Source organism: Sciurus carolinensis, chromosome 11 (genome assembly GCF_902686445.1).
Source record: "Sciurus carolinensis chromosome 11, mSciCar1.2, whole genome shotgun sequence".
Classification (NCBI taxonomy): Eukaryota; Metazoa; Chordata; class Mammalia; order Rodentia; family Sciuridae; genus Sciurus; species Sciurus carolinensis.
The window spans coordinates 117,481,204-117,623,796 of NC_062223.1; the positions used below are offsets into that span (position 1 = coordinate 117,481,204).

The 142,593-nt window shown below is 44.3% G+C and overlaps 5 protein-coding genes, 1 long non-coding RNA gene and 1 pseudogene across 10 annotated transcripts; 1 reads left to right on the forward strand and 6 right to left on the reverse strand.

Annotated features, from left to right (window-relative positions):
* Window positions 1-4,315: 4,315 nt before the first annotated feature.
* Scn4b (sodium voltage-gated channel beta subunit 4) lies at window positions 4,316-20,553 on the reverse strand. Of its 2 annotated transcripts, XM_047519390.1 has the most exons (5): window positions 20,279-20,553; window positions 13,232-13,404; window positions 11,941-12,169; window positions 9,837-9,966; window positions 4,316-8,047 (listed from the first exon to the last, which is right to left on the reverse strand). In XM_047519390.1, exons 1-5 carry the CDS (start codon window positions 20,337-20,339, stop codon window positions 7,954-7,956), a joined length of 687 nt encoding a protein of 228 aa, XP_047375346.1. In that variant the 5' UTR covers window positions 20,340-20,553; the 3' UTR covers window positions 4,316-7,953. The 2 variants fall into 2 exon arrangements, with proteins under 2 accessions (XP_047375346.1, XP_047375347.1); XM_047519391.1 differs by lacking the exon at window positions 13,232-13,404 and having other exon boundaries at window positions 20,279-20,547.
* Window positions 20,554-30,262: 9,709 nt separating this feature from the next.
* On the reverse strand, window positions 30,263-42,468 carry Scn2b (sodium voltage-gated channel beta subunit 2). The gene is made up of 4 exons (XM_047516952.1): window positions 42,211-42,468; window positions 35,015-35,181; window positions 34,516-34,726; window positions 30,263-33,876 (listed from the first exon to the last, which is right to left on the reverse strand). The coding sequence occupies exons 1-4, from the start codon at window positions 42,278-42,280 to the stop codon at window positions 33,677-33,679; spliced, it is 648 nt and encodes a 215-aa protein (XP_047372908.1). The 5' UTR covers window positions 42,281-42,468; the 3' UTR covers window positions 30,263-33,676.
* An 8,276-nt stretch (window positions 42,469-50,744) lies between these two features.
* Jaml (junction adhesion molecule like) lies at window positions 50,745-78,591 on the reverse strand. 4 transcript variants are annotated; one of them, XM_047516947.1, is made up of 13 exons: window positions 78,237-78,591; window positions 77,803-78,011; window positions 77,536-77,688; window positions 73,100-73,207; window positions 72,065-72,128; window positions 69,604-69,758; window positions 67,853-68,078; window positions 63,689-63,801; window positions 60,832-61,069; window positions 57,549-57,684; window positions 54,742-54,802; window positions 53,431-53,517; window positions 50,745-51,201 (listed from the first exon to the last, which is right to left on the reverse strand). In XM_047516947.1, the coding sequence occupies exons 5-13, from the start codon at window positions 72,105-72,107 to the stop codon at window positions 51,133-51,135; spliced, it is 1,128 nt and encodes a 375-aa protein (XP_047372903.1). In that variant the 5' UTR covers window positions 72,108-72,128; window positions 73,100-73,207; window positions 77,536-77,688; window positions 77,803-78,011; window positions 78,237-78,591; the 3' UTR covers window positions 50,745-51,132. The 4 variants fall into 4 exon arrangements, with proteins under 4 accessions (XP_047372903.1, XP_047372906.1, XP_047372907.1 ...); XM_047516950.1 differs by lacking the exons at window positions 72,065-72,128; window positions 73,100-73,207; window positions 77,536-77,688; window positions 77,803-78,011; window positions 78,237-78,591 and adding an exon at window positions 70,447-70,552; XM_047516951.1 differs by lacking the exons at window positions 72,065-72,128; window positions 73,100-73,207; window positions 77,536-77,688; window positions 77,803-78,011; window positions 78,237-78,591 and adding an exon at window positions 70,254-70,348.
* Window positions 66,694-67,469, reverse strand: LOC124958652 (10 kDa heat shock protein, mitochondrial-like; annotated as a pseudogene).
* A 204-nt stretch (window positions 78,592-78,795) lies between the features above and the next one.
* Window positions 78,796-95,885, reverse strand: Mpzl3 (myelin protein zero like 3). Its single transcript, XM_047516573.1, has 6 exons — window positions 95,755-95,885; window positions 90,166-90,332; window positions 87,683-87,893; window positions 86,184-86,349; window positions 84,494-84,557; window positions 78,796-81,566 (listed from the first exon to the last, which is right to left on the reverse strand). Exons 1-6 carry the CDS (start codon window positions 95,825-95,827, stop codon window positions 81,540-81,542), a joined length of 708 nt encoding a protein of 235 aa, XP_047372529.1. The 5' UTR covers window positions 95,828-95,885; the 3' UTR covers window positions 78,796-81,539.
* Window positions 95,886-98,298: 2,413 nt separating this feature from the next.
* On the reverse strand, window positions 98,299-107,727 carry Mpzl2 (myelin protein zero like 2). The gene is made up of 6 exons (XM_047516574.1): window positions 107,428-107,727; window positions 106,388-106,554; window positions 105,885-106,095; window positions 103,534-103,681; window positions 100,563-100,635; window positions 98,299-98,437 (listed from the first exon to the last, which is right to left on the reverse strand). The coding sequence occupies exons 1-5, from the start codon at window positions 107,480-107,482 to the stop codon at window positions 100,575-100,577; spliced, it is 642 nt and encodes a 213-aa protein (XP_047372530.1). The 5' UTR covers window positions 107,483-107,727; the 3' UTR covers window positions 98,299-98,437; window positions 100,563-100,574.
* On the forward strand, window positions 105,790-113,610 carry LOC124958498 (uncharacterized). Its single transcript, XR_007103903.1, has 3 exons — window positions 105,790-107,869; window positions 108,190-108,305; window positions 113,374-113,610. It is a non-coding gene; the product is annotated as an uncharacterized LOC124958498 (long non-coding RNA).
* The last annotated feature ends 28,983 nt before the right edge of the window (window positions 113,611-142,593 follow it).

Below are 142,593 nucleotides of genomic sequence, written 5' to 3' on the forward strand. Positions count from 1 at the left end.
CATGGTAAACTCTAATGTTTTGGGCCTGAATGACTGGATGAGTGGGGAATACTGGGAAGGAGCAGAACTGGGCTCAGAATGAGGTAAGGTCATGAGTTTGGTTTTAGTTGACAAAATCGTGTCTGTCAAGACATCACAAACCATTCCCTTCCCAGATCTACCCCATTCAGCTGACAGCCCCTCCCTACCAGAAACAAGAAGGTATGAGCTCAGGGGCCCCACGAGGGCCTGCTTCTCCTCCCACTGGCTTGCCTTCAGTGGGCACTTTCCAAGAACTTGTGGAACTGTCACCTGGCTCAGACATTCCTTGTATTTAGATGGCCAGGACTACCACAATCCGCACAGCCATTAATTCAGAAACCAGCGAGAGGCAATGGGGGAATAGAAAAGACAAACAGACACACAGAGAGAGAAAGCTGAGACCAGGTGGGACATTACACTGGAGGGCAATGCAATGACCCAGAGCTGGCACCACACATTTATTATATAGGTTTTATCATCAAAAGGTTATTTGTGGGAAAGTTTTTGCAAAGCAGGCAGGCTTGAAGTTCACAGCGCTGACGAGACATTATGGTTATCTTGCTATGCTCAGAATCTTCTGTCCCTGGGAGCCAGTGTCTGAGTTTCAAAGCTAAAACTGATAACCCTGCACTTTTGCACAAAGTGACCATGGGCTGGCACTGCCATAGCAACTAGGCAATGTTAACCTGTACTTTGGCACAGGGAGACCCCAGCACAAGCACATCACAACCACAAGGCAATCAGACACCTATCCATATCACGACAATATACTTTTTAAAGTATTTCACACCTGTTGCTTCACTTGACCCCAAGAGCACCGTGCAGTAGATGTAACCATCCCCATTTTATAAGTTAGGAAACTGAGGCTCAGAGAGGTGAGCTGATTTGCAAGGACATTTCACTGGGAAATGAACCCAGAGTCCTGGGATTCTAAGTTCAAGATTTCTCTTTTTCACATCTGCTTATAGGAAGTGGAAGAGGCCCCACATCTCACCTGTGGGCTCTCTGGATGCCTTCGTTTAAGTCATGAGCTGTGAGAGACACCCTGCTGTGGCCGCGTGTGTGTGGGTACAAATGGGATGCCAGGCAAGGGGCTGCCCGCACCCCTGGGGAAGTGGGAGCATCCTGTCCTGAATCAGAAGGTCTTTTCTGCCTTACAAATGACCTGATAATGTAGTCAGAGCCGAGTCTACCACACAAGGTCTCTCAATCTCTTGGCCTGCCCCCTCTTCGGTTACCTGCATTCCTTTCCCCTGGACCTCCTTTCCTCCATCTCCAAAGCAGAGGTGTGACCTCACCTGTCTAAAGTCAGAAGCTTCACCTGACTTCTGGAGCTCGTCTCCTCAGGTCCACCCAGCAACTCTTCCCTCTCTCTCTCTCAGCTACCCAGGGTTCCCTCCCCGTTGTCTCTTCCCCCATCCATATTTAACCTGGATTGGTTTCTCCTTCTTTAAAGGGATACCATCCACCCTACCTCCTACCTGGGCCAAAGCCCTTCACAGCCCAGTTTCCTGACACTCCCCAACCCAACAATGCAATCAAGCTTCTGCCACCTTTCTAAATAGCCATCCCATTTCATTTTGCTGGCTTGTTGGGGTCACCAATGACTGTAGTAGTGTCTGATCTGATTCTTAACCATGTTCTTAATGCTTCTGGATACCTTGGTCTTAAAGACATCACTCACCTTGACCTTGGGCCCTTCCTCAGCAGCCCTCTTCTGGCCTCCTCTTCCTCCATTCAGCACAAGGAATGCACAGCCCAGGATTCCCCCTATGCCAGATGAGCCCACCTGCCCCGTGCCCTGAACAGATCATTCCTCCTAATGTCCAGACTTCTTACTGGCAGTTGGCCACTGTTTGGGAGCAGACACGCTGTGACATTGTAACATTCTTCTGTTTGGTACCCACATTTTTACAGATGCCCAGCCTCCTGGAAAGCTAAAAGTTGGGAGTTAATTTGACTCAGTTGCACTCACTGGGGGTCAATTTGACCCAGTCTGGGGTTTCTAAATGCAGGGAATTGACCAAAAAGAGGAATTAGAGGAGAAAAGGAAAACTGGACCCCAAGGTCTTTCAAAAGAAACCCTTTTGGATCCTTTAGAAGCAAAGGTTTAGGCTCTTGGAGGTTAGCAAAGCCCACATCTCTCTCACGGAGCATCAGAGGAAGGACAGCAGGCTTGGAGAAGAGGCGAGGGGGCAGCCAGCCCCTTTCTTGACACCAGTGCAGGAGGTGGGGATAGTTTCTAGTTTTTTACAAAGGCCCTTCTGAAAGGTCCACTAAGTACTTACATAAACTTTGATCTTTACTTCCAGGTTTATAGACCCCTAACATCCATCTGATAGGGCGCTTGCCACCAGCTCAAATAAAAAACACTGACATCATATGTATTTTAATCCTGGCCAAGTTCACCTGGAGCTGACAAGGGGCTTAACAAATAGGGTGACTCCATGTCCAGGTTTGCTCAGGCCATTCCCAGTTCCTAATTTGGTTCTGAGGCATTAGGTCACCTGTCTGTTATGATTACTGGGTATGGAAAGGAAGTAGAGATGACACAGTGGTGATAGGGGTGTGACCAGGCCCTGGGACTGATCCTTACAGGGGTAACCGTACAGTCGATGCACAGCATCACAAGATGCTGGGCTCAGCCCAGGAAACCTCAATATCCAACAGGTGTATTGCTAACAAGGAGGTGACAGGAGGTCCCAGGCAACAAGCAGCACCTGCAGACAGGTGAGGGGCAGCACAGGAACTCCAGGTGATGAGCCAGTGTCGGGGGTGCAACCGGGCTCAGAGCTCTGTTCTTCCAGCTGAGGACTGGTGAAGGCAGCACTGGCAGCAACAGCAGCTGAAATCAAGGACCTCGGTGCCTCTGCCTTCCTAGGGTCCTTGGCATAGGAGGAAGAGTCTTTCAATGAGACCTTTTGAGAACATAGCATCTGGAACCCGTTGAGATGCAGTACGAGGTGAATCCATTGAAGAGAGGGCTCAGGTATAGTGAGAAGAATGTGAACAACACACACAGTTTCATTGGCCATGATTTCAGTAACCCAATGTCAACCGCAGTCTGAAAATCCTAATATTTGGGCCAGGCACAATGGGGCCTGTGATTCCAGCAACTCTGGAGGCTGAGGCAGGAGGATCTCAAGAGCAAGGCCAACCTCAGCAATTTAGAGAGACCCTATTTCAAAGTTTAAGAAAAGTAAAAAGCAGCTTAGTGGTCAAGAGCTCAGGGTTCAATCCTCAGTGCCAAAACAAAACAAAACTAACATTTGTCTTGATTCTTTCAAGAGAGATAGACCACATTCATGTAACATTTATTACAGTATCTTGGTATAATTGTTCATTGTATTATTGTGGTTGTTAATCTCTTATTGGGTACACTAAACTTGTTCATAGGTGTATATGTGTATATAGCAAAAATGCAGCATATGTAAGATTCTGTACTATCTGCAATTCCAGGCAGCCACTGGGGTGTCTTGGAACATAGCACTGCATAGAAGGAGCTTACGACACCCTCAGCTCCTTCCCATTATGGTCTTATGCCCAGCAGTTAGAAATTACTTTCTGAAGGCAGGTGTTCATTTACAGCAGATTCTACCTGGATACAAATGCTAAGCTCGGTGGGAGGAGAGGGGCCTGCAAACAGGGATGTTATGGCATTGGTGATACTGGAATCATCAGCATACAGGGAGGGTCCTGGCATTGACTCCAATATGAAAAGGACAACTTTCCAGCTTCTGCAAAGCAGGTACCAGAACTATAAAACCTAAATGTCTGTGAATATGCCAGAAACTCCTAGGCATTTTACATGTGTTATCTCACCTAGACAGGTAATGTTTTTAGACATAAGCAGACCGAGGCTCAGAGAAGGTAAACTTTTCCTAAGTACAGCTGGCAAGAAATAAAATGTGCTTTGGGCTGGGGAGATAGCTCAGTTGGTAGAGTGCTTGCCTTGCAAGCACAAGGCCCTGGGTCCAATCCCCAGCACCGCAAAAAAAAAAAAAAAAATGCTGGGTGTGGTGGTGCACGCCTGTAATCCTGGGGTGGGGGCGAGGTGGGAGGACCGTGAGTTCAAAGCCAACCTCAGCAACTAAGCAAGACCTTAAGCAACTCAGTGAACTCAGTGAGCACCTGCCTCTAAATACAATATTTAAAGGGGTTAGGGATGTGGCTCAGTGGTTAAGCATCCCTGGGCTCAATCCCTGGTACCAAAAAAAGAAAAAGAAAAAAGAAAGAAAAGAAAACAGAAAAACCAACTCTTAATTAGCCAAAAATGAAAACCCCAAACCCCAAGTATTAAACATAATTTTTATTTCATCCAAGGCAAAGCTAAATACAATTCTATAATGCAAAACATGTTGTAGAGGCAAGACAGTCTGATCACGTCCATTCTGTGCTTAAACACGAGTCAGTGCAGGGTGTGTGCACAGCTGTGCCTCCCAGAGGCACCCTCAGACCCTAAGGCCCTTCACTGCATCGTTTGATCTATAAAGTTATATAGGAAATTGACTATGGGTATTGTCATCCAAGCCAGAGGAATAAACCATGCATAAGATAGTCAAAAGCACTGCATATCAGGTGAGAGGTGGGAGGGTAGGGACTCCAACCTGGGACAAAGTAAAGTGCAGCAAGCTATAGGATTTTCCCCAGAAGTCCCCCCTCTTGGCACTCCCTCCCCCCAGCCCTCTGATGGCAGCTGTCTGCAACAGAGATGGAGTCACAGAGAGATGGGATCCAGGAGCATGGCTGACCTTTCCCTCACTCTCATTCATTCTCGGTCTCCAGCTCCGACCAGGACAGATGGCTCCTGAAATCTGCAGTCTCCCCCATCACGCACCACCCCTTTCATACACAGCTGCCCACTCTACGGTCCCACTTGTGCACCTGCTCTGCCTGCACAGGCATGTCCACATGCACGCGCACACACTGCACACGAGCACACGGCACCCGGCACCAGCTCGGGAGCACGCCCTCAAAGCTCCATAAGAGCTGCCAGCCAGATGTGTGCAAAGCTGCACCCCATCAGCCCCTCTCCCAGGCCTCTCTAGCATCACAAGATCATTCTGGCTGCCTTTTGCTTAATCCCTACATGCAGGAGACCCAAGGCATCCAATGCAGACATCCTGTTTTGAGGTCAAGGATGAGGGGCTCTGAACTTTGTCTTTGGTCTCACTGATATCACCGTAGCACAACTGCATGCTCCCAGGGCTCTCAAGAGCAACTTTGTAAATGGCTCTCTCAAAACCACAAGCCCTGGGAACGCCCTCACCAGCCCTGACCCACCCCTGGAGACCTGCATGTAGCTAAGGTCTGCTCAGGGAAGACCACTGTGCCCATATGCGCCCGACTGCAAATCCATGCAGATACTTCTCCCTGGGCATAATGCTGTCATTGAGACAGGACATTCTTTGTTGTGGGGACTAAGTTAAGCACTCTCAGCCCCCACTCACTAAAAGCCAGTAGTGTCCCAGGCATTGGGATAACCATAGATATGCCCCTTACAGTCCCAATCATCTCTATTGAAAAACCCCCAAACAAGAGCCATGTGCAAGAAGCTTCAGACATCAGTCCGAATCAAGGTTTCTAACATTACAAAGACTAAAGAATTCCAAAGGGGAGGAGTGGAAAGAGTGTGTGTGTTTTGTAGGGATGGGACAGAGATGAGGACACGACAGACTTGGAACAATCCCTCCAATTACAAAACCTGCTTCCCAAATTCCTTTCCAAGCTAAAAAGATTTTTGTAAAACAAAACTTGCCAAGTCCCACAACAGTCCTGTGAGGTAGGTAAGTAGTATTACACCCACTGGATAGATGGAAAAAGCTGAGCCCAGAGAAGCTGCAAGACCTGCCTGTAAGTCAGCAGAAGACCCCGAAGAGGGAAGAAGAGGTCGCCCTTCCTCTTCTACTGCTCTATGCCTCGGCTTCCTCTCAAAAGAGCAAGAGGAGCCCCCAGGCACTCTCTTCAAAGGTTGACATGGGGAAGGGAGAGGAAAGAAGTTTTGCATGAAGGCAGCTGGCAGCTGGAAGAATCTTTCTAGGTGGCTGGGGGCTCTGATCTGTCTTCTCCCAAAGTCAGGAAATCTGACCCCCAGTCCTTGAAGAAGGATGGAAGGGGAGGGGGCGGATCAGAGTGGGGATCTGCAAACCCATCAGATTGGGCAAGGGACACTGACCATGGCCATGGGCAACCTGCTGGTGCCGCTGCTCCTCAAATTCCTCCCAAGTCCTACCCTCAGGGAAGCTGCTGGTGCCTCTGGGCAGGAGAGTCCTGAGGCAACCCCCATGTCCTCTGGGAAAGATGTCTACTCCTCTCCATCCCTCCTATGGACCCGAAAGACAGAGTGTCAGAAGCCCAAACGGGAGAGAGGGGCTGGGAGCAGATGGTGGAGACCCCTGTTATCACATCTGCATCAAACCCACAGGGACCCACACAATCATGAGGCCCCATCACGACATCTTCCCATTAGGGTCCTGGATGGGAGCAAATGGCAGGTGTCTCCAAGACTTGGTCACTGACCAAGGGGATGTCAGTGACACAACTCTAGCTTCATGGCCTCCTCATTGACACTGGGGAGGAGAGGGCTGAGGACCACGCCAGAACGTGCAGTTCAGTAAAGGCGGGAACTGGCAAGGGCAGCAGGTAAGAGCTGGGACTCCAGGAGCTAAGGCACAGTCTAGCCCACACTCAAGGGGTGCACGGACCAATTCACTGAAAGCAGAGGAAAAGTGTGGGCGCCCTCTCCCTGATCCTTCCCAGCCCCAGGGTGGGACTGGGGTGGCCCAGGTGAGCAAAAAGCAGCTGGAAAACTCCAGGACTCTCTCATCCAAAGAAGAGGGTCCCTGAGGCAAGGCAAACAAGGGCTGGGGATGAGCAACCCTGGGATCAGGGACAAAGGTGTGATGGAGGAGCCCAGGGAGAGCAAGCCAATGAGATGGAGGTTCGAGGGTGCAACGCCCTCAAGCAAGATGACATCACCTGCTGTTTCATGGGAACGGGAGGAGCAGGGGGGAGCTGGGCTCAGGAGTACCCAGGGTGGCGATGGTCCTGCCATGCCAAGGACAAGGGCTGCCAGCATTGTGGGGTTGGGGTGGGCATTACAATGGCTGAGAGGACCAGGACATTGGCTTGCCCACCTCTGCAGCCCGATTCCCCAAGGGAAATGCTAGGGAAAATGTAGGTTAGCACTCTAGTGTTCCAGAAAGACTGGAGGGGCCCCTCCATGAGCCCCCTTAGCAACTCAGAGAGCAGAGGGGCAGGCTAGGTGGGTTGGGACCCCTCAAGACCAAGATGGCCAGCCCTCACTCAGAGGATTTAGAAACTCAGAGCTAGGGACAGGATAGGGAGCAGGGACAAGGCAGACAGGCCTTGTGGGGTGGGGGAAAGGGGACCTCCCCACATCAGGGTCTGTGAGAGACCAGTTATCCCACAAAATCAAGTCTGCCTCACATTGTGGCCCACCTCCACCAGCACCCCACCCCAAGGTCTTCTCCAGAGTCCTCTAGCCCACTCCCGTCAAAAAGGGTTTGTTCCCAGGACGAGGCTCCAAGGTCCAGCTTCTGGGGCAGCCCTCATTGATCTCCCAAGTACCTCTTGATGACAAATCAGTAGGAAAACCAAGGTCCTGCTCATACAGTGGGGGAAGCCAGAAGGAGCCCCCATCTTCCCAGGCATCAGGGGACCAGCCCCTCCTTTGCCTTTCCTGAACCTTCCACAGGCCCCCTGCCCTGGCCAGCCCTTGTCCCTGGGAAGCCCTGGCTGGGGAGGGGGTAGGGCAGCTGGGCAGGACACCGGTTTCTCCCTGCCCGGGAGGACTACAGTTTGAGCCAAGCAGCAGATGTCTCAGGCACGTGGGTTCTACGGACGGGCTCAAGCATCAGTGTCAGGACAGAAAGTCAGGCTCCCTGCAGCTGCTTGGCCTGAAGCGGGGCCTCACACTTTTGTGGGTGGTTTCTCTTCCGCCTTGGAGCCGGGCAACCCGTTCTCTGTGTTGTCGTTCCCCGAAGAACTCACAAGACACTCCTTCCTGGAGAGGGAGAGAGAGGTGCACTGGTGAGCAGAACAGGCGATGAACTGGGGAGGGAGCCAGGCCCCTGCGCCCGGCCCTGCACCCCACACCCTGCCCCTGGCCTTCTAAGAGCTAAGATAGCAAGAGGCCAAGTCACCTAGCTTCTCGATGCCTCAGTTTCCTCATCTATAAAACTGAGAGAACCCTGATACCTTCTTCATGAGATGTGTGAGGAGTAAGCACATTTAAAAGGGTGGATGGACTCAGGAAGGTCTCGCCACCTCCTACTTGTCTCAACATGGCCATGAGGGTCACCAGGGTCATCTGAGTCAGGCCCAGGTTGTGCCACCCAGGGGGAAGGGTCCATGCTAGCAAGGAATATTCTGAGGACATAAAGCTCTTTTCCTCAGTCCCACCAGGACCTTCTCCCTGAGCTCTGTGACCAAAGGTAGGGCCATGGAGGGGCCGAGCAGCAGTTGAGTGTGGCCTCAAGGGTGGCAGGTTAGGGCAGAGGGTGGTGGGACAGGACAGAAGGCAGAGACAGGAGATGTGGTTAGGTGGGAAGACCTCATGCGACCCTCGTCCCTGGCTGCCCTGGGCTGGAGGGGCTCCGATTTCATTTTGCCCCCTGTCCGTGGCAGAGCTGTGGAGGATGGACAGAACTCATGCAAAATGTCTCTTGGACTTTGACTGTAATGCAGCCTTTCCTTGCTGCTCAAGGGAAGCCCAGGCTTCCCTGAGGTCTGTACTCAGGACCCCCAGCCTCTCCCCATTTGCCCTCAAGGCCAGACATTTTAATCTTGAGGAGTGGGACTTGGGGCCTGCAAGCCCTCACCAGTTCACCAGTCAGAAGGAAAGCCACTTGCAGCCCTGGGCTCCCAGTCCCCCCAGATCTGACCTCAATCCCTTTGCAGGCTGTTCTTCCTCTCCCCCAGACCCTCCCACTATTACAGAAAAGGCCTCGCCCTCCCGACACACGCCCACTGCCCGGCTCTGCCTTTGCTCTCGATGCTCTTCCACCTGGAACACCTTCCCCTCACTATCCCAGGCATAAAATTACACCCACCACCAACACCCAAAAATCACACCTCTTCCAAACCTGCAACAGCACCTTATCACACCTTTTTGCTGGGATCCATCCCCTCTGTGTCTGGTATTACATTTACCTGTGCACACATCTTGTCTCTTTCACCAAAGGGCAGAATCGTTCCTTCCAGAATGTCCTACAGCACCTGGCACAATGCCTGGCACACTGTACCTCAAAAATAGCCACCAAATGAAAGAATGGATAGATCGACTCTATAGTCAGTAGGACATGGTGGCAACAGTTTTAGGGTAGAGACCAAATGAGTTGGAGTTCAAATCCTAGCTCTTTCACTTACTAGCTGTGTGGCCTTGGTCTTCTCACTGAACCACTCTGAACCTCACTTTGTTCAACTATAAAATACAAGGGATGCATATTGTATAAAAATGCCCGGTGGAATACTTAAAGCATGGTAGACATTTGATGAATGATAAAAAGAATTATAATCTGTAGCCATCTCCTGATCTACCAGTGTCCCAGCAAGAAAATGTTTTGCAGGTATTTAGGTACATAACAAACCCAGTGTGTTCAGTTAATACAGACTGGGAGGATGGAGTGACACCAGGAGAAGGGGGACAAGGGCTGCATGGGTAGCGAAGATGGAGGTGAGACCAGGAAGGGAGGGTGGATGAGGAGACAGGAGGGGAGATGAAGGTAGAATCAGAGGAGCAGATGAGGGGGTGGTGGGCTGGGGGCATGGAGCCTGCAGGAAGGTCAACTCACTTCTTCTCCCGGGTCTTCTTGAGGACAAAAGTGATAAACTTCTTTAGCAGCAAGATAAAGATGAGGAGTCCAATGACTCCACCCACCACAGCCAGGATGATGAGGGTCACTGTGTTGTCCACTTCTTCCACTGTGTGGCCAGAGCAGAGAGGGGAGGGCGGGGAGAGGGGAGGAGGAGTCACCTGGAGCCAGGGTCATGCAGCGCCAGGGCCAGTAGCACCCACCCACAGGCCACCGACCCTCTCCAGGTCTTCAGCAGGACAGAGGAGAAGTCAGAACATCCATCGGACTAAGGAACAAAAGGAGCCCTGTCCCCTCACCCTCCTCATGAACACCCTCCCCAAAACTCACACATGAGTTTGGGAATGAATCCGAATTTGAGGTTTAAGCCACAACTTGGCTCCCAAATTGCCATGTGAGAACTTCATTGCCTCTTTCTAAGCAAAAGACATCCTCACGGCCTCCCGTCTTGCCTCCTTCGGCCTTTCTCCCGGAGCCCTTCCCTGGCCACCTACAAACCGCCCCCCTGCCTCGCTGTGTAACTTCCTCTGCAGCACCAGCCATGTTCTCTCACACCACACCCACATCATCTCTCTTGTTAAGTTACATGGCTCCCCCGACTAGAAGAGAGGAAGGTAATTTCCCAACGAGCAGGAATGTGTCCATCTTGTCCCTCTGTACACCTTCAGCATTGAGAACATCAGCTGCCACACAGTCCGTGCTCAGTACTCCCTTGTGGATGGATGAATGACTCAAAAGGGAGACTTGAAGGGACTTTGTGAGGAGCAACGAAGAGAAGGTAAAAGAGAGCTCTTCACCCAGTGCCTGGCACCCAGAAATGCTCATACATGTTGGTCCCTCCTCTCCTCTCCCCTGAAAAGGCTGAGCACAAAGCAGAATGACAGGAAGCCACACAAAGAGGAAGAGGCGACACCATACCAGACCTCCCTCAGATGACTCCAGGCTCAGAAAAGGCTGCCCAGATGGCCTCTGGCTCTGCCCTCGGTACAGCCAATATTGAACCCACGGAGTCCCTCTTTGCGGGCACTCTATGTCCTCCAGGAGAGCAAGGGACCCCCAGGTACACACAAAAGGCAGCAGAATCTGAATCCTGAAGTTTCTGCCCTTCCCCTTTGCTCGGGTCCTGAGCCTCCCTTGTTTTGTGGGCTCCTCTGCAGTGTGAGGTCCAACCTTGCTTCTCCACTGCTGCTTATCACCTCCTGCTTCTCTCACCACCACCAGCCTTAGGGTCTGTGACCACCTAGCTCCTTTCCATGTGCACCCTTGCTTCTAATTGGTCCACCCGCCATCAGACTGGAATTCCCTGCTAGGAGATAACTCCCAGAGGGCCGTGTTTTATTCCATCTCCATTATAGGTGCTGCCACAGATATATATATATGCACCACATTCCAGTTATTCATTTGCTTGTCCTCTGTCCTACCCTGGACTGGACATGCTTAAAGAATACTGTGCATCATTCATGGCAAGTTTTAGTCTAACCCCTGATGTTCAACCAATATTTGCTAACCGAATACACAATAGTACTATAATCAACATTTACAGGGAGAGCCTAACTAGCCACCAAACACTCCCAGATAGCTCCTCTAGCCATCACAACAACCCTAGCAGAATGTAGCCATGTTCCCATTTTACAGACCAGGAAAACAGAGGCTCAAAGAAGTTAAGTGACTTCACAAGCTACTCAGTAGCAGAAGTATTTAAGCTCCCAGATGCAACTCAGATGTAACTCCAGTAACTCACTTTTTTTTTTCTTTTTTTTGTACTAGAGATTCAATCCAGGGTCACTTTACCACTTAGTTTACTCCAGTCCTTTCTATTTCTTTATTTTGAGACAAGGTCTCAATGAGTTTCTGAGGGTCTCACTAAGCTGCTGAAACTGACCTCCAACTTGTGATGCTCCTGCCTCAGCCCCCCAAGTCTCTGGGATTACAGGCATGCACCGCCACACCAGGCGGCTCCAGTAACTCTGGAAAGTGTAAGGTCAAAGAAAGCAGCAGTGCAGGCCACGGCGCCCTTTCTTTCGCTGTACCACTGAGGCACCCCCAGCCCGTCCCACTCCACTGCCCTTGCCCAACTGCATACGTTTATCAACAACTTGGAGGAAGATGGTGGCCTGGTGCTGCAGGTCATTCTCCTTGGGGTTTTTCACATGACAGGTGTATTTGCCCGTGTCGCTGAACTCCAGGCTCCTCAGCAGAATGGAAATGTTGTTCATCTTCTCCTTAGTGGAGCCCTCCAGAGTGATGCGGTCATCATCTTTCAACTTCACCTTAGGGTCAGACTTCTCATTCTTCACGGTTCCATCTATGAGCTGGGTCACAAAAGAATCAGAGTGATCAAAGGTCATGACATCGCTCCAGCCCCATCCTTGGGGGCCTTCCCTGTCCAGGTCCAGAAAGAGCGTGCCATGCATGAGAGGTGTTGCTCCTCCCCGATTTCCTCTGCCAGAGTCAACAGCTCTGCCTGCCAAGCCTGAATTTTGCCTGTTTCGGGCTAAACCCAGTTCCTTTTATTAAGGTCTCCTTGGAATGCAGCACATTCTTACTGCTCTCTTCATAAAAGCCTTTTACATAATGCAGATGCCACGTGCATTTCCCTCTGCACTTCCCACCCTGCCTTTCTGACACTGAGTCCCCTTCCTGACTTAATCCAGGTCCTCCATCAAAACCCAGATCAAGACTGCAGCTCTGTTCTTCAGCACCCTCTGAGGTCAGTTTCCATTCCATCCAGAGGGAGCCTACTGTCACTTCCCTTGGGTCAGCCTGGGGCCAGATCTCCTGCTAGGTCGCACACAATTCAGCACACGCCTGCTGGCTGGTTCACCCCTCCCCCCACCGCCATCTCTGCTCCTGCAGTGGCCCTGCTCCTTGGGGTTTTTCACACGACAGGTATATTTGCCCATGTTACGGAACTGCAGGTCATCACTGTTCCTGCAACAGCCCTGCTCCACCCCAGCTTCTTGGCTCCTTCCCTTCCAAGACCAGCCACCCCTTCCTCCTTTGTACTCTTCTCATTCCCTCTCTCCAAGCCTTCTGATGGTCTTTCTCCTGTTGGGTAAATTAAGCTATTAATTTTTACATGAGCAATTCCTGTTCCAGATATTTCATAAGATCAGGCAGAAAACTCTAGCCAAGAATTCCAACAGACCCCAAATTCTGGTCCCACCATCTAAACATCCCTCCCACCCAGAAAAAAATACTGTCTGGAAAAAAATACTGGGGGAAAGGGTAACAAAAGTTGGTCTCTGGTGGAGGTCATCACAGGGAGGTTCAGCCCAGAATGGATCACAGTCTAGGATGGGAGACACCCACAGGCCAAGGATAAAGAAGAGAAGGAGAATCTGGACTGTCCTGACAGTCCCTATAGCACTTACAATCTTGAATGTATCCGTGCTATTGTAGGACCACCAGAATCGGAGGTTCTCGAAGCCAAAGCAGCTGGAGAAGGTGCAGGGCAGCAGGATCTCCGTGCCATTAACAGCATAGATGGTAGTGGCCTTTCCCACAGATACCTCCAGCGACAGGGACATGGGGAGCAGGAAGAGACCTGTGTAAGGAGTACACTCTCTCTTAATAAAACCCCACGGGAATCTCCAGGTTTTGGAGCTTTGGAAGCGGACCTCAGGCTGGGCAGAGTGGCTTGGCCAGGCAGGGAGGCCTCAGTGTCAGCTTCAGACGATGGTTCTTTTTTACTCTAATTGAAACGACTTTGGCCACCTGCCATTAATTTTCCCTCTCTCCCTTTGGCGTAGGTGGGACAGATTTGGCACCTTGGTACCTCTTGTGGCACTCTAAATGACCACCAGGGGTCACCCCAACCCCAAAAAAGGAGGGTCGGCCAGTGTACCTGGGAATCCGCGCCCCCGCCCCGCCTCCTCATCTGGATACGCAGTCCCCGAAAGTGCCCAGGGAGCGCTGACTGCGCGCCCCTCTCTACGCATGGGAATCGCCCTACGCTACGCACTTCGTTCTGTTTGCGGAATCTGGGGGAAGGGGACAGCGGGATAGGGTAATGAGGAGAAAGGAAAAGCGGCCGCTGGGGTCCCTGCACCGTCCGGCAGCCTCTCATCGCCCAGCCTTGGAGACTCCTACTGAGCCCCGAGGAGCTGAGAGATGACCTTGCTTGGTCATCTGAGGCCAGCGCTTTCTGTCCACCGAACCGGATCCTTACAGAAGGATGATGGCCAGAGCCGGGATGGAGGGGTGCGCACAGCCTGGAATTAGGCAGCCGCGAGGGCGGAGCGAGTAGAGCAAAGATGGAGAGAAAAGTAAGCGGGCTGAGACGCTGCGGAGGCAGATTCGGGACGCACTGGCATGCACGCCTGCAGGGTGGGGTGGCCTGGGGTGACCTGCTGTTCCCTCCTCATCCCGAGAAGCGGGGCCTCCCCACCGCAGCCACGCTCCGCCCCCTCATCCCGGGAACAACCGCTAAGCCCCCGAGGCTCCTCACACTCCCTCCGCAGTGCGTCCAAACGCCCGCTGAGAGGCGTTTCCACTAGCGGCCGGGATCCCTCCTCCTGAATTCTCCTAAGGGAACCTGGCCCTCCTCCCACCCTGCACATTTCTCAAGGAAACCCCAGTCTCCTCAAGGTCGTTGAGGAAAAGGGATCCGCCGCTGGACGCATACCTCTTCGTGCCCCTAGGGGCGTTCTCCCATCCTAACTCTCGGAAAGCCTTCAGGAATTAAGTTAGACAACTCCTGCTGCATCATACAGGAGAGAAGGATGTTGCTTGGTACTACTGAACAATACTTTCTAAATGACAGCGAAGGTGCTCCAAGGAGAGCTGGCAGCCCTGCTCCTGCTCTCGAAGGTCCACTCATCTTCGTGTCCCCTTTGCTTCTGGCGACACAGTGGAGTCCTCATACCCCACCAGCTCAGAAATTACACCCGTGGCCCAGTAACCCAATCATGACCCCTGCCGCTGTCAATAAATGCAGTAATGGCTGATATTTATTGAGCATTTATTATGCGCCTGGCACATTCCACTCTCACACCTCTCCTAAGAATGGTATACTATTATGAATCCATATTGAAAATGAAACAAATGAGACTCCAAAAGTTGGGTATCTAAGTTATCTAAGGTCAAGGAGAGAAATATTTGCACCATCCCGTAGTCCCAAAGTAAGAAAATTCCTCCTTGCATCCTAATAGAGCCAGGTTTGCCCACCAGGACTCCAATTAGTGCTGGGATGTTATTTCAATTAAGTCTCATTTTTTGGTCAGCTCCTGTGTGCCAGGAATTGTTTCAGAATAGTGGTTTTCAAATTGAGAGGTCTCGAAATCGCCTGAAGGGCAAGAACAGTCAGCAGGGTCCTGGAGCTACTGATTCAGTAGGTCTTCAGTGGTGCAAGACACTTGGCATCTCAAGGAACTCTGTGGGTGTGAACCACACTTTGAGAACCATTGACTTATACTGCACTAACCACAACTTTTATTAGGATTTCAAAAGGTAGGTATAATTTTTTCTCATTTTACAGATAATAAAATTGAGGCTCAGAGAGTAGTGACTTGCCCGTGGGCCACATGGTAAATGACCAATCCAGAACTGAGCCCTTACTATACTACAGGATAGGTATTTTTAATATAGTGTCTCATTTAATCCTTTAATAATTCTATATTAGTCATTATTTTTATTCCTAATGAACAAATTAAGAATGGATTCAAAAAGATTAACTTGCTAAAATCACACAACCAGGAAGTAGTTAAACAACTTTCAGAAATGTCTGCTTTTCACCTCTCCAAAAGAGCAATTGTCAGGGCTTAGCATTCCTTGATGCTCCTGGTTTTCCCTCCCTTTTGCCCTCCCCTACTCCTGCTTCCCTCAGAGGTCTAGGGACAGGAGCCAGACACAAGATTCCACCCTGCAGTCTGGGGCCAGCACCAGAGGATGGTTTTCTAGCCGGAGATTCCCAATCTTTGCTTCTTATCCCTCCAACAGCCTCCACAAGGCTTGGGAGAAAGACAGCTTCCTGCTAGCTACAGGGTTTCCTCGGGGCCCCAAGGGTGGCTGCAGCTCCCATTCCAATGTTCATTGACCCAGGCCCAAGAACCTGGGTCATGGAGAAGATGTGAGAACTCAAACCGGAGGCCAAATTCCCCTTCCCCAATCCTAGCCAGGTATGAGCTATTCAAGAGCACAAAAGATGCACATCAAAAGGGAAATGCTTTTGACTGCTCTAAATAGAAGCAAAATCGAGCAAAAGAAGGGTTCAGAAGAGAGGAGAATGCTATTTCTTTAAGGTCTGGCTCACAACAGGGTGTGCATTTCTGCCTGATATGGATGACTTAACTCTAACACACTCAGGACTCAGGAGTGAAACACTGTCCTTTCCTCCTTAGCCTGGGGGCGGTGTTGGGGTATAAAGGAAGGCTGCAGAGATGGCTTCCACTAAGTCCAAGGCCCTGCCCAGGTTAAGACATTAGAACCTGACTTCTCCACCACACAGCTCTCCCACCAGGGTGTCACCTGTGAGGCCATGCTGCAGGGAAAAGAGGGAAGAGGGGTGCACGATTCCCCAGAGTCTCCCAGAGGGCTGTTTCAGCAGACTGACCAGGCCACGAGAGGACTGGTCAGCAGGTACCAGGCAGGACCCACTCTGCCTCTTGACCTTGAGAAAGTCAGAAGTACCACATCCAGATCACACATCCCTAAACCCCGGCAAGGAATGGCTATAAACTTTCCTACCTCCTGAACTTGGTGTGAAGCCAAAAGAGGACATTCTAAAACACAAGAAGGGTCTCAGTGAGTAAGCACCCGGTGGATAGAGGAGAATGGTGTTCGAGGTGGAGAGGGGGCAGGGCTGTCCCCATCCTAGACTTGGGTATAACCAGGGCACCCCTAGCTTCCCTTAATGACCAGTGTCAGCCAAGAATGTCTCCAGGCTACTCACACATTGATTTACACCTTCACCATGTACCATATCTTAGATTATTTCCATGCGACTGTTTCCCCGAAGTAAAGGACTTTTTGCTTCAAACTCAATTCTTTAGAATGTCAAGGTGCCACATGTGCATTTGGGAGTGGGAGCTCCTTTCTGACTCTGAGCTGGGGTTTGGTCTGAGATTTTCAACTTTTACTAAAGTAAAAAAGTATTCAGCACATTAAATATTCACACCAGCAGGAGTCTGATGGCAACAACCTTACAGACCGAGGCAAATGCCAGACAGGAAACATTCTGCCTGCTTTCCCCACATCCAGGGATCAGTAACACCCCCTTCCTGGGGTAGGGGGTGGAAAGAGGACAAGGTACCCACTCTAAGTTTAGCTCTGAGACTCAGCTGGCATGGCGGGCGGAAATTTGGCTGAGACACTCTAGCCCTAGGGGAGTCAGAGAGGTTGAGTGCGAGCTGGGAGGCAGAAAGTGGGCCGAGGACAGCAGGACAGGACCCTCCTGGGGTGGAGGCCCCGGGGGCTGTGGAGGCAGGGCTGGGCCAGGCAAGGCCCCTGGGCCCAGCGACATAGGAAAGATTACAGCTTCCTCGCCCTAGGCAACCTGCCTGCTTCCTGCCCACCCCCAAGAGCTTTGCCAGGATAGAAGCATGCCCCTGAGACAGCACTGGATGCTCCGTGAAACCAACTTTGCAAACAAGTCCAGACCGTGTGCATGTCCCTCCTCTTACGACAACTGCATTGGCCCAGACCATCATGGCTTATGCGAATATCCCCTACCTCCCCTCAATGACCAGCCTCAGGGCAAGGTTGTTCACTGAGCCCAGAATCTACCTAGCATGCTGATCCCACCAGGAGGTCAGAAGGGCTTAGGGACCCAGCCTTCTCTCTGTCCCCACAGGTCTGTGCCTCCAGAAGCTTTAGAAAGAGAACCAACCATCCTTTCCAGATCAAAACCCACCTTCTCCCTCCACTGCGCCCCTTGCCTCTCCTCTTCCCTAGGAACCCTGGCTTACCCTTGCCGTTTTCTTCCTCTGGATGGGAATGAACACCCTCTTCCTAATTGCGTTCTCATTAAACAAGCCCTTAATAAATACATACCAAGGGAAAGAGGGTTGTGCAACACAGCACCCTCACAAGTAATAATTAAACACAGATCACAGCAATTAAGCAAATCAGGGAACAAGGAAGGGGTGGGCAGGACAGATATATTACCAGTTACATGCTTAGGAAAAGACTGGAACCCACATAAACCTCAATTGCAATGATACAGCCTCGGAAACCGCTTCTCAGTTTAAGAAAGGGCACCTTGCTGGGTCGTCCAAACTCACTGTAGTCTCAGTCTATGGGACTGAGTTTGGTATGGTGAGAGGGGAAGAGGACTTCTGGGAATTACTGCTCTGGACCCAATCTCCCCACTGTGAAAACGGCAGCTCTGGGTCCCCAACACCTGCATCCTTCTACACCATGCAGAGCCTCACTTTTCCCCAGCCCAAAGCCCAATACCTACTGACCTTCCCCCTCACCAGAGTTCTGGTAAAGGGAGGCAGGTCGGTGTGCCAAAGCCCAAGAGGCCTGGATTCTGTCCCATTGGACCATCAACTGGTCATGCAGCCTTGGGCACGTCACCCTCCCGCTCTGGACCGTGGCTTCCTCATCCACAAGAGAGCTCCGTGCTGTGGTTTCCAAAGTCCCTGCCTACTCTGATGCACCCAGGCAACAGCTCCAGCTGGCTGGCCTGTCCTTTCTGCATCTCCCTCGCAGGACTGACAGCATGGATGTCCACAATCTCAAGCTCAGAGCAATGCCTCTGTGAAGGTTTAATCAGTGACTGCTTTGGAAAGCCCAAAGGGAGACCCCATTTGAAGTCCATCTGCAAACCAAAGAGGCAGGGGGCAGAGTAGATGGGGCCTGCTGGCCTCCAATGGCACTTGGAGGAAGTGGGGGCTTCCACCTGGAGAAACGTATAAGATTCTGCCTCACTTTCCCCAACCCTTCCGCATGCACGCATGCACACACGCACACGCACAGTTCCATGTCTCCCGATTTCCCACAGAAGCCTGGAATATTCTAACAGCTCTGGGCATGACATCCCACCACCAAGCAAGCATAGTTGGGCAAGGAAGCCCACAATGTAATGTGAGGTAATTTAGCAACTGAAGGCATTCCCATGCCTCAGTGACCCCTCATCCCTGCCATAGTCACAGTGGGAACCTGGGCTGATCTGAGAGGGAATGAGGAGGAATTTGTGTGGAGTGGCACTGTCCATCCCATGAAGAGAACCCTCAGGTGTCAGAAGCCCACTACATTAGGGTCCCTCTGAAACCCACATGACATCTGTACCAAAGGTCTTCCATCCAACTACAGGGTGGTCTTCCATCCAGTTTCAGGGTTGTAAATAAACACTGGCTCCTGAGTAAAGACATCCTCTGTCTCCCTCCACCACCAGGTACTGACATAACAGATCTATATACAGTTTACAGGTACAGAAACAGTAGCAACTTCCCTTCGAGGCTTCTGTCCCCTGTTTTCAGCACAAATACCTCTATCATGTGCCTGGCCCAATGAGGGGGCCAAAGCCAAAACTGATGAATATAAACAGGAAGAAGTACAGGTGCCAGTGATGGAGTCGGCTTACATTGAAGTCCAACTGTGATTTATGAGGAGATTACATTCTAGACTAATAAATATCATCCTCCAATCTCTTGGCGTTTGACCCTCAAAACTATCATGTGCATATTAATAGATATTAATAATATCCCATTCCCTCTGTGTCCTCTGGCTTGTCTCTTTAATCTTCCTAGTCACCCAAAAATGAAGATCCAGGAGCAGGATAAACAGGTCCCCCCTACAGAATCTCTTAACAGGAAGAGAGACAAGGCCCTTCCTAAAAGCTGGCTTTTGACTGGTCCTCCAAACCCCTCCAAGCTCTTCCAGCACCTGCTATGGAGCTGTGGGGGAAAGCAGTAGCATAGGAATAGGTAGAGGGCAGGGGAGCCTGGCAGAAAACAAAAAAGGCCCAGGAGGAAGGACAGCCCCCTGGTCCCCATAGCATGCCTGACGCCTGGGAAACAAGCAAACCACTCTAAGCAGGGGTGGAAAGCACCATCCCAACAATCACACCTAAAACCCACCTGGCATCCCCTACCCAAGGCAAAGACCCCCTCCCCTTGCATGCCTGAGCCTCCGAACTCTGGAGAGCCCCGCTGCAGTCTCAATACCCAGCTCCAAAAGCCGGGAGCTGAAAGAGCCAGAGACAGAGAAGTAGGGGGGCGGGGGGAGAAACTCATAGCGAGGCTGACAGGCTGATGGGTTGTTGGGGGAAAGCGGGGGAGACGGGGACGCACGGTCCCCAGAGCCACTGCCTCGAAGCCAGGCGACCGGCGGGAAGAGGGTGGCCACCGTGCTCATTCTGAGAAGCACTCCAATGCCCACCCTGTCCAAGGCACCCCTCTTCTCCAGTGTCCCTCCTCTGGGTGGGGTCGGGGGAGGAAGAAACGAGAGAAGAGACCAAGCTGGGGCTGCCTTACCCAAAAGCCCAGTGCCCAGCCATCTCGCCAGGGCTTTGCCTCGGTCTCCAGCTCCGGACATGGTCCTGTTCTCTCCGGAGCGCGCCGAGGGCGCGGGGATGGGAAACTGGGCACCACCGCGCTCTCCGCCCGAGGTCGGCAGTCGGCCCCGAAGCTGCCCCGGAGCTCTGCGCCGCGGGTCGGGGCTCGGGAAAGTTAGCTGGCAGAGAGCGGGAGGAGGGGGAGGGAAAGAAGGGGGAGGCGCGCTCGCTCGCCTCCTGGAGCCGGCTGCGGGAGCAGCGGCTGGAGCGAAGGAGGAGGAGGAGCCGGAGCAGGAGGGGGAGGACGACTGAGCGAGAGCCGCGGCAAGGGAGGCTGCGCCTCTGCTCTGGAAGCGCTCCAGCCGCAGGAGGGGCGGTGGCCGCGCGGAGCCCAGGGCGCCCCCGCCTACTGCGTACCCTACACGGCGCGCCTAGCCTCGTGGTCCTGGAGCCCCAGGACCAGGCTGAGCACCCTGTTCCCTCTCCATTCGGGCTAGGCGGTGCAGCTTGGCACTGCAGGGCCGGCCCGCAGCCGCCCGCATCATTCCATGAGCTGAACTGCCAATTAGAAGCATAGTTTAGGGGGAGTAGTGGTGAAGCTTTTCGTTTGTTGGAAGGCTATTTGGTTCTGCTTGGTGAATTCAGGTACGGTAGCAGTTCCCTCTCCCGAGACCGCCGAGGGACCACTAGATTGCCCGCAGTGAATGCTGCAGCAGACGGTGGGCGTGTGCCGGCTTGCCCACTGCAGCCGCGCTTCCCAGGCTGCTGGGCAGACGCGGCGCGCGTGCTACCCCAGGACCCGCGCCTGCTGCCTTCTGCCACGCTGCTCATCCACTCCGCGGGATGCTTTAGGTCGCTAGAAATCCATTCCTTCCCATGGCAAACGGCCCCTGGTCACCGCCCACCAACCTCCCCCATTTCTTCAAAGACTCCCCGGAAATCACCATGATCCTGGTGAGAGAGAAAGCCAGGTGCTATCCATCCAGCCCCTTCTAATCTGTGGCTAGCATACCCCTTCACCCTCCCACAGCATCCCTACTTCTAATTTTGCCCACCTAGCCCACCCCATCAGTCACTCTTCTCCAAAAGCTTCTGGTGCTTTCCTTCTGAACCCAACCTGTAGAGATTCCCTTTTGCATCCTTCTTGGGGTGGGGATGGAAGACCCCAGGCTTACTACCAGCTCAGAGGGCTAAGGTGACACTTGGAATTACGGAGCTTTTCCCCACACAGTTCTGAGTTAAAAGTAAGCAGTGCTCTCTGTGGTGGGTGTCTTCTCAGCGCCCCTGACCAATCATCCAAACCTCCAGTATGGATGCTCTTTGCTGTCTCAACACAGGTTTAGACTTGGATATCTGCAGCCTCCATGCCTTTCAGGGCCTGGCCGCTGCTGCAAGCACACCACAGCAACCTCACCTCACCACCCACCTTCTCAATCTGGGGGTTCCTTGGTAGGTTTCAGAACCATCAGGGACCCCTGGAGTTGTGTGCAAAATGCTGAATACCAGTGTGGTTGTTGCAGTTTTGCTTCTTTCTTCAGCATCACTGTTGCCATGGTATGGTGGCACAGTGGCTCTGGCAGCCCCACAGATACTAAGGACCCTCACCCAATCTTCTGGAGAAGACTATGCTCCACACCTGCTAGATGGTGAACACAAGATACTTATCTGGTAGGATGGTCAAAAGCAATCTGACCCTCAGCTCTGGGCTCCAGATTTTGGAGGACCTCATGCTGACTCTCCCTGGCTATGCCCCTCCTCATTGAACAATAAATCCTTGGGAACACAGGGAGATGAGCATGTAGCTCCTCCCCTTCTAGACAGTATCAAGAATCCAGGACCCTGGAATTTGCTTCTTAAACACCCTGAGGAGGTCTCTTTCCCAGGTCTGTCTATCCTCTGAAAGCTGACCATACCAGACCTACATGCACCCAGACACCCAGGAAGTGACCAAGGGGCAACTGTTTGCAAGTAATGGGGAATGGAAGGACTCTGTCTTACAAGTGGAGTATTCTCAAGCCTGCACAAGAACCCCTTTTGTTTCAGGACCAGAGGAAGAAGGGGAGGGGGCTCCAACCCTGGGTTTACCAGAAACCTTGGGTTTCTAGGTGACCTTGGGCTACATATTCTACCTCTCTGGGCCCATGTCTTCATCTGTGAGGTTTGGAGATTTCCTAAAAACGCTTCCAGCCCTAAGAACCAGTGAGTAAAATGGTCTGAAAATCTCATTTTGGTACTGGTCTTCCAGGTCATTATGAAGGGAAAACTAAACACAGAGAATAAAAGGTAAATTTTAGCAATTAATTATCCTAATTCACAGTGTATATTTAGACTTATATGTCATTTCCATTTGTAACTCTTGCCCCAAGCCTCAAAAACCTCAGAAGTGGACCTGGCTGTGAAGACTGAATGTGCTATCACTGTACAGAGGAGTGCTTAGCAGAATGTGAGGCACATGGTGAACCCCCAGCACATTCGAGCTCAAAGAGGTCTGTGACCCCAAAAGGGGAGGCTGTCTCCAGGTTGGCAGGCCTGCCCTCTGCTTCCCCCGGAGGTCCCCATCCACACTGGCTGGCTTTATTTTTACAACAAGGTCGTGTTTCTCAGAACAGTAGGCTGAGGTAAGAGAAGAGGTGAGCCAAAGGGAAGGAAAGTGACCCTGCCCAGAGAAGGGGGAGGGGAGAGAAACAGAGCTCCAGAGATATCTTTAGATCCGGGTGACAGAAAAAGGTTGCCAGTTTCCTCCAGTGCCCTCTTCCCCACCTTTCCTGCTGTCACCCTGCTCACTGGTTCTTAGGGCTGGAAGGGACCTTAGGAAACCCCCAACCTCACAGATGAAGAGATGGACCCAGAGAAGTAGAAAATGTGACTCAAGGTCACCTAGAAAGTTCCTGGTAAACCCAGGGCTGTAGCCTCCACCATTATTCACTCAGTTTTCCTACTTCAGAGCCCCAACTTTCTCCTAAAGAATACCAGGAAGGATCCACAGCTGGGCAAAGAAATGTGATTGGGAGATGCATTAGCGGCTAGAGGATTCTTAATTTATAGAGCACTTTCCTCAAAAATTCTCAGAAACCTAGTCCATTAGCTGGGCGTGGTGGCACACGCCTATAATCCCTGCGGCTGGGGAGGCTAAGGCAGGAAGATTGTGAGTTCAAAGACAGCCTCAGCAATTAGCAAGGCCCTAAGCAACTTAGTGAGACCCTGTCTTCCATATATAAAATAAAGGGTGGGGATGTGTCTCAGTGGTTAAGCTCCCCTGGATTCAATCCCCGGTACCAAAAGAACGACAACAACAGAAACCTAGTCCATTGATCTAGCTTAGAGGCTACTCCTGAGGATACCAAGGGAGAGGGTGTCAAAGGTCAGAGGTGCTTCTCTCCTCTGGAAAACCCTTGAGAAGCACCCCTGAATTGAGCCCCTCTTCACCCGGTCCAAAAGCCCCTAGTCATTGGCGGGGAGCGGAGCAGGTGGGGGGGTGCAGGGGGGAAGGCGCGGTGGGAAAGCACCTTGGTTCCTGCTGAAAAGTCTCTGAGACTTTGCAGGAGTGATGTCTGGGGACATGTCCTCCAGCTTTGGCCCCAGCGGGCCTGATTCCTGGGGATGGGGTAATGCACTCAAGTCTGGGTGACCTGGCTCAGAAATACCTTTAAGAGCAAGTTTTCAGGGATGCAGAGATGGATTGGGCCCTTGCCAACAATCTGCCAGAGAACTGTCTAGGCTGGTGGAGACAGCCTAGATTTAAGAGGGAGGAGATCGTTTTCTTGGGGATTCAGGTAGGGTACTTTGAACCAGATTGCACGTCAGCCTTCTCTGAGACCAGTTGGTTGCTTCCTCCCCTGTCTTCCTGGGGGCTAGATGAGGGTGGGGCTGAGGGAGGGAGGGGAAGGAGAACAGGTCCCTGTTTTCCAGGTGGGAGGCAGCTTATTGAGGAGCAGCATAGGGTTGGAGGTGGGGAGGGCAGTCCTGGGGGCAGAGGTCCAGCTGCCAGCCTCAGAATTGCTCTTACACCAGAAGCAGGATCACCTTCTACAGGTGACCAGGAGGAAGATGGAAGGCTGCTTCCCCCATCAGCTCTCAGCAAGCCAGCCAAGACCCCATGCAGGGAGGAAGGGAAGCAGAGAGCTGGCTGAGGTCTCCAGAGCTATTTTGAGAGGAGTTCCTCCTAAGTAGCAGGAGCCTGGCAGGGAACCTCCTCCCCCTGTGGCTCCCCCATTGCCCTTGCCTGCTGCCTCCCTCTCCCGCCTCCTCCCCCAGAAACCCTAGCGCTCCTGTCGGGGCATTGCAGGTAACGAGGCAGCTCAGTGGCGCTGACTCGGCTCTTGGAGCCAGAGGACGTGGGCTCTGCAGAGAACTCTTCCCACACCCCCACCGATCTCCAGGCTCCGATCAACACCAAGAGTCGCTCCTGCACCTCACCTACCCTCCACTTATAAACAGAGTCTCAGTCTCAGGACAGTGAACCCAGAGGCTCAAGATTCTCTGCATTGAAGTTAACTGCCTGCAAATCCTTCTGCCACTCCGGGCAGGGTTGGATGGACACTACCTGGACCAATGTTTGGGATCCTCCTTCTAGCACACCTAGGTCTGTTCTCTGCCTCTCCCTACTTGCCATCCCCTGCTCCAGCTCAGAGTGCCCACTGACCCCCAGCCATAGTCTCAACATTCACTGAAGTTTCGTAGGTGCTGAGGGGGTTAACAGGACAGTATGCAGCAAACCAACCCGCAGGCACGTGGCTTAGCAGTCTAGTAAGGAACACTGCATGGCCACCTCAGCCTCAGTCCTGGCTCCCCAGAGCCCCTCTGGCATCAGGAAGTTGGTGTAAACATAAACTTTCCGAACCCTACTCCCAGGGAGAGTCCTTCATTTCTTCTCACCTAGATTAACTTTCTAAGGGCTCTGGGCACAGACAGGTAGGCAGCCACCTCCTCCATCCCTCCCTTCCTCTTTTGCTGTTTTCTGCCAGGTTCTGTCCAAACATCCTTTCAAAGGGGGATGGGGAGCCCCAGACAGATGAGCTCATTGGAAGGAAGAGAGCAGAGGGAGGAGGGAGCTGAAATATCCCGACCAGAGAGATGCTTGCTGGACAGTCCCGAGCTGGAGAGGGGTGTGTGCCCACTTCCAGGAGCAGGCATATGCTTCCCTGGCTGCGGCTCAGACATAGGGTGAGTCCTGGGCATCTCTTTATTCTGGGCCACATTGGGGTGGGATATGAAGCCCCCTGGTACACAGTCTTGGTCACTCTACCCAGCACCCTACAGCTGTGTTTACCTCTCTGCTGTGCGGGTCACCATGTCCCCCTGCCCTCTCAACAATAGAGGTGGGGGGCTCAGGAGGGCTGAGGGATGAAGCTTTGGAAATGTTTGTCATCCATTGCAGCCTGCTGCCCCTGGAACTGCCATGTCAGCTGAATAGCCAGCTGTCCTCCTGGAACCCTAGCCCTGGTCCTGCCCCTGAATTGGGCACCTGAGACAGAAGCACAGAATGGTCTGGAGCACTAGGCAGGACTTCTTAAATGCTCTGGTTCATTTGTTCCCTGTGAACATTTTAGTGTGTGGGGGGTTCTTACAAGGTGGGGGGGTGGGCTAGGAGAGGTGGGGGAAGAGAATAGGGAGAGAGGGGAATCTGAGAGGGAGGGTGGGGGAACTGTAAGAACAGTGGGGAGTCTTCCTGGGGTAAAAGGCAACTTCAGGAAGTTGGAGTGTGACTGAGAAGGAGGGTTAGGGACGGGAAAGACCAGGCCAGAGGTGAAGAAGAGGATTCACAGTCTTTTAAAAAGTAAGAAGGGAGAGGAGCCAGAAGCCATCAGAAGAGAACGTGCCCAGCAGAGGCCACAGCTCTTGGCATAGAGCCACAGGGCCACAGGGCCAGGCTATGTAGGGGTGAGATTTTAGAGGCCCACTGGGAACGCTTTGCCTCTGCTCCCAGACCCTTTTACCCTTTTGTCCAAGGCCTTGATCATTTTGAGTTTGGTTCAATCACCCTTCCCCCACCCACCTCTAAGCCTTTGGAGGGCAGGAAGTCAGGCCACTGTCCTTTCTCATGGGGTGATGTGAGGCTCTGGCCCTGGATTTGAATCCAGCCATGTCACCTTGGTTTATACATCTGCTTAGTCCAGCAGAGCAGAACCTCAGTTTCCTCGACTGTAAAGATGAGAAAGGAATGTGTGTTTGGGGGGTTGTTCTGAGGACTTGGTAAACTAATAGATATAAAATAGCCAGCTTTGTGCCAGTCAGAGTACCAGCCCTCTGGCTGTTCCAAAAGGGTCAGCTCCGGTGGCACACGTCCTACTATGAGCATGCTAGGGGGTGGGGGTGGGGGTGGGGGAAGTGGGGCAGACTGGCAGAGCTGAGGGTGTTCAGGGAGGAAGAGGCAGAGAGGACTTTTATCTTTAGTATCTAGTCTTGCCTGGAAAGACAGGGAATCTTTTCCATAACTGGTGGCCAAGGAAGGCAAGATAAACTGGACCTGATGTTTAGAAAGAAGCTCCCCGGGGTCACTGGCTTCCAATTTCCCACTCTCTCCCAGTGCATTTCTTACTATAGGTAGGGGTTTGCCAACACGTCCCACCCCTGCCATTGATAGATTGGGTAAAGAATTATGTAAAGGAGTCCAAGGGGTACCAGAGGTGACTCGGGGTTGGAGAGGGGGACCAGGACTGAGGAAGATGGCAAAGGACAGGCATGAGCCATATTTGTTTTCAGGCAAGCAAGAGTTAATCTTGATTCTATCATTTGAGTCCTAAAATAAGGGCTGCTGAGGGCCATTGTCAGTAATCTTAAAGTCCATTTAAAAGTATGCTCTGATATATGAATCTTCTCAACAACACCCCTGAATTATGCTTAAATACCTTCCGGGATGGGGATCTCATTACCTTGAGAAACTCAATCGTCTGCACCGCTCCGACTTACATTGGATCAATACCTGCCTCTGCAGCCAATCCTAATGTTTAGGATTGTGGGGCAGATTGGGACAAGTCTAATCCCCTCTCCCCTGTGGCCACAGCCAGGCCACTGCATTGGCAGCTAGGCTGCACACTTCCCCTCCTGGCTGAACACAGGAAGGCTTGCCCACAGGAAGGGCTCTCAATCTGTGAAGACAAACATTCCTCATCCTTTTGCCACCTGTTAATGGGGAATTTGTCTCAGTGGAGAAGCAGCGACAGCTGTAGTTGGAATAAAGGTGACTTTGCCAGAGCTATAAGGGAAAGCCCCTCCCATGGAATCCCAAGTAGCCAAGCTGAGTGTCCAGTGTCCACTTGCCCCCCTTCGCCAGCACCTCCTGAACTTTCAAGGTCATTACTGCTAAAGAAAAGGAAAAACTGGTCAGGCATGGTGGTACGTGCCTGTTATCCCAGCAGATCGGGAGGCTGAGACAAGAGGATCATGAGTTCAAATCCAGCCTCAACAACTTAGCAAGGCCCTAGGCAACTCAGCAAGACCCTGTCTCTGAATAAAAATTTTTTTAAAGGGCTAGGGATGTGGCTCAGTGGTAAAGTGCCCCTGGTTCAATCTCTGGTAGCAAAAAGAAAAAAGAAAGAAAGGGAAAAGGAAAAGCTGCCTCCTCGGGCTGCCTACCCTCGCACCTCCAGTTCATCTATCCTTCTACTCTCTGTTCATCTGTTTCCACCACCTCCATCCCCAGGGACTCTCCCCCTTTTCTAACCAGAGGTCCCCTCAGTCCTGCAGATTGGAGTTCTAGGGCAGACCTCATTGACCTCCCCTACCAGATCTATGTGCCACGTCAGGATACCAAGATGTGGGTCTCAGCTGGGGATGCTTCCCCCAGACCCTCCAGAGTTCTCATCCACTAGGTGGCCAGAGCCTCTTCTGAGAGGTGATTGGCACCCTGCTCATCAGCAGGGCTTCAGGGAGAGAATCTACAGGAAGGGTAGAGGACAAGCCACCTGGGGTCTCTGAGAAGCATGAGCGAGTGCATCATCTAGATCAACTCACGCCAGCAGGAGAGGGGCAGGGCAGGACCCTGGACTCCGTGTTGCTGTGTTGTGCCAAGAGCTAAGCTCAGCCCTAAGTGTAGGCTGTGGAAGAACAGCAGATTGGGAGCATGCTGCAAGATCTCAATTTTGTGCTGGATGCAGCATGTGACCTTAAACAAATTATCATCTTCAATTTCTCCTTCAGGGCAGAGAGGGGTGCCTGGGGTATTCCCTGGGGCCCTCCCATCTCTGATGTTGTAAATATCTACTTTCTTTCTCCTTTCCTTTCCCCCAGATTCCTATCGCACTCTGGCTATTCCACTGGGCCAATGACAGAGGGGGTTGTAACTCCTCCTTAAGTCAGGGACACAGGAAGGAGATGACCAATTCTGAGCACCAGGGCGAGAGCTCGTCCTTCCCCAATAAGGCAGCTCACTGCAATGAAAACTATGTAGCTATCCCAGTGGCTCAGGAGGCTGAGGCAGGAGGATGACAAGTTCTAAGCCAGCCTAAGCAACTTCACAAGACCCTGTCTCAAAAAATAAAAATAAAAAAGAACTGGGCATGTGCTCAGTGGTTAAATGCTCCTGGGTTCAATCCTTGGTACAAAAAAAAAGGAAAAGGAAAACTATGTAGCTCAGTGGTAGAGCATTTGTCTAGCATTCATGAGTCCCTGGGTTTGAATCCCAGCACTACAAAAAAGCAAAAAACAAAACAAAACCATCCCACCCAGCCCCAAGCAGGCCAAAGAACATCATTATAGGGGCTATGTCTGAGCAGCCAAATCCAACTCCCAGAAGCCAGGCCCAGCCCAAGTTCTCCAAGTATTCTTGGAGAAAAGCCCAATGAGTAGGTTGCTGTTGGCCTGACTGAATAGTGGGGACCTGCGTCCACCCAAGAAGGAACCAGAGATTCCCTGGCACCTTCTCTGTTGTATTTATGTCTCTTGATTCAATTTCCCTACCTGTTGGGTACAGAAGTCCTCCCTGACCTCCCACCCTTGGAAGGACTTGGGATTCCAGAGAACAGACATCCTCCTACAACTTGGTGCTTTGGTTGTGTTGAGCACCAGCCACCTTTGTTTGACGCTGCCATCTCCTTTCTGTCATCTTGCTCAGGGAGCAGCTGTAGTCATTGCAGGTGTTAGAGCTATCAGTCCTGAGAGCCTCCTGGAGTATTCCTGACCAGTAACCACTGGGTTACCAGGGTCTCTGGGTCACCAGGGAGCAGACAGAAATGGAAGACAGGAAAAAGTGTGTCCTTGCTGTTTAGTAAGTTGAAGCTTTTCTTATCCATCAAGAGGTGTGTGTGTGTGTGTGTGTGTGTGTGTGTGTGTGTGTGTGTGTGTAAGGAAGAGAGAAAGAGGGAGAGAAAGAGAAATATGCAAGAGACTAAGATCCAGGAGGGGGCTGGGGAGCCCTGGGATAGTGGAGCCCCTAGCCAGAGGCTGGGCTTTGGTCTTGGACTTCTTAAGGCTGACTCAGCACTGTGTAAATAGGATATAGCCATGCATATGTAGATGGAATAGGAGCAACCTGATTCTTCCCATCAGCCACCCTCCTCGTGAAGTTGCACGAGGGCAGACTCTGACCAGCTGTCATCTATTTTTCCAGAGTCCAAAGCAGGCATAAGAACTGTCTGCCTAGTCAGACGCTGTTGAGAAACGGGGAGCAGAAAGGATGGCCCATCTGTTCATGGAAAGAACAGGCAACATCCATGGACCAGTTAGCCTAGTGCATTTAAGAGTTGACTCAGAAATAATCAAGAGCCCTCCCAGAAGTGGCAGCTCAGCCACCCTGTCCCAGGATACTTCCCAGGGTGAGCAGAGTCCTCTAGGATTCTGGAAAGTCAAAGGGCTGAAACATTTGTAGACAACATGGGAGTAGATTGACATCCTTGTGAGGCAAAGGCTTTGCGGTCCTCAGATGCAGATCTGGCAGTGTCAATGAAATGACCAGGGAAAGAGCATCAGGCTCCCCATCAGGCATCTGCATACTGCACCCCTGAAAAAAAGCTATACTCAAGAGATGTTGAGGGGAGACAGTATGTTTATTGTAGCCAACAGATCCAAGCAATCAGTCAAACTGCCAAAGAAACTCAATCTGCTCCCAGAAGCAGAAACAGCCCTGCAGTTGGGTCCCAGAGGACCATTTAGACTTCTCTCCCCTCCCAACCACCACACAGCACATAGACCCTAGAGGTACATAAGTACTGCTTATGCAGCCAGGTTTCCCCCTCCATGTGCACAAAAAGCAATAAGAACATTCCATAATTTGCCTTTGGTGAATCAACTCAAAACATTGAGAAGTGATTACACCCTCTCCCCACAATGTAACTTTTGGGGTGGGTGTAGTGAGATGTTTTATATTTGTATATATAATATATCTATACCTATACAGAGAGGCTATGTACAAATGCATCAGCAAGCTTCAGTAAAGGAAGACATCAGCAAGAGGCACAGCAAGGGACACAGGCTGTCTATCCTTAAGACACAAGTAGGAAGGAAGATTTCTTGATTTATCACCTGTTCCAATTTCCTATGTCCTGGGACTATCTTTTTGGACTTGATCAGTTTTCCAATGATTAATCTGCTTAACCTAACCTTGTAAATATTTACCAGCCCAACTTCTCCAAGGAGATTCACAGAAAGAAATATGGATCCAATCAACTTTTCCTTCTTATAAATTGGGAATAACTGTGATGAGTCCATAGCTAGAGGGGCAGATAGCTATTTCCAAAGCCAGTTCCAAGGCACCTCGAGGCATTTCAGTCCTGAAAAATTGTGCTTTGTTCTTATAAGCTAAATCCCATGGGTTAGCCAGCCCATCTTCTTTGCAGTGGCCCTTAATTAGGAGGAAGAGACAGATGGGGGGGAGGTGTGAGAGAGCAGGAGAGGCAGGGGCGGCTGAGAAGCCAGCAGACTGAAACCAGCAGAGCGCAGTGGTGGGAACATGCAGCCGGAAGTGGACCAGCTTGCTGGCCAAGCTAGGATGCAGGACAGAGCAACGGCTGCTGTGGAAACATCTCACTGGTGTCCCACCTTGACTCACAGAAGCCCCAGTTTGCTCCCAACCTCACTGACCTGGGGGAGGCGTTCAGAGACCCCCGGAAGGAAGGTCTAAGAGCCTCAAGAAGAAAGTGCATGTGAGGGCAAGCACCTGGGACAGAGATGGGTCCTGACCCAGCCCCATCTGCTTGGGTCTCTGAGCCCACGGATAGGCATTGCTTTCCCTGGGCTCCATTCTGTCAGGGAAAAGAAGGAGTCTTGGGTTTTTTAAAGAGGAGTTAGGACTTTTTTCATGAACCTAGGGAATCTTGCAAATTATCTGCCTAAATGTTATGAGTCCTGAAAAAAGAAAAGTTCTTAGCATCAGAGCAGATCCTCACATCATGGGACAGGGGGACATGTACTAGATGACCAAAAAATGATATCTGCAAGCTGCAGAAGTATATCCCACCACCCTTGGTCTCAGTTGGCTGAGGTACCCACAGCCCACCTTTCCACTCCCAGCTGAGTGGCTGGAAGGATGGGTAGTATCACCTGCTCCAGGTGTCCTGGTGGCGTGGCTCACCCCCATTGGCAGTGTGTTGATTGGCAGTTAGGTACTGAGCTGATGAGTTGGGAATTTCCAGAAGGGCTGGACTCACCTCACCTGGGAGTCCTCTGGCTATTTGCCTGTCCCTCATCCTGTGCCCACACCCTCCCTGGCCACTGTGCTCTTGTCCCAGTTGTACCTTCCTTCCTCCCTTCCTAAGGCCCCGATTCTAGAATCCCTTCCTTCTCCCCTAACTCTAATTCTGGAAGAAGTGGTTACAGAGGTGGAAGTAGATGCACCAAAAAACCTTGGTCCTTACAGTGCTGACCTAGCAGTCCCCAACTCTGTTATGGCTTTGTGTGTGCCTCTGGCACCCAGCATGGTGCCTGGCACAGAGCAGATGCTCAATAAATGGTTGTTGAAGTGAATTAAGCTGAATCTCCCACATGCTATTGCTCTCTCCCCAAAATGGCCATCTCATGCGCAGAGGCAGGGATTGGTCCCTGAGACTGTCATGATGCTGTCTCCACCCCTTTTCCCCAGACTCATCCCCTGCCCTGGACACCTAACTCCCTGAGCAGGGCGGGCTGAGCTCCTGGGAGAGGAGCAGGGCTGAATGCCTCCCCTCTAGCCGACCCCTCTCAGGCCCCAGGGGCTCCACCAGGAAAACCACCAGGGGCTCTGTTGATTCAAACTGGAAACCAAAAAGCCAGAGAAGGGGGCAGGACCCTCAGTTTCTGTCACTTGAAACCTCAGTTTCCCCATATGAGGGACTTGGTTAGTTGACCTCTTCCAAGGTCATATTCTCTGAGTCAGCAGTTTCTGTCCCTGGCTTTCTCCCTCTCTCCAGGCCTAAACCATTCCCTTTTAAGGTGAGTAAAATGGCAGTGAAAGTTGGCTTCCCACTCATGCTACTTCCTTTCCCACAAAAGGAGCTGCTGGGGCTGGAGAGCAGGAAGCAGGACTCCAGATGGACCAGGCAGGTCACAGGGCTCAGCAGCTCCATGGCCTCCTCTCTCACATCCCTCCAGCCTTCCCTCCCTTCCTCTTGCCAAAAGCTAGATGGGAACCCTGCTGGGGCAACTGGAAAAGTCCAACCCAAAGCCCTGAAGGAAGCTGCCCTCCTATGCATACCGCCTGGGATCCTGAACCTCGGCTGCTCCTGGCTCAGGGGAGGGCCATGGCCATGCCTTGGTGGGTGCCTAGGGTGGAGCACAACCCTGCCTGGAGCTGCTTTTCCGGTACTGTCCTCGCTATCACCCGCAATGGATCAGTAGCCAATAGCAAACCGCCAGCCTCCTGGGGCAGCAGCTAGCGATGGAAACCAGGGCCAGCACAGAGCTCCCTGGGCCGAGGCTGAGTCCAGGTTTGTTCAGCCCTGCTCTCCTTCAGAAATGCACAATCACCCCTGTCACATGCCCCCTTGGTGACAGGACTGCATCCTCACTCTCAGCCTGACGGGTTGCTCTGGGCTAGAGCAGCCAGAGGAGCACGGCAGGGCCACAGCCCAGGCCTTCTCAAGGCCACTCTGGTCAACTCAGGAGAGCCCGTCCTCCCCCCCAGGTCCTCTCTGAAGCCATCACCAGACCAAGCCCCGAGCTGCACCACCACTGCCCACCTTCCCCATCCTCTGTGGGACCCCACAGGCCTCCTGCCTCCTCTCAGAGACTGTCCTCTCCCCTGGGCCCACACATCCCAGACGCCATGGCAGGTTCTCAGATGGAAGAGAGGTGGGTCACTCCTGGTGCAGGGTGGTGGGGTACGAAGTGAGGGGTTCAGGAGGCCCCAGGTCAGCCCTGGGGTCCTGCTCAAGAGAAGCACACCAAGAGGGCAGGCAGGGTCACGCTGTACAGGGCAGAGAGTGGGAGGAGACAGGACGCGGGGAGGGGCTGCAGGGCCGGCCGCCCTTTACTTGGCGCCATCGTCCGCGTTGCCCTCGCCGTCCGTCTTGCCGTCCTCCTCAGTCTTCAGGTCATCCGTGCTTAGTTTCTGCTCCTTTTTCCTCCTCACACACTTGACCACCATCAGCACTAAGATGACCACAGCCAGGAAGCCCCCCACCGAGGCCCCCACGATCACCGCTACCGTGGAGTCCCGCTCTGGAGGCTCTGGAGAGGGAAGGGAAACAGATCCACTAGCTGGGGCTGGAGAAGGGGCCCCCTAACCAGCCCAGCTCTCCTGCCTGTGTGTGTTGTGGGGGTCCTGACTTCACTCTCCTCTCTGCACAGGAATTTAGTCCAAGCCAAAAATCAACCCAGGCAACTGACCGCTAAGAACCATACCAAATCCCAGGTCACCAAAAAGACCCCAGAGAAGGGAGCTTTTATCTAAGAGCGTGAACTTCCAGAGCAAACTGACCCAAATTGAGTCCTAAATATACTTATGAATTGTATGACCTTAAGTTAACTTATCCTTTCTCACCTTGGTGTCTTCATCTGTAAAATGGGGATAAGAATAGTCTCTCCCCAGGAGGTTTTCATGCAGATAAATGAGATAAAGCATAAATCATGGAGTTCAGCCCTATGACTGGATGCAGTAAGTGCTCAATAAACCAAAGATGTCAGGATCGTTCAGGGGGTGGTCATGATCCACACCATTCTAAGGACTTTCTCAACACCTGTTCCCTTGGAGACCAGAGAAGAAAATAGATGGCTTCCACCCCACGCAAGGACTCCCCATAGTGCCCTGAGCTAATACTGCTCAGAAACATCAGGGGCCCCCACAACAGACTGACTCCCACCCCTCACCTTCCAGGAGGACCCTCAGCTGGATCCTGCCATGGCCGCGGTGGCGGTCGGGCGGGTTCATGACATAGCAGTTATAGATGCCCTCATCCTCGAGTTGCACGTTTCTCAGCGTCACTGACACATCATACTTGCTGGGGTTCCCCGAGAACTCCACACGGTCTCGGAATCTCTCTAGCTTCAGGTTAATGATCTTCATGCGAAACTGGAGGAACTGGGGAGTGGGAGAGGGGACAGAATGGGCAGCTGCACAGCAAAGAACTGCAAGGACAGTGGAAATGTGCCCTCCTCCCATGCACCCTTTCACCAAGGTAGAGAGGCAGTTACCCCCAGAAAGGCCACGCAGGTGTGGCGACGTGCCTCATGTCAAAGCCCTCTGGAGCAGACAGCCCACCCAGATCCTCTGGGTCCAGTGCACCCGCAGGGGCAGGTGATGGGAAAGGTGGGCTTCATGCTGCAAGGCTCCTGCCTCCCCGACCCCCGGCCCACCCCAGGGACTCACCATCTCCTCCGAGCAGTTATTACACTCCTGGTAGGTCCAGTTCAGGGAGAACTGTTTATGGTTCACGGTGTAGCAGGAGTTGAAGGTGCAGGACAGGCGGGCATCAGATCCATTGAGAATATTTAGGGTGGTAGGGACTGTGACTTCCATGCTCTGCCCTGGTGGCACTGGAGAAAAAGCCACAAGCTGGTGAGGGTTCTGGCTGACAGGGCCAGGGAAGGGACAAGACTTCTGTAGCCAGTGGGGAAGTGGAAGAGGTGAGGCAGTCTTCCACCTGCCCCAGTCCTTTTGCTGCCATTTGCCAGCCGAATGAGGGACTTCACTGTCCTTGCCTCAGTTTCCCCCTTCTTCTTCACCACCTTTAACCATCCTTGTGGGCCAAAGCCCTTTCGGCTAAGGCTGCGGTGACCCACCATGGGGCAGGCAGCTGAGGATCCATGGAGAGTCAGAAGGCCTCGCTTGCTCTCCATGCTCAGGGACAGGGCGAGGCAGTGTCCCCAGCCCAGCCAGGTCCCTCATCTTCCGCAGGCTGACAGGCAGAAAAGAGAGCAGACCAGCAGTGGGAGGGGATAGGTGCCCCAGAAGAAGAGGCACCATTCCAGGGACCAGCTGATGGGTCTATGGGGATGGGAAACCAGGCCTGGAAACAGCACATCGAAGAGCTGCTAGAGACTGACAGGTGGCCCGGTGGAACCACCAGCCTCTGACCAGGAGACTGGGAGTCAGGCTGTCACAGCTGAGAAAAGTCCCTCCCAAGCCAGCATTCTAAGCAGGGCAGAGTCTAGGGGAGGTGCATAAGACATGACATTGGAGGAGGCTTCTGCTGTCAGGATCAAGGAAATACCTCCTAAATATCATGACCCAGACATGATGCCTCACCTTAGCCCTGGCCTTAACTGCCAATATTGTCAAATCTTCACTCCAAAAGATTAACCCTAATATTAATTTGCTGGGGATGTAGCTCAGTGGTAGGGTACTTGCCTAGCGAGGCCCTAGGTTCCGCGCCAGTACTGCCAAAAGAAAAAAGTAATGTTCAGCATCATTCACTCACTCATTTATTAGATATTTTAATTTTTAAATTTTTTTATGTATTCATTTTTGGTACCAGGGATTGAACCCAGGGGTGCTTAACCACTGAGCCACATCCCCAACCCTTTTTAAATTTCATTTAGAGACAGGGTCTCACTGAGTTGCTTGGGGCCTTTCTAAGTTGCTGAGGCTGGTGTCGAACTCTCAATCCTCCTGCCTCAGTGCCCCCCCCCCGCCGCAGAGGCTTTGGGATTACAGGTGTGTGCCATCATGCCTGGCTTATTAGATATTTATAAATCATCTACTATGTGCCAGGCACTTAGTCTAGGCCCTGGGGATTGCCATGGGGCAGAGTCACTGCGCCGTGGAGCTTGTATCCTGGTGAGGGAGACAGTCACAAGGAAAAGAACATGAATGCCACTCTAGGGAGTACTCCATGACAGGAGCCTTAAGGAGTAAAGTATGGACAGGGAGCTGTTTCATTCATGGTGTTTGGGTGTTCGAGGAAGAGTGCCCTGAGAGGGGGACAGCTAGGCCGCACCTAACTCAAGGGAGGGGGCGAGCCTCTTGATGTCTTGAGGGAATGAGTTCTGAGGCCAGGGGAACGCCAAGGGCAAAGTCTCTGTGGCTGGAATGACCTTCACACATCTGAGGTAGAACAAGCAAAGTGACCAAGGGGGCGAATGGTGAGACCTGAGGGAGTGAGGCAGGGACCAGGCCGCAAAGGGCCAGAGCACAGGATCAGGCATTCCTCTGAGGAAGACACTAAAGAGCTTGACGGGGAGGGGGAGGGAGCTGGGGAGCGGGTGAGAACTGGTGGATCTGGGAACGGACAAGGGGACCCGATTAGACTTGGTTGATCCCAGCTCAGGTCTCCATCAGCTGGCGGAACATGGGAAACCCCTCATCTCTCTAATCCTCTGCTTCCACCTCTGTAAAACCCAGCTCCTGGTTGTTATGATGATTAAAATAAGCCCTAAGTGTTCAGCTAACAGTGACTTTTATTATCCTAAATTCTCCTTCATTCTGTGGCAGGAATAGCAAGGGCTTCAGAGATGGGGCAGCAGGGCGCCTCCAGGCCTGAGGGTACTTTGGAGACTGACCCCTCAGGCCAGCCAGTCCCTTGCAATTCCCCCAGATCTGGCAAAAGACCCAGACTGCAAAGACTTGCAAAGCTTCTAGTTTTCTGTTTTGTTGCACAATCCCCCGCCCCAACACCAAGGTAGCAGCCCTATCAGAGCAATCTTCCGCTCAGCCCATCCCCATGGGTGAGGACCAGAGCAAGCCACAGGACTTCAGGATAGGAAATGCTCTGAGCTGCTGGACCTGGAGGCCACCATCAAGCCCAGGATGGGGGAGCGGGGATAGCTGCTCAAACCTCACCTGAAGGGCCAAGGACTCCCGGTGAGCATTTAAGTGCTCTTTAGGGGAAGACCAACTAGGAAGGCTGAGCAGGCCCCAGTCGGGAGGAGAAAAGCCCAGTGCCCTGCACTTTCATAGCCATTTTGAATGATGTGCCAGGCACGGAGGGGGTGTGCAGGAGACATCAACACCACCCCCACTCTGCAGAGCCTGAGAAATCTGAGGGAAGGCACCGATGGCGGCTTGTCCTGAGTTCACCTTCTGTCCCAGGAATGCCCAGCTTCTCTAGCCCCTTTCCTTAGAAGGGCTGCCACCTTACCAGGGTCCCTGACCAAAAAAAGGAAATGCTTTGTGAAGCCTGGCTGGCCCTGTGGGTTCCACCCTCCTTGTTCCTCTGCCCCACCCTCAGCCCCAGACAACATGCAGGGTTCAAACTGGACCCCACTGGACAGCTCCCTCCATCCTGAGGGAGCTGGCACTCCGCTGCAGGCAAGGCCAGCGCTGTGGGGAGAGACGCCTTTTCTAGCTAACAGCAGGGGGCAGAGAGAGGTGCATTGCGGGCTCCCTGCTCCACCCTCCCTGCACCAGGAGGCAGCAGGCAAGATGCATGTGCCCTCTAGCGGTCACAGGGGTCAAACGTCAAGTCCCATCTGCAGAGAGAGAAGGGGGCATGGGGGTCACTAATCCAGAGCTGGGTGGAACCTCAGGGGTTGGAGATCTAACACCATGGTTTTACCTGTGAGAAAAGAAGGGCCACACAGAAACACACAGAAAACAGGGACCAGCTGAGGCCAGAATCACAGTTCCTGACTGCTAGTACAAGTAGCTGCCGAGGCCTCACCAGAACCACCCCCAGCTCCACAGTTTGGGACCTTGGGCCTCCCACCAGTCCAAGACCTATTAAAGATCGAAAAACTATTGCTCGAGATCAGAGCTGTGAGCAAAATTCTGGTGTCAGGATTAACTCTGCTGCTTCAGGAAAGTAGCTCATCCAGGTCCACACAAGCACCAAAAAAGTGCTGTGGTACCAGGTGATGCTTTAGCACTCGGTGAAAATCCCCTCATTTACTACTGACAATGACCTGTCAGCACCCCATTTTCCAGATGAGGAAAAGTAGCACAAAGAAGTTAAGTGAATAGTCCAGGTTCACAGATATAAACGACTAAGTTAGAATTTTAATTTATGTGGGTCTGGCTCCCGTGTTGAGGGGTCCAAGCTGGGTGGGGATGTGATTATGTTCCAGGTCTTCTGATGTCTACATGGTAGGTCCAGCCCCATAACTTCCAGCCCCCAGTTCCAGGCAGCTTCATCAGAAGGGAATGGACCTGTTTGAAGCAACCTCCCTACAACAAGAGTCCACAGTCTTCCTATAGTCCCTCTTGGGGACAGGACTGGGGCCTGGGTCTCCTGATCTCCAAAAGACATAAAGGAAATAACAATCAGCAGGGATGCAGCAAGGATGTGGCTTTTGATCTTTGCTCCAAAACATCACCAGTGATGGGCACCCCCTCTCCAGGGCATATCTGACCCCCACAGGCCACTTGTTATCCACTATTCTAACTGGTCCATCTTGCTGACACCCTGAAAATTTTCTCATTTGCCAGACACTATCTCTTAGAGGGACTGAAAGTGAATTCCCTTCACTTCTCTTTCCAACCCTATAACATCTTATAATGTAGGTTTGTTTTATTCTCAGGTTTCAAAAAAAGAGTAAGCAAGCAATTGCCACCTGGGGCGGCCCCTGCAGCCACCAGGCGGCCTGCACGCCTCACCATTCAGACCCTCCCTAGCCAGCTCTCGCCCCCGAGTCTGTCCATTCCCCACACAGCCAGGATCAGTCTGTCCTCATCCTCCCTCACTTCCAAACCTCCCATGGCTCCCTGCTGCTTTCAGGACTGAGTCCAGGTTCCTGTGCTCATGGCTTCCAAGCCCTTTGCCATCTGGGACCAACCTACGTCCCAGCCTCTTCTGCCAGCCTCCATCCTTCCATGCATCTTTTACTACGGTGACCTTGGTATTCTGTTTTTTCCTGAAACCACCACCTTATTTTCCTCCTTCAGGCCCTTGCCCATGTTCCTGCTTCAGGTTGGGAAGTTCATTCACCCTCTCTCTGGGGCTCACCCACGCATCCCTCGGATGCCAGCTCATAAAGCGTAGCCTGAGTGACAGCTTCCCCAGTGTTCTGGTCCTCTCCACAGGCTTGTTCCTATGTCTTCCCCATAACTGGGAGGCAGAATGGCATAGTGGCCAAGACCAGGGCTCTAGTGCCCCTGTCTGATCTTAGGCAAGATAGTTAACCTGCCAGTAGCTCAGTTTCCTCATCAAACATATAGGGGCCATCTGTACCATAGGGCCTATCTCTTGAGGTCATTTTTAGGATTAAGTGACCTCCCACTTGTATAAAGCTCTGTATTATGTGCCTATGTCTCTTAAGAGGCTCTGGGGAACTGATTCTTGTTCACCTTGGTATCCTGGGTACCCAGAACAGTAGGCACTCAATAAAATTCTGTTGGTGAAAAGGAAGACTTTTTCTCCTCCACACCTGGGTCCCTGATGCCAGCGGTGGGCTTGAGTGAAGACCAGATTCTACTTCATGGGCCTCCACTAACAGAGCCCAGACTTCAGTAATCAGGTCAGTGACTGCAGAGTCAAGGATCTTGAGAAAAACTCTAGGGAGCCCAATCATTCAGAATGTTTTGAGCTAAAAGACCAGCCTCCTGTGCTTCTGTTGTGGGTACCAGTTGCCCAGTCAGCCCTTCCTCTTCACCAGCTCTACAGGCATCCCTATGAGCCCCGCCCCGTACAGTCCCCTCCATCAACACTTGTGGCATCCCTCCATCCTGGTGATCCATGCTGCTACAACCACCAGTTCTGTTGTTCACACAGCCCTCAGCCTTGGAGTATGGGGGCATGCCTCGACATAGGCCCAGTCAAGTTCAAGTTCAAAGTCTTCATTCCCACATCCTCCCCACTCAGGAGCTTTAGCTTCCTCCTGCGACCCCTTCACAGCTCCTACACCAGATCTTCATCCCAGAATCCACCTTCCCCTAAGCTGCAGTTCCTTACCCTGTTCACTGAACCCTTACTTTCTTCTCTGAGGTATGGTTCTACAAGGCTGCCTCCCCCTGGCAGGAAGCTCTCCCTAACTCCTGAGGGAAGGTGTCTCTCCTTCACCTCTGGTTTCTCAAATGCAGGCTACTCTCCCAAATCCCCCTTGTAGTCTGCACTTGAAATTCTACCTGCATGATTGGTGCTGCAGTACCATTTCTTGAACATTGGGGGCAGTAAAGCCCAACATTTAAGATGAGGTACTGCAGTCAGACCCCCATAGAGTTCAAATCTCAGCTCCCCTTGTTACTCATGTGACCTTATTGGGCAAGTTACTTCACTTCTGTGTACCCATTTCCTCCCTGTAGCGTGAGTATAATAATCATATCTAACTCATACAATTGCTGTGAGGATTAAGCAAGACGCTCTGGGTCTGGGCTCATGGAAAAGTGCTTAGAAGGTTAACCATTATTGAGACCCTGCTATGTGACAGATCCTTAACATTCAGCCAGAGGGAGCCTCCAGTTTACCCCTGAGACAACTGCAACTCAAAGGGATTGAGTAACTTGCCCATGTCATTAAGTAAATAATTATGTTGGCTTCAAACCCAGGTCCAATTCTAAGCTTCCACAACATAACTGTACTGTTGTTAATATGCCAAATAATTCAGCAAAGCTAATAGGACTTATCATGCAGTCCTGTCGGGGGCCCTGAATATCTCTGCTTAGCACTCCTGCCCAATATCATGGCATACACAGAGAGAGAGAGACAGACAGACAGACAGAAACTTGGTGACAGGGAACATTCCCACCGACAATCCTTGAACTTGACTCTGTCACTGCACCAGCAATGAGTAAGTTTAGGAGCAAGAACGAAACTATCTACAAGGCAGGTTTACAGCTAACTTTCTTGCCCACCTGCCCACCAGGAAGTCTACGAGTGGTCCGATATGAAATTGACATTCTGGACCGATTTGACAGGGCAGTCCATGAGAATGCTGGACAGTTCCAAGCCTGGTTTCAAAGGGCCATACCCTTGCTTGGCCCAGGGGTTCCATTTATTTTTCTCTGTCTTTCTCCTGAATCTCTTCACCTGACCCCTCCTCATTCCATCTGGCCAAGCCAAAGGTGCCTCCTCCACCATCCCCCAGTGCCTGCTTCTGCGGTTTTCCCAATCCAGAGATCATTCCTCAAGCCTGCTTCCCACCTACTCCCACACATGTTCCAACAAATCAGTGGGGCAGATTTTCGGGACGCCAGACCCAGACTCAACTTTCCACTCCCAGCTCTCCCTCACAGTCTCTCTACCCGAAGTCCACCAGAATCCAAAAATCAAGGTTTGCAAAAGAAACCTTTTAAAGAAGCCATAAGCCCCAGGACCCCACATCCGCAGCAGCTAAAATAACAAAAAATTTAAAAAAAAAAATCCTCGAAGAGACTCCGCAGATCAGCCTACCCACTGCCCCACCCCCACATCGGTCCACTTCAGGGAAATTCTTTAAAACATCACCCCCCTTGATAATTTTCATCCATCCCTGAGCAACAACACTCAGATACCCTGACCAACATCTCTGAGACCAAGCTGTCCCAGCATTTTGCAGTCCCAGCAACGTCCCCCCAGTCCCCAGCGCCTCCTTTCCCAAGGACACAGAGGGAAGCGCTAACATCGTCTTCCTTCCTGCCCCCTGCCCCCTCCTCCTCCAGCTGCAGCTGCACTTCTGAACCCTCAGGAGCATGCAGATGTGGGTCTAACTTACCCAAAGTGAAAAAGAGACTGAGCCCCGTGAGACTGAAGGCAGGGCGAGGTAGCCAGGCATCCCTGTGCATTTTCAGAGACTGAGATGTTAGGCGGGTGGGCTATGGGAGAGGGTGATTTGAGGGACCAAGGACTACAAGGGAGGAATGGTTAGATGCTAAAAAAGAAAATGCACGGATGTACTTCAAAGACATATACAACATTAAGGAAGCTTTATTTCCATCTCTCTAATATGGCCGACTTGTATGTTGCTGCTAAAAAGAGAGAGAGGGGGAGTGTGGAAGGGAGAGAGAGAGAAAAAGGGGGATGGCGTAAATATTGTGGTTGGTGGATTTCAAAAAGCAGGTGGGAGGGCATAAAAAAGTCTTTCTGAAAAGAACAAAGTTTCCAGAAAGTTTTACCTTCTCAAGCAAGAACTAAAGCAAATCCTGCCTTTCTACTTCTCTTGGAATGCTTTTTAGATTTTGAAAACTGTTAGAGGAATACATTTATTTCAAAGCTGCTGAAAGGAGGGAGTTTTTTTCATCATTTAACGCCCCCTCCAAAAAAAAGACCTAAAAAGGAAATGCTTGTTTTTATGTTATTTGGGAAGGGTTCAGGGAAGTGAGCTGGAGAGACTTTTCAGGAAGTAATGACCCTCATCGTGCCGGCATTTCCACGGAAAACAGAACATGCAAAGGAGGTTGGTGCAAAAACACCAAAGAGATTCTACAATCAGAAGGAACCCAAAGGCTTGGGAACATTTTTGAGACAATTCAGAAAATGAAAATATGGAGTGGGTATTAGATACCCCAAATGAGAAATTCTTCATTTTGTGAGTTGTGATAATAATACTGTGGTTATGTTCTTTAGCGTCTTTGTTAAAGATACACACTGGAGTGTTGATAGGGGACATGATATGACTGGAATTTGCTTTAAAATATTTCAGGGATTAAAATCAAAAAGGTGGAAGAAGTGTGTGTCAACAGCATAGACAAGGCTGAAGGTGGTCTGGCTGACGGGAGATGGCTGTGAGGTGTTCATTATACAGTCCTCTCCTCTGTCGTGGAGGTTTGAAACTTTTTTTCTTTTAAAGGAGAAAAAATAGGCTAATGTCACAAGTAGGTGAACTTGGAGAGGGAGTAGCGAGGTAACCCTGGACAAAAAAAAGGGAACATGGTCAAGTGGAATATAGAGTCTCTTGAGGCAATCCCAAGCATTTTTAAAGGGCCATTTGTGTGTCATTATGTGCCAAAGAGGGATTGAGGAATATGAATACCTAAGAGGCTATGAACTCTGTGCCAAGTACTTGATATGTGATATTGCAACTTAATCTTAACTCTAGGAGGGGTGTTTTCTTTCTCTCTTTTTCTTTCTTGCTCTTTTAAATTGTAAATGAGGAAGCAGAGGCTGCTAGGGCTCAACCCACCCCAGTTTACACCTGGTAGTTAAGGGCCAGGATTCAAATTCAGATCTTTGTGAAGCTCTGAATCTTTCCAGTGTTCTGTATTGCTTATCACCCAGGGAGGGAGATGGGCCAACACTAGGTTGTTTTAAGAGACACAGGGAAGGGCTGGGGGTGTCGCTCATGGTAAAGCGCTCGCCCAGCATGTGTGAGGCACTGGGTTCAATCCTCAGCACCACATAAAAACAAATAAATAAAGGTATTGTGTCCATCTACAACTAAAAATATTTTTTAAAGAGAGAGAGAGAGGCAGGGAAGAGACTAGGGGGACAAGTGAAGCAATCAGCCTTTGAAGATTTATGTAAACAGAGGTGCTAAGGAGCAGGAAGTGGAGGAGGAGGGAGTCTTGCACGGTGCCTGGCTGAGAGTAGACAATCAGTACCCAGGGGGTGACTGACTGCGTGGGGACAAGCCTGAAGGAACGAATGAATTTGGAGACTGAATAGGAGAAAACTGACATCATAGAGAAAGTGAAATCTAGCCAGGCCTCTGAAGTCTTTCTAGGCAGGGAAGGAGCAAAGGGGGCCACAGCTTGGAGGCAGAGCTGCCAGGAGGCAGAGAGGCGGAAGATCTAGGAGATCACTGTGCTTGTCCGTGCCTGGATCATGCACAGATCGTCCCCAGGTGCCTGTCTCTTCAGTAGGGTCTGGCTCTGGAGGCTCACCCCAGAGTGCACAGCCCAGGGGAAGGAATTCAGGGAAAAGAGAGCTTAGCCCTGGCCCCACTGCCCCTCCAGTCCTGAGGCCTCCTCCACCATCAGCAGCTCACAGATGTGCCCAGAGGGCTAGACTGGCACACACAGGACCCCAGCTCCTGCTCAGGCCCGTCCCGCCAAGTCCCAGTCTGCAGCACCGCCATCCACGCTGCCGCAGACACTTTTCAGCCTAGCCCTGTTGCCAGAGATTTTTGGTTTGGCGTAGCCGGCTCCCTCCTTTTTCTTAAAGCAGCCAAGGGTGCTGGTGAGGCCCAGAAACGGAAAGAATCTGCTTCCTTGTCTCATTTGATCTCACACTTAGGTACCGAAGTTTCTGTCTTGGAGGCAACTGAGGCAAGAAATGGACCTGGAAGTTTTTATGCTTCTATTCAGAATTTGGCTAAAAGAAACTAAGTATCTGAAATTCAAATAACCTTTATCCAACTCAGCCCTGCAGGACCCCAAGGGTCAGTAGAAACCAGATCAGAGGTGAGGGCCTTGGCAGGGTAAGAGCAGGGGAGATGGGAGAGAGCTATCTCAGCAACTCCCATAGCCCACTTGGGTCACTAGTTTCCCATTTGCTTCAAAAGAGTAAGCCATCCCTGGGAGCCAATAAAAGCTGAGGAAGCAGAAATTTAAAAGAGGTGTTTTGCGGAACGGAGACACCAGATGGGTTTCTTTTTGAACGGGGTGGCAGGGGGTGGGGGTAGTGAAGCTCTGTGGTTTTGGCATTTCTGCCTGGTGCCATTTACCACTGAAGATTTTACTGGACAACAATCAATTACCTATCCTGCTGAGAAAAGCAGTGTTACACATAATCTAAAGGAGGGCAGTTTCCTTTTGCCTTTGGAGTGTCTAGTCAAGGCTACAGAGAGCCTCCTACTTTACTTTTGCTTTAGAGTCTAACTTCTCAAAGTATGGTTCCTAGGCCAGCATCATCAGCATCACCTGGGAACTTGTTAGAAATGCAGAGTCACAGCCCCAAGGAATAGAATCTGCATTTTCCAGGTGATTTCTTTCTTCCTTCCTTCCTTTTTTTTTTTTTTTTTTTTTCCTTGTGGGTGGTACTGGGAATGGCACCCAGGACCTCACACATACTAGGCAAGCACCCTGCCACTGTGCTACATCCCCAGCCCCTCCAGGTTCCAGGTAATTCTTGAGCATGTTAAAGTTTGAGAAGTGCTACCTTCAACCAATATTAAATAGTTCAATGAGAAGCCAGGTTTGGGGGCTTGGGGAGAGAATAGTACACAGGAACAGACCTGGGATTAAATGCCAGCATGATTGATCTACAGAGCACACAGCAGACTGCTCTTGGGTTCAAGGTAGAGATTCATCGAACCCCTCTCCTCCCCGCCTCTTGTCCTTCTCAAGCCATTCCATACCAAGGTTTCTTTGACCCTTCACAGCACTTAGCATCTGTCTTTTCCTTTGCACTTTCCTTGTCTAGGAAAGCCCTTCCTCTCTTGCTTGCTTAGAAGGCTCATGGTCTGTCTCCAAACATCTACTCCAGGAGGGCATGGTGCTACACTGCTGTAATCCCAGTGACTCAGGAGACTGAGCAGGAGAATCACAAATTTGAGGCCAGTCAGGGCAGCTTAGCAAGACCCTCTTTCAAAGTTAAAAAAATAAAATAAAATAGAAAGGACTGGGGGTGTAGCTCAGTGGTAAAACACCCCTGGGTTCAATCCCTTGTTCTGCTTCAAAGTCATATATTCCTAATCTTCAAATTACTTCTTTCTTCTGTGCTCCTGTGATGCTGGGTACATTTACTCATTTATAAATCAAGTCACTCATTCAACAAGCTCAAATACTGTAGTAGGAAGATATGTTCTAAGACCCTTACTGATGCCCGAAACCATGGATAATACCACTGTGAATTCCATGGCAGTGAATTCGATGGCAGTGGATCTGATACCCAAGAACACTACTAAGTAACTAATGGACAGGTCACATACACATCATGGATTTGCTGGACAAAGAAGTAACATATATGCTGCCTGGGAAGAAGCCGGAAAGTACAAGGTTTCATCACACTATTCAATTTAAAACTTATAAATTGTTTATTTCTGGAATTTTTCATTTAATATTTTTAGACTACAGTTAACTATGGCTAAATGAAACGGCAGAAAATGAAACCAGGGATAAGAAGGTACTACTACACCTATTTAATGGCCCTATGTGCTTCATACTGGGCTAGAAACTGTAGACCCAGAAATGACTGAGACACAGCTCCCGTTGAGATCTCACCTTCTAGACAAGGAGATGAATGTACAAATTCAGGCACAGCGCAGCATGACAAGTGCAGCCCTGTCTGCAGGAAGGATGGGAACGAAGCTCTCCTGGTGTTATGGGAGCCTCCATGCTAACAGGGTCAGAGAGTATGGTCATTATTTACTTCCCAACTCACCTCTCAACTTATTCTGAGTATGTGCTGGACCTCTGAGGGTCCCTGAGCAGAAAGAGAATGAGCAATGTCTATATCATGTCCCAGGAAAGGACAGAAATTCCATCAGCCTGACCTTACCCAAGCAGGGTGTGGGGGAACTTGTCCAGTGGCCTCCTGTGCAGGCTGCTCCACTCTGCTGCCTAGGACTTCCATTCAGGAGGGATTGTCCCTCGTGGAGGCAGAGGCAGCAAGAGTCACAGAAAACTCCTAAAGCAGGGTCTCTAAGAGCTTAAGATCTCTGAGAGAAGATGAAGTGCCACATCTATGAAATTAGAGGGCAACAGAAGATAAAAATCTGATTAAGTGTGGAAATATCTTGGAAGGGGCAAGAACTCAGAGATCACCCTGGCAGGACTTGAGTGTAGACTTGGGCAGGCAAGAAGGGAGAGGGCAGCTTGGGCAAGAATGCACCAAGAGCAAAGGCTCAAATGCAGGAAAGACAAAGATAGATGGATAGACATATAGATAGATAGATAGTTTTTTTTTTAATAAAAAAGTAGGGGAGGTATAGATGGGCAGACAAGGTGGCACCAAACACAGAAGGCCAGGAACATGACTCCGGAAGAGGTAAATCACCAGTGCTGTCACAACATAAGAAAGGTCTTAGCTTTGTGAGAAATCTCTGAGTTCCTTAATTTTTTGATAAAACAAAGATGTTCCAAGAGTCTGGTTTTGCGGAAGTGGTCATGAATTGCCTGACCTCCCTTGAAGAAGCCTAGACCACATCTGCAAACCAGCTGGTCAGAAGGTCAGTGGTCCTGAGAAGCTTTCTTTCAACATAGGAAGAGGCTTACTGGTCTGTGTTGGAATACAACTTATAGCCTAGGGCCCCTCGCACTGAGAAACCACTAATTCAATGTCAGCATGAGCCCCTCCAACCACACGCACACATGCACAGCTAGGATTTTATGAAAAGAAGTTTCCAATGTAGACACGTGAGCACACTTCAAGCCAAAATGGGGGAAGGAGTGAAGTTGCAAGGAGCAGCAAGAGACAAAGGGTTGGCAGGGTCCTAAAGAAGGCTCATCCATCTGCTGGTCCGGTGGACAGGCTGGCTGTTTCCAATTCCAGTAGCCACATTCTGTTTGTTTGAGGGTCTTGTTCTGTTTTGTTTTTTTCTTGCTTTGTATATGTGTGTGTGTGTGTGTGTGTGTGTGTGTTTGTGTGTTGTTTTTGTTTGAAATGGGGTGTGGGGCGGGGCAGGGGCTCACTGTGTTTCCTATTCGGCTTATAACTCACAGTCTGCCTGCCTCAAGCTCCCAAGTAGCTGGCACCACACGCTTGTACTGGCCTTCCACAGCCAAATTCTGGAGCTGCTAGATCCTGCATTATTCATGGGCAGCCCACCCCCTCCACTCTTTCTCTTGGCAAGGACCTGTGTGCTTCTGGAAACCTTCGAATATGGGAGCATCTGGTGTTCTAGGGACCTAACATGCTGCAAATTCAAGTAACAAAAGTGTTTGCTGAAGGATCTCCTATATGGAGATAGTTTTCCAGCAGTTTTCCTGCCCTTCAGAATGTCACCCCTCAGAGACACTTGAAGCCTTTGCCTAAGCTCAGCTTCCTAACTCTCTCTTGGAAGGTAAGAGGGACTTAGGTGTCTTAGTTTGTTTCCTGCCCATGGAAGTAAAAATCAACAAGAGAAGTGGCACTGAGTCACCAGAAGATACTGTCCATACTGCTCAATTTTGTTATTAATGGCACAGACTGGCTAGCATAACATTTTAAAAAAATGAAAGAGCCAGTTTCTGAATGACAAGAGCTGGAAAAGATAAATCCAACCAAGGAAAACACATTTGAAGTGATTGGAGGGCTCAGACCCTGCTTTAGGAGTTTCAGACCAGACACTGTGGTCTAAGCTATCTCATTTAGTAATTGCAAAAAAATAAAAGAGAGCGAGAAAAATCCTACATGTCTTCATTTTATATATACAGTCCCCAATTTACAATGGTTCCATTTATGATTTTCAACTTGACAGTGGTACAAAAGCATATGCATTCAGTAGAAACCATACTTTGGAGTTTTGAATTGCAATCTGTTCTTAGGCTAGTGATCTGTGGTAAGATCACTGCCTTGGTGCTGAGCAATGGCAGTGAGCTGCAGCTCTCCACCAGTCACGTGATCCCAAAGGGGAAAAACTCATCTTCCAGTGTTCCTACATTATGAAGTTCTGCGAGTTAAGTACATTGAATGCATTTTCAACTGACGATAATTTCAGTTTATAATGTGTATAACCACATCTCAGATGAGAAGCATCTGTATAGGGAAAACAGCCTCAGAGAATCTAATTAAACTTTGCAGTGTTGAAGAGTAAGAGGCAGAGCCTGGATTTGAACCAAGCCATTTGATCTGGAAGCCTATTCCCTATCTCGTCCACCTTTATGATCCTGGATTTAATAGACAGTCCCCTATAGGAAAAGGAGGTAAGAGAACAAGCAGATCTTCTCCATGGGCTCCTACAGGGCTGTTCTGGTTTTAAGTGAAATTAGTATTGAACAACCATGGATTCCACCCTCAGCTGCAACTTCATGCCTAGGCATGAGAGGAAGGTTTGTGGGGAAACAGGTGGATTTTCTCTTCCTCCTCCTCAGACTCAACTGCTGAACCTAGAATGGAATCAAATTCAAATGCGGGTGTGCCCACCCTTCCACAATCAAAGTGCCCTGTGAGGATCATGTGGACAAGCTGTCAAGCCCACCTCCAGCTCCTTTTCCAATGATTCTGTATCTTGAAAATCATCGTTCAATGCACCCATCTGGAGAAGTCAAAAGGGGTCCCTTAACCCAAGAAAGAAAAAAAAAAACATGATTTAATAGCCCAGAAATGAAACTACTCCATAAACACTTTGGTTATGAGGAGTCCTTCCCAAGACAAATTATCATGCCAACATGTGTCCCTGATATGTCTTGGACAGGACAGGGCCTTCTATTCACATATTGACATGCTACTTATTTAGAGCAAACAGAGATCCATTGCTAAAGACGAACAAAAAGAGAACACTCAACAACTCTTCTTCAGAGTTAAACAAGAAAATTGGTACAAGAGAAAGAGCCCATAATGCCATGAGAGGGCCCCAGTGCTAGGAGGGTTTGAGGAATCATCCAAAAATGGATGCTGCTTAAGACTAGATCAGAAATCAAAGATGCAGGAAAGATCTCTTCTTTATCTGAGCCCTGAATGGCTCAATGGAAAAAAGGGATGCAGAGAATGAGAAAAGGCCTGTGGTAGCTGAGGAAGGGAGACTGAAGCTGAGTCTAGCTGATCCCTAGAGACCAGAAGTCAGAGTTCAGAATCAAAGGATCTTTAAGACCAATCTTATCAAATATTATGACAGTGAGATCTCAAATGCAAGAAGTAATACAAATCTTACATTTCAAACCAAGAATTAAATCAGGGGTTGTCCATTTTGGAATCCCAAAGCATTGCCTTTGAAAAAGACATCCAAGCTGGGCACGGTGGTGCACACCTGTAATCCCAGTAGCCTGGGAGTCTGAGGCAGGAGGATCAAGAGTTCAAAGCCAGCCTCAGCAACTTAGTGAGGCCCTAAGCAACTCAGTGAGATCCTGTCTCAAATTATAAAATAAAAAAAGGACTGGGGAGGTGGCTCAGAGGTTAAGCACCCCTGGGTTCAATCCCCTGTACTAAAAAGAAAAAAAAAAAAAAAAAAGGCAGCTCTGTGAGAAATTAGGAGGCCTATGGTGAGGCCTGGCAAGGACAATGCCAATGGCCAAATGGAAGGAAGAACCACTGGGTTAGATCCCAGATCTGCGCTCACTGCTTGGCACTGTGAACCTTTCCCGGGACCAATGTGAGCCCAGCGTGCAGTCACCGCGAGGCTTTCCTCCAGGTACTACAGTTGTCCCAGGAGTTCCAAACTATCGGTTGCTTACCCAAGCTCCACTCACCCCTCAGGCAGGGCATAAAAACGAATGATTTCCACAAACCACGGTTATTTAGGGATAATTTATTGATGGAATCATTTGCATTGGTTTTTATCTCTGTGATTCTTCTCAGTAGCTCAACCACAAAGCACATTGTCCACATGGAGGGTCTGATCCGATGGAGTGCTGGAGGCCACTACAGTGGCTCAGCCAGCTTCCCCTGTGCCCCTCCAGCCAGCCACGTCCATTCTCTCCCTCCCCTCAGCAGGGTCTGCTCCTCCAGAACTGTTCAGTCTTTCTGCCAGGCTCCAAACCCTCCATCTTCAGCCCTTTGATGAAAGCCAAGGATAGAGGAGAGAGCAGCGGTCTGAAATAACTGGAACAGCATCTCAGCACACACAGAGGGAGGACAGAGTCCCTGCCACAGCTAGTTTGAAGGAAACTCTCCTTTCTTCTCAAAAAGTATGCTCTGCTTTTGGAATTCCCCCAGTTGGAACTGACCTCAGAGAGGGCCGAACTGGATGCTGTGGGGGAAGAGAAGAAAAAAGCAAAGCACACTTGTAAGTAGTTCAGGGCTAGAGAAATAGCTCAGGGAGAGTGTTAAAGCACTTGCCTAGGGTGTGTGAGGCTCTGGGTTCAGGCCCCAGCACCAGAAAAAAAAGAAAAGAAAGGGTAGTTCAGTTATATTAGCTACCCTTCCTCCAGCTCTTTTCATATGCCTGGCCCTATACTGAATTTCACATGCTTTGTTCTATTTGGTCCTCACCCCTGGGAAGGTAGGAATTGTTATTTTCATTTTAAGGATAAAGAAATTGAGGCTCAGAGAGGCTAAATGACCTGCCTCTAAGTAAGCCTCTTGCTGCTAAGAATCAGGAGCTGGAGCCAAGCGTGCCTAACTCCAAAGCCTGGGATCTTACCTACTGTGTGTCCAGCCCTAAAAAAGGAGATCAGCATGGTGCTGTCTCTAGGTACCCATGGGAGATCCGTTCCAGGAATCCACAGATACCAAAACCCACAGTGTTCAACTCCCTCCTATAAAATGGTGTAGTATTTGCATATAACCTACACACATACTCCTGTGTACTTCAAATCATCTCCAGGTTAGTTACAATACTTAATGCAATGTAAAAACTATGAGTATAGCACTATGGTGCTATACTCTTTTGTCTAGGGAATAGTGACAAGATAAACAGTCAGCGAATGTTCATTATAGATGCAACTTTTCCCCAAATACTTTCAGTCCATTGTTGGTTGAATCTATAGATGAAGAAAACACATGCAGAGAAATAACTATATGTTTAAGTAATTATAATTGAAGTCAACAACAACAAAAATCCAAGGTTCTTAGCCAGACATAATAGTGCATGTCTGTAGTCTCAAAGAGTTGAGGAAGATAGCACGTTCAAGGCCAGACTCTAACTTAGCAAGACCCTGGCTCAAAATAAAAAATAAAAGGGGTTGGGGATGTAGCTCAGTGGTAGAGCACCCCTGGGTTCAATCCCTGGCAGAGAAAAAAAATCCAAGTTTCTTTACCCTCCCTTGCTCCCTATAGAGAAAATCTCTGTACTTGAGGTCTCGTACAAGTGTCCTGCAATCCAGAATTCATCCACAGGCTTATTTAGCTCAGCATAGAGTGTTTTAAAATAACTTGAAGGCCTCCGAGTTTGTGGCCCTGGCCTCTCCTCACCCACCCTCTATTTGATGTGTTTCAAGGAGTCAGAAGTGCTGTTCTCCACAGAAGCCGGTACACATGTGGAAGGTAGCCGTGAAGAGCACTGTCATTCTTACATCATCTCCACCTCAAGACCCATTACAGACAGTGTCACCTTGTGGGTGACGCACCCAGTAACAGCCACATCAGCAGGTCTTTGAGGGCCAGGATGAGGCCCGACCAGTCACTGGAGCATCACATGGCAATAACGGGAGAAGGATGTGGGAGAAAATGAGTCTATTCAACAGCAACTTCAGAGCAGGGCTAATGTTTCACTTGGTGGATCCAGGCCAGGTCCCTGATCTCACACTCCCCTGATCTCACATTTTCTCTGCTGCAGTCAGCTGGGAATCATGTGTCCTCCGGACGGAATGACAAGAACAAACACAGCTCATCATTCCATAGCACAGGAGGTCAGCCTTTCTGACCCCAGCAGAACACTGCTCCTTCATAGGCCAGGTGCCTATAATTAGTCTACAAATAGCATGGAGCTATTGCCAGCTGACTCCTTTTGTCCCTAACCCTATTCACTGCAGAGCTACAGAAGTCCGAGCCAAGAAAAAGTAGGAATCAGACTCCATGCTATTCTCTGAAATTCAGCATGCAGACTGCATGGCAGTTGGAAAAGGCGAAAGCATTAATAAGGCACAAAATTGAAAAATCTAAGGGTCAAAAAGGACTCTACTTTGACCTTCTGATAGAAAAAAATAATCCCTTGTATTGCAATACTTGTCCAAGGAACTAACACACTCTCTTTATGAGGTCTTATTTAATCAGGGCTGTGCTAATGAGGCAGAGACCTCTCCCTGCTCCCAGTGAAGGTCGCTCGTCACCTCTAGTGATGACTTTAATCCTCAAAATTGGGCATGAAGACAAGTTGATAAGACGCTTTTATCCAGCAGAGTTTATTTTCTCTGACTTCCTACTACTTAGAAAAATCTCTGCCCACAGCAAATAGTCTCCCCAGGTAACCTAACCACATCCGCCACCCACAGTGGCCGTACCCTTCCCAGCCCTTTCTGGGGCCCAGAACCATCCTCACCATGGTCATGTAGGTGGCCTCTGATTTTCCACTTGGTTCTTCTTCCTCGCTCCCCTCCTGCATAGTTATTGAGGAGTAAACGTGTTTCTAGAGGGAGAAAAAAGTGTACAAAATTCCTAAAAATCAAGCAAATCTCACATCCAGGAATAAGTCCACCCACTCCCATACACAGAGCATCAGCCACCCAAACCCTAAGTTCAGAGGGTTACTGAGAGCCAGAGAACGGTCATCAAGAATGATAATTCAGCCTTCAGTCCTGAAATCCCTCAGCAGCAACGGGTCCACCATCTTCACTTCAATGGGCATGGAGTTTAGCAGTAGGGAACCCTTCTCTTGCTGAATTACTTGTATTATGTGGGCATTTTCTTCTAATTAGAGTCATAGCAGGATGGAATTAATTAGCAGCAATTGTCATCATCTCAGAGGGTTTATATGGCGGGACAACCCTCACATCTGTGAGGCGGTAGCACTCAGTGATTCACAGTTCTATCACTCTTTGGAAAAGCAATATCATCCAGTGACAAATTCTGGGCTTCTAGAGGCTGCCGCGTTATGTTGGGAAAAATATCCTCTTGAGACAAAACTAACACAAAAAAAATAGAAAGGTAACTATTCAAAGAGTTTCTACAAGTTGGAGAAAAGAAGGGAAAGAGAAAGAGAGGGAGGAGGAGAAAAAAGAGAACAGTAGTTCAGAGCTATTAATCCATTCTCAGTCCCTGTTCATAACTCCATTACATACCAATTTGAAGAAGAAAGTCCCTGTTGCTCCTCTTTTTTCTAAAGGTCCCTGAATACTTAATCTTAACCATTAACTCCTCAACTGCTGAGACTGGCCTCAAACTCACAATCCTCCTGCCTCAGCCTCCTGAGTTGCTGGGATTATAGGCGTGCTCCACCAGGATTGGCTGCCGATCATCCTTTTATCTGAGCCTTAAAACAACACAGAGGAGAAGGCAGGGTGGCGCCTTGGTCCTCATCTGAACTTGCTGAGGCGGCTCTGGGAGGTGGTGCTAGTTTCTGGCCCAAATCCAGTGCCCCTTCCTCAGCCCGATGCCCAGCGCCTGCCACCCAGGACTGGTCTGGCCCAGCCTTCCCCATCCAGTCACTCTTCAACAACCCCTTCTGCAGTGCAGAGGCTTCCTGAGTTGCTCTGTGCGCAGGCGCTGGTCCGTGAGCTGAGACATACAAAGGGTAATACATGGTTCCCAGGGGAATGACATGGTAAGGACACCCTGCATCGACCCAGTGTTTCATGTCCAACACACACACATCCAAGTCCCTCCTGGGAAGCAAAAGTCAGAAGCCTCTTACCTCTGGATTGGCCTTCTTCGTGTTCTCCAGGCTTTTAACAAAGTCTGTAGAATTTATGGAACTGCAAGGCACGTGGAAAGCACAGGGAACACCGTTAATTCACGTGGGCCTACAGGAGACCCCACCCCCAATCCCACCCCACACTGCCTTGTGAGGACAGAGACCCCAACAGAGGAACCATTCTCTCCAGACTCCTACACTCGGGGCGTCTCTTCTACTGGAGAGCAAAAAAGTTTTCTGGGGCTGGGGCTGTAGCTCAGGGGTAGAGCGCTCACCTAGCACGTGTGAAGCACTGGGGTCGAGCCACGTAAAAATAAATAAATAAAACAAAGGTGTTGTGTCCATCTACAACTAAAAATATTTAAAGGAGGAGAAGAAGATGAAGAGGAAGAGGAAGAAGAAGAAGGAGGAGGAGGAGGAGGGGAGGAGGAGGACGGGAGGAGGAGGAGGAGGAGGGGAAGGAGGAAGGAAGGAAGGAAGGACGGAGGGAGGGAGGAAGGAAGGAAGGAAGGAAGGAAGGAAGGAAGGAAGGGAGGGAGGAACCATTCTGGAGATAGTTTAGCTGATTCTGAAAATCAGCTTCACCTTCTCTATTATCACTCCAACAACTTTGTGTCCCTAATGGGAGATACAATTTTGAGTGAATGAACAGAGAAGGGCGGATTCAACTTTTATCATCCTTTTGGCATTTCTGAGACCAGGAAGATGTATCTGAACCAGCAGGGGGCAGCACACACTAAGCAAGACCCCAGTTCCAAGGACTTCTGGCCTCTCCCTAGGTGGGCACTCCACCCAAGCTGTGAGCCCTGGCCACTTCATAGTCTGGGGCCTTTTATCTCCGATCTCTTGACCATTTGCCTTCTGCAACTGCCACTAAAAGTACTTTATTTTATGTTTTGACCTGAGGTAGAGATTTTAAAAGAAAAGAAAAATCAGGCTATAAGCTAGAAAAGAATATATATATATACACATATTTTTTTTCTCAAAGTGGAAAATTTTTAATCACTTTTCTGACTATAAAGTTGTATATTCTCATTGTAAAATTAATCAAATAATACATAAAACATAGACAGAAGTGAAGTTCACAGTAAACCCTTCACTCCCATGGGAATCCATCCCCATTATCTTAAATACCATACCCCTGTTAACAATCATTGAATCATTGCCTTGCTTTCTGATAGATAGTGGTGATGATTCCAAATTTTTATTGTAAACAATGTTTCAGTACTTTTTTTGGGGGGTATGGGGATTGAACCAGGGACATTTAACCACTGAGCCACATCCCCAGCCCCTTTTGAAAATTCTAGATTGTTAAAAGAAATAATATCTGCAGTGCAGTCGATGAAAACTAAAAATATCAGTCTATAAAAACTTGTCTTGGCCTAAACTCTTAAATGTTTTCTACCCTTTAAACAAATGCTACTATAGCTTAAGTTTGGAAAGGCACAGGTAACTAGACACGTTCGTTTGTTTGGGTAGTGAGGATTGAACCCAGGGGTGCTTAACTGCTGAGCCACATCCCTAGCCCTTTTCAATTTTTATTTTGAGACAGGATCTAAGTTGCTTAGGGCCTTGCTAATTTACTGAGGCTGTGATCCTCCTGCCTCAGCCTCCTGAGTCACTGGGATTACAGGTGTGTGCCACTACATCCAGCTGCAGTACCCATATTTACGCACAAATTTCAGCAGATCAATCAGAGAAATGCTGTCCTTTATCTTGAGAGAAACTGAGGCCAAGAAGGGGTAAATGAAGCTGATAGTGAAACCCATGTGTGTAGCTCTTGGTTCTATGTTCTCAGTATGCTCAGAGGAAAGACTTTCAGAGAGGTCAACTAAGTTCCAGGCCAAATCAGAGAAGCATGGAGATTGCAAACCTAGTAGGCACAAGGAACTTCTGTAGAATCCACATTCTACTGGGAAATGTTACTCAAAAGTCAGCATTATGTGTCTGGGGTAGAACACTTGCCTAGCATGTGCCAGGTCCTTGGTTTGATCCCCAGGATTAAATAATAATATTTTTTAAAAAATCAGTATTACTTGTTCTTCCCAGGGCCCTTTCCCACTGACGTGATTTCAACAAGAGAATAAACTTGCCCTACCAACATATTTCAGTGGGTAAGCTGAGAGAGACAAGCCTGCCAATAGCCAATGAAACTCTAGAATCCATGTTAGAGCATGTGGGTATTTCTGTGACCCTGGGAGAACTACTGATGAAATTCAGGCCTTTAAAAACACATTTTGACAATAATTTATTTAGAATCTAGGGTCACCCATTCAAAGGTAGTTTCTCAGAATTAGAATATAGTTCTTTAAATAAAACCACCAGCAACTCTCAAGATCTGAACTTCAATATAAGCATACAGTGGGGATAATGTAAGAGTCCTTTCTCTTTCTCTCAGGCAGTGAATGAAACAGTTCTTGCACAAGCTTTATATGTTTTTTTTTTTTTTTTCTTTGCAGTGCTGAGGATAGAACCCAGCATGGTAGGCAAGTGCTGTACCACTGAGACATACCCCCGGCCAAGATTGATATTCTAAATGATGCTCCACTTAGACCTCCATTTGTAAGGGAGTTTGCCTCTGTATAATACCAAAGTGAGGATGGTGTACGAATATCCAAATCTTTCCAGCTGAGCAAAGAGAACAGAGCCACCTATGATGAAATCTAAAGTGACAATCAAGATGATTTTATAAAAATACCTACTCCTTTGAGAATGGCCCAGTTTGGGTCTTATCATTTCATTTCCACTTTGAGTTAGAGGCAGTCCTGCATCCCTAGCCTCCCAACCCAAGGGGGAAAGCCCTGTACCTCTTATTCCAGTGGGTCCTCTTCACAATCAATATCAAAACAGGGAAGAGCAGGAGAGTGGCACAGACGATCCCCACAATGATCACCAGCTGATTCCCGCCCAGGACCTCAGGTCTAGGGATTTCCGGAATAGAGGCTTGAGAAAGGGAAAAAGCAACGAGAGGGTCTCAGTGCTCCAGAAGAGAGCTGAGAACCCCTTCAGTTCCATTCCACGCAGCAGCAGCTAGGCCAGGAAGCAGAGGGAGAGGGCCAGATTCCACCTCACAACAGGACACGGGGGATAATGTCCCAATTAGATTGAGAACCAAAGTCTGACCCCCCCCCCTTGCTTGCTTGCCCCTGATGTGCAGACTAAGGTGGGTGGGAGAAGAGGCTAGCACTTCACCTACATTCAAGTTCCTTTTCATATCAGCAATTCTATTCTAAATTTTGGCTTACAAAATGACCTAGAAAAAAAAGGCTTTAGAGTCTGCCGTCTTTTCTATGGGCAAATGAGTTTTCGAAAGAAACATGCTATAACATTCCGCTCTATGTATAATCATGATGCCAAATAGGGCCTCCAGAGGCACTCCTGTCTGTAGGGTACCTTCACTCATCTCTGTTCACTCTAAATACATATATCAAACACTTTCTTGGTGCCAGGCATCACTAAGCACAAAGGATGCCTATGAAGACAAATGATAAATGGTCCCGGCCTCCAAGAGGGAAACAAACATGGAAAAAGAAAACCACAGGCTGCTTCAAGTGCTATGACAGATGTCTGTATGGGGTTCAGAGGGGCACGGAGGAAATGATGCCTGATCCTAAAAGAGGCAGAAGGTGCGAATTGGCCAGCACAAGTTTTAAAGTTTAATCTGAGTCTTAAAGGAAAGGAAACATGTACCAGCTAGCTGGGCAAACAGTATGGCCTGGGCAGAGGGGATGCTATGCACAAGATGTGGGCCTGGCAGGATGGTGTCTTTAGGAACTGGAAAAAGCTCAGCAGGTGTAGTACACAGGTTGGATCTGGGGCTGGAGAATTAATAAGGGCCAAGTCAGGAAAGATTTGATCAGCTCAAGCAAGAGTTTGCCTTTTCCTTTTTTCTTTCTTTTTTTCTTTTTCTGTAATCAGCAGAGAAACCTCTGCAAGATTATAAACCATAGAACAGAAGTTCTGATTTGTGACTTAAAAAGATGGCATTGGCAGTGGAGTTTTATTCAGTCATGATAAAGAATTATGCTATTTGCAGGAATGGATGAAACTTGAGAGAGTTTTGTTAAGCAAAATAAGCCAAACTCAGAAAGCCAAGAGTCATATGTTTACACAAGTAGATGATGTAGTAGATGATGATGATGGGATTAACAGATTGGGGAGATGGGCTTTGAAGAGGTACACAGGGCTAGGTTTGGACATGTTGTATTTGAAGGATCTGTGGAAATTTTTGGTGAAGTTGAAGTACACACAAATACACCAACCCTCCATACCCCTAAGGCCCCCATCCATGGACTCAAAGCAACTGTAGACTGAAAATATTTGGGGAAAACTGCATGGTATTGACATGTATAGACTTTTTAGAGTAATAATTCCCTAACGAATACAATATAACTACTGACATGGCATTAGATATCATAAGTAAACTGGAGATGAATTAAAGTACACAGGAGTAGGTGCATAGGTTGTATATATGCAAATACTACATTTTATAAAAGGAATGGGGCATCCACAGATTTTGGCATCTGGGGGGAGTCCTGGAACCAACTTCCCACAGATACCAAGGGACATACATACATAATTGTGTTTACATACCTGGATAGGTATTTATGCATAATTATGTCCACCACAGAATGTATACAGAATATAGCATCCAACACTCCATGGGAAAGAAGCTGAGGATGGCTAGAACAGAGATAGCTAGAGCCAGAAGGTGGTGCAGTGAGGAGTTAATGGGAGGTGAACCAGGAAGGTGCCCACTGCAGCCCCTCATGAGCTACTTGGCTATGCTGAGAAAGAAGTAATTGATTGTGGTGATGGTCGCACAACTCAGAATATATTAAAAACCACTGAGTTGTACACTTTGGGTGAATTACACAGTATGTGAAATATATCTCAATAAAGCTGTTTTAAGAAAAATAGAGATACAAGATGAGAGTTAGAGTAGATAAGGACTCAGGTAAGAGGAAGACTCAAGCACATTTATCTGCTGAAACCAACAGAGGCAAGAGCCCAAAGAGCCCTGCCCCGAGGTTCCTGGGAGGGAGGAGAGAATCACAGGAATACAGGACAGGATAAGCCTGGGGCAGAAGGGCGCTTCCTCTGCTTTGGGACAGTGGGTAGAGACAAGATGGAGAAGAGACACAGCTGTGTCAATGTGTCATGGTGGGAACGGCTTCGAAGTGAGTGAGCCCCCACTACCATGGCTTGATTTTCTCTGTGAAGGGGAAGTAAGAATCCTGAGAGTGAAGCACACATAGAGATGGTGGTTCTTTAAGAAATCCATCTGTCCTGGTTTCCTCTCCAGTTGGGACCCTTTGCTGTTATCAAGAAGGTGGCTAAGTCCTCAGACTTAGGCCCTGGCCTGAGGTACTGGTAAGTACTATCCTACCCCCACCCCTCCTCCCCAGCCAACAGCAGCCAACTCTTAAAGGCCCCAGCAGAGGCAAAGTCCACAGGCCACATCCTGACTGCTAACTGAGTTATGGTTTAACTTTAACCCTTCACTACCAACCTCTCTCAGTCAACACAATTGAGTCTTTCTTTTCCTACACACTACTGGTCTGGATGCACATTGTATGCCAGAATACAAAGCCCTTGACCAGGGCTTTGATCCCTCCATTTTTGGTTCTGGTACCTTCCTATTTTCTCTCTGTTCCTTGCTGTCTCTCACCAGCTCAGGGTTATTTTCCCTTCCATAACAGAGCATGCAGAGACTCCCTTAAAGCCAAATAAAAATGACCATGGACCTCAATTTCAAGCTACCTCTGAGTTCTTGAATCTTTGCAGTAGTAGACTACACTGGCTGCGAGTGAGGTTTGGCAGAGGGTGGGTGGTCTCTACATTAGTTCCCTTTTCATCAGCCTAGCAGCAGTGCCAAAACCAAGGCAAGGCAAGCCAGGAGCCTAAGGAGGCAGGGTGAAGGAGGCAGGGTGAAGGAGGCAGTTATTTCAGGGCAGAGCAGGCCCAGGGTGAGTACCTGGGAGCAAGCCCCTTCCATTTTTCAGCCTAGGAACCTCTCTGACCTCACTCTGGTCCTGGCCCTGTTATCAGCTAAGGTCCCTCAGCCCTCCGTGATCAAATGTTAGATACTTTGAGACTTTTCCATGATCACATGCAGCACAAGAGTTTTCCTGAACACCAGGTTCCCCAGGTGGATACTGCAGTTGTAGATTCCTCCGTCAGACTCTTTCACTCTTTGGAGCATGATGGAGCCATCATTGTGGGAAATGTCCCCCACCAGGTTTAAACGGTTCTGATAGCGACCCTGGTACTGGGAGTAGCCCCCAGGAAAGTTGAATTTGAGGTCATAGCGTAAGACAATCTCCTCCTGGAAGGGAAAAGCAAAAGCATGAGCTTTGGAAGACTGGCAGCGAGCGGGTGTGGGGAAGTGGGGAGGGATGATCTCCAGCTTCAAAAGGCCCTTTACATGAAGCCAGTAAAGGCATTCTCAGAAAGTGTTAGGTAACTCAATGTTGTGGACACATAGGTACATGTCTGTGTTAGGCAACAAAGTTGTGTGCACACGTGTGTATATGTGTTAGATAACAGCAAGTCAAGTGCACATATATAGTTGCTTATGAAAAGCACCACTAAATCATGCACAGCTATTACTCAGAAGAGAAGAATTTTTTTTAAGTGAGAATAAAGGGTTTTCATTTTTTGTTTGCACTTCTCCAGTTTAAAAAAAAAAGTAAGAATATATGTTCACTTTTTTTTTTTTCCTTTTTTTCAGTACCAAGGATTGAGCCCAGGGGCACTTAACCCCTGAGCCACATCCCCAGTCCATTTTACATTTTATTTTGAGACAGGGTCTTGCTAAGTTGCTTAGAGCCTTGCTAAATTGCTAAGGCTGGCTTTGAACTTGTGATCCTCCTGCCTCAGCTCCTGAGCCCTGCAGGGATTACAGGTGTGCACCACCACACCCAATCACATGTTCACTTTTTATGGCATTTCCAGTTGGATTTCCAATAGGTACCTGAAACACATTTAACACTGAACTCCTAACTGTTCCCCTAAACCCGTTCCTTCAGTCCATCACGCTCTGGTAAACAGCACTGGTTTCTTCTAGATGTTCAGGCTAAAAATCTCAGAGTCATTCTTAATATCTTCTCTTTCTTGGAGAACTCTCATCTAACTCCTCAGTAAATCTGATCACCTCTACCTTCAAAATATATTTCAATCCCAGCCTCTTCTCACCTCCCACTGTTCCCCTTCTATCCAAGCCACCTTCGCATCTCTCACCCAGGTTCTCACAGGGACTTTCTTACTAGACTCCCTGCCTATTCTTCACTACAATCTATTCTCAGCAGATGAGCCTTTAAAAATGTAAGTTACAGGGCTGGGGCTATAGCTCAGGGGTAAAATGCTTGCCTAGCACATGTGAGGCACTGGGTTCAATTCTTAGCACCACATAAAGGTAAAAAAATAAAGGTATTGTGTCCATCTACAATGAAAAAATATATATTTTAAAAACACTTCCTCCAGACATACATGTGGTTCGCCCCCCTCACTGCCTTCAGACCACTGCTCAAATGTCACCTACTTGGTGAGGCCACCCACATAAAATAATCACAAAACTCTGGTTAATGGTTCTCTATAGCTCTTACTATTATTTGATGTACTATATATTTATTCTTTGTCATTTTATTGTTTATCTTCTCATTATCTTGATTCTAAGTCCCCCATCAGAACAGGGGCTTTGAGTATTCATCACACAGGAAATGCTTAAAAAACAACTAAGTGAAGGAATGTAGATTTCTTTAAGCCTTTAAGAAAAGCTATTGGGTATACAGGCACAAACACAAATGGAGAGACCCGGCCCTTCAACCTCCCATCTCCTCCTGCTATGAATCGTTTGATGGACAACATTTAAATGCATGACATAGCCAGTGGGGTGTGGTGGCACACACCTGTAATCCCAGCAGCTGGGGAGGCTGAGGCAGGAGGATGGCAAGTTCAAAGCCAGTCTCAACAGTGAGGTCTTAAACAACTCAGCAAGATCCTGTCTCTAAATAAAATATAATAAAGGGCTGGGAATGTGGCTCAGTGGTTAAGTGCCCCTGGGTTAAACCCCTGGTACAAAAAAAAAAAAAAAGCATGGTGTATAATTCCCCCTACTCCATGATGCCACCCTTTCTGACCCACTCAATCAGCACATAGGAATAGAGGGAGTGCAAATGATCTTGCTAAAAGGATGACCAGCATATGTTTTAATTTATAAAAGCGAAATCTTTTATAAACCTTGTACCTTAACTTTTATTAGTAATGAGTTACCCAGAATGTCCCTCACAACATACCTTCATCCATAAATATATCACCACATATCATGGTGAAGTCTACTAGTCTAATGAACTAACTTGCTGTTTACGCTTAACAGGGTCCCCATGAAACATACTTCACCTGGCCCCCAGGACCCACCAACCCCAACACTTGAAAAAAATACACAAAGAAAAGGAAAATTCCCTCCATCACAAAAAAGGGAGCAATGGAGCACAAACCAAAACTCACAAAAACAATCCAAATAAGAATAAGAATGTAACCAAATTTTTATACCTAGTCCATAGCTTTCCTGGCTAGGTCACAGAAATCATCCCCCTCATTCTCTCATGGACTCTACAAAGAGGAGAAGAAAGTAGGAAACCAAGACACTTCGACTAAGTCATGTGCAGAATGCTTTACGTCTACGCACTCACACCAGTGTCTTGACAACCTTAAAAGTTAAGCATCATCCTCATTATCTTCTTTTCCATTAGTGTCACGTTTCCCACTAGGAAGCCAAAGTGGCCCAGTCAAGTGGCCAGACTAGGAAGCCACATTCTGACAAGCTCTAAAAGCCAAGGTCTTGCAATACCACCCACCTCATGCATCTGACAACTGACTGCTGTCCCCATTCTATCCTGCCACCAGCCAGAGGTTTCTACTACATGGCGATGTTTCTTCCTCCTACCTTGGTATGCTCTCGTGAAGAGAACATCCAGTCTACCTTGGTCAGGCGTTTCTTTTCTGTGCTGTAGAAAATACATCTCATCAGAGCTGAATCACCCACATGGACCATGATCTCTGGGGATAAAACAGCAAATCGGGTTAGGTTCAGAGGTACAATCTGTAGAAGTCAAAAAACTTCTAGAGAACGTTAGCCAAAGACCATTAAGAGCAAAAATCACTGTCACCACCAAACACTACATATTCTTTCCATAGATAATCCAGATGATTCCACGTGAACAAAGTACTCAAAGGCCTTCACTCAAACCAACATGGCATCCCCAAGAGTAAGAAACACCAGGTCTAACTGCCTATAAACACCAGGTCTGAGGTTTCTGCTGTCTTCATACTGTTAACAAATTCTTTCTGGTGCCCTTTAATTCCTTTCTCTTTCCTCTCTTCCAGAATTCCTCCCATGAACTCTAACTCCACATCGAGTCTGTACTAAAGGAAGTACAAAAAGTCTTAAAGTCCCACTTTCTGTTCATCAATTTAGATACCCACATCTCCTTAGCATAAACAGGAAGTGGAAAGTTATAAAACCTTCATCTTATGTTTAACCCACTGGTTCTCCTAACTGAAAAAATGAATCATGGGTAACTTTCCTCAAATTCTTTTATTCTTTCACAAGTTATCTTAGGACTTGCTCAGGACTTAGTTCTGACTTCAGTATAGGTCATTGAACTCTTTACAAATTAGGACATGAGAGTAGACAGTTCTCCCCTTGACTTTTCATTCTGTTCCAGCCCTGCCCTCCCCTGTCCCTACCTTTTCCACTTGACCCTTCTCTACTGCTTCTTGATTTCCTACTCCTAGGCTCTTTCTGTTACCTATTTGTATGAGCAGCTGACCTCACCACATGCTCATTGGGAGTCATTTCAAGAGGTCCCTGAAAAGAAAACAAGTAGACACATGTTTCTGATTTTTCCACAATGCCCTACACAAATCAACCACAAAGTTGATTAAGAATTAATTAAGGGCATACAGAGAGACATGAGCTTAAGTCTTACCTAGACAGAGTTCCTTCAAAGGACCATTGAGCAAAGCTCAGGAGGGTATAATCCACTTTTCATCTAAACCCTTTCTTAGGAGAACATGAATTTCCTGCTCAGCAGGAGATGTGCACAATGGGAGGAAAGCAAAAGAAAATATTATGAACTCTAAATTCAATAGAAGAATTATTTTGAAAGCAATGAAAATTGATTCCAAAAAAATACCAGTAGGGAAGGCCTCTGAATTCATCAGTACATTAGGAGCTGAACTCTCTTTTTAAATAATATTAACTGAACATTCTGAGTCCTTTTAATGCACCAGGTAAGTGCTAGACACTTTATATCTAGTATATCAGTCATAACAGTATTTTGAGGTACATCTATATTACCCTCCCATTTTGCAGAGGAGAAAAGTAAAAGAGCCCAAAGCCACTTGGCCAGTAAAGGATAGAACCAGCACTCAGATCCAGGCCCAGTAAGTGCAAACAAACTGTGTTTTTCACTCATAGACTGCACCATCTCACAAAAGTGGAAGGATGGCTGATTCTAGAAAATCACGGGAAGCTAATATTTTAACCTACAGTATTTAAAATAACTGAAAAAGGGATATAAAGTAGTAGAATCATTAATAAAAATGATAAACTGAATGATTAACTTTGCAGAAAAAATTATAGATGACTGGAAAAAGGAGTTTCCACACGGGAGAAGACAACCTCCATAAAGCAAGTTTCTACTGGGACACAGGCAAAATTGTGAAGGGTTGGATAAGTTCCCATTCTAACCGGAAGGGAATGATAAATGCAAGCTGCTTTACCAACTCCTGGGGAAATACCTGACTACCCCTAATGTTGTTCTAGCATGTTTTCATGACTTCTTCAACTCTTGACACTGACTCCTTTCAGTTCCCAGTATATCTCTCCTAAGCGGGAAGAGGCACCCATTTTGAAGGCTATGCTTGTATAGACAAGTGCTCAGGCATTAAATAATAAAGACAGAAAAAGGAAGCACAAAAGGTAATCCTTGGGACCACGCATGTTGGCACATGCCTGTAATTCCAGAGACCGGGAGAGTCAGGAAGATCACAAGTTTGTGGCTAACTTGGGCAACTTAGTGAGACCCCATCTCAAAATTTAAAAAACACTGGGGATTGGGCTCAGTGGTAGAGCACTTGGCTAGCATGTGCAAGGCTCTGGTTTCAATCACCAGCATCACAAAATTTTTTTTGAAAACAGAGAAAGTACTTGAGGAATACTAGCATCTAACCTTCCTCCTCTTCTTGAAGAATCATAGGTTTGGAATTAAGAGAAAAATGTAGGAAATATGAAGGGAGGTGCCAGACTACCTTCTATAACTCTTTTTAGAAATCAGACTCAGAGGAATGTTCAATAAGGAATTTCATCTTCACACAGATGTTTATTGATTGCTTGCTCTATACCAGCTGCTATGCTCAGGGTCAGTCAGAGATGAAGAACAGAAACAGAGAAGTAGGAAAGACACAAGTGAGCAGGCGTGGTGAGTGCTCTGAAAGTGGAAGGCAGGGAACTCCAGAGGAGCTCATTCGTGGAGATGAGTAGCTAAGGACCTAAGATTGCAGCAGAGGGAGGCCCAGATCTTGCTTCCCTGGGGCCACAGACTATTCCTTCTACCCTAAACTCAGTAAAGAATGCATCTCAGGGGCTGGGGAGAGAGTTCAGTTGGTAGAGTGCTTGCCCTGCAAGCACAAGGCCCTGGGTTTGATCCCCAGCTCTCCAAAAAAAAAAAAAAGAATGTATCTTATCCTATGACTTTGAAACATTTTTAGTTTACATATTTTTGTTTAGAGATAATCACAATAAACTAAATTTTAGACATCACATCTCATTAGTTTGGATGTCTTTAGTTTATTATAAAAGAGTGGAAATTATTTACATGATGAAAGATTTCAGAACGTCAGTGGAATGGATAACCTCACATGATGCTGTTTCAGTAGAGATGTATTCTAGTCTACCTACTTTCCAAGAATGTTGCTATCTCTAAATAAGAAAGAATCCTTGTCATTTACCATTACTTTGGTGCCATCATGCTCTTCTGGAGAACTTAATCTCCAGGTTCTACTCTACTGGTTGACCCTCTCTACCTCTGCTTTAGAGACCAATCCGGCAGCTACTGCTGCTGCTTACAATACTTGTCCTTGAGACTTTTCTGGAAGCATAATGCCTTCTTTGGTTACAGTCTCAACTGCTTTCCTTCCATCTAATACCTCATCAGAGAGAATAGGAAAACTTTCTGAATGCCTGTCCTGCCATGACTTGGGCCACCCCAGATAACAATCTCACTTTCAGATTGATTTAAAGATGTAGAATTCTTTCTTCAAACAAACTCTAACCTGGCAGCTCAATGAAAAAAAAACAAGATAAGGAAAAGGATTTTGGTTGCAATGGAGGTAGAACTGGGATCCTATCTGAGTAGGTCTTCTACCAACCCATGCCCCACAGATAGCAGCCTCTGTGCTCTCTGAGGTTCTTTGCTTAAGGCATTTACAAGGGAAAAATTAAACAAACAAAAACACTGATCTACTGAAGCCACTTCCTCCACTCACAAGTGGGAAAATGAGGTGCACAAAATTTAGAGAAATCTGTTCACTTACTTTATAACCCTCAGAACACATAATGTAGGTACCTGTGAAATATGGCTTGGCATTGAAGTGGCTAACGGATAGGAAATGTCAGGGAACAGTGCAAGGAACATGGACTTTGTTAGAGGCACCAGAATTTGTTGTTGTTGTTTCACAGCTGCATTTTGATTCATTGCACATAAATGGGGCACAACTTTTCATTTTAATGGTTGTACATAATGTAGGCACCAGGGTTTAAGTACTGCTTATGACATTTAATAAATATGTGTCCTTAGGCAAGTCACTTAACCTCTCTAAGCCTCAGTTACCTCATCTGTAAAATGGAGAGAATAATATATCCTTCACAGGATTTTTGTGAGGAGGAATATGTTTAAAGTATAATTATCAAGATCTGTATTTAATAAAGTAATTATCATTTATTGAAGACTCATTCGGTGGTAACTACTTAGCCAAAGGCTGGCACTTGCTCAATGAAATCAGTCCCCTGCCTCTTGCCCTTGGCCCCGTCTAAGCATCCCCATACCTTTGGGCTCCTCTGGTAGCACATGCAGTACCACCTCGCTTTTTAACACCTTGCTCTTGTTTTGAAGGCGGATTTCACAGGTGTAGATTCCCTGGTCAGCCTCTTGCACATCTTGGAGCAGCAGAGAACCATCATTGTTTAGGATGTCCCCCACTAAAGACACACGGTTCTGGAAGCGCCCCACAGGCACACTGAGGTTGGCATAATAGTATAGCACATATTGATCCTGGAGGGCAACACAAATGACATTAGAGAAATCCAAAGAGGAACCAGATCTTGGAGTCTGTATTCAAAAGACCCTGGAAGCAGCCTAGTTATCATCATCATATTATGATTAAAATGTTCTTTGTACATTTTACCATCAGTTGATGGTAATAATGTGCCAGGCAACATCCTAGCTTGTACAAGCTCTGACTCATTTTCCACAAAAACAAATGGATAAATACAAGGCACACATTTTTATTTCTAACAGCTAAAGGAATAGTGCAACACCCACTCTGAAGATCACTCTGGAGATTTAAACTCACAACTTTTTTGGTGGGGGTGGTATTTTTTGGTGGGGATTGAATTTAGGGGCACTTGACCACTGAGCCACACCCCCAGCCCTATTTTGTGTTTTATTTAGAGACAGGCTCTCACTGAGTTGCTTAGCACCTCGCTTTTGCTGAGGCTGGCTTTGAACTCGCAATCCTCCTGCCTCAGTTTCCTGAGCCGCTGGGATTACAGGAGTAAACTACAGTGCCAGGCTTCAAACTTTTGAAAACCACTTTTCATTTTCACTCTGTTTTCTGTCACAACCCCCAAATTAAATGGCATTCAAATGCATGATGTAATCCCTCTGGTGTTGTGGGCTGGTGTTCCCAGAATGCTGGCTGCCTTTCCTCTCATTTCTGCCCTCCTCCAACCAGTATATCAATAACAAAAAGGAGTCACGAGTGGGAAATGGTTACAGGCTAGGAGGGGGAACCCTGGGAGATTTCCTATTTCTACTTACATCACCGCTATATCCCTCGTAGGATAACAAATGGTGATAAAAATTTGAGTGAGAGTAACATTGCAGGAATAATAGGGAATATGCTCTGAGTTGCAAAAACTGTTTCATTTGCAAGCTTTGGAACTAGTGGCAAACTTCCTGGGATGTATTTCACAAATGATTCTGACATCCAAGTATCTCCACAGAATCTCTAATGAAGCTTAATACTGTTTGCTAATACAAAGAGCTCCATGAGACCCTCACCCAGCCATGCTGCAATTGCTAATCCCAATATTTCAAGCAGCAGAATGCTGAAAGAATCTGTCCCTATCCCCCACCCACACACACCCGAAGATAGATGTGACATCATTCTCATACCTAGCTCAGAAGTCTTTTGTCTAAACCCCAAGAATTATCCATGTCACCCACATTCACTGTTCTACAAAGACCAGAATATAGAAGAAGGAAACTAAAAGAACTTCATGTGCATATCTCCCATTAGCCCTTGACTACCTGAAAGTTAAGCATTGCCATTATCATAACTACCTTCCTGTCCACAGATCAGGAAGCTGGAACTTAGCAGGGCTGAGTAATCTGCCTCACTGACTGCACAGCCAAGTGGCCAAGGTATGAGGAGTCCCATTTAGGACACTTCCAAAGCCCAAGCTCTCGCAACACCCTCCCATGGTACTTGATGAGTGATTCTCCTACTGCAGTACCACCCTGACAACCACAAACCTGGGGCTTCTAGGACATAGTGAGGTGTCCTTCTCATTACCTTAGCATGCTTTCCAGATGAGAACATCCAGTCTACTTTAGTTATGCGTTTCTCTTCTGAGTTCTGGAAAACACATCCCATCAGAGCTGAATCACCCACATGGACTGTGAGCTCAGGGGAGTAAGCCATAATGTCCTGCAGGCCCAAGGAACAAGCTATAGAAGTCAAAGGCAAGAGGATGAATCATTTAGACAAATAACTTCAGTAACAAAAATCGGCACCAATCACCAAGTACTAGCCACCTCCCTTCCCTCAATGGTTCGACAGGGACCCAGACCTCAGAGTCCTCTTACTTGAACCAGCATGGCCACCCTAAAGGTAAGAGACATATCCTCTAGTTATCTACATGGCTTAAATCAGAAGGGTTCCACAATCTTCATTATGCAATAAATGCTTTCTGGCTCCTTTCTCCTAGCTAGTCTCTTCCTCTTTTCTAGAACTCTACTTCCCAACTTTCTAAAGAAACAAAGGAAACCCAGAAGTCCCTCCTTTCTGATCACTAGTCACCCACATTCACTTACCACAAACAGGAAATGGATGTTTCTTGTTCTTAAATTTCCTAATAGTTCCCTATCTGAATGGCCAACTCACAGTATTTTGTTTGTTTTCTTCCTCTTTTCCCTTCCTTTAGCGCCTTCACAAAAGTTTACCTCTGCATTTGCAGGCTGATTCTGACTGGCAAGCAGGCCCTTGTAAGTATGCCAGTGTGGCACACAGCTTTCCCCTTGAATTCCTTTGTCTTTGCCTTCTCCCCACCTCACCCCCTCCAGCTTTGTCATCAGCACTAGCTTTTCCTCTTCAAGGCATTTGCACACATGGGCATACACCCCCCGCAAAACATACACGATCATCTGATGCTACTCAAGGAATTCCAAGAGGTCACTAAAAGAGAATATGGATATTTCTGTTTTCACAAGATATGCTCCATGCATAGAGACAACAAAATCAAGAGAGACAAATTTAGATGCTGCCCAGTTTATATCAAAGAAGAGCCAAGAGAACGCATATGGAAATGAACAGAAAATGTGCCAGTCTTTTCATCCAAGCTGTTTCCCTGAGAGAAGAGAGCTAACTTCCTGCCCAACAGCAGGCTCACACAGTAGGGAGGACAGAAAAGAAAACATGAACTCTAAACCCTTTGGAAAGAGTTATTTTGAAAGAAATCAAAATTAGTTTCAACAACCATTTGGAATTTTCCTGTGAGGAACAGTTGAGCAATTGCATTTGTGGTTAAAGGTACAAGAAGTGAATTTAGTTTAATTTAATATTATGTAGAATTAAGTGAAGGACAGCAAGAAAGCAATGGCAGCAACCAAAGCAAAAGGAAACTGCTCCCTGGAGGTTTGAGGGGTGATCTTAGGAGAGGAGCAGCTGAAGCAAAGGAGATATTCTTAGGGAAGGAAATCTCTCCACACAAAAGTACAAAACCCCATGATGCCTCCAAGCCACTACATACAGGGGTTGGGTTGAAAATTTGCTGGAAAGAAGAGCAAAAGTCAGCAGGTTGCTTCACAGTTCTCTGTGGAAACATCTAAGACCCCTCTGAGATACTTACAACCCTGTTTCTGTGAAAAAATTCTCTAACACATACCATTTGTGTATGTGGAGTGTGTGTGTGTGTAAAAGTGGACATGCACCTATTTGTGCACACTGTGTTGCCTAGAACTGAAGCAAAGTCAACCTATTTGTGTTCTTTGCTAAGTCAGTGTCCAGTTCACTGTCCACAGTTCAAAAAATAATAATAGAAAAACAAAAATGCTATGAGAGCAAAGCACCTAATTCATTTCTTCTTCCTACAGAGTTCTGTCTGTGGAATAAGAAGAAAGACATGGGAGTAAAAAGGTCTTTTAAAAAATTAGCAGTGGAGATGAATAACAGGAAGCAACACTGAGCACTTGCATAAGGTATAAACATGGCCTGAGGAGAAGTCCAGAGCAGGCTGCACAGAAGGAAATGGATCTTAAGGGGAAACCTGAAGGAGAAGGAGGTAGGTCTGCTAGTGTGAGGTGCCAGAGAGAGGAAGGGAAGCTTCCAGGCAAAGGAAACCACCATATTGGGAAAGAGCTCAGGGCATTTGAGGAACTGCAAGAAGGCTGGCGTGCCTACAAATGAAAATGAAAAGGACTCTGGGCCTCTATGGTCATTTCAATTCTGGATCTAAGACTAGCTGTGGTTTTAAGGACAACAATCTAAAGTGCAGGAATGCCATTGAGAAACTTTTTTTTATACACACAAGAAGGTCCTAGAACATCCAGGATGAACCCAAGACATTCTGTGACTCATAGAAACAGGAAGTTTCAGCTTCCCAAGAAAGAGCCCACTACCTGCTTCTAACACAGCTGTTTCAGCTAAACCATGAACACAACGGGAATTGAAAACTACCCCAAAAAAATGGCTTTTAAAAATGCACAAGACTTATGATAAATCAAATACCTCCTGTGGTTTCTTGGCTTTTACTTACCCAGTAACGTTAGAGTCAGGACCAGCTGCAGTGGGCAAAACATGCTGCTCTCGACTTTTCAATTCTAAGATAAAAATTAGAAAATCATGTCCAGAGAAGTTCATTAGTTTAACAAACAGTGAATCCCTGTGTGGGCCAGCCTCTGAGGCACTGGGGTGCAGCATTGCCCAAGAAAGACAAGGCCCAGCTCAACTGCAGTTTACATGTGGGGTAGGGTGGGCCAAAAAGAAGCAGATGAATGTACGAACGAGGAAACACCAGCTGTTGATAAGTGCTGTGATGAAACAAAACAGGGTGATGTTTGGAGAGTCACTTGGGGGCTGCTTTAGACTGGCTGTAATGGAAGATTAGATGAAAGTTGCTTTTCCAGAAAAAAATAAAAAAGCAAATGATTGCAGGATTGCCCTGGAGATGACAACCCCAGACATACCGCAACCTGCACATTTCACACAAACAAAAAATTACAAGATACTCAGTCTGAAATTTTCACCCACCCTCCAACTAAATCAGAACTACTACTTCCAAACATAGGAAGAATATTCAGCGCATGTGGGAGAGGAGATACATAAATATGGGGAAAGTTTAAACTCACTTAAGGAATTAACCAAATTTAGGACATGAAGCCACATGAAAGGTCCACGGTGAGGTTTTCATTGTTATTTTAAAAGCAGAGCAGTGTGGGTAGATTAAGAACATGACCATGCTAGGCAAAAGTATTTCTCTAACGTTTATATTATCCCTGGGGTATTGATCTCACTGCACTCACCAGTTCCTAGAAAAGGACTCATTGTTGTACACAATGCCCCCAGGTTCTCTCAGCTTAACATAAGAACCCTAATGCCAACAAGTTACAATTCATCCAGTTCCTCTCTACTGCGATGCCTCGTCTCAGCCATAAACCCTGAACACCTAGCTACCTGGCACTATAGAAATTCTACCTCCAAAGAGGAGAGGTCTGTAACAACAAGGTAGCTCATCTGGCACATATGGTGGCATTTTAATTTGTAAAAAGTGATTGCCTAAGAGAGTTCTTACCTGTATTCTAATCAACAAAATCCTCCACCTGGAGAATCTGGGTCCAACTGCTCAAGGAGGTTCCTGCCTTAGGTCCCACTTGACCTTACTGAGCCTCAGTTTCCTTGCCTGTAACACAACACAAGGATCAAATATAACAATGTGGAAAACAGTGCTTTGAAAAATAGAAAGCATTACCATAGAATATTCTATTTTTTATAGCTCAAGAGTCAGATGGAAAATGATTTGTAGCTTCAGAGTAGATTCTGGGTTCTGAACTTCCACCTTTATAAGAATGGCAAATGATGATTCAGAATTAACTGGAAACTTTTCAGTTTGCATTTTGAACCCTGTATAACAATGTAGATAATAATTACACTGATTTAGATATAAAGGAAGTCATACTGAGTTCCCCTAAACAGAAGTACCTCTCATGAAAATCTCTCTGTAGCCACAGCCCTATTCCTGTTCCACAACACCCACCTCACCCCACACATACACAGATGACAGTCATAAAAACAACACGTCTTAACTTCAGTTCATCATATTGGGACATGAAATCCCTGTCACCCTCTGAATGTATCTTTTTCCAGAAAATCGGCTGTGCTCCCTCTGCTGCCCAGGAAACAGTACTCAGCACTAGAACATTCCCCCAGCAGTGCACCATTTGCATGGAAGAGAAATGGTTGATTTACATGTCTGTCACCAGGTCTGTGTACTCTAAAAGACAGGATCATCCATGTCTTGCTTATATTCGGGCCCCGTTCCTGAGCTGTGACACCTGTAAAGTGTCTGGTACATACTGGAAAGATGTCATAGATGTTAATGTGACCATTACATTGAAATCAACTTCAAGGTATCCTAGAACCTCATCAACAACTCAAAAAGACTGAATGTAGTCAACAAGCCCAACTCACTCAGAACAACACCCAACCACTTTCAAATAAATTCTTTAAAATCTGATGAATAGAATATACCCATCTTCAGCCCCAAGTACTCAAATGCACCATTAGGGTTCTGAGGGAATGAAGAGAGAAGCAAAGATCTTAACAGAAAAGCACTAAAGTGGAGTTAAAAATATTATTTTCTAGGCTCAGACCTTCCATTGACTCACTCTGATCTTTGGGAAAATCACTCAAATTTCCTGGGCATCATCTTTAACATTAAAGGATCAGACTTATTTTCCTAGTTAATAAGCACCACACTGGAAATTAGGAGTTGATATGCAATAAATCAGAGAAGGCTATATGTCAGGTACTATCTGAGCAACTAACACATTCACTCCTTACCACCTGAGAGATCTAACAGATGGGAAAACTGAGGCACAGATTGGCAAGGTGACTTACATAAGAACACACAGCAGGTGGCAGAGCCAGGATCCAAACCCAGGCACTCTGGAACTGAGCCTGTACCCTTGTCACACTAAACTGCTTTTCCATGTTGGTGAAAGTAATCAGAATTTTAGAGTGAAGCTTCCCTGAACTTTATATGTCAAAACAATATTCACAGCTGGGTTTGGTGATATACACCTGTAAACCCAGCAACTCAGAGGGCTGAGGCAGGACAATCATATGTTTGAGGCCAGCCTCAGCAACTTTGTAAGACCCTGTCTCCAAGTGAAAAGTAAAAAGGTCTGAGGATGTAGCTCAGGGGTAGAGCACACCTGGGTTCAAGGCCTAGTATGGGGGGGCAGTACTTGTCTGCTCCCCCTGACTAAACCCCCATTACTCATACCTTTATCCCACTAACTCTATTCATCTTTCTAATGTCATGAAATGTCATTTTCAAAGGGAAATCTCTCCTCAATCATCAATCCTAAGTCAGATCCCCAGCCACATGTCTTAATAGTATGATATATCTTTACAGGGCATCTGTCACAACTTCTAATTATTTATTTGTATCCTTATGTGGCTAAAGTCCTGCTCTCCACCACATTCACCATGACTACAAGCTCCATGAGGCCAAGAGCTGTGACACTGAACCTCCAGTGGCAGCACAGTGCAAGCAGAGGAGCACTCAGTAACTACTCACCAAACCAGTTCATGACACCTTGAACATTAACCAAGAACTCTCGAGTTGAGTTAAATTTCCTAGTTAGAAAATATCCAGACATTCTTTCATATACATTTATATACACGTACACATACATACACATATATACACACGCATCACTTAACAATGGGATGCATTTTGACTAATGTGTCACTAGGTGATTTATTTTATCATTGTGTGAAGGATCATAGAGTGTACTTATACAAATTGAGATGGCTACAACACCACTAGGCAGTTTAATCTTATGGGACCACTGTTGTACATTGTCAGTGACTGAAATGTTACTTGGCACATGACTATATATAAATACACACACACACAAACACACACACATACACACACATACACGTGCACATATATATGCCCATACACATGTGTTCTGAATATATATACAAAAATACCTAAACACTAACATTCTGAAATAAATATACAAATATTTTTAAAAACATACTTTACCTATAAATATAAAATTTTTATATATGTGCAAATTTTATATATAAATATATGAAATCTGTTTTTAAAAAATCCTACAAAAGTACTGGGCACTGTGGCACATGCCTGTAATCCCAGTGACTCAGGAGGCTGAGGCAGGAAGATCACAAGTTCAAAGCCAGCCTCAGCAAAAGCGAGGTACTAAGCAATTCATTGAGCTCCTGTCTCTAAATAAAATGCAAAATAGGGTGGGGATGTGGCTCAGTAGTTGCATGTCCCTGAGTTCAATCCCCAGTACCAGAAAAAAAAATCCAATAGAAACATTCAGAAGCACCTTGATAATATACACCATTTAACCTCTTATTTCCACCTTACTTCCTTCTCTTTCCAGATACTGATTTATCTCAACAGTATAATTCTTGAGATAATTCTGCCTAGGAAGTTCATATGTCAACCAAAAATTTGAACCTGAGCTCATAGTTTTTTCACAATATAACTCCTAAATAATACCTATTATTCCTGGGGAGGGGCACGCAAGTATTAGGATCCTTTTCCTATTACTAATAGGGTAGGAAATCATATATAAATAGATGATCAGTATAATTCCTCATCACATACAACCACAAGAATGGGAAGTTGTACTCCATATATGTATAATATGTCAAAATACATTCTACTGTCGTGTATATAAAAAAAAAAGAACCAGCTGGGAGTGGTGGCGCATGACTGAGATTCCAGCGGCTCGGGAGGCTGAGGCAAGAGGATGGCGAGTTCAAAGCCAGCCTCAGCAAAGGCAAGGCGCTAAGAAACTTGTGAGACCCTGTCTCTAAATTAAAAAAAAAAAGGGCTGGGGATGTGGCTCAGTGGTCAAGTGTCCCTGAGTTCAACCCCCAGTAACCCCCAAAATAAAGAGCAAATTTAAAAATTGGCTCAAGGAAAGAGAAAAAAATAGTGTAGGAAAATTGTTACCTGTGGCACAATTATGGCAAAAAACAAAACTTTGGAAAAGAGATTCATGATGATGAGATTACCACACAGGATTTGAAAATGACCCCCAAATATTGCAATACTATGAGACAAAATAAGGTCAAAGTGCTATTTCTCATTGCTTGTCCCAAGTAAGGGAGTCCTACCACTGAGCAAGCTGACCACCACACAGTCTCCCCTCACACACAGCCCGCTCTGCTATGTTGCTAAGACCCCTCAACCTCCCTGCATGCTCCTGTGTACCTCAACAGGCCTCTGGGGTATTTGAGGTACACATGCTCCTGTGTGTACAGGAGCATGTGTACCTCAAATACATGTCCACATAACCACTCTGAGAGATGAATCTCTTAAAACGTGCCCTGTGTTCCTCTCTGAGACCACATAACACCAACTGCAACCCAGTCTAGGCTCCATCAGTCAGCCCCGTACTCGAACGGGACCTTGGAAGTCCTTATGTACTCCTGCTCTCTCCTTCAGACCAGGTTATAGCTCGACCAGCCTGCATCAATCTTTTCCAAGGTCAGGTCCATGCCAGGCTGTGACAAGTAAGGACAACAGCCTCGCCCTCTTGGGAGGTTTGAATTCCTGCCTTTGAAAGGTTAAGTGGCTTGTCTAGAATGGGGAGAAAAAAAACAAAATAGCAAGGGAAGAGTCCTGCCACAAGCTCAAGGACAGCCACTCAGCTCTGCTCTGAAGCAACTTGACAGTGGAAGTCTTACCATTGCCCTCCTTGCTTGCTCTCTTATTACAAGCAAATTTTCCCCTTTTCTCTCTGAGGAGCTTAACATAAATGACTGTGCATTACAGAAACTAAAACTGTACTCACTGGACTACCTTATGGCAATACCCTGCTGAGAACAACAGTCCTACAATTGGCCCCACAATGATCCTTAAGAGTCGCCAATTAAACCAGCCTTCCTCTGAGTGAGAACAAGCCTTCTGAGAAAAGTTCCAATAAAATCACAAAATACAAAGCAGTATCTTACCTAAGATGAAGGCACCCAGGACGAGCAATGCACTGAAATCCCCCACGGCTGCAGTTCCCACACCAGACTGAAGAGACTTCTGCCAGCACGCTAGGTCAAGCTCCAAGCAAATCACATGCACATGTGTACGCATGCATATGTGTCCTGAGGTGGCTGCAGAGACACAAACAGGAACCTCCAGATCAAGGTTCTTGTTTCAGTCATTCGGCCCACTACCCAATTTTAATTTGTATTTTCATTCTGAAAAGCATTCTTAATTCAACTTACTGAGGTGGCCCTCACATTCCAAATCTCTGCAGGTGTCATCTGCCCTTTCAGATTACAAACTCTCTGAGGGAAGGATCTTGAGGGTCATCAGGCAAACTTGCTGAGAAAGAAATCCGTTTTGTGGAAACAATATACAATAAAGATTGACACAAAACATCTGTCTGAGCAGGCTCAGTGGTGCATGCCTCTCATCCCAGCAGCTCCGGAGGCTGAAACAGGAGGATCATTGAGTTCAAAGCCAGCCTCAGCAACTTAGCAAGGCGCTAAGCAAGTTAGCGAGACCCTATCTCAAAATAAAATACAAAAAGAGCTGGGGACGTGGTTGGTTGAGCGCCCCTGGGTTCAATACCTGGCATTAAAAAAAAAAAAATCTCAATTCAGAGGCACCACATAGACAGGCAATTATCTCATCCCTGCCCAGTCCTCCAACTCACCATCCAGCCATGTAGATCTCCTCCGATGGTGAGTTATCAGCATTTCCAGCATACACCCAGCCAGTTATTCTCCCAGAAAACCCCTTGGGTGACTTTAGCATCCTAGAAAAGAACTCAAAAATCTTCTTCAGTGTAAGAGCTCTCTCAGTCTTACTCACTACTTAAAAATAAGCATTCTTGGTGTAGCCTTCAACCTGAGCTCCATAGGTTTGACTGAGGCCTGGACAAACTTGCCTTATGGAACTTGTCTGTATCACATGAAAGGTTCTTGAATGTTTGCTCTCCTCAAGGACCATGCTGTATGGTCCTTGAAAAGTGATATGCTGGTAAGCCAGCAATTTCTGTAGTATGAAAACTTTCACCATAGCCAATTTCAAGTCACCAATAGCTTACAAATAGCTCACGCATTTTCTAAAAATTTACTATCAGCCCCTGCTACGTGAGCTGCAAGTTCTTGCTGGGTTTCAGCTCAGACAAAACGTTTGCTCAATGCTGAAAACCACAAAACCCCCCTTTTCCTCACATAACAACACTCATATGTAAGATATACACCAAAAGGTAGCCAGAAGATACAAAGAACTTTATTATCTGTGATAGAATAAAGATACCAAGAGTTACAATCCTGTGCACAAGGCCTAACAGTGCATACCCTCCTACAAAACAAATGAAAACAAAAAAGGCAACAATAGGCAGCAGTGAACAGTCCAGTGCTGCAGACCAAAAACGCAGCTGCTTCTCAAAGTTTTGAGTTGTGCAATTAAGTAATAGTCTTGCTCCATGCCAGTAGGTATTCTTTAAGCTCCCCTTTATAACTACAACTGAATAGTTCATAAAGGAACATTCAAGTTCAGGATGTGGTCCCCAGAATTTTGTTGTTATTGTCTCTGTCCTTTTAAAAGCAAGCACATGCAACCTTCTTTCTTGAAGCAATAGCACCCAATTCAGGAGCTGCAGAGGACTCAGATGCTCCCCAAGTGACCTGCTGTAACAGAGTAACAGGGGGAAATACAAAGCACTTTATATGCTCACATTTGGTAATAGAATTAAGAAACCTAAGGCATAAAATCGGTAAGATAATGTAACCACAAGAAAGCTTGAGAAATCAAAGAAAAAAATCTGAAAGGCTTTTAACCCCTTTTAAAGTAAATTCCCTCTCTAGATAAGGCTGGTCTCCATATGGTGTGACAAGTGACTACAGAGCAACAAAAAGAAGAAGAGGGAGCCTAGGACCTTAGAAGTTACTAAAACAGTACATTAAACAAACAAAAAGAAAACACTTTATCTTCCTTCATCCTTTAAGAAGGCAGGGGTCTATACACTTTTCTGCTCCTTTGGGAGTAAAAAGCAGCAACTCAAATGTCAATGCATGGGGTAAAGAAGGGAAAAGGGCAGTCTGCACTGGGGTGTAACCACAAACCCATGGAGCAGAATAAATTACCGACTTACTGCCTCATCATGAAGGACTCTATTATTCTGACATTTAAAATAGAGGGACTGGGTCAAATCTTAATTAAGGCTACAAAATAACACATCTGAGTATTCACAGAGCACCATTTACCTAAAGCAGCAAATATCCAAGACGGACTAATCTTCACAATATATTTGCAAAAAAACTATAAGACCTAACCCAAACTGGTTCATCCTTCAATGGGATGTGGCTTCACATGGGTTCCTGTAACATGATATTTCTCTCTCTCTCTTTCTCAACTCCCCCTTTCTCTCTGAGAAATAAGACCCACAAAAAGTCCCACTATTTCATCTCTATCTTTAAATCTACAAGATTAGTTGCTCAAACTTTATTCTCTTTTAAGGTGCCAAAAATGGTCATATAAAATTGGCCACAGACAATTACATAATTCACAATTGGCAAAGAAAAAAAAATTGTTAAAGTTTAACCACTGGAAATGTAAACCACCAGTCCTGTCTGCCTCTTCTACAGATTGATGTAACCAGAAACAACTCACAAATGTCTATCAAGTAACCAGACTTTCTAACCTGTGCACTAGGTTAACAAAGGAGGTCAGGCCAAATCTTTAGGATGAAATTAATAGCACAAATTTTAGAAATTAGATCTTGGCAGAAAATATAAAACTGATTTTTTTAAAATAATATACATGGCATATAATGCTACATATGAAAGCCTCCTGAGCCACCTAGGGAAGAACCATGGAAAGGGACCATTCTCTGCTGCAACAACAAAGATGGGGGAAGGGATAATTAAAAAGTCAACCCTATTACTCTTGTAAGAGAACTATATAAATTAAAATTTGAAGTAGGTTGCTGTAGAATGGAGGAATGTGTTATGAGGTATGGAGAGAAGTGAAAGGAGATACAGATGTTGAATATAACCTCACTTCCTCATGCCCGATATTATGCAAAATAGCTTGCTAATACCATAGTTCACACATGATATACTTTAGACCAAAAAAGTTTTGAAGAACAATACAAGTGAAAAGATTTCATTGCAAAGAACTGTTTAATATGTTCTATAAGTCCCCACTGAAAACCTTCTGAAGAGTTTTTCTTGCCTCTGACCTGAAAAGTCAAGAAGGAAACCACAAATTAGTCAACTATAGGAAAGAAAAATGACAAAGTTCCTTGGCCCAAATTGCACCTAGCAAGGCAAACAAAAACAATTCCTCTACCTCACCATTCCTTTCCTTAATTGTAAATGATAATACTTTAATAGTTTAGAAAGCCAGTCAAAGCAAACCAACGACTCCTGATCCTACCAACTCCAAAGAAAGTAGGGGCACATTCCAAGTCACCCAAATATAACCAGTGATTAGATCATTAAACCAAATAGTGTATGTTGTAGACTCACAGCTGAAAAGTTCATGAAGCAAAAAACAAAGGACATCTATCCCAAATAAGCACTTTGTCTGGTAGCCCATCATCAGGAGCTATAAACTCTGCTTCAGTAAAAAATAGCACTTTGGCATCAACAGTGTGGCACACATTTAGGAGTCTCCTTCAAACAATTGGAAGAAAACATAATACATGCAAGAGCAAAGGTAAACCAAAAAGTTATCTTTCTCTTCAGGAAAAGAATTTCTTCAATCAATTCGAGTATAACTTTTTAAAAGGGGAATCATGAGTCTCTTCTGAAAGTTTCTGAACAGTTTATAAATATAAAAAGAACATTTCTTCAATAAATAAATGGTTCATAGTCTTTACTGAAGACCTCCGGAATCCTCCGTCACTGCTGTGCTGGCCAGTTTCAATCCTCTGGAAAGGCTATAGCTCCCAGCGGAATGTGTTTTCTGTCATTAGGTAACTCTTCTTAAGTTATGCAGACTTTCATCAGTATGTCTCTTCATAGTCTGAATCCTAAAGAGCAAAGAACAGCATGTGGGGTGTATAAGTGAAGTACAATGCCACAGTTAGAATGTAGGCAAAGATCACACATTTGGATCCTCCAATGAAAGCTGACTCCAGCCAATAAGAGTGAAATGCCACTAACTCAGCCCACCTAAATTCCCATGAAACTTCACAAGACCGCAATGCAATGTGTCTATTGGGATAATTTCTGCTTCAAAGCCCTAATGGCTCCCTTCTCCTTGGTGAATTTTTTTTTTCAGTCTTTGATTTTATTATAATTGTAACTCCATTATTGGTGGATTTTTTTTTTTTTTAATGTCAACACATAAGAAAAGGTGTTTGCCTTCAGCAAAATGCACAAGACCAGGGTTAGGAGTTTAGAGTAGGAGGAGTCACTCTACCTCTGAGTTCCACCTTTTGCTGGCTGTGTGACTTTTGGATAAAATTGTTTGTGGGTTTTTTGTTTTTGTTGTGGTTTTTGGGTTTTGTTTTGTTTTTGTTTTTGTTTTTGGTACCAGGGATTGAACCCAGGGGCACTTAACCACTGAGCCACATCCCCAGTCCCCTTTTTATATTTTGAGACAGGGTCTCACTGAGTTGCTTAGAGCCTCACTAAGTTGCTGAGTCTGACTTTGAACTTGCAATCCTCCTGCCTCAGCTTCCTGAGTTGCTGGGATTATAGGCGAGTGTCACCCCACCTGGCTGGATAAAGGTCTCTAACTTCTCTAAGACTCAGCTTCCTTATCTATGAAATGGAGATAATAAAAATACACCTCACGGAACTGTTAAGAGAAGTGAATGAGACAATAGATATAAATTACTTAGCACTGTGCCTGCCACTTTGTAACACTCATTCAAGCTTAGCTCCTATTACAATAACTCTTATTCTTATTATGGAAACTCACATACATTACTTCAAACCTCAAGTGGGCCATTAGTGTTACCTGGCACATCATATCTTTCCACGCCATTAATTCTCCTATTTTCCCAAATGAGCATTTCATACCATAACCTCTTTTCCCTATCTTCTAACACCTCTTCCCATCATTCTCAGCTGATGGCCTTGCTTTCTCCTATCACTGGGAAGAGAGAAGCAGTCTCCCATCATGGTATTTACCACTTAAATGCGTGCGGCCCCATCTACCTGGCCTTCCCTACTCTTCTTACACACTCCCATTGCTTTTGCCTCCGGCCAGCATTTCCACGTGTGCACCAGATCCTGGCATCACCCCAACGACCCTCCCTTCTCTCTTCTGCAGAATCAATTTTTCCTTCTTGACTGGATCATTCCCATCAGCATATAAATTTGCTCAATTTCTCCCATCATTAAAAAGAAAAGTAATTCTGAACACATTCCTCCTTCCATGCACTGCCTATTTCTCTGCACAGGACCACAGCAGAACTCCTTGGGCAAGTTGTTCACACCCACTTTCTCCAGTGTCTGTCTTTAGAATCTTTCTTGACCCTCCCCAAGTCAGGCTTCGACTCCACTATTCCACTGGAGCCACTTTTACAAAGGTCAACAGTGACCCACACGTTATCAAATCATCAACCACTTCTCAGTTCTCATTTTATTTGCCCTCCTTGAAACACTTCCCTCCCTTGTCTCCAGGATACCAAACTCACCCAGCTTTTCTTCAACCTCATTCACTGCGACTTCTCAGCCTCCTTAGCTAATTTTTCTTCAACTCCCCACCTAGAAATGCTCTTCCACAATGGCCATATGGGTTGCTATCTACTTCTTTTAGGAATTGCTTAGATACCATCTTATTGAGGGTGTCCCCAGCCATCCCCACACACCCCCTATCCAGCCATCCCATCTCCCTTTCCTGTTCTATTTTTCTCCATAGCATTAAAACCACATGGTATACTATGTATTTTACTTATTTTTAAGATTTAGTCAGTGTTTGTACCCCAATTTAAGTGAAGGTGCATTTCAGTTGGATCTTGGAAGATGAGAAAGTTTTTCAAGCAAAGAGCATAAAGTTCTTTCTTTGAGGGGAGGAGTTTTTGTTAGTTTTTGTTCACTGCTGCTTCCTTACCACCTAGAATGGTGAACGTGACACGTGTCAGATGTTCAGCAAATAATAACCGTAAGGACACGAACTTATTTTGTATTATGAAAATACTTGAAGCTTGAAGGGTTGGCATCAGGTACTCCCTCTTCCCTAGCACTAACAATCTGTCTCTCATCTCACTTATGTTACTCAAGGGCCTGAGAGAAGGAGAAACAAAGAATACTGCAATGAATAATTGGGCTACTCTCACATGGTCAAATGCTGCACTTGGCAGTAAGTACAAAGAGGGCTCAGGTTTGCACCCTGAAATGACAGGTATGTTTCACACTAGATCACAAGTTGCTTTTGACCTGTTTCCAACTGTACCACATCAGAGAGCTTTCCCTCCTCCTTAGATCTTAGGACAGCCATGCAAACCTATTAGTCACAGCAACTGCTCAAAAGGGGAGGGATGACAGTTTTTTTGAAATGTAAGTGAAAATTTGAGTATTTCTTTTTGATCAAAAGACATTAAGTTACCTAAAAGGTTATATCACTCTAACTCCCTGGAAAATATCAAAGCTCAGCCTAAAAGTTAAACTCAAGGTTCTGGGTCCAGTGAGTCCAAGTGTCCTAGTATAAATTCAGTGGCATAAGACACTCCTCTTCCAGGACTTCCTGTCCGTCAGCAGAGACTGCTCTGCACAGCCCCATTCCTAACCTAAGAATACCACTCTATGCCCATGAGAGAGGAAAATAAAAAGCATGTTTAGAATTGGCAGGGGTACCCAGAGGACAAAATGCTTCGGGGGAAGATCGGCTCATACCTTCCTTGGATCTACCTACATATTCTCTGCTGCCTCTGAGGACAAAGGGTCCCCTTAAGCAGGGAGGAAGGTGAGACATCAACAGTCAACAGAAGAAATGGCAAGGACTTACCAGACACTCGGCACAGCGGACACAAAGCCTTGTCATGCACTCATCTTTCTCCTCCTGGTCAGTGCTGTGGAAAGAGCACAAACCAAATCTCTGTTGTCACTATCCAGTATAGTGTGCCAGTTAAAAGCTCAGGTCTTAAAGTCAGACAGGTCTGGGTTCAGACTCCAGCTCTTCTACTTACTAGCAAGGCAACTGAACAAATTACTTCAACTCCAGGATCCTCTTTCTTCAAGTAAAAAATGTAGATATTACCACTACATATCCAGCACATAGTAAGTGCTCAATAAATATCAGGTGGTCATAATCATTCATTCATTCATTCAAAAAAGTACTATGTACCAGCAATGTCTGAGACATTGTACTATGCTAGGGATAAAAAGATAAATAAAACCTGGTCCCTTGAAGAGCTCATGATTTCATGGGGGATGAGAGGCCTTCTACAAACTTAACAAGTATTATATCACACAATATGATAAATTATAGGATCAAAGGACAAACTTAACAAGTATTATATCACACGATATGATAAATGTTTTAAGGTGAAACTGCTGTGGCAGTAAAGGGCAGAGAGTGACTGATTCATCCTTCAGAATTCAGGAAGAATCAAGGGAAGGGGATATTTCAGCTGGTCTAGAAGATAAGAAAAAGAGCTTCCCAGCAAAGAAAAGAGGGAAGGAGGGCATTCCAGGCAAGGGAAAAGAAGATGGAAAAAACTACATCTATGCCTAAATGTGGTATGTTTGGGGAAAAAATAAGCTTACTATAGCTGGAATGTGGGGTGAATGAGAAGAAATGGTAGGAAGCAATGTGACTTAGAGTCAGATCATGAAAGGTTTTGTACACCATATTTGGAAACAGACGTTGGTATTTTTGTCAATAGTTCTTTATTTTGGGGGGACCACACATTACTTATAAAGGGGATTCTCTCTCCATGAAATAAATGTACACACACAGACAGAATGAAAATTTTGGACCCTCTCAGGGTGAGACTTTCCTCCCCATGTTAAGAACCCCTAATATAGAAAATAGAGAACTCACAGCATTTTTATGTTAATTGTTGTTACTTTTTTTTTTTAGTAGACTTCTTTTGAGGGAGAATACTGGATCATGACTGCTCACTGGCAGAATGATGTTTAATAAATGCTTTTGATAACAACAATTCATTTAGCCCCTTCCGAGCATCTGCTGACCAAGAATAGATCTTGCTTATTTAAATTGTCCTTGCCCTCCATGGCTATAATTAAAGCCTCCCTCGTTGTGCATGTATTTTCTGTCAGAAGAAATTAGCTCAGTGCCAAAAAGAGCGAGAGAGCGAGAGAGAGTCAGACACAGAGAGACAGAGAGAGAAGTGGAAAAAAACTGACTTGGCATTGCCCTTTAACTTGGAAAAAAAGGAGATATCTACTTTAAAATGAATATTCCCCAGAACCACAGTATTGCACAATCTGATTTCTAAAGCAGAAGACCAGAAGCATACTATCAATCCCTCCAATTCTCTCCAAATCAATATCCACAAGTTTCACTCTCAACCCTCCTTCCTGGACTCCTCAGCACAACCATTCTGTCCAAAAGAAAACTTCACCAGCAGAACTGAACTCAACATGAAAGAAAAGAAGGTGGATGGATGTGGGGTGGGGGGCAGGGCTCTGAAGAGAAACGGGCTTCCCGCTCAGGGATCAGCTGGACTTACTCGTCTGAAACTTCGATAGATGACTTCTTATAGCCAGACTTGCTCCTCTTCTTCAGCCCCGCTGCCTTCCTCCCCATTCTCAGCAGCAGCAGAACCACCACCACTACTGAGGGAATGAAGACGAGAATGGAAAGAAGGGCCACAGAGGAGAGCATGGTGCCAAAACCTAGAGGGAAAAAAGAGAAGCATGTGTAAACGTGCTTCCTCTGACAAGAGGGTGTTTCTATTTTTGCACTTACACATTTTTTGATTACAAAAGGAATAAATCCATTGTGGAAAATGTAGAAAATACACAAAAGTACAATGAAGAATAAAAATTCTCCCATAATTCCACTACTTAGGAATAACACATTGGTATTTACCAATTCAATCTTCTTACAAAGGGTATTTTATATGGGAGTACATTTTGGGGGTGGGGTGCATATTCTTAGAACTAGAAATCATGTTACTTATCATTTTAACATTTTTTGCTAAATATGATAAATGTTTTCATGTTATTAAAAATCCCCTCTAGATGTGATATTCAATGGCTGCATACTATCCTGCCATATTGAAAAAAATGTATTGAATCAATCCTCTAATGCTAGGCATTCAAGTTATTTCACATTAGGAAGACCTTCCTTCAACATAAATCCTCATGTTTGGCTCTATTTCCTTAAAATTAAATTTCGAAATGAAATTATAGGATCAAAGGGCATATACTTCTAAGAATCTAATTCCTATTCTCAAAATGCTTTCCAGAAAGACAGAATCAGTCTCTATTCGTTCCAGCATTCTGAATGTGTTCATGTTTTTGAAACCTGTCAGCTATTGTTGAAGAAGATGAAGATAAATAAAGAGGGAGAAGGAAGATGAGGAGGAAGAGAAAGGGAAGAAGGGAGGAGGGGAAGAAGGAAGGGAGGAGAAAAGACCCAGGAAATGATGAGGCAACTATAATGAATCATAATGTGTCTTTAAGTCTTTGGTTTAAATTCAATTAAGAACTTGAATAACCACTTAATAGTCACAAAGGAAAAATGTGGAAAAAAGCTCAACATCCTCTCAACCTGTTTCACACTAAAAGGAAATTGCTGCCCGTGGCAGCATAAAAGAAATGTACCACATCCCAATAGGAGAGGAAGTACACTTTCAGGACATAGGCAAGTACATTGTCACATATCTGGGACTGTGAACATATTAGGGAAACTCAAGTGACTTCTATCACACAGAGATGCTAAACTTCCATTTACCCAAGGGTCTGTCACATATTCCACAAGACCTTTGGTTACCTAAAGCTAAAATGAAAAGGGGATAATGGAGAAACTATGACAATATTTGAAGAGAAAATTCAGTTTTCGGAATAAAGATTAAAAATCCACCTTAACATATACATCAGGACAGTAGAAAAATCACTTTGTCACAATGATCCAATGACCCAAATGGATTACAAAGATAGATGGCTTTGCTTTTCAATGAGCCCTGCACAGAGCACTGCAGAAGGCTAGTGGCAATCAGCTTACCCCTTTCTGTGACTGTTAGCTCTGTCAAGGGAATATTATGGTGCACGTCTGGGGGATTCTTCACAGCACAGCTGAATGTCCCATTGTCCTTTAGGGTAGGGTTGCTTATGCTTATGGATGCATCCCCTTTGTACACATTTCCAACCCAGGAAATCCGATCCCGAAATGTGCCTGCTGTGGTTGGGTACTGGAAAGACTGATAATGAAAAATCTAAGAAAGCAATACCATGAGAGAAAATGTTAATTTGGAAAATGCAACGAAAAGGTAAGGCTAAGTAGATCCAAAGTAAAATACAACTGTGACGTGGGTTCTTGTAGTTGGGCAAATCTTACATGCTTTTTTTCACGAAAGAAAAAGGACCAATGAAAGAATCCTGGAATGCTAACCCTTGAATCTCTTCTAATTGGTAACGAAAGGGAGATTTTTGTTTATTCTCAAAATCACTGGCACGGTATAATATAATCCACCCTCTCTTTCACATTATCTACCCTGGAAGTTAATATAAACCCAAGTCAAATGCATAAAAAGGACTCAGTGAATGTACATTGAATTAAAACAGTGCTGGATTGGAGCAGACACTTCATCACCAAAAGCCCCTGTTTACACCTGTAGGTGAGCCAGCCAGGTTATTACAAAACAATATGACCTTTCTCTCTTATGCAAGATACAAGGCTTTCCTCTTTCTTGGTTGTCTTCGTACCTTCCCACTTAAGAAACTAGGCATTTACAACCACTGAATTTCCCAACTGAACAGCAATTTCCCAGAGAAGATGCTGACTCACTTATTGGTTCATTTGTTCATGCATTCATTCAACAAATACTACACACCTAATGTGTTCTAAGCAGTATGTTAAGAAAAACAATACACTGGGAGCCACACAAGCTCAGTCACTACCTTCATGGAACTTACATTCTAGTGGTAAATACAGATATCAAGAAATAATATGTGAGATGAGTGTTCCAAAGGGAGGTAAAGGGAGCCTAACACTGATTACTAGCATCAGGAAAAAAGGGTTTGAAAGTCCTGATTGACAAAACAAGGCTAAGGTAGTGATACTCAAATCCTTGCTGATTGATCAATCTGAAAGAATATTAACTGCAACATTACATTATATGACTTTAAAGGTCTACTAATTCCAACTTGGGTGAGTTTGCTGGTTTTCTATCAGTCTCACAGAGAACAGTACTATAAGAGATCTGCTGTTTGTCTATAAGGTTTCTGACCCAAGAAGCTCACTGCTTACTCTGTCCTACTTTTGGCCAAGGAGGCCGAGCCAAACAAGGGCAACCAGGGTTTCCTGACTATGCAGAATAAAGTGAACTGTTTTAAATTTAAAGAAAAAGGAACCACAACTGCAGCCTAGTTTCCTTCACTGCCTAGCTCCAAGCTACATGGCACCGAAAAATGGCTCCAAAACAGAATTCAAAGTTTATACATAAAAATGAAAGGGAAAGTTTTCCAACAAAGGAAAACAAAATAAATAAGTTAAGAATACTTTCAAAAACCCACTCTTACATATGACTGTGACATTCACATTCTTGAATAGCATCTATACTGAGCTAAGGATACTGCTGGAATCATAAAGAGAAAGTGTCTTATAGTATTCTAATCTTCAATTAGATACCCACAATGGTATTTGAACCATAAATATTTTTTATATGTGTGACTAAAGTATATTGTTTCTAATATAGCAAGGCCATCTGTCACCAATAACATCTGTCACCAACACAAGGTGCCACCACTTCCTTCAAAGGCAGCTATATAAATCACTGCAGATGTTCACACGCTGGGAGAAGAACCCAAGCTAAATGTACAAAGTACAACTATACAAACAGATACACCCACTGAGACAACTTTATTTGACAGGAAATGAGCAGCTAGCTTTAAAAGAAAGGATGTCTATGACTGGGACCTATAGAATTCTTCTAGTCAGCGGTCCTAGAGATACCCTTCTTAGACATCAAACCTGAAAATGAAGCTATGAAAAAATTAGACCATATTTCCTCTGACTCTTTGGCCATTTTTTCCTGCAAGTTATATGCAAGATTTTTTTATTTTTATTTTTTTGGCATCAGGGATCAAACCCAGGGACACTTAACCACTAAGACACATCCCCAGCCCTTTTTATTTTTTATTTTGAGACAGGGTCTTACTAAGTTGCTTAGGATCTTGCTTAATTGCTGAGCCTGGCTTTGAACTTGCAATCCTCTTGCCTCAACCTCCTGAGCTCTGCTGGGATCACAGGCATGTGCCACCACACCTGACCTACATGCAAGATTCTTAAGTGGAAGAACAAAATGCCCTCCATGATCAAATGAATGTCATTCAGGGCAGAAACTCATCTCCTTCCATTTACATAGAAGCTCATCTTCTATTCTAAGAGGAGAGGGTCTCGTGCATACCTGTGATTTGCAATAAAAAGATTCCAAAACTGTTGACCCAGAAGACTGAAAAAAAGCTTTCTGAAAAGTACACACTTACAGATTCTGTGCGACTGCTGCTGGGAGGGCGGTATGTCCAATCTATGGTCAGTTTGTCAGTGACATCTGAAGTTGACTTGAAGGTGCATTTCAACTTGATCTTTTCTCCAACATAACCTCGGACATGAGCATCCGCATTAATCTCCAAGGAAAGGACGATATGAACACCTAATCAAAGCAAGTCCAAACATTTAAAGTGTATTAATTTTGGTGGGATATACAGATGTGAGTGAATAACACAGAACATGCTATTTATCATTTTTAGCATTCTCATCAAAGAGTCAGAGCAACCAATATCTTCTCAGGCAATCCCACAAGGGACATATCCACATTAATCAGCATATCCACATTAATCTAGGGTAGCATTTTTATTATTCTGAAACCTTAAATCATAGATTGAATACTTGGTAAAAATTTAAAAGCTGGTCACACAAACATTTTTTCCAAATGCAAGTTTGTGGTTAAATTAAGTATAAACAAGCAGGGCTGTCCACAGAGGCAAAAAAGCAACATCATTCACCCCCCCTTCCATTCCCCAACCCCCCACAACACACACATGCTCCAGGAATATGGCAGCTTTCATGGGGTCTAAGAGACTTACCCCAAGTACAGCATGAATGCAGCAAGAAGCTATCACTGCCTCAGTCACCAGCAAAATGAGAATAGGAAATAAGAATAGGAAAAAATTTTAAAGAAATTTTTTAAACTATGCCAAGGCCTATCTAGTTTTCCCCCTTTTTAAAGCTGATTAATGAATCACACATTTATTAAACTTAACTTATGGGGAGGAAAACAGAAAAAATGGATTCATTCTACAATGTAAAAATAAAAGTGCATTTTTAAACCTTCTAGAGACCTACAGTTTCCAAAACCACTCATATTCAACTTTGACACTACATCTCCCCCAAAAGAGCTGGCATTTTTTTCTGATTATTTCCTGCTTTCAGAAAATAATAAATAGAAACTTATCTTCAACTAGAGAGTCATATTTTAGAAAATGAAGTCTCTAGCACTTTGTTTTCCCTGCTTCCTTATCCACCATGATTCTTCTGTTAGCCAAAAGCAAATAGAGCAGCAAGAGAGTTCAAATCCCAGTCCTATGCTTGGCTCTGCAGCCTCAGCAAGTTACTTTACTTGACCCATCTCCTCAGCCTTATGAGGACATTATGGGAAGGTCACTATATGAGAATTAAATGAGTTAAAACATGTACAACACTGAGAAGCCTACCAAGAGTTACTGGGTTATTGGCCAATTCATCTTGGTACCATCATTATCATTATTCACCTCTTCGGTTCTCCTACACTGTCTCGACCTTTCCTACCACAGACAGTTCTGAATCATCAGTTCCACTGCCTCTGCCTCTGCCTGCTTTGAATCATTTTTCTCACTCCTCTCTAGACAATCTAGTCTGATCGCATTCCTCTTAAAAGGAGGAGTCTAAGATTGAGTTCACTAATAAGAACTTCAATGACACTTCAATGTGAAAAAAAATCCTCATCTAAGTCTAAAAACTGGAAGGTGAAATTAATGAATAATCTATATTGTCCCCTCATCCTATTCTATTATCCTAAAGCACAAGTATCACAAGTATAGTACAGAAATTTAAAGCACAGATTAGAATTAGTCAGACCTGAACTTAAGTTCTATCTCAGCTCCTTTCTGTCTGTGAGACTATGATCAGATACCCAACCTGTTCAAACTTCCTCACTTGTTAAGTAAGAATAATAACCAGAATGGACTGAGGATATAGCTCAGTTGGTATAGTGCTTGCCTTGCTTGCACAAGCCTCTGGATTCAATCCCCAGCAACACACACACACACACACACACACACACACACACACCAAAGGGCGGGGAGGAGAAACAGACCTACTTTATTGGATCACTGTGAAGATTCAATATAATTAAAAATGATAACAACTGAAATGCTTAACAATAAAAACTTTTAATAAATAACTATTATTATTTCAATGAATATTACATACATTAAAAAACCTTCAATAACTCTCTGTTGCATCAAGGACTAAAATATAAACAACATTCTGGCCCCAAACTTCTGCCACTCTGCCACCTACTTATCCCATTCCCTTCACCATGCCTGGAATGTCCTTCCATTTCCCAAAGGTACAGTATCCTTTCATGCCCTGTCTTTCTTTGAATATGTGTCTGGAAGGCTGTCCCCATCTCTACCAATCCTGCCTAGGTTTTTCTCCATCACACCACACCCACAATACTCATACACCTTAAAACCCAGCTCAAATATTAGCCCCTTTTGTGACACTTTCTTAAGTTTTTCTGATAAAGTTCATCTTTCTTCAACATTCTCCTAACAGTACACAGCACTACTCAAGCACATATGCCACTGATTGCGCGTAACCTATAAATGCTATTTATTTCCTCCATTAAATGCAAGCACCTCTGGAGCAAAAATTCAGAGGGAGGGGAGCAGACAGAGAAAGACCAAGAAAAAGAGGGGAATGAGTCACCATAAATTTTCCGTATAAGAACAAAATATACTTATTAGTCACCCACCCAACCCCTATCACCTTCTTCACAGTATTTTCAATACTCTTAACTCCCCTATGCCTCTATCTTTCCATTGCACCCATTCAGGAAAAGCTTAGCTCTTGATGACCACTTCTAAACTGGGCTGGTATAACCTAAAGGAGAAAAATCACACAATTGCACCATGGGAAATTAATATAGAAAAGGTGACACCACCTGACTTGGTGATGCCGTTCACTAGAGAGGAAAGACTAGAAATATGGAAGGGGAACATGAGTTTGATTCTGAATGAATCTGGGGGTCTGTGAGATATCCAAGGGATACTGTCAAAGGAGCAGTTGGTTTAGGGTAAAGGTCAGCAAACTATGGCCCATGGGCCAAATGGAAACAAATGGATCTCATAAGAGAAGATCAAACTAAGAAAAACTAGCAACTGACCTTGCTCTGTGGGTGACCCAGATGGAGGTAAACCAATTATAATCTCTAGAATTATCCTGGTAAACAGACAAAGAAATTCAACATATTTATGTAAACAAAGTTTTATTAGAAAACAGTCATGTTCATTCATTTATGTATCTTGTCTATCACGGTGTTTTGCACTTTTTGCAGAACGAAGTAGTTACAACAAAGACCATGTGCCTGCAAAACCTAAAATATTTACTCTCTATCCCTTAATGGAAAGTTCACCAATGTCTGGTTTAGAGCAAATAGAAAATGTGGATTAGAGTTATAAATCAGAATCCCTTTATTCTCTCCCCAACCAACACTCCACACTGATTGTGTTGCATGGGTGTACACATCCACATAAGTGCACGCACACACACACATGTAAACTCCACATCTCTCACAGTCCTTATCAAATCTCCTTCTGAGTCTCTTTTCTTTTAATTCAATGTTATATTCATTCAGAAATTTCTACCTTAGACTATCTTTACAGATATTTATCTTACTACCTGAGTCAAAGAGCATTCTGCACCAGTAAAAACAGTAACTAAAGAAATATCCACAATGGGGCTGAGGTTGTGGCTCAGTGGTAGAGAGCTTGCTTGGTGAGGCACTGGGTTTGATCCTCAGCACCACATAAAAATAAATAAATAAAAGTTACTGTGTTAATCTACAACTAAAAATATTTTTTTTAAAAAAATAAATGTCCACAAAACATAACCAAAAAATTTAATTGGGGAGAAAACAGGAAAATCACATTTAGCATAATTTTATAAAAGGAAGAAATAAACATGACAGAATAAAGTTCCCAATTTTATATACTTGATTTTCCAAAATATGCATCTGCCAATCTTTGATTCATATAATGGCACATTTATATACAAAAAAGACTAAACTACCTACTCTATTATTTCTACACACTTCAACAGCAGCTAAAACAGGACCAGACTTATAACTTAAGGAGAATTTGGACAAACTAATAATTTAAGATGTCCCATCTGTGAAGAGAGAAGGCAAATAAAGTCTATCACCTAACAGATTCAAAAGTCAAACCAAAAAAAGAAAGACAAAAGATGAAACATCAAAAACACAATAAGTGAAAGAATCCAGTCACAAAAGAGAATACATTGTATGATCCCATTTATAGGAAATGCCCAGAATAGGCAAATCCACAAAATCAGAAAGTAGATTGGTGGTTTTCAGGGGCTGGTGGAAGATGGGAATGGGTGTGGGATTTCTCTTTGGGGTGATAAAAATGTTCTAAAATTGGTTGTGGTGATGATTATGCAACTGTATGAATCCTAAAACCACTAAATTGTACATTTTAAATTTATAAATTGTAGAGGATGTGACCATATTTCAATAAACCTGTTATTTTTAAAAGGCAAGACATAAATCTATTCAATAAGTACACAAAGATCATAAAATCAACTTTTAATGTTTGAATTATTTGGTCCACTGAATTTGAAGGAACTCTTCAATATGAAATGCCATTAAGTTTAAGAAAACACCTATCACTTCTAGAAAATTTTTTCACAATAGAATATTTGACATTTCTTGTGTGTGTGTGTGTGTAGGAGAAAGTGAAAGACATCTGGGTATATAAGAAGTTACAATAGGTCAACCTAAATATTGTATTGCAAAAAGAATTCAGATGAAGAACTGGACACTTATGATGACACAGGCAGCTGGGAGGGATCCGGGAGTGTGCGTGCAGCAAGAATATTAGTCACCAGATAAATAAAAACTTTCCAGCCTTACCTGCTGAGAATTAGGGCACCCCATTTGTATAATATTAATGGTCCTTTTCAAAAATTCCCATCACTTACAGAGAAATTTTATGAAGTAAAAAAAATTCACTCTAATGCTGCTATAATAATATTTGATTTCCCCCAAAGCCACACACACAAAAATCAGGAAATAATTACACCCTAAAATGAAGTTAATTAGGTTGGACTGAAATTTATGCAATTTGAAAATTGCATGAAAGCAAAATAAATCCAAATTTAACAAGGTGTCACTGTGTCAGTATTGTATTTCTGATATTAGTCTGATAATTAAAAACTGAATGCCCTCTCATATTTTTAAAAACTAAAATTTTTTTAAATGCTAAGGCAATTGCTGCTTCTTCAACAATATGCTTCTGTTATAAGAAAATCACATCACAACCTGTGACAAACGTTTTATTTCATAGCTCATGTTATTCATTTACAAAAAGTAAAATTATCAAAACGTGATTTTGTTTTCCAAAACGAATGGGACACACTACTGACCAGTAGAATTTCCCTTCTGTAATCAGTGTACACAGCACACAAACCACAGCAGACAACCACTGATGATCTCCTACAAGATAACACCGCGCGCCCCCAAAGCCGGAGCTTTGTGGTTCCACCTAGTCACGTCATCACCAAAACTACAGTGCCAAGGTGGTCGAGCTCAGGGAAGGACTGACAAGATACCCAGTCTCCTCTGTGGGTGGCGAGAACCAAAAGAGCACCCTCCCCGCCACCCTCCCTTCCTTCCTTCCCAGAAGCCGAGCGGGGGCTTTGCTGAGATCCCCCCAACACCCGGAACCGGAAAAGCGACCATCTTCCCTAACCCCCCCGGCCGGAAGTAGGGCTCAGCCAGCCGGCGAACTCACCCTGGAAAAATAGGATGCTCAGCACTGAAAAGAGAGCGCAGCCACGGCCTCCAGCCGCTCCGCTCTGCTGCATCCCGACAGCTCTTCAGATACTTGTACACCTTGTTTACCGCTCCCGGTAACGACTCAGGTAACCCCGGAAGTGACGTCAGCGCGGGAGGCAGCAAGAAAACTTAAAATGGCGATCCGGACATGCCGTAGGATATCGCTGCTTCCCAGAATCGTACCTGGGTTTGCTGACCAGTGATTCTTTAACTCTTAAGTGTGGGCTGGTTGTTCTTTTGATTGAAAATGAAATAGCTTACAGACGTAGGGAAATTTACGATTTAATTTTATAGAATTCTGCAGGCCTAATCTTGAGCAACTGTGTTCCAGATGTTGCCTATACGTCTAGAGATTTTAGTTGAACTATCTCAGAATAGATTCTCATAAATTTAGAGTTCAAAGAGACCTGGGAGAGCATGCAGGATCAGTCAGTAGATTAATATGTATTAGGTCTTTGTGGCCAATACTTGCCCTAAGTTTCTGATTCTTGTCCTTTTTAGTGTAGCTATTATAACATCCAAAATTGGGTGTTTATTAAATCACTGTTTACAGCCTTAGTGATGATCCACATAATTATAGCATATATTAGGGGTGAAGAGGAACCAAGTCTTTTGTTTGGGAAAAAAAAGCCTTGTTATCAAAGTACTTGAAATGAGATGGCATCACATCCTCCTGAAAAAGATATTACAGGATCTTGCTTTAATCATGCCATCCTAGTCTGGATTGCACATGGTTAATGAAAACAGGAGAGAGCAGAAAGTATGTTTCAGCTTTTGGAAATATTTAATAACTTTCCACTTTTTAACCACTTTTTCTTTACCAGACTTGAAAGCTAGTAGTTTATTGAGAGAGTAATGCAGGAGTAACAAATAGAATAGTTGATAACTTTCCTTCAAGAGTCTACAAACTAGTGTTGTAATGCCCAGTTCCCAGTTATCTAAAGCAGTGTGACAATTCTTTGGAAATCCATATACTTTTACTTACCCACTAGAAACTAATTCTATCCATTATTGACTCCCAGGTTGTCTCTACTAAGAAAACTTTTCAGTAAAGATAAAATGTATACCTATGTTATGTAAAATTTTCAAATTTGTATATAAGCAAATCATTTAATTTATAATTCTTTATTACTAAAGGATTATTTACATGGTATTTAAGGCATAATAAAAAATAAATTACAATACAAAAGTTCTCTTTAGGAAGGAGACACTATATTACCCCTTGAGTATTTAGCCAAGATTCAAGCTACAAGTTTGCCGGAAAAACTCTCCATGAGTTTTTAACTACTTTTTATTATACCTATAGAACATGCAGACCATCAGTTTGAAGAAATATACAGTTGTAATATTTTCAAAGTTGAATTATGAAGAAAAATATAAACTGTGGATTAAAGATAATATAGACTTCAGATCTAATTTTTAGTTGCAAAATTGACACTGAATATGTAGAGAGACTTTTTTAAAGGTACCTCTTCTTTCCATAGCTCACTTACAAAGTTTACTTTATCTACCAACATAAGGAGGAAAAAAATAAAAGTTTGTATCATTCAGTTAAACTAGGTTTGATATTTCTTTGCTATGTACTCAGTTCTCTCTTCCTTAAGATAAGCAAGTGACTTACAACCAAAAAAAGGAAGAAAAAGAAAAATTTAATCTCTTCCAGTTCTCAGAGCTTTGCACAATACTGCACAAAATTATCATTTAGGTTGACCTTTTTTCACCATCCTTAAATTTTTAAGAGTTGTAATATACTATTTCAGAATACTTCTATTAAACTGCTTAATGATTTCAGTCTGCAAATGAGCTTAGCTTTGCTCTGCTGTAATAGATATTGAACTGAAGGTAAAATATAGTAAGCAAAACAGTCATTGCTCATGAAAGACCTACATTGTTGATTATTTTTCACAATGCAGAAAAAAATTGACAGGTGAATCATCCTGAGGTGGCATTTGCCAATGTATTAGCATTTATGTAACTTTTGTAGATATTGTGATTTAGACTTATACTATTGTAAACCTTGGATTTATTACAAAAACCAAACCAAAACAAAAACACCCCATCGCCTGGAATACTGAAAGAAATTCAACAAAGCAAGATGTGTCTCATACTTAAGGAGAACCATTAAAAACAAATCAAACAATAGTTTGAATTTGGGATTTACTGTTAATCAAAAATAGCTGGGAGACCTTTTAATTGAAAATGTTAGAAGGAAAGATAGTAAACTTTAACTTTAGTAGCAAGATTATTGGTCTAAAAAACATATGTATGAAAGGAAATGTCATGACAGACAGGTTGGCTTTTATCCCTTTTGATACAATATATGTGTATATAAATCATACTTAATAAGGAGCGTTTGAGAGCAAAACTATAACTCCTTAGTTTACAAAAGCTAAAACTCATTTGAAAAATATTTGCACTCTGAAATTAAATAAAACCTTAATAATAAGACTGTATGTGAGTCTGACGGTATCTGCTCAAGAGGAGCCCTGTGCTGCCTACAGAAGATATTGCTTTTATAGTTGGGTATGTGCTGCATAATTCATTGGAAAACAGGGCACAACTGGAAAAGCCAAAGAAAGGTTTCTGTTAACTTCAGGTATCTGTATCTAAGGTTCTTGTTCTTGAAAATCTTCAGTTTCCTAAAATAGAAAACAAAAGTTTAAATGGATAATGTGTTTGTGGAGAGTGCAAAGAGTGCAGTAGGAATACCTGGCTTTATGAATTTCGTACATATTGTTAAATCAATTCTCTCTCTCTTTTTTTTTTTTTTATTGGTTATTTAACCCAGGGATGCTTAACCACTGAGGCCAATCCCCAACACTTTATTTTTTATTTTGATACAAGTTCTCACTAAGTTGTTTAGGGACTCCTGTCTCAGCCTCCTGAGTTGCTGGGATTACAGGCTTGTGCCACCATGCCAGGCTATCCTCCATTTCTTAAGGAAAATATTCTTAAATTTATTTCCCCCAATTTAATTCTTAATACAAGAAGTTTCCTGATTCTTATTACATGTTTCTCAAAGTCAATGTCCTTTATTCATAGCATCCTAACACTTGGCATGGATACTTGGAGGATCTACAGCTCACTCACATATATTTTATACCCACCTTCATTATAAACAAAATCAAACATACAGAAAAGTAAAGATGGTATATGGAATTCATCCACCATCTAATTTTAAAATATTCTTTTTTTTATTTACTCTTTTTGGCTGAAGTTCTTACAGCAATTTACTGGTATTTACCCTTATTTACTCCCATATGCGTTTTTTTAAAGGGGGACATTTTCCCACATACTACAATATCTTATTACACTTTATAAAAACTAACAATTTCCTGATGTTATCCATATGCAACATTTTCATATTCAAGATTTCCCCACTTGCCCTCTCCAAATTGTTTTATATCTAGTTCGTTCAGATTTGTATCCATCCAGTCAGGGATCACACATTGCACTTAATTGTTTTAGTCTCTTAAGTCTCTCAAATTTCTTTTAATCTAAAACAGTCCCATCTTTAGTTTCCATTACACTGACTTGTTAGAGAATCTGCTTGATTTTAAAAAGACATAACCTTTGGAAAGTACTCCCTGATACCAAATTTGGATTTTTGCCGATTGTTTTGGTTTGGTTTGGTTTGCAACACTTTACCACTGAGCTACATCCCCAGCCTCTGATCTGCAGTCATCCACCACAGCCTCCTGAGTAGCTGGGATTACTGGTATGTACCACCACATCTGGCCAGTTTTGGTTTTGCAATCCAGTCACTCTTATTCATCTCCAATTTTATAAGTCCTTGAGGTTTTTGGGTTTTTTTTTAATGTTTTGTAATTGTAGATGGACATGATATCTTTATTTTATTTATTTTTATGTGGTGCTGAGGATCGAACCCAGTGCCTCACACATGCCAGGCAAGTGCTGTGCCACTGAGCTACAACCCCAGCCCCCTCCTTGAGGTTTTTCAATGAAGCTTTAACATATATAATGTGACTCTCTTTGCAACTAATAATAGTCTATAAAAATTTTCTCCCATTGAGGAGACCTGAACAGAGTTTTACAGATTAAAGTAATTAATGTCAAAAATATTCTGCTAAGTATAAAATTCAGTTTACATGTCTTGATTTACAACATCCAGAAATTAAATATGTGGTCCTAATTCAGAGAATGGGAGAAATTCTGAGCATGGGAAAAATAAACCATCCTACCTTTTAAGCCTGATAAACCTGAAAACTGGAAAGACAAAGTTATTCACTAATAAAAAAAAAAAACTAGATTTATAGAGCAGTAACTAATTTAGAGGAGTGAAACCAATTCCAAATAATTCAAAAGTTCTTCAGCAAAATGCCAGGCAGATCTTTAAATCACTCTCTTAATGCCATATTGGTTTACAATAAAAAAGAAGAAAAATCAGATGATTATATTAATCATTTATTTTTAAAAAAGTATTTATTTACATGTTGAAAGTTTATTCTTGGGGAAAAAAAGTTTATTGGAAACTTTTGGTAAATATAACCCCAAAGCTTTAAAAAAAAAAAAAATTAGTATTCTCTCAGTTTTAATGACAGTACGGTCAAGCTTCTTAATCCTTTGTACTAAATTCAGTCAAAGGGATAGCCATTCATGAGACTGGAACCCTGACCCAGAACCTCTAATTTCATCTATGAAATACCTCACAACCATATAAAGTAATCCAGGCAATCCATGTTAGAGGTGGACCAGACAGGTCAGAAAACTGAGGAAAGAGAGCAACCCATTTGTGAGCCTCACCATCTAGAAATGTTAGTCTGTGTCTTCTAAATAAACAGAGACCTTTTCTTGGTTGAGCCTTTCCTCTTCTTTTCTGTAACAAAAAAGCAGAAAAAAATGTCAGGTGAACAAAATGGGGGGGTGCAAATATTTTTCAGATAGTGTGTTTCCTCCCCCATTTTTTAAGAATTGCATTCACCTGGGAGTGGATCCAAGCTTAGCATTAAACTGCCAGTGCTATCTGACTAGAAATACTTATTCCTCCACATGATCCTGGGTAAATGAACCAAGGCTCTTTTCAGAATATAAGGGAATACAATTTGGGACCTGATTTGGGAACTTGAGAAACTTAAAGCAAACACCTTACTTTACCATTAGTATCTTTCTTCTTATTTCTACTCCTGTGCAAAAAAGAAAAAATTTTGTGTTGACCTAGAAGTTATCTTTATTATGTTCTATTCAAACCAGAACCTCAGAGGTGGGTTTCTTAGACTCTTTAAAATCAATTATATTTGTTTTAGCAAATATTTACTGAGGAAAACAACCAAATGGTGCTGAGACAACTATATATCCACATTCAAAAGAATGAATTGGGATTCCTACCTCAGCCATATGTAAAAATTAACTCAAACTGCATCAAAGACCTAAATGTAAGAATTAAAATGATAAAAACTCTTAGAAGAAAATGTAGGTATAAATCTTCATGATGATGATTTCTTAGATGTGACACAAAAACTCTAGCAACAAAAGAAGAAACAGATAAGTTGGACTCCATCAAAATTTAAAACTTTTATGCCTTAGGGGCCAAATAACACAGACTAGGTGAGCTATTATGGATATCTCCACATACACATCCATATATCTTCAAGTTCCAGATGGCAAACTATACTGATTCCTAGGAATAAGTGCCAATCCACAATGTTAAAAATGTTCCTTGCATGAGTGTTACTTGTCAGAAAGGCACCTCTTGTTGTCCCTGCTTTCCCAGCTGTGTTCAATCTTTGTCTGACCAGAGAGGGACTTTTCCAGGCCCACAGAACTGTGGAGCATTTCTGCTCTGGGTCACTCAAGAAAGTGAAAAAAACAACCCACAGAATGGGAGAAAATAATTGCAAGTCATGTATCCAATAAGGGATTAGTTTCCAAAATACATAAAGAACTCTTACAATTCAGCAATAAAAAGATAAGTAACCAGCTGGGCACAGTGGCACATACCTGTAATCCCAGCAACTGAGGAAGCAGATTACAAGTTCTAGGTCTGTCTCAATAAGTTAGTGAGACCTTGTCTCAGCTAAATAAATAAATAAGAAAGGGACAGAGATGCAGCTCAGTGGTAAAGTGCCCATGTGTTCAATCCCCAGTACCAAAAAAAAAAAAAAAAAATGACAAGTAACCAACCCAATTTTAAGATGGACTATCTGAATAGACATATCTCCAAATTAGATATGCAAATGACCACTAAACACATAGAAAAATACTCAACATCATTAGTCATTAGGAAAGTTCAACTCAAAATCTCTATGAGCTAGGCACAGTGGCGCACGCTGGTAATCCCAGCAGCTCAGGAGGCTGAGTCTGGAGGATCTCAAGTTCAGAGCCAGCCTTAGCAACTTATTGAGGCCCTAAGCAACTCAGTGAGACCCTGTCTTAAAATAAAATATAAAAAAAAGGGCTAGGGATGTTGCTCAGTTGTTAAGCACCCCTGAGTTCAATCCTTGGTACCCCCACCAAAAAAAAAAAAAAAAAAAAAAAAAAAAAAAATCTCTGTGAGATACCACTCCGTGTCCACTAGATGGCTATAATTAAAAAAAGATAATAACCCATGATGGTAAGGACGTGGAAAAATTAGAAGCCTCATGAATTGCCTATAGGAACGTATAATATGGCCATTTTGAAAACAGTCTACAAGTCCTCCTAAATTAAACAATGTTCTCATATGACCCAGCAATTCCACTCACTCCTAGGAGAATTAATGTGTCTACAAAAAAAACTTATAGATGAATGTTCATAACAACATTAGTTACAATAGCCAAAAAGTAGGAAAAAACCTAAATGCCCAACTGTTGATGAGTGGATAAATAATATGTGATATACCCACTTCAATGGAATATTATGTAATCATTGAAAGGAGTGAAGTACTGAGCTGGGGTATGGCTCAGTGGTAGAGTACTTGCCTAGCATGTGCAAGACCCTAGGTTCAATCCCCAGCACCAAAAATAAATAAATAAATAAATAAGCTGGATGTAAAGACCATATACTTTATGATTCCATTCATAGGAAATGTCCAGGATAGGCAAAGCCCCACAAAGACAGAAAATAGATGAGTAGGTGTCAGGGGTTGGTGGGAGGGGAAAATAGAAAGTGATGACTAAAGTATATGGTGTTTCTTTGGAAGGCTGTTCAAAAGGTTCTGGAATTGTTAGTGATTGTTGAACAAATTTGTGACTATTAAGAGGGTGAATTTTATGTTATATAAATTTTATGTCGATTTTAAAACAGGTTTATTGAACACCTACTATCAGCACAGCAGACTTTCTAATGTACTGATCCATAGGGACCCTGCCAACTACCTAGCCCATTGTTCTTAAGCATTCATGCTTTACTTAAAAGTAAAGGATATTTTAAGTTGGAAATGTTGCTCAGTAGTAGAGCACTTGCCCAGAATGCTCAAGGTCCTGGGCTTATTCCCTAGTAACGCCAAATTGAATAAAGTAAGGGATATTTTAGAAAAGCTTTACATAAGCAGGTTTTTATGACATGAAATTCCACATAGTAAAGAAATTCTGTGATGATATCTTTTTGTAAAATTAAGAAAGCCTTTGTCAAGTTCATATTCACAACCTAATTTATCTGTCCTGTGACTAAGAAGTCTTCTATGTAGGATTTATTCAACAAGAACGTGTGTTCAACAATTATTTAACAACATTGCAAAATACCAGGAGTCACAATAAGAAAGTGTTAGAAAGTCTTTCCCATAACTTCCCAGCCTTACAATTTTATCGCCACCACTTTATGAGCTCTTTCAGCCCATCGCTTTTTCCGGAAATGCTGGAAGAGGACCACCACAATTACTATTATCACCATCAGTGCACAGGCAGAGCCGATAGCCAGAGCCAGGAAGTAGATCTCCGAGAACTGTACTATGAGGAGGAAAAGATCAACTGATCAACTGAGGATTCTAAGAATAGAACTGTGAAGAAATCTAAAGACATAACTGGGATGCATTTCATCATTAAATGAAATCTTCCTTTCTCCTACCTTTATGTAAAAAGTACCATATGACCTTGTAAATGCTAGCAGCAGTAGGAAAGCCACACAGACTACTTTAGTGCTTCTCAAAATGTGATCCTAGGAGTAGCAGCAACAGTATCACTTGAGAACTTTGGAATGAAAATTCTCAGGCCCCACCCCAGACCTATTGAGCTAGAAACAATAGGGGTGGGGCCCAACAGTCTGCTTTTAAAGTTGTCCCCCAGGTGATTATGATACATACTAAAGTTTTAAGAATCATTGAGTCAGCTAACTTCCTAGTGGGGTAGGATTATTGCTAACATAATCAAATCTAGGACCTAACCCATTTCTCCTGGACCCCATCTTACCTCTGCCCTTGAGTCAGTCAGTTATTCAATTTATTAAGGTCCTACTGTGCTCCAGGCACTGTGATACAAATGAAAAGTCAAAAGGACATTACTCTCAAGGAGTTCTTGCCCTCAGAAGATAGGCAAGTAGATCAGTAACTAGTCTAATGGTTAAATGATGAAAGAGAGGGAGCCTAGGGGGAAGGGTCCCAAAAGATCAGAGTCTGTGAAACCTGGTTCTCCTGTTCCTTAATTTGATTTATGATTGAAACTTCAATAAACCCTTAGAGCCAGGAAGGACATCAGAGAATGTGTAGCTCAGGAGTTTCCAGCCTGGAGCCCATCAAGAAGGACAGAGAAAGGGGAAATGATCACAGTCCCAAAAACTTGTGTCTCTGGTGTGTCTCCACTTTTTGTGGGAAACAGGGCCATGACTTTCATTAGATTCTCAAGAGTAGTGATTCTGATATGTTAAAGAACCAATGATTTCTTATCTAATCTGTTCATTAGAAGAAACTGAGATCCAGAGGCATTCTGTTACTTCTTTCAATACCCAAATGACTTCTCCAGATTATATAGCTCTTTACTGATAGGACCTTGAGGGACGGTTTTCAAGTGTACTAGGAATGAAAGAAGGAAATCCTACCACTTTATGGACTTACACATTTGGAGTAGTAATGTGTGTCAATTAAGAGGTACACAGAGCTAGGTTTTAATACCCCCTCTACTTCTACTAGCTGTTTGATTTGGGGTAATTAACTCTCTTGAGCCTCAGTTTCCTCCTGTATAAAATAGAGATAAAAATATCCATTTCTTGAATTCTTATAAAAAATAAAAACAATTCATGTAAATCATTCCATGCTGTACCTGCTCATAATAAGCATTCAATTTTTGGTAACTAATTTTCAGTACAGGTCAGAATATGGTGATTTTCACATTTATCATCTTAGTTTGTCCTCACCATAATTACCATATTATTTCCAATTTACAGATGAGGAAAATAAGATTGATGTACAGTTACAGATGGTAGCTATGACTCACACACAGTTCTACAGCATTTCAGAAACTGTTGTGGTTTTTGTTCTTTGCAACCTGGCACCATTTTCCAGGTTGTTCTTTATAGGAGTGCAGGCAATACAATGCACTAGTTCACAGCACAATTTTAGAGTCAAAGATGGTTGGGTTGGAGTCCAAAGTTACTCCATTTGCCAACTACATGATTTTGGGCAAGTGACAACCTCTAAGAGCCTCAATTTCCTTGTTGGTAAAATGGGAGATACTAAATGAAAAATAAACTGATGAGATATGTAAAGCACAAATAAAATGTGTCATGTAAAGACAGGTGGGAAGTACTCAGTAAATGTCGCTGCCATTATTGGTGTCTGTCTCCGAGGGTAGTGAGGATGAAGTGAGATAGGACATGTTGGGCCCTTTGGACAGTGCCTCGTACACTGCAGGAACTCAGTAAGTATCTTGAATAAATAGAATGAACAGACCTATTGTTGGCCTCTTATCAGAGAGTCACTTCCTCTCCCTTTCACCATCTCAATGCCATTTTTGTAAAAGATTCCCTGATCCTTTTGCTTTACTTTCTGTTTCTTTCCACAACCAAACAAAGCCTTTCTCTCTTTACCCTAGGATTCCTACTTCCCCTCTGTAGTTCCCAGCACTAGGCCCCTCTCTACCCTTTCAACCATAACAAGAGATTGCCTCTCTTTTCTACCAACTTTCACATCCCCAAACCCTTTTCCCCCACATAACCTACCAGTGTGCACAACGCTGAGCCGGATCGCCCCTACCAGCCCATCAACATCAGGTGGGTTCTTCACCTGGCAGGTGTATGTCCCATTGTCATCAAACTGCAGTTTCCAGAGGATAATGGAGACATCGTACCGCTCAGGGTTCCCATCCCAGACCACCCGGTCCTTGAACCGCCCACTCATGGGTTGGAAGGGATCCACATGGTAGTAGAAGACCTAGAGAGGAGAAATGGCAAAAGTGTGTCATTCAGTACCCAGGCAAGGAGACTGCGATGAGGGGGCGGAAGAGAAACAGCAAGCCCAACTGTCCCATCCACAACTCTCTCATAGGAATCTTGCTTCCCCTCCCCTGGTCTGTCCAGGTCTATCAGTCTCTATCCCAAGAATGTTTCCCAGCTTACCCCTGTGCCTGTTGCTAAAAAAATACAGGAAGAGTGAGGAAAAATGCACTGGTTTAATGTTTTCCTAACCAGGGGTCCCCTAGAAACTAATGACATAATCTACTTACAAACTGTTCAGGCCCCCCATCTCGAGGACGGAAATTCCAAGTCACTGTTAGTGCATTACCCACGGGAGCAAAGCTGGAGAAAGTGCATTTTAACCGAACATCTGTCCCATTCACAGCCTCCACTGCCCCAGAGGTGTAAATTTCCACAGCTTCTGTGAGCCAAAGAGCTGCAATAAAAGGAATAAGAAGGGTTAAAAGAAAATGTGGCCTTGAGAGAACTATGACACTTTCAAAATAAATGTCTGAGTAGGGAACAAGCAGAACCGTGATGCCCAGCTTGCTTACTCACCCAGTCTGCACAGTCCGACCCACCTACATGCAGCCCTGACACTCCCATGCCCTGACAACTCAAATACCACACAGTGAACCTTCCTACTGCTTCGACTTTCTCCACCGCCTCATGGCACTGACTTCAGAAGTGCTATAACAAACTACAAACACTAGCAAATAAAAAGAAGTCAGAAGCACAGAATTAAACTTCCTAGCAGGTAAGTTTTCCAGAAAGAGTCCTCATTAGATAGGTTTCCTACAGTTACTAGTCTTCTGCAGAAATTGGATTAATCAGCTTCCACCAGCCTGTGTTTGCCTGCATCCTGGGACCTTTATACCATGTGGCATATTTTACCATATTGACGTTTAGAATGTGTGTGTTGGGGCAGTTTCAAAACCACAGTGGGTCTCTCTCTAGCAATCTTTGTTTTCCTGGTGCTGCACAGAGTTCCAGGCAAGACCCACACACAGAAACCAAGTGCCAGGTCCTACCAGCAGCAGGAGACTGAGAACAGACACACAAAAATGGTGTGTAACCTGAGATTAGAAAGCCCTCTCTGTACTGGATCACTGGCAGCAAACACACCGAAACCTGTTTGTCCAAAGCAATCCCCCCCGAAACAACTACAGTTTCAGTAAAGTCCAAATTAAACCACTGCAACTGTGTCTCAGGCTCCCACACAAAACTCTTGCAACTTTTCGACAATTAACTATCTCTATCGTGTACGCAATAAAAGAGGAAATGCCAAGAGGAGCTCGCCAGGTCTTACCTGTGAGCTGTAAGCCAAGGAGAAGCGCCACACGCCCAGGACTCTTGCCATACATGAGGGAAACCCAGTCCTGGTCCCAGAGACCAGACCGGGCAGACTCGGGGCTCCAGCACCTGCCAAGATCGGTCCAGGAAGAGTGGGAGCCGCGTTCTCCCGGAGAGGGGAGTCTCAGTCCCTCACCTATGGGAATCTGAGCTCCGAAGCAAGCCAGTCGTGACTCATCCCGACCGGCCGGTGCACTGTGCTGGAATGAAAGGTGGGGACTCCTCTCAACGCCCTCCTTCCCTTCCTCCGTCCCGCCCTCCACACTACCAGCACGTCTGCACAAAGGTTCCAAACTCTACAGTCCTCTCTTTACTTTTCAGTTCATCTGACTGGGCTCTGGCCTCTGGATGGCCTCGGAAACAGCCAGAGGAGGTGGTGCCATTCCACAGCGTCCCAGGTTGCTTTGGGTTTGGCCCACACGCACCCTTTCAAAACAGGCTTGAGGTCGCCCTGGGAAGTGAACAGCAAAGCCACCTTGCAGAGATTCCACAACCCACAGCACCGCCCGGGGCCCACCGTAGCGTAGGGCTGAAATCGCTGCAGCTCTTCAAAACAAGAATCTGAATTCCTTAGGACCCTGAAATGACAGAGAGTCTTAACACCCTCATTTTTAGCCAAGTGTTACCACAAGAATTTCTGCGCCTTTTCTACCTTGTAGTTTTCACTGATACCGAGCTGAAGCAAATCTCAATGTCTAATGATTCTTTTCCTTTTAAGGATTTAAAGAAGAATCAGGACAATTACAAAGTGTTTTCCTGCTCCGCCTTTCATCTCCACAACCCCCCACAAAGTAGTCCCATTTTACCAAGGAGGACTCGGAGAGCCCAGGGAAGGTAAGTGATTTGCCCAAGGTTGCACAACCAACCAAACAAACTTTAACTCTCCAGTGTAGTGCTCTCGCCACAAAATACCCGCTGATATGAATAATCAGACAGAGACTTCTCAAGGCAACATCTTATAATACCTTTTTGTGCTTCACATTTTATCTGCCATTTTTAGGGCAGCCATCTGTCTGAGAAGTCTGAAGAGTTGAGGAATTAAAATGAGAAAAAAGGCCTCCTTGTCTCAAGGAGGCACAGCTTAATGAAGCAGCACTGAACTGGGATGATGAAGACTTCCCATGTGGCAAGGAAGTCTGCTAGACCAAGGGTAGAATCCTAGCAGAGCTGAGTTGCCCTTGTGCCCAGATTAGCAGTCTGGAAACCAGTGATTCATAAAGTCTCCTAGCTGAACCCTGGAACAGAGAGGTTACCAGGAGTGGGAGCAAGGAGCAGGATAAGTAGAAAAATAAAACTTGAGGCTGGGGGTGTGGCTCAGTAGTAGAGCACTTGCTTAGCATGCAGTGAGGACCTGGGTTCAGTCCCCAGCTCTGAAAAGAAAAAAAAAGTAAAACATCATAAAGAGAAGGAAAGAGAAAATTTCGCCAAAAGAGAGGCAAATTACAGAAATGAAGAAAAAAGAGAAAGATGGTGTTGGTATGGAGGAAAAACCATGTCGGCACCAGCAAAAATCCATTCTGTTAGAACCAAGAATCCCAAGGGCTGCCTCAGATGGAGAACAGTCATGTGGGAGCATGAATCTGTTATCATGATGTTTCTGATAAAAGAGTGTCTGCCTCCTTTATCAGCTTCTAGGTCATTCTGAGCAACCTGAACTCAGAGTGCTGGCATACTGGTGGACCTTTAAAAATGGTTATAAGTAAAGTACAACCCTCTGGTATGTAGGTCAGAAGAGGTCAGCCATGGGGTCTAAACAAAAAAGAGATAAAAGAAATGTGATCCTCTTTGGTAGGTTTTTACTCTGCAGGAATATGCAGGAGAGGTAGAGGGTTTTGAAGGCCACAGAAAATTGCAAAATTTGGTGAGAGAGGTAGCACTACTGAAGAGGTGAGGGACACAATGAAACGCAGCAGGAGAGTAACCAGAGCAGGGAGATCTGAACAGACTGGCCGTTGTGGAGCAGAAGAACCCCTCCCGCCACCAGACGCCCTGAGAGCTGGCTGCCAGCCCTGCTCTGAGGGCACAGCTGCCCGGATCCCATTCCTCGGCAGAGGTCAATTTCCTGGCTTTGTGCTTGGCAACGCCCAATTCCTTACAGTTAACAGGAGAGGATCCAAGACACCATCCCCTCCCTGGGTGAGGAAGGAGGCCAAGGGCTGAGCTCTTCAACAGAAAATGCTAAATAAAAAGGGTGATTGGCCCTCAGAGTTCCCAAGATGCCAGTCAGCAGCACTTTAATCAAAACTGGAGGCATCTGCATACAGCCTAAGTAGTATTCACGTCTAGGCAAATGAGAGAAAAGGAAAAGGAATTCTGGAGATTTAAAAGAAGAAAAATGAGGGTCTAAAGATGAAGCTCAGTGGTAGAAAGCTTGTCTAGCATGCCTGAGGTCCTGGGTTCAATCTCTAGGGAGGAGAAAATGGAAAGTTCAATCTTCAGAGACATCAGTTTTTTTACGCACTTTACTAGAGAAAAACCCTGATTGTCATTCAGATTTGTGACATACCCATATCTTTGAAAGCATCTCATCTGGATAAAGTATATTGCAGAGGAGGCTCGAGGGGCAGGCCAAGCGGGAAGGGGTGCAGAGCTTCTATTCTCTTGCTGTAACATCTGGTCACATATTAGCCACTCTCAACTGGGATTAGTCAAGACCAAGTTCACACTCCTTAGATGACTAACGGGGCCCTGCCCACATGAACCCAGTCACCCACTGGTCTGCTGCTCCTCCCAGTAGAGAAAGAAGTAGAGGATTTTGAAGACCACAGCAAATTGCAAAACTTGGTGAGAGGTAGAGTTACCCAAGAGCTGAGGGACACAAGGAAATGCAGGAGAGTAACCAGGACAGGAAGATCTGAACAAACGGCCTGTCTGGAGCAGAACTCCTCCCGCCAACACCACCCACCCTCCAGAGCTGGCTGCATCTTCCTCCCATGCTTTAGTTTGAGGGTTGCTCTGGTCCCTGTGGATCCAAGACACCGTCCTCATTTGCCCAAACATTTCGCAAAAATATTTCTGATGGACATCTAGACCTCAGCCAGTGCTAAACTCACTGGGGACTCAAACATAAAAGGACAGCTGACCCAAATCAGCATTTGTAAAAAAAAAAAAAAAAAAAAAAAAAATTGTCTTTTTCAACATCCTCTGCAAAAATATGGTGTTTTTTGTTTGTTTGTTTTTACAAGATGAAATCAGCATTCTGCGAAGCAAGGAAACAAATAATTTACCTTTTACAGTGGTTCAAATAAAGCACTTGTGTACTCAAAAGTTGCTGTCCACAGGTCCAGTGTATTAGGAAAAATTTTGTTGAATGTCTGATACATGCACTTTACTAGAGAAAAACCTGGGTGAGACATAGAAAGTAAAATAAGGCATTTCTGCTGGGAAGGAAACGATAGTCTAAAAGAGGATGGGAGGAGGAGAGTGTGTATAAACAACTAATTACCATATTTATGACTCTAGAATTCAGTTCTACAAGGATAAACAGGAATTCTGGCTGGAGGAAAGAGAAACAATCGCCTTCCTGTCAGGGGAGATGGGTATTCACAGGGACCAGCAGTGGCTCTCAAAGCTAGGGCATGGGGAGGAGCAGCAGGCCAGTGGGTGGCCAGGTCCTTGTGGGCAGGGCCCCCGTTGTTCATATAAGGTATGTGGACTTGGTCTTGACTAATCCTGGTTGAGATTGGTTAATATGTGACCTGATGGTTCACCCAGAGAGGGCATGGAAGCTCTGTACCCCTTCCTGCTTGCCTTCCCTCATCTCCTCCTCTCTACCCTCTGCAATATTCTTTATCATAAACCGGTAAACATGAGTGCGTGTGCCTTTGTGCGTGTGTGTGCACACGTGTATGTGTGCTGTGTATATGAACCAAGAAGAGTCTCCCTAGAGTGGAATTACTTTGTCCCAGAACCATTAAAAAGGAAAAAGGAAGAAGGGAAAGGAGGAGGAGAAACCAAAGATATCTACCACCACGCACTCTCCTGGTTTTCTCATGGGCCCCTGGCTAGGAGCCAAACTACAGACTTAATACCTGTTTCAGAAGGCTCGGGAACTCCCTGCCTTTCCTAATCAACAGCTCCAATCTACAGCATCATTTTTTGGTTTAGAGAGCTTGTTAAAGAGAGGAAGGGAGGATGGCAGAGTCCTAGCTGAGAGGAAAGGTGTGTTCCCGGTGTTCCTCCTCCCTCGCCTCAAGTTTCCTAGACATACTGCAGATCAGATCTGGGTCCTATGAGTTTAGAGAAAGAGCCCGTGGGAGGGAACACTCTCCTGCCTCCTCACCTCCTGGCAGCTTTCATCCACCTCTCCAGTGAAGCCTGGGGCTCCTCTCCTAATTATAGAGGAGAGGTGGCAGCCCTCTTTTAACAAGCCCAGGGAAGAGACTCTGAAGTTTAACCCTTCACTTACTCTCAAGGGAAGCTAGACAGATTGCACAGGGCTGGAGAGGGGGTGTTTTTGAAGATAACTTTGAAGAATCTCTCAGAGGCTAAGGTACTTTACTGATATATTTATCTATCTTCCTGAGAACCACACATGCCACACCCCAAATTTGGGGGCACAATTTACATTTTTATTGTTTATTGATGAGCATAATATTTCCTGTTATTCTATTACAGTTATCTCTTGTTAAAATTGGTTACCATGACCAGTTTTCCTTCTTAAGAAATTAATTTATCTCCAGAGAATGGAAAGAGTTTTTTTCTTTTTTTTTTTTTCCCTACTACACTCTAGGAGGCATAGCCATAGAAGCAAGAATCTAACCAAATCCAAGATCCAAATCCAAACTCAGCCACTTACTGGCTGTGTGACTTTGGACAGTTGTTTAATTTTCTGTGCCTCAATTATCTAATGTGCAAAATGCAAATAATAGCATCTGCCCCATAGACCGAGTATGAGAATGAGGTGAAATACTGTATTTGACTAAATATACTCTATGCACACTGCTCACAGAAAATATTCAGTAAATTTTAGTTGTCTGTGATTATATTTGGTTAAAATGTTGAACAACTATTCCTATGACCCCTTTGGGTAAAGATCTGGCATTTTCTTTTCTTTTCTTTTTCTGGAGATTGTTGAAGTTTATTAACAATATCCCTGGATATAGAAATGTGCAACATCCCTGTCATCATCACAACCACTACCACCAAAACCATTACCCCTACGCTCCTCATCACAACCAGCAACACTCCCACCATCATTATCCCCAGTGTCACCATTATCTTCATCATCATCACCATCTGGCATTTTCTTATATAGCTAAACATATAACCACCCTAGCACTTCCACTACAAGGAATCTACCCAAGAGAAATGAAATCATACATCCACAAAGAGATTTGCAGAATATTCATAGAGGCTTTGTTCATAACAGCCCAAAGTTGGAAACAACCCATCTTCCCATGAACAGAAGATTCACAAATACACTACAGAATATTTCCACAATACTACTCAGCAGTAAAAAGGAATTAACTGCTGCAGCCAAATGAATGAACTTAAAAAATACGCTGAGCAAAATTACCTAGTCATAAAATTGTGCATACTCTTTGGTTCCATTTATATGAAGTTCTAGAACAGGAAAAACTGCTCTTTGGTGGAAAAAAAAGTCATAAAAATAGTGTTTGCCCTTGGAGAATAGGGGCAGGAATTGACTGGAAGGGCCCAAGAGAAGATTCTCTATAATATGAATGTTGCACCTTGATAGGAGTTTGGGTTACACAGACTTAACACAATTGTCAAAACTCTTTGAGTGGCATATATTTAAGATTTCTGCATTCTATTGAGTGTAAATGTTAATATTTTAAAACAGAATTGTAAATAAATATTGAGTTCTCATTAATGTTGGAGTATCTTTGGGGGAAGATCCTGATTTCTTCAATTCTGTTTTTTGTTTGTTTGTTTGCAGCACTGGAGATTGAATCCAGAGCCTCATCATGCTGTGCAAGCACTCTACCACTGAGCTAGATTCCCAACCCTGCAGTTCAGTTTTTACATGCATCAAAAAATAAGATGGAACCAAAGTGGTGGCTCACACCTGTAATCCCAGCAACTCCAGGAGGCCGAGGCAGAAGGATCACAAGTCAGAGGCCAGCCTCAGCAACTTAGTGAGGCCCTAAGCAACTTAGTTCGAGTTGGGCTGGGGGTGTGGGTCAATCCCCAATACAAAACTAAATAAATAAATAAATAAGTTAAAGAAAACTGGGGAGGTAACTCAGTGCTTGACTAGCACATGCAAGGTCCTGGGTTCAATTCCTAGTACCACACACAAAAAAAGAGATGGATGGGTATGTAGACGAGTAGAGGAATGGATAGATACATGATAAGGCAAGTATAGTAAAGTATTATTTGAAGAATCTGAATGGTTCATACAGGTATTTACTATCAAATTTTTGTACATTTTATGCACACTTGAAGTTTTCTAAAATAAAATATTGGAGGGAAATCTATTCCATCATTCACAAAGTTTCTTTAGCATTACATAAATGATAACATCAAATTTAGTAAGTGTTTGAGTTTCGTTATTTCACCTTATTCTAATTAGAACACTGGTAGTACTTATTTATTTATTTATTTAGGTACTGCAAGGTTAACCCAGGGGCGCTTTACCACTAAGGTACATCTCCAGCCTTTTTTTTTTTTTAACCAAAGAGTAATGTGCCAGGTGCAATGGTGCACACCTGTAATCCCAGCTACCTAGGAGGCTGAGCCAGGAGGATCACAAGTTCGAGACTAGCCTCAGCAACTTAGCAAAACCCTGTCTCAAAAGAAAAAAGAAAAAAGAAAGAAGGGCAGGGAATGTAGCTCAGTGGTAAAGCACCACTGGGTTTAATCCCTAGAACACCACCACCCCCCCCCCGACTTAAAAAAGGAGTAATGTGTCTATTTCACTTAGAGTCTTAAAAATACTTTTTTGATTTTTTTTTTTTTTTTTTTTGGGCAGTTGTCACACAAAATGTCCTAACCATTAAAGAAAAAAGAAAAGGTCATTAAAAAGAAGAGTATGTCTGGGCACAGTGGCACACACCTATAATTCCAGCAGCTCAGTAGGCTGAGGCAGGAAGACCGAAAGTTCAAAGCCAGCCTCAGCAACTTAGCAAATATAAAAAATAGAAAGGGCTGGGGCTGTGGCTCAGTAGTTGAGCACCTTGAGTTTAATCCCTGGTACCAAAAAAAAAAAAAAAAAAAAAAAAAAAAGGGTATGAAGAAACACACCCAAAATGTTAAGATTTTACTTACAAAGCTCTTGTGTTGTACAAAACGTAAAAGTGCTGTTACACTCTTGATATAACTGGTAGTCACAGATGGTTGACTCACCAGTCACAACTATCCATGCTACAGTCAGAGTCTTACACAAAATACTAACACTGTTTATGGGTTTCTTGGGGCAAAGCTTGGTGGTGGATTACCAAGAGGGACTAAAAAGAGGAAGGCAGAATGTCACAGGAACTACTCTTTGACTCTTGGGTGGGTGGATGTCCTGGGGTTTGTATAACAGCTACCTTTTTGGGATGTTGTTGTTTGTTTTGTTTTGTTTTGTTTTGTTTTGTTTTGTTTTTAACAGATATCAAATCTATGAGTAGACCAGCCAGTGACTGAACAGATCTGTTCTGGCAGTTTATTTGGGGTCTGATTTCTTCTCCTTCATCATCTGCTTCTCTCTTCCTCTTTTCACCTTTCCACTTTCTTCCTCCTCTTATCCTCACCTTCATCAGCTTCTCCATCACATCCAAATTCTTCTTCCTCCCCACTGACTTCATCGTCATCTTTTTCCCCTTCTACATATTCATCATCTTCATCTTCATCCAACTCTTCCTCCTCACCATCCTCATCCTCCTGGTCCTCATCTTCCTCCTCCATCCTCCCTCTCTTCAGCCACACCATCCACCTACACATCTGAGTTGGGGGCTTCCCTGTCTTCTCAATGGTAACCATCTAAGTAGGTCAGCTGGAGCAGGAGTCTGAAGACATTCTTGGTAGTCATTCAGGTTAGTGACCTCACAGTTAAATAGATCCAGGCTTTTCAGAAGGTCCAGCTTTTTCAAAGATTCCAAGGTACTGATGTCTTTTAGTTTATTTCCACATGTGGTACACACGTGCTTGCAGCACTATGACATGCCAGGCACTTTGTAGGCACCAGGAGTACAACAGTGAATGCAGGAACATGGAGTGGTCAGAGAAGGCCTCCCTGACAAGAGGATGCGTAAGAAATCTGGAGGAAGTGAAGAAGAATATTCCAAGCAGAAGCCTCAGGTGGGAGCATGCTTGGAGTCTCTGAAGAAAAGCAAGAAGTGACTGTGACTGCAACAGAGCGAAGGGGCAGTGGCTAGGAGATGAGAAGAGAAGGACACAGGGAAGACCAGACCACATGGGACCTGGAGACTCCAGAAAGGACTTTGCCTTTAGCCATCAAAAGACCATGAAAAGCAGCCCAGAGAGTGAAAGAAATATTTATAAATCATATTTCTGCTAAAGGATTATTGCCCAAAGCATATAAAGAGCTCCTACAACTCAACAACAATAAAATATAAAGTTGTCAAAGGACTTGAATAAACATTTCTCCAAAGAAAATATAAAATAGCCAATAAGCACAGGAAAGAATATTCAACATCACTAATCATTAGGAAAATGCAGACCAAAACCACAAATAAAGACCACACCCATTAGGATGGCAATTATTAAAAAAAAAGAAAGAAAAGACAAGACAATAACTATTGGCAAAAATATTGAGAAATTAGAATCTTTGTGCATTGCTGGGGGGGAATGTAAAATTATTACAGTCACTGTGGAAAGCAGTTTGGCAGTTCTTTGTAAAATGAAACACAGAATTACTATATGATCCAGCAATTCCACTTCTGAACAGAGATGCACGAGACTTAAAAAGCAAAAATTCAGAACAGATTTTTGTACACTCATATTCATAGTAACTTTAATCACAATAGCCAAAAGGTGAAAACAACTCAAATATCCACAAAAGTATGCATGGATAAGCCAAATGTGGTATATACCTATGATGTAATATGTTCAGGGAATGAAGGGAATGAAGTTTTGGCACAGGCTTCAACACCAATAAACGTTGAAGACATTATGCCAAGTGAAATAAGCCAGTCACAAAAGGACGAACACTGTGTGATGATTTCACTTATGTAGGGGCACCAAGAATGATCATCTTCATAGGGAGATAAAGTAGAATGGGGCCAGGGAGGTAGAGGTTAATGGGTTCAGAGTTTCAGTGTGCAAAGATGAGAAAGTTCTGGAGATGCATGGTGGTCACAGTTGCACAACAGTGTGAGTGTGCTACCACTGCTGAACTTATTACAAAAAAAAAAAAATCCTGAGAGTAAAGTCGTCAAACTCCTAAAATGATGGCACTGACTGCTGTGTGGGTCTCTGGGTCTTGGTCTCTTCAACTCATCAGTGAGGATAATGAAGACTTCATGGAGTGATTGTGGGACGGAAGAAGACAATTCCAGCACATCCCTTAATAGCACACAATATTACCAATTATTGTGCCACGTTCTGATTGAGGTGGGATAGAAGACATAGGGATAGGTAGGAAGGAAACATCCAGGACAAAACAAGAGTGCTCTTGATTTCAAGTCCACTTGCACATGGGTTGAAAGTCTAGATTTAAAAGTCACTTTAACATATCTTGATCTCGAACTGCACTATTAAATCAATTACTCAACCTTATCCACAAGTTCACCAATGTAGTACTGTGTTCACAAAGCAGAACACATCAAAAACAAAGAAGAAAAGAACCCCCATCCCGATAACGGTCAATGTGTCAGTAAATAACCTCCACTCCTATCCTGGTAACTTGTCCAGTTACCAACACAAAGGAGAACTGAACACCCTCTCAGGTCAGGTCCCTGTACTGATCTTATGTGTATAGTGTATCTCCAATGCCTGCACCCTGCCCTGGGTCTCCAAGTGTGTACTTCTCTCAATAAATTCAATCTGTGGGGCTGCCATTGTAGCACAGTGGTAGAGCACTTGCCTACCATGTGTGAGGCACTGGGTTCAATCCTCAGCAACACATAAAAATAAGTAAATAAATAAATAAAATAAAGGTATTTATCCATCAATAACTTAAAAAAATTTTTTAAATAAATTAATTCAACCTGTGCCTCACTTTGACCCATCCTTAAATTCCTTTAGGCAATGAAGTCAAGGACCTTCGTGACCTGAATTGAGGTCCACCTCCCTTTTCAGGGACCTCCTCAGGACCCATGTCCTGGTGATGTGAAGACATGTGCAGGGTAAGCAATGGCAAGGGGAGCATTTGAGAGGTAATTCCAGGTAAGGGACAGAGTAGGTGCAATGCCCAGGAAAAAAGAGAAAGCATGGCCTTTCTGACAGTTTAAAATATTGAGAGCAGGAAGAAAGAAAAGGGCACAAAGGAGAGTAAATGACCAGGGGTGAAGCTGGAGACTAGTCGGGGTTAGACCCCAAAAGGCTCCTGATAAGGGTTAAGGAGTTTGCACTTTATCTTGCAGATACATGGAAAATGTTTAAGTAAAAAGTGACCTTGTCAGATTTGTGCATTGAAAAGTTCACTCCACTACGGTATGGAGAAGACAGGGAGAGGAACACAGGAGGCAAGAGGCCTCTTCCAAGAATGGCAGCCCAGCAGGCTGACTCTACCACCTCAGACAAGAAACAGAGAAGCTAAGGAATTGTGAGGAATCAGGGAGGTGGAACGCGGAAGTGGAATGGAAGGGGATGGGCACGGGATTAGAACCGGAAGTGAGGGACAGCAGGTGTTGGAGACAATTCTTCAGGTTCTAGCACAGGTAACTGGGTGGAAGGCAACTGCTTCTCACTGATATAGAGAAGCCAAAGCAGAAGAGTTGTTAGAAGAGTTGTTACATTTGATGTTCCTGTGGGCCAGCCACGCAGAGGTATTCAAAGTTTGAGAAGCCATTGTTTTGGACTGGCCTCTTGCACTACACCCCACAGACTAGAACAAACCAGAATGGAGTTGCTTCTGCAAGGTGTCATGTAATCAAACACAACTCTAGGGCTGGGGAGATAGCTCAGCTGGTAGAGTGCTTGCCTTGCAAGCACCAGGCCCTGAGTTAGATCCCAGGTACTGCAAAAAACACAACTCTAAAATGGGCCAGCTTAAAAAAGACCAGGCCAAGCATAGTGGCTCATATGTGTAATCTCAGTGACTTGGATGACTGAGGAAGGAAGATCACAAATTAAAGGAGACCCTGTCTTAGGAGAATATTATGCTAAGTGAAATAAACCAAGCCCAAAAAACCAAAGGCTGGATGTTTTCCCTGATAAGTGGAGAATGATATATAATGGGGGGGGTGGGGGGGGGAGGGACTAGTGAGAGAAGAATGGGGGAACTTTAGATTATGTGGAAGGAAACGAGAGGGAAAGGGATATGAAATATGGTGGAATGAGACAGACACCACCCTATGTACATGTATGATTACATGAATGGTATGAATCTACATCGTGTACAGTCATAGAAACAAAACGATGTACCCCATTTGTGTACAATGAATCAAAATGCAATCTGTAAAAAATTAAAAGATAAATAAAATAATAATTTAAAAAAATTTTAATTCAAAAGGCTAAGGATGTAGCTCAGTAGTAGAGCCTCCCTGGATTCAATCCCCAGTACCTTAACAAACAAACAACAGCAGCTGCCGAAAACCAGGAGATTAGCAGCAACAAATCAGAAGGAATACAATTTACCTGAGTCAGTATAAGGAAGTCCCTGCCCTACCCAGGTTCTAACCCTACAAGGAAAGAACCTTCAAAATGATCAATCTGCTTTTTGTTCCTTGCTTCTACTTTCTTGAGCCCTTTTCTGCCTGTAAAACCAGCCTCCTCTCCCTCATATGTGGAAGCTAAAACAGTGGCACAGCAGCTCAGGAGGCTGAGACAGGAGGATAAGTTCAAAGCCAGCCTCAGCAACTTAGCAAGACAATGTTTCAAAATAAAAAGGACTGAGGATGTGGTTCAGTTGTTAAGCACTCCTGGGGTTCAATCCCTGTTATACACACGCACACACACACAAACACCAAACAGTGATTACTAGAGGTTGTAAAGGGGGATGGGGCATGAATAAAGGGATTCTGGATTTGATTAGTGCTTCCTGAATACATGTGTTGAAATATCACACCAAACCCCATTAATCCGTACAACTAATACATGTTAATAAAATGTAAAATAACAACAACAACAAAAAAGAACCTCTAGGATGTTTTCCACTTCTAGAATCTAAAAAAAAAAAAAAAAAAAAAAGTCAATCCAAGGGGCTGAGGATGTGGCTCAGTTGGTAGAGTTCTTGCCTGATATGCACAAGGCCCTGGGTTCAATCCCCAGTACCACAAAAAATAAAATAAAAGCCAGTTCGATCTTCATGCTAAAGTTGTTTATCATCCTTTTGACAGGACTCAATGGGACAAATGGACCTAGGTTTTACAGACATCTCTAGGTTAGAGATGCCTGACCAAGATCTTTAGTCCTTCTAGAAGGTAATTGCAGAAATGAGAATAAAATGAGTAGAGTGGAAAAGGATAAGGTCCCAGGATAGAATCTAGAGATTGCACAATTTTTAAAGATGACAAAAAGAGGAGCTGTCTTAAGAGACTGGATAAGTATGTCCAGATGAATGGAAAGGAGAAGGGAAAATCAATTACCAGGAGAAAGTGGTATCACAGAAGCCAAGGGAAGAGGGGTGTTTCAAAGACAAACAAAATATACAAAATGTCAAATGCTGCAGAGTCTATTGTAGCCACTGAAAGATCTTAATACTGGTGACTTTGGAGAAAGCAAGGTCCCGGAAGACTCACAAAGGCAAAGCCATCTCACAGGAGATTTGGGGACAAAAAGAAGTGTCAAGGAAGTAGTTTTCTCTTTATATCACAGACCTTTTAAAGGGGATCAGAGAAGGAAGTAACCTGAAAGAGACATGGATAGGGAGAGATTTTCTTTATTTTTTGTTTCATTTTTGATGCTGGGGATTGAACCTAGGGCTTTGTGCATGTTTGGCAAGTGCTCTACTGCTGAGCTGCACCCCAGCCTTTATTTGTTGATTTTAAGATAGGAAAGAAGCATGCACAAAACCCTGGGTTCAGTTTTTTAAATGATTTTTAAAAGGGGGGGAAGAAAATGTTAAAATGCTTACAGATGGGGTGTGAGATGGATCAGCGTATGTTATCTGCATCTACAAAAATGGCATAATGATTCACACTCTTAATGGGTGATTATAATGCACATTTTATTTAAATGCTTACAAAGATGATCCAGTAGATGGAGAAAGTGTCTCTTTATTGTTAGCAAGAGGTAAAGAAGGCTAGGATGGTTCTGACTTGTACCTGTTATTCCATTGTCATGTTTCAAGTACCTCTTTCACAGTCCGTCTGTGAGTCTGTCTGAGGTGTCACCGTTTGGAAGATAATTCACATGGCCAATGTAGATAAAGGGGATCCGAGGATGGGCACAGATATGGCTAACTTTGAGGCAAAAGTGTTGGGATAGAAAGTTGAACTCTGTGTTTGTGAATAGTTTTTCCCTCCTCCATGAGGGCACTCTCAGCTCATCTAGAGGTTTCCACTCTATTCATATGATAGGAAGAAAGTTCCTATTATGAGAAAGGTCCAAGAATGAGGGAAGGAGATGGGGGAGCAGAAGTCCTGAGGAAAGAGGAGGACAGGCACAGCTGTTGACAGGAAGGAGAGGGGAAACTGGCCAAAACCTAAGACGTGCAGATCAAGTAACACAATCATGTCTACCTAGCTAGTGTTGCAGATTCAAAACCAAGCCTGCCAACTCACGAGTCAACTCCCGAGCCAACTTTGCCCGTTCTCCGCCACCAGCCTCCCTTCCCCATTGTATTCCACCAGTCAGGTGGCACAGGTCACCATTGACCAGAAGCACCTCCCCACCCTCCCCACCACTACCACCTCCACCATTCCCAAAGACACTTGAAGGAAAAAATATCATTTTGTTCCTTCCTCTTCCTAGTATATTTTTTAAAAAATAGTTTTGAGCAACTACTGAGTGTCTTCAGGAATTCAAGGGTGAAAAATGATAAGACCTTAATCCTCAAGGAGCTCTTAAACTAACAAAAATGATAATAATAAATTTGTCACATTTCCCGGTGATGTGCATAATGAAGTACATACCAAGTAAAAATGACAGCCTAAGAGGAAGGACAGCTCTGTGTGAGAGCAGTGGGAAACCTTCTCTGAGAAGGCTAAATGCATATGCATCCTGAAAAATGAAGACTAGTTGACAAACAAGTAGGTCCTGGGACCAAGTCCCAGAGTCAGGGGCGAGCTTGGAGGCCTGTGTAGGAACTTCAGGTCCTGCGCTAGAGCATGGGAAGAGCATTCACTACCAATTTGTTAAATAGCTTCCTTTTAATATTTTTATATCTCAAGACAACTTTAGAAAGCATTTTATTAATATTCCCATGTTACAGAGGAGGAAAATGAGACAAGGACATTCAGGAACTTGCCCAAGATGACATACCCAGGAAGCAGCATAGCTGTACTTTAATTCTGAACCCCATGATTCTTCCTCTACAAAACAAGCTTAAGATGAAAGAGGTAGCCGGGCATGGTGGCACACACCTGTAATCCCAGTAACTTGGGAAGCTGAGGCAGGAGGATCACAAGTTCAAGGCCAAGCCAGCCTCAGCAACTTAGTGAGACTCTGTCTTTAAAAAAAAAAAAAAAAAGGTCTGGGGATATGGCTCAGTGGTTAAGCATCCCAGGGTTCAATCCCTGGTACCCAAGGGGGTGAAAATGATGCAAATGATGCAAGAGCTAGAACCGCCAGGAAGAGCTATAGAAGGTGAGAGTCTTTTATCTCCATCGTGTTCAAGGTTTTTCATGAAATTCTAATAATTCCAGGGAAAGTCTAATAAGTTATGAAAATTTTTAACAAGAGTGAAAGGGGAAGGCAATAGAGACTTGTCAGTACATTTTTTTCTTCCTAAAGGGAATAGGGATTATTATAGGGTTTTACACATAAGGATTTCAGCCTAGGTAAGCAAAAGTGGTTGCATGAAGCAGTCGCTGAATCAGATCAGTAAGAGGGGTGGAGGAGAATGTTGGTTAATTAATAGATGGAATCTCAAGGGCCACACCATGCCAGGCTGAGTGGGGAAAAAGTTTCACTTTTTCCAACACCATCAAACGCCTTGCTCCATAAACACCACTGTACCTACCTCTGAAAACAGACATCAGCTTTAGGAGGAAAGCTGAGCTTGCAATTAGACAGCTTACAGGCCAACAGCAAGGGGAAGCGTACTATTCCAGCAAGACCTGACTTGCATCTCACCAGCAATTCTGTTTTCCCTGGCTCCACCTCAGCAGCTCTCTGTGCAGGGTCCTTGATTTACTGGAACTCCTCCTCCCATTCTTTATTTTCACAGCAGTCAGGGAAGAAAAGGATTCCAGACACACTGGTTTATGTTGTCATGGGCAGGTTGACATCACAGGTGGGAGAAGTGTGGAATCTAACTCAAGCAATAGGAAAGGGAGGCCTGTTCCCGGCATCAAGGCGGACAAGAAAAAAGCACCGCATCAGGGGTCTGACTCTTAGAACTGCAGAAAACCTTGGGGACCTGTTCCACTAGCATCCCCTGAATTGGCACTGGGACAAATGCTACTCCTTAAATGGGAAAAACAAAAAGATTCCAGACTCAAGAAAAAATGCTAGATTAAACAAAATGAAACACAGCTTGTTTTGTTTTTAGCTACAGTACATCTCAGAGTCTTTAATAGCTAACATGATTTTTCTACACCTTCCCTATTAATCTTTTCAAAACTTTCTGTTCACTGAAAATCTTGGGACAATATATCTCTTAGCGTGGTGTGCAGACTACCCAGGAATTGCCACTGGTCCTCAAGAGATAAATATAAAAGCTGAGAGTAATCATTTAAAGTTATTGTAAATATTTGACATTGCCACAACACTTAAGGCCACATAAGAGGATTCGTTGGACTGGGTATAGAACAGTGTGCTTTTTGCAGATTGTATGGCAGGAGGCATATGGCATGAGCCTTACACTTCTCATGCATATCGGAACCACTTATCAGTCCACCAGGAGTGGAAAAAAAATTGGTCCTACACCAGAGTTTGCTGAGCACTGGTTTTAGGAAACACAGGTGGCCCCCATCTTCATTGTGCACAGGGGATGATGCCACCCACAGAGATAGTGATTTCAAAGTCAAGGTCACAAAGCATCAGTAGCAAAGGGCTTGACCCTAAGGGTTGCCAACTGGGAGCTAGACGGAAGAAAAACCAATTAAGGAATCCAAAAAATAAGAAAATAGGAAACTAATGTCAAAATGATTTCATGATGGTGATTCTGATTTTAAATGGCATCCAGCCTAGCAGGCTCCACCCAGCCCCGCCCATGATCCCAGCAGAGATGTAAAATGAAAACCAGAGTCAAATAGACAAAGCTAATGCCAAAATCCATTAGAACTCTCCATGGCGAACTGGATTGAGGAAATCCAATCCTGAAACAGCACATAGATGAAAAAAGTGCAGATACAGTGAGGACCATGGGCGTGGCATCGCGGGAAGCTGAAGCAGGAGGATCACAAATTTGAGACCCATCTCAGCAACTTAGAAAGACCCTGTCTCAAAAAAAAAAAAAAAAAAAAAAAAAAAAAGTTTTTAAAGACTGGGGATGTAGCTTAGTGGTAGAGCACCCCTAGGTTCAATCCCTAGTACCGCAAAACAGAAAATAAAAAGAAACAGTTTGTAGCTCCCCACTCTACCTGGCATTGACTCAGACCTGGAAGTAGGCAGGTAACAAATGAGCAGCACTGGCCAAGTGTGTGACGATAAGTGAGTGGGGACTGTAGCAAGTGAGAGAGCACGTGTCTCCATCCACAGACCGTCAGCTCCCCGGCTCCAGCCAGCTGTTGCTATGAGAAAAGGCAAGCCTAATATTTTTTCTTTCTTCCTTCCTTTTTTTTTTTTTTTTTTTGAACTTTTTAGGGTTATTTTTCATTTTTAATAAAACTTTTGGTTTTGAGATACTTGTGTTTTTATATGAGCTATGAGAAATAGGCTGGGTGTGGAGGGGATTGTGAACTGAAATAGAATTCCATGCATGTGTGACTTTGTCAAAATGAATCCAACTACTAATGTATAGCTATAAAGTTCTAATTTTTTAAAAAAACTCAGTAAATAAATAAATGAAAATAATAAAAGAAAAAAGAAATCGACTGGGTGTTGTGGTACATGCCTGTAGTTCCATCTACTTAGAAAGCTGAAGGAGGAGATAGCAAGTTCCTGGCCAGCTCACAGCTTGGCAAGACCCTATCTTAAAATACAAACAAAAAATTTTTTTTTTGTTTAAGAGTCAGGGTGTAGCTCAGTGTTGGAGGACTTGCCTAGCATGCAGGAGACCCTGGGTTCAGTCACCAGTATCTGGGGAGGCGGGGAGAGCAAGAGAGAAAGGGAGGAATTAATTCAGAGAGGTCCCTTGTGCCCTTTACCCATTTCCCCCTATTGATAACATCTCATAAAATCTAGTGCCATATCAAACAAGGACATTAACGTTGATTTAGTCAAGATACAGAACATTTTCATCACCAGAAGGATCCTGTCACATCTTTTTTAAAAAGCAGCAGAAAATCTGGATCTTTATGTGAGAAACCCCACTCTGTAAACATTGGCAATGAGTTCACATGTTTGTAAAACCCTGTGAATATTCATTATGTGATGTCACTTATATTGAGTTCAACACAGGCTAAACTAATCTCTGATGATAAAAGATAAGATAGTGATCGTCCTTGGGGTGAGCACAAGTGACTAAGAGGGCACCAGGGTGGCTTCTGGGGTTCTGGACCTGCTATTTCTTGATCTCAGTGCTTGTCACACACGTGTGTTCAGTTTGCGAAAGTGCATCAGGCTGAACACTTCTGATTTGTGTACTTTTTTGAGGTATGCAAATAAAAACTTGACTAGAAAAAAAAAGATGCCATCTCTACAGTAATGATTTCATATTTTAATGAAAGTACACCAGAACAAAGAGAATTCCAAGCCATGAGACAGATGTGACATTCTTATAAAACATTTATAAGAGTTTGCAGAAAGTCATTAGACATTCACTGACTTCCTGAAAAAGGGTGCCCTCATCTGCCTGTCACATCCACACAGTATGTGACACCCTGTAGGTTATTCAGTGGACGTGTGAGGGAGGAAACAGCTCCGATCATCAGAAGGGAACTGGAAGTGGAAGTGGAAGTTTTGCCTAAAAATGCTTTTTTCTTGACAAAGCCAAACCCAGGTTGTTACCCCAAAAAGCACTCCCATTTTGGTTTTGGCCTACTTTATTTCTTTAGTATTTTTACAAAAATGGCTTGTAGTGATTTGTTTGTAACAGCCAATAGAATTTAACCATAGTACTAGTAATAAGAAACCCCAAATTAGCCAAGACTTTTAAATTTATGACTCTAGCAATAACCTATGAAAGACAATGGAATTTAGCAATAAAATCATTGGAAAAAGCCTGAAGTGCTAGATTCATTTCTATTTTTGTATTTATATATATCTTGCATTCTGTTTCTTATCTCTAACATTTCTTCCTTACAGGTTTTTTTCTGTTTTGTTTTGTTTTTTGGCACAAGAGATTCAACCCAAGGGTACTTTATCACTGAGTCACATACTTTTTAGTTTGAGACAGGGTCTCACGAAGTTTGGAGTTTTGCTAACTCCTTAAGGCTAATTTTGAACTCGTCATCTTCCCACCTCAGCTTCTCCAGGACACTGGGAATACTCGCATGGGGCCGCCACACCCTGCCCTACACTTTTCTTTGCTCTTATGGTAGGGTGTGGATGACCATATAATTTATTGTACAAATGGGGACATTTTGAATGTGAAAGTGACATTTTGTTATTTACGCTGAAAAAAAAAAAAACCAAGCATAAACCAGGGTTGTCCCAGGCACACGGGGGTACAATATCGCCCTATTTTAAATATTCAGGTTCTCATTTCCATATTTATATAACAATGGGATAGGACCAAGTGACTTCTAAGGACCCTGCAAGCCCTTTACATTGTAAGAATCTACTGTTCTGATTTAAAATGCTTCACAGTAGCAATTCGGGAGACTGAGTCAGGAAGATTCAAGTTCAAGGTCAGCCTGGGCAACTTAGAGAGACCCTGTCTTTAAAAAGATGGGGGGGATGTAGAGCGCCCCTGGGTTCAATCCCCAGAACTAGGGGAAAGGATAAAACAAAAAAACAAAGACGTTTCACAGACTAGAAACCCCTATCATCCTTAAAATCCAGCCACACTGAAATCCTCCCAGGGCACAGTGAGCGCTTCGCTTCCCGGTGAATCTGTTGAACTCTGCAAAACAACCAAAGTGCTGAGCCGGCGTCCCAGCCTCGCCGCCCTCCCCTCCATTTCCCTCCGAGGCCCGTGCCTTCGGGGCAACAAGCTGGTTGGACTCGTCGGCTCAGAAGTGCTACTGGGTGGAAAGGGAGTCAGCTGCCTGTCGGAGCGAAGGAGGCGAGTTCTCAGGTGAGTCAGGGCGGAAGAGGGAAGCCCAGCTTCAGAAAGGGAGACTCGGGAACCCTCTCAGCCTCAGTGCTCAGTTCTTCCAATCGTTCCAGGAGCTCCTGTCCTCTGAATGTCAGTGTCTGCTGAACTACACGCCATGCCCTAGCCCAGAGGAAAGCGGGAGGCAGGGTTTAAAAACAGACAAAGAAAAAAAAAAGTTATTGAAAGTTGTTGTCAAAAAGTTTTTATTCCAATGATGCTGACACTCTTTCAAACATTTCTAGAATGACTCTTTTGAAATTGCCTTAGAAGTTTGATTTTTTTTTTTTTAATCCTTCATGATGGCAAATCTTCATGCTTTGAGAGTGGGCTCGATTTTCTGATGCATTGAAAAGTCAGATCCAAAATCCAAATCCAAAAGCAGAAAAGTAAATGACTAAACTGGGCACTGATTATAAAATCTTAAGAAAGATGACCTTGTGACGTATAGAAATGGTCCCTGAGGATTATTTAAAAGATAAATGCCCTAAAACTTATTTTGTGCATAACTAAGATAAGAGCATAATCCCCCGGGGCTGGGGTTGTGGTTCAGTGGTAGAGTGCTTGCCTAGCACATGTGAGGCACTGGGTTCAATCCCCAGCACCATATTAAGAAAAAAAAAAAAAAAAAAAAAAAAAAAAAAAAAAAAAAAAAAACCCTAAATGAAGAAGGTATTGTGTCGTAAAGAGTATAATCCCTCACAGAGTTATCCAGTTAGAGGTATACATTAACTGATGCTTTTCTTTTGTGGCTTAAATCCTTTCATGATCTGGCTGCTGCCCACTGTCCAGTCCCTCTTCCCCTATTTTCCAGGCTCTTTAAACCTTATTTTTTATCATGCCAAATTAATTACTTGCTTATGCTTACCTCCATGTATTTGTACATACTGTTCTGTTTACTCTGTCCATCTGGTAACCTTCATTTGCCTTTCAAAGTTGAGCTTCCATTCAGGGAAATCTTCCCTCACCCCTGGAGCAAGAGTTAATAGTTCCCTTAGCACCTTGCGACACTTTTATTATAGTCCTTGCAATACACTGTCATTATTGTTTACATGTCTGCCTCCGCTCTAGACTGAGTCCCTTAAGGGCAGGACCTATGTCCTGTTCTGTGTATCCCCAGCAACTGACACTGCTAAGCACACCGTAGACCCTCCCTATACCTTTGTTAAACGAGTCCCCGCACTCAAGGAACCCTCTCTCCTGGGTACCCCACACCTCAGCGACACTAGCAGCATAGAGCGCCCTCTGGTGGAATCTAGAGGAGCTACAAGGATAAAGACCTAAAACGATTGAGCTTTCACTTGATTTATTTTTGCTCTCAAGGGAAGATATGGAGCAAGAGCTTCCCTCTTTCCACTGCTTTCAGTCTAGGAGCAACCACTAAAAAAGGGGAGCAAAGAGAATCTGTAATACACACTATTTATAATGCATACCATATATTTTAAATAATAATTTTCAGAATGTGTCTCCTAATTTGATTCATTCACTTTTTTAATCATTGAATCCATGACCAAGAATGGTACTGTGTTGGAGTGTGACACCTAGAATGTGGGACATGCCCATTCATTCGTTTATTTGATAAATACTGTTTTAATTGAATAAGAAAACAGGTTGAGGGCTGGGGTTGTGGCTCAGTGGTAGAGCACTTGCCTAGCATGTGTGAGGCACTTGGGTTCGATCCTCAGCACCACATAAATAAATAAATAAATAAATAAATAAATAAATAAATGTATTGTGTCTGTCTACAACTAAAAGAATTTTTTTAAAAAAAGCTGGGGCTAGGGCTGGTAGAGTGCTTGCCTTGCGTGCACCAAGGCCCTGGGTTCGATCCCCAACACCACATTAAAAAAAAAAAAGGTCGAATACTGTTGAAAAAACATCAGAAGATGTCATGTTTGACTACAAGGGACTCACAGTCTGGATAATAGAACCTTCCATCAGCAAAGGATTGGAATACATGACATCACTTAATTCTCACTACTTTATTTTACAGATGAAGAAAATGAGGATGGCAAAGATGAAGCAATTGACCCAGCCACCCAGCTCACTTTGGCTAGAAAATAAACAGAAAAACTAGGGCTTAATGTGGGAGTAATGTCTCTAAATCCAAAGCATTCCTTGCAGATTCACATTGTGCCCCACAATATCAAAGTGAAAAATATTTTAGCATTGTATTATGGAAAAATTCCAAACATATACAAAGGTAGACAAAATAGTATAATAAAATTCATGTGCCCATCATCAGTCCTAATTACCACCAACCCCTAATTTCCAATTATATTTTTATGTACCTGTCCAGCATTATTTTGAAACAAATTGAAGATGTCATATCATTTTGTCCATAAATATAATGTCTGTTAAAAGATAAGCTTTGGGCCAGGTGTGGTGTGGTGCATGCCGGTAATCCCAGCAACTTGGGAGGTTGAGGCAGGATGATCAAAAGTTCAAGGCCAGCCTCAGCAATTTAGCGAGGCCCCAAGCAACTTAGTGAGACCCTGTCTCAAAATAAAAACTTAAAAAGGGCTGCGGTTATTGATCAGTAGTAAAGCTCCCCTAGGTTTAGTTCCTAGTAAATTATTACATTATATTATATTACATTATTATATTACATTAATTATGATTAATTATTAAACCAAATACCTAGTGCCAAAATTGTCAATTGTATTCCTCAGTATCTGTGGGGAATTGATTCTAGGACCAAAATTCATGAATGCTCAAATCCCTTATATAAAATGGCAAAATATTGGCTTATAACCTATGCACATCCTCCTGTATTCTTTAAATCATCTCTAGATTACTTATAATACCTAATACAATGTAAATGCTATGTAAGTAGTTGTATTGCTTAGGGAATAATAACAAGCAAAAAAGTCTGTATAGTTTCAGTACAGAAGCAATTTTTCTTTTAAATATTTTCAATCAGCAGTTGGTTAAATTTGTAGATGCCAAACCTGGGAATACTGAAGGCCTATGATAGCTCATAAATGTTATAAAATATTTTTAGCCTACTCATTTGAATTAAGATCCAAATAAAGTCTAAAATGTGCAGTGGGTTGATATATCTCTTCTATCTTTATAAGTTCCCTTTCATTTCCTTTTTTTTTTTCTTTGCAATTTACATTTAAAGAATCTAGGTCATAGTCTGATAGAATTTTCCAAGTATGTTTGTTTGTTTTATCCAAATCATCATGATGTTAATATGTTCCTCCATACTTGCTATAAATTGGCATTGGATTGGCACTGAGTGGTTCTCAATCATTAGCAGGTATTAGAATCACCCTATGGTTGTTAGGACAAGTTGCAGAGCCCCACCCTCAGAGTTTCTGATTCTTGTCTGGGATGAATTCCTAAAATTTGCATTTCTAACAAGTTTCTGTGAGACACTGACCACGCCTTGAGAACCACTGATATAAACTAGCCTTAAGCCCAGTCAGATTCCAGTTTAACTTTTCCAAAGCATGACTACCTCAGATGGTGTTGTGTTTGTCCTACTGGGGTACGTAGTGTGATGTTTTCATACATACCGATGTGTTCTTTGTGATGTTAGCAGCCTTTGATGCTCAATGCCTACACCCATTCATTCATTCACCAGGTGTTGCAATATGCTGTTATTCTATCGTTACTCCTTCATTTACCAGCTAGATTATTTCTAGGAAAAAAAACTCCCTCAACTACTAATTTCTCCTACATCCCACATGACATCCAAATGGCCCATGTGACATGACATGCATGGAGTTCATAGATGGTTTAAATATACGTTCAATTTTCCAGGAATGAAACTACCATACAATTTGAAGGAAGATTGATTCATTCAGAACTTCATCGATAGTTGTTCAGTTTGGAAAGTCACATCACATCACTAGATCCCCTGTGGTATTTGGTATCCCGGTGGGATAGTTCATACAGGAAAGTTGGTTTATTAGCAACTTCCAATGATTAGCATACACTGTGTGAGTGCAACTTGGTACAACTTTTTAGGAGGGCAACTTGAAAATATTTGTCTTAAATTTCAACTGCACATATCCTTTGTTCTGCAGTGGCTCTTTCTGGAGCTCACCTGCAGATGCACTTGCTTGCAGTGTATCTGTTTGATGGATGTTTGTTACATTAGAGTTGGGAGGGGTTGTTTGGTGACTACAGAATGTCAGTTTGGCAAGATGAAAAAAGCTGTGGAGGTTGACTTCCAATAATGTGAATGTGCTCAACACGATTGAACTGTACACTTAAAATTGTGAAGATGGTCTATCATTTGTATTTTACTACATTTTTTAAAAATCTGAAAAAAAACGGGCCACTGCTTAGGGATGACACACTGGCTAGAACCCGAGAGGAGATAGCAACCATTTGGGACTCCAGAGGGGAAAATATGATTCAGTACAGTCTTAGTAAACAGGGTGGGCTTCAGACGGGCCAGAGGTTTGTGGTGCAGGTTGAGTGAGGGCAAAATTTGGAAGAGCAGACACCTTATGTCAAAAATACACACATCTAATCAGGTACGGTAGCACACACCTGTAATCCCAGCTATTCGGGGGGGGCAGAGGCTGGAAGATAGAGTTCAAAGCCAGCCTCAGCTACTTAGAGAGGTCCTAAGCAACCCAGAGAGACCCTGTCTCAAAATAAAACATAAAAACCTAAAAAGGGCTGGCATGTGGTTAAATGTCCTTGGGTTCAATCCCCAGTACCAAAAAAAAAAAAAAAAAACTTGTATCTATAATGCTGATTTCCCTGTCAGTTGCTTCCTCCTTCTGTTCATTTTAGGAAGAAAGTGAAGTGAACCAGGAAGGAGGAAGGCTTGAGAGTAATGACTCTCAGCTGAGAATCTCAGCTATTCACTAAGGGGTGTTTTGGAAATGTGAGGAATTATTTGCGTGGGATGCTAAAGCAGTTGGAGGCTATAAGTGCTGGCATCTTGCGATGCAACAGGGCAGTTCAGTTCCAAGAATTCTCCTGTATTCCACATGACATTCAAATGGCCCCTGGGACACGAGTATTAAGCTTATAGGTGGTTTGGGTTTTTTTGCTTGTTTGTTTTGTTTTGTTTGTTTGTTTTGTTTTGTTGATACTAGAGATTGAACTAGGGGCACTTGACCACTGAGCCACATCCCCAGCCCTATTTTGTATTTTATTTAGAGACAGGGTCTCACTGAGTTGCTTAGCTCCTTGCTTTTGCTGAGGCTGGCTTTGAACTCCCAATCCTGCCTCAGCATCCCAAGCTGCTGGGATTACAGTCATGCGCCATCACGCCCACCTCATAGATAGTTTTAATGTTCATTCAATTTTCCAGGAATGCAATTACCATACAAGTTGAAGGAAGATTGATTCGTTCAGAACTTCATCAATAGTTGTTCACCATTTTGGAAAATTACATCACTAGACCCCCTGTGGTATTTGGGTTATCTGCCTAACCCAGTCTTCTGCATTTCTTTGAAGCAGAGTATTCACATTGATTACACATATGCAGGTGAGCACCTGACACTTTTATTGTCTTCTAATGTAGTCATGCCAAAGGATTTGTTTTGTTACGACCTTCTTTATTTATATTTTTCTTTATTTAGAGCATCATCTGGATCAAGGTAGAAGCTACGTGTATGGGTGGGTTTTATTTTCTATGATTTCCATTCAAAACAATAAAAGAGACATAATAAAATAGTTGTTATAGAAAGGGACACTTGAGTGGAGCAGCCCAATGTCCCTTTGGGATAGCCTCTTATTATCTCAGGCTGTGCCATCCCAACTGACTGGGAACTATTTGGTGCTGGAGAGGAAAGGACCCCAAATTAAGGACAGACCTGGGTACAGAAATATGAAAGATAACAAAAGCAAGATGGGTATGTCGATATGCTGATATTAAAAAAACATACAAATTATATGTATACCTATTTGAAAATTGGTATTAATTATCCTGTCTTTTGAAAATGCTATCTTTAGCTGGTTATATAAGTTATACATATTCATTACAGAAAATTTCAAATATGTAGAAAAGTATAGGAAGAAAATTCAAATTGCTCTATTTATATTCATGGGCCATCTTTGTAGGCATTTTGCTATAAATTTTTTCCAGTCGTTTTCCTAAATATGCACTCATAATTTATTTGGCAAAAATTCTACTGAGAAACTCTATGTTACATTGTTAAATAGAATTGGTCCTGAAATTTCATTTATATTTAACTTGTAAATTCCTTTTGGTTTATAATTATATAAGAGATATATAACGGATCCATGCCTAGTTTTATGTATTATTTAAGCAATAACTCCCATGAAATCACATCTCTTCCAAATAAATCAAAGCTCCACTCTCTGCTCTCCTTCACTGCAAAACTTCTCAAAAGAGTTTTCTATGATTCTACCTCCTTTCTTTCCTCTCATTATGTCAATATTCTTTAGTAAAGAAACATAAGGTGGCACATGCCTGTAATCCCAGCAACCCAGGGGGCTGAAGCCAGTAGGATCACAAGTTCAAAGCCAGCCTCAGCAACTTAGTGAAGCCTTAAGCAATTTAGCAAGACCCTGCCTCAAAATAAAAAATAAAAATGACTGGGGAGGGCTGGGGCTGTAGCTCAGTGGAGGAGCACTTGCCTCACACATGTGAGGCACTGGGCTTGATCCTCAGCACCACATAAAAAAATAAATAAAGATATCGTGTCCATCTACAACTAAAAATATATATATATTTTTTAAAAAGGGGTGGGCTGGGGATGTGGCTCAGTGGTTAAGCACCCCTGGGTCCAATCCCTGGTACCAAAAAATATATATATATATATACACACACACACACACACACACAAATATATATACATACACACACACACACACACACACAAATATATATACATACACACACACACACACACACACACAAATATATATACATACACACACACACACACACACATATATATATACACGTACATATATATATGGTTTTTAAAAAATCAATTTTATGAAGTCTTAGAATGAAAAACAAAACCCAAAACCAATCCTACGCCTCTTAATTTTACTGGGTGGGTATGTATTTTTCTTTTTTAATTTATTTGTATTGTAAACAAATGGGATACATCTTGTTTCTCTGTTTGTACATGAAGTAGAAGCATACCATTTGTGTAATCATACATTTATCTAGGGTAATAGTTTTTGATTCATCTGTTAATTTTTTTCCTCCCCCCGCCACCCCTCCCTAGGTGGGTATGTATGTGTGCATTTCTTTTTTAGGTACCAGGGATTCAACCCAGAGGCACTTAACCACGAAGCCACATCCCCAGCCCTTTTGTATATTTTATTAGAGACAGGATCTCGCTGAGTTGCTTAGGGCCTTGCTAAATTGCTGAAGCTGACCAAACTTGCCATCCTCCTGCCTCAGCCTCCCGAGTCACTGGGATTACAGGCATGAGTTGCCGCACCGGCTTCATTTCTTTTTTAAAGCATGCTCTACATACAATAAAATGCACCCATTTCAACCATACAGTTCACAGGAGTTTTAACAAATGCAGACACTCATGTAACCACCACCCCAATCAAATTACATAACATTTCTATCACCCCTTAAATTCCCTCAAGGCTCTTTGCAATAAATCCTCCACCTACCTCCTGCCCCAGGCAATAAATAATCTCCTTTCTAGAGCTATGAATTAAATTTTGCCATTCTAGAATTTCATATAAATGGAATTACGTACCACATGCTCTTGCATCTGGCTTCTTTTTGCCTAAAATAAGGTTTTGAGATTCACCCATGTTGTTGCACTTATCAAAGTTTTGCTCCTTTTCATTGCTTAGCCATAGTCTATTATGTGAACATGATGTGATTTATTTATTTATTCATCTGTTGTTGGGCTATTTTCAGGTTTTGGCCATTGTGAGAAAAGCAGCCATGAACAATCATATGTGTATCTTTTTCTGGATATACGTTTTCATTTCTCCTGTGTAAATGTGTAGGAATACAATTGCTGCTGAGTCAACATAAAAGCACATTAACTTTATAAGAACTGACTGTTTTCCCATTGTCGCATCCAGTAGCACTGCACACTCCCACCAGCAATGTACCAGAAATTCTAGTCACTCTACACCCTCTCCAACACTTACTGTTGTCAGTCATCCTAAAGTTTAGGCATTCTAGTGGATAATTAGTGGTATTTCATTGTAATTTGAATTTGCATTATAAAGATATTGAGAATATTCTCATATGCTTGTTGACTATTTGTGTGTCTTCCTTTGTGAAATGTCTATTTATATCCTTTGTCCAATTTCCTTTTTCTTTTTCAGCACTGAAGATTGAACCCAGGTCCTCAAACATGCCAGGCAATTGTTCTACCACGGGACTTCATCCCCAGTCCTTTTTGTTTTTTATTTGAGATAGTCTTGCTGGGATGTTCCAGCTGGTCTTGAGCATGCACTCTTCCTGCTTCAGACTCCTGAATTACTGCGATTCCAGGCATGTGTCCTTTGCCCAATTTTTAATTGGGTTATTTGTCTTTTTATTAAGTAGTAAGACTTGTTTATATATTTAGGATACAAGCTTTTTGTCAGACATATAAATTGTGAATCCTTTCGCCAAGTCTCTTTTCCTTTTCATTTTCTTAAGTCTTTCAAAAAGCAAAAGTTTTTTTAATTCTGTCAAAGTCTAATTTATTCTTTTTTCCTTTTATGATTACTATTTTTGTGTCCTAAGATATCTTTGCCTACTCTAAAGTCATAGCGATGTTGTCATATCTTTTCTTCTAAAACTTTCATAGTTTAAGCTTTTACCTTTAGATCTGACTCATCTCGGGTTACTTTTTATATACGGTTTGAGGTAAGGGTTACAGTTCATGTTTTTTCCTTACAAATATCTATCTAGTTTTTCCAGGACCTTGTGTCAAAAAGACTATCTTTTCCCCCATTGTACTATCCTTTCACCTTCATTGAAAATCAGTTGGTTATATGTGTTAGTACCTATTTCTGAACCCTCTATTCTGCTCTATTAAATTAAATTCCACTCATGCTAATTTCAGCAATGTACTTTGAATATCCCAAAAATCAAAAATAAATCAGTGGAACTGAGAATACATATTATCTGAATAAGTAGAATACAACATACTGAAATTCATGGAATGTTGCACTTGTCTGTAATCCCAGCAATTCAGGAAGCTGAGACAGAAGGGTCACAAGTTTGAGACCAGCCTGAGCATTTGAGTGGGATCCTCAACAACTTAGCAAGACCCCATCTCAAAATAAAAAATGAAAAGGACTGGAGATATATCTCAGTGATAAAGCATCCTAGCAGTAATAATAAAATAAAATTAAAATTAATAAAAATTTAAAATTCACAGAAAGTTGTCAAAACAGTACCTGTTTATAGGCCAAATGCATATACAGATGTTCCTCGATGTACGTCCTGATAACCCCATTAAGAATTAAAAAATCACTAATTAAAACTATATTTAATACACCTAACCCACCACGCACCTTAGGTTAGCCTAACCTGCCTTAAACATGCCCAGAAGATTTGTGTAGAAATTTTGTCCAATTTCAGGCTAATGCAAATCTTCTGTATTGAGTATCTCATGTACACACCATATACAGGTATTTTGTAGATGGGATGGGATGTGAAAACATAAAACACACTATCCAAAAACCACCAGCAACACAGTATACTGTGCAGTTATCAGTTGGGCAAGTACTCGTTTCACTGGCTCAGGAAGAGATCAAAATTTTAAATTTGAACCAAGTACCTTGGTGCATGCCTATAATCCCAGGGACTTGGGAGGCTGAGGTAGGAAGATTACAAATTCAAGGCGAGCCTCAGCAATTTAGCAAGGCCCTAAACAACTTAGCAAGACCCTGTCTCAAAATAAAGGGAGACTTAGCTCAGTAGTAAAGAAAGAACACCTGGGTTCCATCCCCAGTATAAAAAAAAATTTTTGAATTTGAAATATGATTTCTCCTGAATATATATTGCTTTCACATTATCCTAAATTCAAAAAATTATAAGTCAAACTATCATAAGTGAGAGATAGTCCGAGTATTAGGAAGCAGTCTTCACATGGAGAAATCCGAGGGCCCAGATAGCCTCCCCGTTAATCTAATTAATCTGTGAAAGCAACAACCTCATAAACATTTCCATACTTTAACAAAAGAAAGAGCATTTCCCCACTAGTTTTATGAATCTAGTGCAAACTTGATACCAAAACTTAACAAGGACATTCAAGAAAAGGAAAATTACAGGCCAGTATCACACATGTATGCACATGAAAAATATTAAAAGAAATATTAAAGACAAAACCTAGTAGTACACAGAATTTATTTATAGGATTTATTCCAGAAATACAAGGTTAGTTTAACATTAGAAAATCAAGCAATATACTTTACCAACTCACAGAATAAAGTAGAAATATCACTGATTGTCTTATAGCAAAATAGACATATAATGCATTTGCCTATATATGATTAAACTCTTTGTAAACCAGGAAGAGAATGAGAGAATGGAACGTGTGTGTGTGTGTGTGTGTGTGTGTGTGTGTGTGTGTGTGTATTACACACACTGGGGATCAAATCCAGGACCTTATGCATGCTAGGCAAGTGCTGTCTCACTGAGCCACACTCTCATCCCTGGAAGTGACTTTCTCAATATCCTAAAAATATTTCTACAAAAAAGAAGGAAAAACCTACATCAAACGTCATATCTCATGATGAAATGAGATCAGGAATGAGACAGGAATTCTTGCCCTCATCATTTTATTCAGCATGTGGTATAGTCAAGAAAAAAAATTAAATTGGAAAGTTTCTCAGATGACATGATTCTGTACATAGAAAATGCATCATAATTTAGAGTTAAATTATGAGAATTAGTCAATGAATTTAGCAAAGTTTCCGTATGTAAGGTCAATATGTTAGAGAGAGGTTTGATCAGTGTTATGGTTTGGATATGAGGTGTCCCCCAAAAGCTCATGTGTGAGATGATGCAAGAAGATTTAGAGGAGAAATGATCGTGTTGTGAGAGCCTTACATAATTAGTGTGTTAATCGCCTGACAGGGATTAACCAGATGGCAACTGTAGGCAGGTATGTTGTGGCTGGAAGAGGTAGGTTGCTGGGGGCATGCCTTTGGGCTATATATCTTGTCCTTACTGAGTGGATCTCTCTCTCTCTCTCTCTCTCTCTCTCTCTCTCTCTCTCTCCTCTCTCTCCTCTCTCTCTCTCTCTCTCTCTCCTTCCTGGTATGATGTTCTGAGCTGCTTTCCTGTGACATACTCTTCTGCCATGATGTTCTGTCTTACCTTGAACCCTGAGCAATGGAGCCAGCTGTCTGTGTACTGAGACCTCTGAAACCATGAGCCCCAAAATAAACTTTTCCTCCTTTAAAATCATTCTTATCAGGTCTTTTGGTCACAGCAGCAAAAAAAAAAAAACAAAACTGACTAAAACAATCAGAGAAGAAAGGCCATAGGAATGACACAGAATAAATGATTTATTTTAGAGGTTTGACCTTATACAACTGGGAGCTGATAAAATAGTATCCATTTGACTGCTTCTTCTGCAACTGGTTCTGAGCCTGTGCTCACAGTGCATGTGGCCAAGAAGGAAAGATGGACGTGAATTGGAAAAGAGAAAGGACAACTGGAACCCATAAGGATAAGTCCAGAGCCTATTTTCTTTCACTCTCACCAGAACTCACATTAACCTTATCCAGTCTCCAAGCCTCCAGCCTCACTGCCATAGACGACCTGCCATGGAATCACAGTCACGCTTAGCCCAGTATCTGAAGGAGCCAAAAGAAAAGATCCCACAGGAACTCAAGGAGATGCGCAATTAGCTGCTGCCCAGACCAAAGAGGCAAGCCAGTAGATCTGCAAAAACTGGTTTGAGCTGCAGAAAGCCCTGATCTACATCAATCTTTTGAGTAAGCATCGTTACTGCTTTACTTTTGCCTTGGGAAATTGGGCCAATCTTCACCGGTGGCTAACCATAACCAGAAATCTTTACTCACAGTATGCAGAACTTCAATTTATTTCTATACACTTGAATCGAATAGGAAATGAAAATATTTTAAATATCATTTATAATATCATCAATAACATAACATGCCTAGGCCTAATTCTAACAAAAGGGATTCAAAAGCTCTACAAAGAAAGTGATAAAACGTTAAAGACATGAAGGACTTCTAAAAAAAATGGAGATTCTAAATCACATGTTCATGGAACTGAGGACACAGTATTATGAACATGTCAATTTTCCCCAAACCCATTTTCAGATTCAATGTAATACTAACAAAATTGTCAAAAAAGAAATCTCAACAATTTTTTTTAACTATTAGAATGTAACAAGCTGTTTCTAAATTTTTTGTGTGTGGTGCTGGGGATTGAACCCAGGGCCTTGTGCTTATAAGGCAAGCACTCTACCAACTGAGCTATATCCCCAGCCCCTGTTTCTAAATTTAAATGGGAATGCAAAGGGCTGAAAGTGCCAACGGAGAAGAAGGAGGAGAGGAAGAAGGAGTCTAAGAAAGAGAAGAGGGGGAGAAATGATAGGTTCAGATCAATTAATCACAAAATTCCATCAAAGTGTGAGAGCTAGAGGCCCTCCTTCCTCAGCAGCATGTAAAGAGGACCTCATCTCCTTCAGTCAGAAGATAGACTGAGCCCCCACAGAAGTTTGTTTGTTTGTTTGTTTGTTTGTTTGTTTTGTACCAGGAATTGAACCCAGAGTCACTTAACCACTGAGCTCCATCCCCAGCCCTTTTTATTTTTTTTATTTTGAGACAGCAAGTTGCTGACACTGGCTTTAAACTTGTGATCCTCCTGTCTCAGCCTCCCAAGCTGCTGGGATCACAGGTATGTGCCACCTCCCCCAGCCCCACACAGGTCTTAATTTAAAAGTAGAATTTCAGAGGAGAGATTACAATCTTCAGCCTAGAAAACTTGCTTATGCCAAAGTCAGATACATAATAAGGAAGAACAGGAACCCTGAGACTGGTCAAATATGATTAAGATCCTTGATCCTCCTGATTCCCTTGAACCTTTAGCCCTACAGAATTGGCTCATTCATTCAGAGGCCTCATATAAGCAGGTGCCTTATAAGACACCATTAGCCCTTCTTATGATCTGCCCTCACTCCCCTCCTGGCCATCAGATCAGTCACTAGAGTTAAAGCTCATGATGACTCAACTGAGGAAGTGCTGGGCCTGCTAAAAGAGAGAGATTAGCATGCCAAAGCACTCGCCAGACCTGGCTGACATGTAGTGGCAAGAACCAGGAGAGTCTGCCTGTGAGTGGCACACAGATCAAGTTGGGCAGAATGAAAAGCTGGGTAGAAGAGGCTTTATTACTGTGGGCCACTCTTATAACCCAGGATGTAACTGGGAGGTTGATCTAATAGCTGCTAGGGAGGCTATAAGGGAGTTTGGTTAAAGTGGTGGCCCACATTAAATGAAGCAGAGAATCAGAATTGCTTTGGCAGATTGTTCACCAAGTACTAAAGAGGCTTGAGAACAGGCCATGCTAGAATGAATCCTCTGTATAAGACCAGAAAACCCACCAGCTGACTCTGTTCTTCAGGTGGTTACCTAGAGGATTTGCCAAGTGCATTCAGATGAGGGGGCGCTAGTATTGTTGAGGGGCTCAACACTGGCCATGTTCTGTAGGCCAGGTGCTCTGACAGGTCTGGTTCCCTAGTTTGTAATGGGAATGATAGGATCCCAGTAAGGTGGCCAAAAAGTCTAACTGCCAGCCAGGAGGCCTGACTCACAAGGATCTATGGAAATAGCTGGTAGACCATGGAAATCCTAAAGTCAATCTGTCAGATTTAGCAAATAAAAATATAGGCCATGGCTGGTGGTGTAGCTCAGTAGTAGAACACTTGCCTAGTATGCCTGAGGCCATAGGTTTATCCCCAGGACCAGAAAAACAAAAACAAACAAATAATATATAATATATATATATATATTTAATTTACATAAAATATTTAAATATTTAATATAATTAAATATACATTTAATGGCAGACAAGTAATTTTTTAGTATAATGACATTACCAAAAGAGATCCAAGATTGGACAAGCAGATGGCTGAGGTGAGCTTCCCCAATGGAAAGTCACAATTTCCTTTTGAGTTTCCAGAACTGAGCCAGTTCTTACACCAGGACCCATCAACTAAACTAAAGGCCAGATCCCCATAAGAAAGGTCATTTCAACACCATGGCATGTATGTAAAATACAGTAGTGATTCTCACAGTGTCCTTCCCCCCAAGGACCTACCAGGATCCATATATTGGTAGAAGCTGAGTGACTATGGGACATCAACTGACCATTAAACCCAACTGCCTATTATTAATGAGGCACTGTCAGACCCACTGAGTCATAAGGTCAGATGGATGCAGTGATAATCCATTGTAAGATGGAGTGAATAAGATCCAGATCAAGCATGAATGAGGATAGAAACTTCAGCCACTGGAGTTGCAGGCCCAGTCTCCTATGTCATCCACCACTGCTGCCCCACTACTCTGCCTATGGCTGTGTGGTGGGCTAGACCAGCTGACAGTAGAGAATAAAGCCTGAGCTTTGTTAACAGATGGCATCTCAGTATGTGGATGCAAGCCGAAACTAGAATGCTACAGGTCTGCAGCCCCCCTCCCAACCCCAGGATGACCTTAAAGATAGCAGTAAGGGGAACTTCTCCCAGAGGTCAGAGTACCTGGCATCTCACCTGGTCATCCACTTTATGTGGAAAAGAAGCAACCTGATGTTAGAATGTATAAAGATTTATGGGATTTATAGAATCTATAAAGATGTATTAATTTATTGATCAAGAGTCCAGAGCAAATAATCGTGGAAGATTGGGGCAGAGAAGTCTGGGGAAGGGGCATGTGTATGGGCCCATGGGAGTTGTTATGAAGTGTGAAGGTCTTTGTGTCACACGTTAACATCCACTAGAGAAATGAAAAATGCCAACAATGCAAAGTAGAAGAAAATGGCTTGGCCAGTTAATGTCAAGTAGCCTCTGTCCAGAGCCATCTCAACCGTGATGGAACAATGGGGTTATGAACTGTAGTCCCCATGGTGGCAGTGGTGGAGGTTATGCCTGAGCATGGCAGTGTGGGCTCCCACTCGCCAGATCTGACCCAGCTACTGCCATAGCACAACAGTATCCAATGTTGAGTCCCTGATTTGGCATCATCCTGGGGAAAAACAACCAGTTACTTCTTGGTAAATGGGTTACAATGGATCCTTTCCAAAGCAAACCTGGTCTCAATTCATTTGATAGGACACATCAACTCATTTGACATATTCTGGGCATGGGTTTGACTTTTTTGCCTACAGTGCCTCAGCTTGCCCTACAATCCAAGAGTTCGCATGCTGCCTGATCCAGCATCATTGGATATTACATAGCATCACAACAAGGTGTCTACGAATGTAGACATGGGATCCTCTAGTATCATGCTGCTCTGAAGCTGCCAACCCAATAGATCAGTAAAATAGCCTTTTAAAGACATAGCGAAGGTATCAACTCAGAAATAACCCTCTTCCAGGATTGGGCACTATCCTTCAGGATATGTTTATACATCTTACACTAATGACTGTTGTAAGGCAGTGTGTCCCCAGGATCAGGGGTCAGAAGTAGA

Excerpts from the sequence above, each read along its gene's own strand:
- Scn4b (XM_047519390.1), bottom strand. The coding sequence starts at position 20,339 with ATGTCCGGAGCTGGAGACCGAGGCAAAGCCCTGGCGAGATGGCTGGGC. Across the intron at positions 12,170-13,231 it reads GCACGGATACATTCAAGATT|CTCATAGATGGAACCGTGAA; the intron begins GTAAGTGCTATA and ends TTTGTGACCCAG. Across the intron at positions 8,048-9,836 it reads AAGAAGACCCGGGAGAAGAA|GAAGGAGTGTCTTGTGAGTT; the intron begins GTGAGTTGACCT and ends CTCCCTCTCCAG.
- Scn2b (XM_047516952.1), bottom strand. The coding sequence starts at position 42,280 with ATGCACAGGGATGCCTGGCTACCTCGCCCTGCCTTCAGTCTCACGGGG. Across the intron at positions 35,182-42,210 it reads CAGTCTCTTTTTCACTTTGG|TGCCACCAGGGCAGAGCATG; the intron begins GTAAGTTAGACC and ends CTTTTTCTCCAG. Across the intron at positions 33,877-34,515 it reads GCTGAGGGTCCTCCTGGAAG|AGCCTCCAGAGCGGGACTCC; the intron begins GTGAGGGGTGGG and ends TTCCCTCTCCAG.
- Jaml (XM_047516947.1), bottom strand. The coding sequence starts at position 72,107 with ATGTTTTGCCCACTGCAGCTGGTCCTGACTCTAACGTTACTGG. Across the intron at positions 63,802-67,852 it reads GCTACCAGAGGAGCCCAAAG|AGATCATGGTCCATGTGGGT; the intron begins GTATGGGGATGC and ends TTTTATCCCCAG. Across the intron at positions 57,685-60,831 it reads GATCATGGAAAAGTCTCAAA|CCTCTATTCCGGAAATCCCT; the intron begins GTATCTAACATT and ends CCCTTTCTCAAG.
- Mpzl3 (XM_047516573.1), bottom strand. The coding sequence starts at position 95,827 with ATGCAGCAGAGCGGAGCGGCTGGAGGCCGTGGCTGCGCTCTCTTTTCA. Across the intron at positions 84,558-86,183 it reads TCTATCGAAGTTTCAGACGA|CACTGACCAGGAGGAGAAAG; the intron begins GTAAGTCCAGCT and ends CTCTTTCCACAG. Across the intron at positions 81,567-84,493 it reads TCCGCTGTGCCGAGTGTCTG|GATTCAGACTATGAAGAGAC; the intron begins GTAAGTCCTTGC and ends TTTGCTCTTTAG.
- Mpzl2 (XM_047516574.1), bottom strand. The coding sequence starts at position 107,482 with ATGTATGGCAAGAGTCCTGGGCGTGTGGCGCTTCTCCTTGGCTTACAG. Across the intron at positions 106,555-107,427 it reads CCTTGGCTTACAGCTCACAG|CTCTTTGGCTCACAGAAGCT; the intron begins GTAAGACCTGGC and ends CTTTTATTGCAG. Across the intron at positions 100,636-103,533 it reads AAAGTGGTGGCGATAAAATT|AAAAGAAGAGGAAAGGCTCA; the intron begins GTAAGGCTGGGA and ends TTTTTGTTACAG.